Here is a 144,179-nt window from a genome sequence, read left to right on the forward strand (position 1 = left end):
TGATGACATCCTACTCATTGGGAATGATGTAGGGATGTTGCAGTCAACAAAGATATGGTTATCAAGTAGATTCTCGATGAAGGATTTGGGTGAGGCATCCTATATTCTAGGGATACAGATCTATAGAGATAGATCTAAGAGAATGATAGGACTCACTCAAGCAACCTAAATCGACACCATATTGAAAAGGTTTTCAATGGATGGGTCCAAGAGAGGACATCTACCTATGTGTCATCGAGTTTCTCTATCCAAGTCTATGTGTCCCAAGACTGATGAAGAGATTGAGAAAATGACACATGTACCATATGCGTCAGCCATTGGTAGTATCATGTATGGGATGATATCTACCAGACCGGATGTAGCATTTGCTCTGAGTGTCACGAGCAGATATCAAGCTAATCCCGATCAAATGCATTGGAAAGCCGTGAAGGACATTCTTAAGTACTTACGAAGGACTAAGAATATGTTCATGGTATATGGAGGAAGAGAACTGAAATTGGAATGCTATACCGACTCTAGCTTCCAAAGTGACGTGGATGACTCGAAGTCAACCTCTGGATTTGTGTTCTTGCTCAATGGCGGTGCTGTCTCTTGGAAGAGTTCCAAGCAGGACACCACAGCAGATTCCACCACTGAGGCAGAATACATTGCGGCATCAGCTGCTGCTAAAGAGGCCGTTTGGATGAGAAATTTCGTCCAAGAGTTGGGCGTTATTCCGGAAGTTGTTGGTCCAGTCCCGGTATACTGTGACAACACGGGTGCCGTAGCTCAGGCAAAGGAACCAAGGTCTCATCAAAGATCCAAACACGTACTGAGAAAATACCACATCATCCGGGAGATCGTGGAAAGAGGAGACATCACTGTCGAGAGAGTGGCCTCTGCAGACAATACCACTGATCCACTTACTAAGCCCTTGCCAGGACCATTATTTGACAAACATCGCGAAGCAATGGGTCTACGTAGTATGACTAGTTGGCTTTAGGGCAAGTGGGAGATTGAAAGAGTGGGTGCCCGGTGAGCCAACTTGTGGCTAAGGGCTTTGATGACTCTTTGTATAAATAATCTTTTGTTTAATATAATTTACACTTTTATTAATGGCAATGACTTTATCTTTCTTCATATTGTTATATTGTGATATACTGTTGTTGTTTTGATAAAGACCTTGAATATACTATAGTGTATGTAAGATGTGGTAGTACATGGGGATGACTATCATGAAACACATCTTATAGTCACTGTATATTTTAAATAGTTCCTAGTCGATTGAGTCGTCCGTTAATAAGGATAAGGATCGCTCGAGATTGAGACTAGCATTTGCGATGCCGAGTACCACGTTTCATTGGTATGGAACATAGAGATGTTCAAAGCATGCAAATGGATATTCATATGATGAATGATCGAACTACCCTATTCGGACTTTCCAAGTGGTTATCACTTATCGAGTGGATGAAGTCCGCGGTTTTGGTTGTACACCATTAGTCCTTACTACCTGAAACATTATTGAGACTCTATATGCTAGTACTGTGCTTTGACTCGTTTACCGACTCTATTGGGGTCATCAGGTGTCGGGATTGGGTACAGTTACGACACATATAGGAGTCGATGCTTTGTTGTCAAGGATTCACCACATACTTGCGAGTGTGGATATCCTATGCAATCTGAGGAGATATTAGTGTGACGAATCTCTGGCCAGAGTACATGATGTGTTTTAAGAAATGGTTTCTTAGTAGCACGTGCGATGTCACTATTTGATCTTCAAGATGTATTGCATAGTTATCGAATCTCGAACGACTCTCGATTTACCAATGGTTGTTGATTCAATCGGGATATATGGATGAAGGGACCGTACTGTACGCTAACCAAAATCTATTGGTTCTTGTAGGCACTATCAGTGATACCTAGGGAATCATGGGGCGATGTTGCTAGGCGCTCTTACCATGATTCGATGGGCAAGTCGGAAATTGTTGTTCCGAGTCACAAGGAGTTGTGAGCCCACGGCTAGCTGTATCCCTGAACCATTCAGGGTCACACAGAGTAATGGATTTTTAATCCCCGTTGAGATAGTTAAATTTAAAGAGTTAAATTTAATGAACAAAGAAGTGGGACTTCTTATTTAAGAGTAGAGGAGTAAGATTTCCTAAAATGACATAGGGATGGGCATTTTTTGGAAACCACTGAATTCGGATTCAGAAAATTTATCTTGACTCTAAAAGATGCAGAAATGGTTTCTGTGAACATTGGTGAAATTGGTTTATCAATCTGAGTCACGATGAATTTTATATTAATTTCTAAACATGCAGGCTTTGCTTGTCAGGCTTGAACTTATGACTAATGGGCCCTAAGCTGTTAGCAGCCCACATTATAAATAAGTTATTGCAGTACAGAAATTATACAACAGAGGCTCACAATTTTCGAAAAACCCTAGCAGTGTTTTTAATAAGTGGCCGCCCCCCTCTCCCTCTCTGCTCGGGAAAATCCAGCCTGTGAATTTTGAATTTACAGTCTGGTTTAACGGATCAAATTCGTTAATTCTCTTCGTAGAAACTTCTGATAGATTTTCTAGTGCAATCTATCAGAGGGATTAAATCTCTGTTCGTGGACCTGATTGAAGAATTGTTCGTCCATCAGTTCCTGGGATATACAATAAGAGCAGAGTAATCTGTTGGTGTCCATAATCTCGATTCGAGATTGGAGGTAAAAATTTAATTGTTATTTAATTTTTACACGCACAATTTAATCGTAAAGTTTTGATACCCATTTTGGAATCGTTCCATATAAAAATTTTAAACTTCCGCTGCACCGGGTATCAATCCTGATTGATCTGATCACCGTTCTCCAACAAAGTCAGGATCGGAGGCTCCGAACAGGAACGGAGGCTCCGAAGTCAGGAACGGAGGATCCGAACCAGTTCGGAGGATCCAAAGTCGAGTTCGGAGGCTCCGAACTTCGCCTATAAATAGGGTCCGAAATTTCATTTTCAACTCGCACCTCTCCTTTTTCTCTCTCAATTCCTTAGCCTTCTAACTCAGATCTAGGGAGATCAAGGCGTCCTATCGAGGATCCGGAAGTGGCATAGCGATCCAGGCATCGTAGCGGAGCTGTGGCCTAGTTTTGAGGCAATCGACAACATAGGGCTAACGACGGATGCAGGTATAGCTTTAGCTTCCTAAAAATATTTAGGAGTATGCAATAGCTTATTTAAGGCTTTTAGAGCTTAATTAATGATGCATGAGTAATTGTATTGTAGAGTTGATGATAGGCTTGGAACCTAAAGTGGGACTGCTAGGACTGCCTGTAGAAAGGTACGTAAGTACTGACTGAGATGAGCCATGTAGGGCCGCTTTGTGTGTAGTACTGACTGGGACTGCTAGTACTGCCAGCGGGTTTTGCATGTTTATATGTTGCATTTGTGTGTCATATTATTATGCAGCATGTGGATATCATATTGTGCTTGTCCATCTTTTGAGATGAGCCATGTAGGGCCGCTCAGCCTTATTCGGACGGTTGATGTCGAGCGCCCCGCGACCGATGGGTTAGCCGACACTGGCATCTGGAAGACACGGTCTACATCCATTAGGAATGAACAGTGTACGCAGGGTTTGCTCCCCGGGTTGTACCACTCATGTCCTAGGCGCCATTACTGAGTAGTTGTATACAGTTATCCCAGATATGGATACCCTGTCATGTGCATGAATCATATTTGTATGTTTTACCCGTGCTTTCGTTTTGAGCTTAGAGCACACGTCCAGTATTTTATGTGTATCTGGACATCCCATTCGACGGGGCAGGTGTAGGTGCAGGTGCAGGATTGAGCACCAGGAGCTTGGAGTAGCCAGCGACCAGTGAAGACAGCACGATTAGCTGTAGGTTTTTGCCCTTTAGGCTTATTTATTCGATTGGGTTGTTTAATCGAATTTGTTTAACCGGTTGTATTCTGCCGGTCTGCTTTTATTTAAGTTTTCCGCAGTGATTTATTTAATGCATGCTTAAGTATGCTCTTAACTCTGATTAGGTAGTGGATTCGGGTTGGATCGCTATATTTATTGGTATCAGAGCGGCTTGCAAGAGACTTGTGATATAATTTTAAGACTTTGGGTTATCCTTATAGGATTGATGAGACCTTGGAAGAGGTGATGATGCGGCAATTAGATTGCCCGAAGACTATCATCATCGGTAGGGTTTCTGAAGATTTGTCTTGTGGGATTCCAGCAAGTGCGGATAGGAGCGATGGATCTGTTGGAGAACGGCGATCAGATCAATCAGAATTGATACCCGGTGCAGCGGAAGTTTAAAAATTTTATATGGAACGATTCCATAATGGGTATCAAAACTTTACGATTAAATTGTGTATGTAAAAATTAAATAACAATTATAAATTTTTACCTCCAATCTCGAATCGAGATTATGGACACCAACAGATTGCTCTGCTCTTGTTGTATCTCCCTGGAACTGATGGACGAACTGTTCTTCAATCAGGTCCACGAACAGAGATTTAATCCCTCTGATAGATTGCACTAGAAAATCTATCAGAAGTTTCTACGAAGAGAATTAACGAATTTGATCCGTTAAACCAGACTGTAAATTCAAAATTCACAGGCTGGATTTTCCCGAGCAGAGGGGAGGGGGGCGGCCACTTAGAGAGAAAATCAGCTAAGTTTTCAAAAATTGTGACCCTGTTGTGTAATTTCTGTACTGCAATAACTTATTTATAATGTGGGCTGCTAACAGCTTAGGGCCCATTAGTCATAAGTTCAAGCCTGACAAGCAAAGCCCGCATGTTCAGAAATTAATATAAAATTCATCGTGACTCAGATTGATAAACCGATTTTACCAATGTTCACAGAAACCATTTCTGCATCTTTTAGAGTCAAGATAAATTTTCTGAATCCGAATTCAGTGGTTTCCAAAAATGCCCATCCCTATGTCATTTTAGGAAATCTTACTCCTCTACTCTTAAATAAGAAGTCCCACTTCTTTGTTCATTAAATTTAACTCTTTAAATTTAACTATCTCAACGGGGATTAAAAATCCATTACTCTGTGTGACCCTCAATGGTTCAGGGATACAGCTAGCCGTGGGCTCACAACTCCTTGTGACTCGGAACAACAATTTCCGACTTACCCATCGAATCATGGTAAGAGCGCCTAGCAACATCGCCCCATGATTCCCTAGGTATCACTGATAGTGCCTACAAGAACCAATAGATTTTGGTTAGCGTACAGTACGGTCCCTTCATCCATATATCCCGATTGAATCAACAACCATTGGTAAATCGAGAGTCGTTCGAGATTCGATAACTATGCAATACATCTTGAAGATCAAATAGTGACATCGCACGTGCTACTAAGAAACCATTTCTTAAAACACATCATGTACTCTGGCCAGAGATTCGTCACACTAATATCTCCTCAGATTGCATAGGATATCCACACTCGCAAGTATGTGGTGAATCCTTGACAACAAAGCATCGACTCCTATATGTGTTGTAACTGTACCCAATCCCGACACCTGATGACCCCAATGGAGTCGGTAAACGAGTCAAAGTACAGTACTAGCATATAGAATCTCAATGATGTTTCAAGTAGTAAGGACTAATGGTGTACAACCAAAACCGCGGACTTTATCCACTCGATAAGTGATAACCACTTGGAAAGTCCGGATAGGGTAGTTCGATCATTCATCATATGAATATCCATTTGCATGATTTGAACATCTCTATGTTCCATACCAATGAAACGTGGTACTCGGCATCGCAAATGCTAGTCTCAATCTCGAGCGATCCTTATCCTTATTCATGGACGGCTCAATCGACTAGGAACGATTTAGAATATACAGTGACTATAATATGTGTTTCATGATAGACATCCCCATGTACTACCACATCTTACATACACTATAGTATATTCAAGGTCTTTATCAAAACAACAATAGTATATCACAATATAACAATATGAAGAAAGATAAAGTCATTGCCATTAATAAAAGTGTAAATTATATTAAACAAAAGATTGTTTATACAAAGTGTCATCAAAGCCCTTAGCCACAAGTTGGCTCACCAGGCACCCACTCTTTCAATCTCCCACTTGCCCTAAAGCCAACTAGTCATACTACGTAGACCCATTGCTTCGCGATGTTTGTCAAATAATGGTCCTGGCAAGGGCTTAGTAAGTGGATCAGCGATATTGTCTGCAGAGGCCACTCTTTCGACAGTAATGTCTCCTCTTTCCACAATCTCCCGGATGATGTGGTATTTCCTCAGTACGTGTTTGGATCTTTGATGAGACCTTGGTTCCTTTGCCTGAGCAATGGCACCCGTGTTGTCACAGTACACCGGGACTGGACCAACAACTTCAGGAATGAAGCCCAACTCTTGGACGAAATTCCTCATCCAAACGGCCTCTTTAGCAGCAGCTGATGCTGCAATGTATTCTGCCTCAGTGGTGGAATCCGCTGTGGTGTCCTGCTTGGAACTCTTCCAAGAGACAGCACCGCCATTGAGCATGAACACAAATCCATAGGTTGACTTCGAGTCATCCACGTCACTTTGGAAGCTAGAGTCGGTATAGCCTTCCAATTTTAGTTCTCTTCCTCCATATACCATGAACATATTCTTAGTCCTTCGTAAGTACTTAAGAATGTCCTTCACGACTTTCCAATGCATTTGACCGGGATTAGCTTGATATCTGCTCGTGACACTCAGAGCAAATGCTACATCCGGTCTGGTAGATATCATCCCATACATGATACTACCAATGGCTGACGCATATGGTACATGTGTCATTTTCTCTATCTCTTCATCAGTCTTGGGACACATAGACTTGGATAGATAAACTCCATGACACATGGGTAGATGTCCTCTCTTGGACCCATCCATTGAAAACCGTTTCAATATGGTGTCGATGTAGGTTGCTTGAGTGAGTCCTATCATTCTCTTAGATCTATCTCTATAGATCTGTATCCCTAGAATATAGGATGCCTCACCCAAATCCTTCATCGAGAATCTACCTGATAACCATATCTATGTTGACTGCAACATCCCTACGTCATTCCCAATGAGTAGGATGTCATCAACATAAAGTACTAAGAATGTCACAGCATCCTTAACTACTTTCTTGTACACGCATGGTTCCTCCGGGTTCTTGATGAAACCAAAATCCTTTATTGTTTTATCAAATTTCTGGTTCCAACTTCTTGATGCTTGTTTTAGACCATAAATTGATCTCTGAAGCTTGCATACCTTATGCTCGCTTCCCATGGATGTGTATCCCTCAGGCTGCGTCATATAGATCTCTTCCTTAATGTTTCCATTAAGAAATGCAGTCTTCACATCCATTTGCCATATCTCATAGTCATACCAAGCAGCTATGGCAATAAGGATTCTTATGGACTTGAACATAGCAACTGGTGAAAAGGTTTCATCATAGTCAACTCCTTGTCTTTGAGTATAACCTTTCGCCACCAATCGCGCCTTGTAGGTCAATACCTTACTATCAGGCCCAAGCTTTCTCTTGTAGATCCATTTACACCCTATTGGAACAATTCCATCGGGAGGATCTACTAAAGACCAAACTTGGTTTGTATGCATCGAATCCATTTCCGACTGCATAGCTTCAAGCCATAAATTTGAATCCGCATCAGAAATTGCTTCCTTGAAGTTTCTTGGATCACATCCAACATCGGGTTCATCTTGATCCCCTTCAAGAAGAGGACCATATCGAATGGGAGGTCTAGAAGTCCTCTCGGATCTTTCTTCGAGTTCCATCATCTCGCCTTTCTTATCCAATAAGAACTCCTTCTCCAAGAAGGTGGCATTCCTTGAAACAAACACGTTTGTTTCAGTAGGATGATAGAAATAATATCCGATTGAATTCTTTGGATACCCTACAAAATAACATAAGGTGGATCGACTATCCAACTTATCTCCCACTGTCTGCTTCACTTAAGCAGGACATCCCCAAATCCTTAAGTACGAATACTTAGGAGCTTTGTCATTCCATAACTCGTATGGTGTTTTGTCCACTGCTTTGGTGTGGACGTTGTTCAACAACAATACTGCCGTTTCAAGCGCATAGCCCCAAAACGAAGGTGGAAGCTCAGTGAAGCTCATCATGGATCGAACCATGTCCAACAAAGTTCGATTACGACGCTCCGATACACCAAAAACTCGGTACTCAAGTATTCTCCACCTCGATCCGATCGAAGTGCTTTAATACTTTTACCTAGCTTGTTTTCTACTTCAGCCTTGAATTCTTTGAACTTTTCAAATGCTTCAGACTTATATTTCATTAAATATAAATACCCATACCTAGAATAATCATCAGTAAAGGTAATGAAGTAGGTGTGGCCATATTGAGTACCAATTCTAAATGGACCACAAACATCTGTATGGATCAAATCCAACATATTTTGACTACGCTCAGGTTTCCCCTTAAAAGGAGATTTAGTCATTTTTCCTTTCAGGCAGGACTCACAAGTAGGTAGAGAGTTAATATCAGACATATCAAACATGCCCTCTCCCCCTAGCTTGTTCATCCTTCTTGAGGAAATATGACCTAGCCTAGCATGCCATAGGTTTGCCTGGTTTTGACTATCGATTTTCCTTTTGTTTGTTGTTACCGATTTATCAACATAATTTATTGGAACGTCTTTTAATTTTAAGTTATATAGATCGTTTTCAAGTTGTCCATTTCCAATCAAACATTCATTCTTGTAAATATTGCAAATCTCATTCACAAAATTGCAAGAATAACCATCTCTATCAAGCATAGAAACAGAAATAATGTTTTTAATCAAATCTGGAACATATAAAACATCTCTCAAAAGTAACTTAAAACCGTTCTGCAAAATTAAATAAATATCTCCCACAGCTTTAGCTTCAACTCTGGAACCATTTCCGAGCCTCAGCTGGGTCTCACCCATTCTAAGCCTGCGACTTCTTGTCATCACCTGCAAATCATTGCAAATGTGAGATCCACATCCGGTATCCAATACCCAAGAAGTAGTATTAAGTGAAACATTTATTTCAATATAGAACATACCCTTCGCAGTTCGCAACTGCTCTAGATATTCCTTGCAGTTACGTTTCCAATGACCGGGCTTCTTGCAGTAATGGCAAACATCCTTGGACTTTTCCATGTTTGAAGCCTTTGTCTTGTACTTCTTCTCGGGTTCGGTTTTCTTGGGTGGGGCAGAACGTTTCTTACCCTTTGTACTTGGCCCCTTCTTAGCAGAAGAAGAGGAGCCCACCAAGAAAGCCGGTTTATCCTTCTTTAAAGTGGATTCATATGTTACAAGCATATTGACCATCTCTTCAAGGGAGGCCTCTATCTTGTTCATATTGAAATTCACCACAAATCCGTCAAACGAAGAAGGAAGAGATAGAAGTAGTAAGTCCACGTTGAGTTCATGCTCCAACACCAAATCAAGCGTTACCAACTTCTATATGAGTCAAATCACTCGTACCCCATGATCACGGACCGAAATCCCTTCACGCATGCGACACGTCATTAGCTCTTTTACAGTAGCGAACCTTTCAGCTCTCGATTGAGCCCCAAAAAGTTCCTTGAGTTGTACGTGAATGTCAGCAGCATTCACGGTATCCTCAAATCGCCTCTGGAGTTCATCAGACATCGAGGCTTGCATATAGCATTTGGCCTTGATATCATGGTCCCACCATGTATCAAGTTTGGCCAACTCTTCCGGACTTACATCAGCTGGTGCTTCCTTCGGAGGAGATTTTTCTAACACGTAGAGCATCTTCTCTGAAGTCAAGACAATCTTCAACTTACGGAACCATTCCGTATAGTTTGCGCCAGTCAGTTTATTTTGTTCGAGGATAGAGAATAATGGATTACGCGAATTCATCTTTATGAAATACTGAAAAGAAACAGACAATTATCAGTGATTGTTTAATCAATTTACTAAGACATAGAATAAGCGAAATTTATTTTATGAATCTCACTCCCACTATTTTAACGATTTCACTACCCTCTAGTGAAAACGGGAAACTGTTTTCCTTAGTGAGAACATGAAGTCCAATTGAAAAACTATGGTCCCGAATAATATCAGCCAACCATAATTTTTCAAAAGGTAGAGCCCAATTGCTTCCAAAGCAACCTCCACGTTTTTACCTCATGTCCAATAAGGGCCCAATAATATGACGACGTTTATTGTGACATGTCAAGATGACCCATCAATATTAAGTTGTGATGGACGGTCGCCATGTGGATCCCCCAATAATATGAGCCGATCCCATAGGAGTTCCACCCAACTTACAACATGTGTCGATCCAATGTACAGCTTTCCGACGAACGGGCCCCCCCAATAATATGAGCCGGACCGTATCCGCAGGTAGCATCTCATACATTGATCGTTGATGGAAGGTAGGAATATTTAAACAATTTTAAATTTCCTTTATTTATCTTGATATCAATTTTAAATCATATTTAAAATGAGGGATTTTAATTTTGAAAATTTGTCTCATCATTTTAAAAATTTTGTATGCTTGCCGGATTCACACAATTTTGTCTAAAACATGTATACAACAATAATATCATATATTATATAGGATGATCGATTCCATTTCTAATCGACCTGTGGTTGCCAATCACGAGTCTTAGTCCAATCCTAGGTAATATGCAGGTATGCAATGCAATCCTATTACATTGAGCTTCCAATTTACATTTCCTCAGTCTTTATTGTCTGCTGGGCCCACCTCCGTCTTCAAATCTTCATCTCCCACTAAATCTAATGTATTTACAATAAATAACAATGACAAGTAGGGGATACATTTTAAGGGGTGAGAACGGGCCATAAACCAGGCCCACTTTTATTACATATGACAATTCATATTAGGCCATAAACCAGGCCCATTAATAAATCCAACAACAATAAAAACAAATGTAAATTCCTAACATACACCTACAAAATTGGTCATTTCAATCGATCATCCTTATCCAATAATATTTAATTCAAAATTAATTTATTGGATAACATGCAATGGCAATTTAAATTAAAAGGATAAAATCATATTCCATATATAAAATCTTATTTTACATACAAAATCATATTTTATCTTTTTATCAAATAAAATCATATTTTACATATAAAATCCAATTTTATACATAAAATCATATTTTACTCAATATATCCATAAGATCATATCTTATCATCAATTGTACCAAAAATAATTAATTTCATAAAATCTGATTTAACGGATAAAATTTATAAATTTTCCAAAAATTCAAATTTATCCAAAAATCAATTTTAAAATTTTCGGACTCGAACAATTCGATCCGACGCCTCGTGGACCAATCAAAAACAATTTTCGATCGGACAAAAATAGAATTTTAACATATTAAAATTTTAATTTTAAAATTAAAAAAATTAATTTTTCCGCGGGCCGCCCGGGACGCTCCCGGGCTGCCCGCGCCCCAAAGGGGCTCGGGCCGGGCAGCGACGATCGCTGCCCGTGTTTTGCCCGAAAAAAAAAATATTTTAATTTTAAAAATTTATTTTGTTTCAAAAACCGAGGCTAAAAAATTTTTTGTACAATCGATTAATTTAATCGCTTGATCTGAGCAACCTGGCTTTGATACCACTGTTGGAGAATGGCGATCAGATCAATCAGAATTGATACCCGGTGCAGCGAAAGTTTAAAAATTTTATATGGAACGATTCCATAATGGGTATCAAAACTTTACGATTAAATTGTGTGTGTAAAAATTAAATAACAATTATAAATTTTTACCTTCAATCTCGAATCGAGATTATGGACACCAACAGATTGCTCTGCTCTTGTTGTATCTCCCTGGAACTGATGGACGAACTGTTCTTCAATCAGGTTCACGAACAGAGATTTAATCCCTCTGATAGATTGCACTAGAAAATCTATCAGAAGTTTCTACGAAGAGAATTAACGAATTTGATCCGTTAAACCAGACTGTAAATTCAAAATTCACAGGCTGGATTTTCCCGAGCAGAGGGGAGGGGGGCGGCCACTTAGAGAGAAAATCAGCTAGGTTTTCGAAAATTGTGACCCTGTTGTGTAATTTCTCTACTGCAATAACTTATTTATAATGTGGGCTGCTAACAGCTTAGGGCCCATTAGTCATAAGTTCAAGCCTGACAAACAATGCCCGCATGTTCAGAAATTAATATAAAATTCATCGTGACTCAGATTGATAAACCGATTTTACCAATGTTCACAGAAACCATTTCTGCATCTTTTAGTGTCAAGATAAATTTTCTGAATCCGAATTCAGTGGTTTCCAAAAATGCCCATCCCTATGTCATTTTAGGAAATCTTACTCCTCTACTCTTAAATAAGAAGTCCCACTTCTTTGTTCATTAAATTTAACTCTTTAAATTTAACTATCTCAACGGGAATTAAAAATCCATTACTCTGTGTGACCCTCAATGGTTCAGGGATACAGCTAGCCGTGGGCTCACAACTCCTTGTGACTCGGAACAACAATTTCCGACTTGCCCATCGAATCATGGTAAGAGCGCCTAGCAACATCGCCCCATGATTCCCTAGGTATCACTGATAGTGCCTACAAGAACCAATAGATTTTGGTTAGCGTACAGTACGGTCCCTTCATCCATATATCCCGATCGAATCAACAACCATTGGTAAATCGAGAGTCGTTCGAGATTCGATAACTATGCAATACATCTTGAAGATCAAATAGTGACATCGCACGTGCTACTAAGAAACCATTTCTTAAAACACATCATGTACTCTGGCCAGAGATTCGTCACACTAATATCTCCTCAGATTGCATAGGATATCCACACTCGCAAGTATGTGGTGAATCCTTGACAACAAAGCATCGACTCCTATATGTGTTGCAACTGTACCCAATCCCGACACCTGATGACCCCAATGGAGTCGGTAAACGAGTCAAAGTACAGTACTAGCATATAGAGTCTCAATGATGTTTCAAGTAGTAAGGACTAATGGTGTACAACCAAAACCGTGGACTTTATCCACTCGATAAGTGATAACCACTTGGAAAGTCCGGATAGGGTAGTTCGATCATTCATCATATGAATATCCATTTGCATGCTTTGAACATCTCTATGTTCCATACCAATGAAACATGGTACTCGGCATCGCAAATGCTAGTCTCAATCTCGAGCGATCCTTATCCTTATTCACGAACGGCTCAATCGACTAGGAACGATTTAGAATATACAGTGACTATAAGATGTGTTTCATGATAGACATCCCCATGTACTACCACATCTTACATACACTATAGTATATTCAAGGTCTTTATCAAAACAACAATAGTATATCACAATATAACAATATGAAGAAAGATAAAGTCATTGCCATTAATAAAAGTGTAAATTATATTAAACAAAAGATTGTTTATACAAAGAGTCATCAAAGCCCTTAGCCACAAGTTGGCTCACCGGGCACCCACTCTTTCAGGATCGTGTCCGGGCTTTCGAGATTTCTACTCATAAGGATCCAAGTTTTGTATCGAGTACTAGATGCCAGAGGCAGTGGCAGAGGATTGGTGGGGACTTACTTGATGTTTGCATCTGTACAGTATGTACCATGATGACACTACTCTGAAGATTCTCCAATCGTAGTTTGAGAGATTGTCAGATAGACCTTCACCAGGGAATGCCTCGAGTTCCTAAAACATGACAGGTCTCGAGCGTAAGGTCTTCAAAGTCATGCAGAACATGGTTTTGACGGTATGCTTGTATCGATGCTTTCGGTATGCACACAGGAAACTTTATGTTTAAAAGCATGATTTGGTTTCAAGAAGAAAGCTGACGGTAGATCGTGAGCAGAAGAGATCGACTGACATGCACTGACGCAGAGCATAGCTGGTTAGCTATCACATGCCATTTCTCCGGACTTCTTTGTAGGAGGACAGTTAGAGAGACTTGGATGGGAGTATGCTTGCATTGATGCTTGTATCGATGAGAAGCTTCATGCTCAAGAAACGAAGACTAGTGCGATGATTTAAATACTGTATTGTTGTAATTGTAAATAGTATTTCAGTTGTAATGAATCATCATACTTTGTTTGTATCATTTCAAGTTGATGGTTGTACATTTTCATTGTATTTTGGATACTGTATGTATTACATGGGATTGTAAACAAGAAATTGTACATAACTTGAAACAATGATACGTGTATTATTAATTCAGCAATTCATGAATGATTGCATGATTGTGCGGAAGGTTGACTTGGTTTTAGTTGATTAGTGTTCAACTATTGTAGCTCATGGGATTGAGTGGGCCGACTGTGACTGATTGACTTGTGGTTAGTCTAGGAGTTTTCCTATGATTGACCTAGTTAGTCAGAAGACTAAGTTAGTGCCAGCGATGAGTAGACTCATCTAGAGGCATTAGGGATATTGTTTGGTTTAGAACATTGGGCTTTGTTCTAAGTTGTTGAGACTTCGCGATGATGGGATTTCATCGGGATACCAGGTCCAGTATATACCGAGCGTTGTGGGCTATGACCAGGATTTGACGTGAGGAGGTGCGACCCTATGTCGATGTACCTGGGAGCCTTTGTGCTTCAGGGGATGATGATGGGAAGGCTACTCAGTCTAGAGTTTTTGTAATAGTCACGACGAGGTATGACCTTGGATTAGATATCAGGTTTGATATCGATGGTTTGATATCGTCTGGTGTGCCAGAGATATAGGTGGAGTATTCTGCTATGGGAACCAGTCTTGGATGGATTTTCTTGACGAGTGTGTAATCTGAGCAGATAGGTTTTAACCTTTGGGTTACTGCTAGACGTGTGGATCTAGTAGGTGGACGGATTTCTACCAGTGATGGCTAGGGGTTGTCATCAGAGTTGTGGTTAGAATTCCCTGTGATAGGAGTCATTCAAGATCTTGGATGGTATGCTATTTTAAGACTTCAACTCAAATACAAGGACTACTCCATGATGATTGACTTCATATGTGATGGATTATATCAGATGTTAAGGATTATACAAGATTATTTGATATATGAGGGAAGCGTGGCCTATACCCGTGAAGCCTTGGTGGTTGTCCAGGTGGGTTATCGTGGTAAGCTACCTTAGTCTCGAATTGTTGCACAATCTTAGCAAGGGATATAATCAGAAGCGTGTCCGGAGATTGTGAGAATCTTGGAGATTCGTTATTTATGATTTATGAACTTGACGAATCGTGATGTTCATCCTGAATGAACGAGACAAGGATAGTGAGTCCATTGTTTGCGCTAAGTACTGTATGATATTTTCAGAGGTTGAGCGTAGGATTTTCCATGGGATGGAAATGGTCTAGGTTGATAGATCGCGAGCAAATCTTGGGCTTAGTTCGTCTTGATGTTCGCCTTGGGTGAACAAGACAACGATTGGTAGTGCTAAGGTGGCATAGGAATTGTGCTAATGACTACTAGTGGAAATTGGCTAACTCTGTCAGAGTTAGGTTGATTAAGTTCAGTATACGAGGCAACTGTCAGTAGTAAGGCACGAGATTGTGTCGATAGGCTACTAATAGCTATTTTCTGGTTATCAAGTATGGGCGTGTTGAAACCAGAGCAATTTGGGTATTCCAAGTGTTTGGAAATAGTTCGTTGTGGCAATAGAATCATGTTTGATCTAGCCACGTAGGTTTAGATGATCAGTGGTTGTGTGATCGGATGAGTGCGAGCATCAGTAGTTCGACGAGATCGATAGGGTAAATCCAATCAGTGATGATTTGGATATAGCAATCGAGAAATACTTGGAATTGTATTTTGTCTCTTAGTGCTTAGGATATGAGTACTTGGTACAGTCTCGTAGCAGGTGATGATGCTTTGGAATCTCTAGGTTTGCCAGAGACGAATCTATCAAAAGATTACAATTGACTTGTATGGTCAAGTTAGGTGTTAATTTGACAGGAAAAACAAGCGAAGGAATTGGTAGCTCCCCGAATAGTGTTCTTGTATGATGTCTTAGTATACCGTTGGGTTTGAGATCCAACGAGAATTGTGTACTCGTATGGACATCAGTTGTCTGATCATGAGGTGTGACATTAGCTGGGATCTAGTTCTCGAGATCCAGTATAGCGTGTCACTAATTTTCAGCGTGTGGTGCGTGAGATCATTGAGGTGACTGAGATAGTCAAGGATCGACTTAGTAGTCAACAAGGTTGTCTTTGGAATCGAAGATTTCACAAGATCGTGACGGATCGAATTTGTTCTTTCCAATCAGTGAGTCACATCCGTACAGACTGTTTGTCAATGATATTTAGCAATGGACAATGGTCGGATGCGTGATAAGTAGCTAGTGATGATGATGTCAACAGAGACTCCGAGGTGAGTTATACCAGGTGCAATGACTGTCGAGTTTCGAGACGGAATAGGAAGAGTTTCCATATGTCTGTGCACTGTGGAATTCCCCATTCGAGCATATTGGTGGGAGCTTGCTTTAGTCTTGATATGTGTACAGTATCTGCAAGTGGGTATAACTATCTGGAGGATGTCCCAGAATGACCATGTCCCATAGAGGGATTTGACCAGCTCATTGATTCAGACTTGGGCGAATATTCAGTTGTAGAGACGATGAAGTTCATCGGAGGCGCGATGATCTCCATTTCGGATTTTGCGTGGTTTCGTAGATTCATGTTGGCAGCTGATGATAGATGTCATCAGGACACAATGATTAAGTTATACTAAGAAACATGAACTGTGATTAGTACAAGACTGGATGGTCTGAGTTCCCAGTAATTGCCTTTGGGAAGCTCGTTTGCTTCAGTGGAGCATGGGAAGGATGACCAGTCTGGAATCATGTTAAGCAGTTACGTTGGAGTATAGCTTTTTGTCAACTAGATTCTCTTGAGGAGAAATTCGGGATTTATTGTGTCAGCACAGTGTGGGGAATGGTGTTTTCTCACTAGAGGTGTTAGACATCGAGAGCTTTTTGGAACCATTGGGTGGTTAGATTCAATTAGTGATTTGACGGATGCAGTAAACCAGTCAGGTTATGACTTGGTCTTTGTCAGTCTAAGAATTTTTCCTTGGGACGATGATCTCGATTGAGCGGGTGTTTGTATCCTTTGTGATCAGGGAGATCGTGGTCCGAATGGAAGATGTATCAGTGTTGTGATACGCTAGTGCCAGAGGAGTTCGACAGTCGACCAGTAGCGCAGTAATCTTCTGTTGGAAGAATGTTAATGCGGCTGAGCATTAATGGAGCTTACAGGGAATTTGACAAGAGTCTGAGTTTGTCGAAACCTATTTGACCAGACACACAAGTAAGGGTCTCTAGTACGTTCTCGAGGTTTACCCTAGATTTCGAGGATGAAATCTTTTAAGAGGGGGAGAATGTAGTGACCCGTATCCAGAATTAACGATTAATGAATAATTAATCATGTGATCATGTTTAGATTTAGTAAAACATGATTAAGGAAACTTCAAATGGGTTAACGGAGTCCAAAAATGGATCCAGGACACTGAAAATGGCCGAGAAGGTTCCGAGGGTTCGGATGGTTCGGAGGCTCCAAACCGGGTTAAGAGGCTCCGAACTGGATTGAAGGATCCGAACCTAAGATCGGAGGATCCGAACTTGATCGGAGGATCCAAAACTAAGATCGGAGGATCCGAACTCGGATCGGAGGCTCCGAAGATATTAAGTCATTGGTGACATCACTGATGGGACTTCAGGGGATCTGAAGTCAGGATCGGAGGGTCCGAAGTCAGGAACGGAGGATCCGAACTAGTTCGAAGGATCCGAAGTCGAGTTCGGAGGCTCCGAACTTCGCCTATAAATAGGGGTCCAAAATTTCATTTTCAACTCTCACCTCTCCTTTTTATCTCTCAATTACTTAGCCTTCTAACTCAGATCTAGGGAGATTTAGGTGTCCTATCGAGGATCCGGAAGTGGCATAGCGATCCAGACGTCATAGCGGAGCTGTGGCCTAGTTTTGAGGCAAGCGACAGCAAAGGGCTAACGACGGACGCATGTATAGCTTTGGCTTCCTAAAAATATTTAGGAGTATGCAATAGCTTAGTTAAGGCTTTTAGAGCTTAATTAATGATGCATGGGTAATTGCATTGTAGAGTTGATGATACGCTTGAAACCTAGAGTGGGACTGCTAGGACTACCTGTAGAATGGTACGTAAGTACTGACTGAGATAGCCAGCGGGTTTTGCATGCTTATATGTTTCATTTGTATGTCATATTATTATCCAGCATGTGCATATCATATTGTGTCAGTCCATCTTTTGAGATGAGCCATGTAGGGCCGCTCAGCCCTGTTCGGACAGTTGATGTCGAGCGCCCCGCGACCGACGGGTTAGCCGGCACTGGCATCTGGAAGACACGGTCTACATCCATTAGGAATGAGCAGTGTACAAAGGGTTTGCTCCCAGGGTTGTACCACTCATGTCCTAGGTGCCATTACTGAGCAGTTGTATATAGTTATCCCAGATATGGATACCCTGTCATGTGCATGCATCATATTTGTATGTTTTACCCATGCTTTCATTTTGAGCTTAGAGCTCACGTCCAGTCTTTTCTGTGTATCTGGACACCCCATTCGACAGGGTAGGTGTAGGTGCAGGATCGAGCACCAGGAGCTTGGAGTAGCCAGCGACCAGTGAAGACAGTAGGATTAGCTATAGGTTTTTGCCTTTTAGGCTTATTTATTCAATTGGGTTGTATAATCGAATTTGTTTAACCGGTTGTATTCTGCCGGTCTGCTTTTATTTAAGTCTTCCGCAGCGATTTATTTAATGCATGCTTAATTATTCTCTCAACTCTGATTAGGTAGTGGAGATGATGCTACTCTACCTACTTTGGATGAGATGACCTCTGTCATCACAGGTGGTCAAGTCACAGTGTTTCCAGCTCATCCTAAAAAGCTGCCAGCTGTCAGCTGCCAAACTCACCTCTTTTTACTCTGTTCTAAACAAGACCGCTGTCATGACATGGACTCCATCTGGGAATTCCATTGTTATCACAAAGCACCAGGCTCCAGTCTTGTATGCCACTGGATCAGGAGCAAACTTCAATTATGGCCGACTGGTGTTTGATACAGTCATGGCCTTTGCTGATTGTGCACAACCAACTCTGAAACTGCCATATCCTTTTCTAATCTATTCAATGATTCTATCTCAAGAAATTGAGAAGGATGATGATGAGCTGCTCACTGAGCCTGGAGAAGTATTGAAGATTTCACCTGCATTGCTGCGAGGCAACAAAAAGATAGACCTACCTTGTTCTGAATCAGGTGTTGTGGCAGGTGTTGCAAATACCCCATCTTCCAGTGAAATTTTTGTACCCCCTTTGCTGCTCAGAACAATGATCCGACATTTGTTCACGCTCAATTAATGCATGCTGAGAAAAATATTGCACAGGCTAAGCCTGATCTTGCCTATTATGAAGGGTTGAAGGCTCACTACGAGTCTCTACTAAGTGGAGCTGGCCCTACTGAACAAAAAGGAGGAGAAGAAAGTGAAGATGGAGAAGAAGAAGAAGCTGATGCAGATGGCTCATCTGAAAGCAATCAATTCTATATTTGCTTTAGTTGTTTTAGTTTATCTTTTATTAGTGCTTTTTGTGCTTAGTTTTTGTTTTTGCTCTGCTCCTAATCAAATTTTTTTTTGTGGTGTTAGCTCTGATACGTTTTCTTGTTTATGTTTCTCCTTTCACTTATGTTTTCTGATCTCGAGTGTCTTCGCTAGATGTTATCAACATCTCATGATAACACCTCTTCTTACACTTAGAGAGAGAATTTGTTTTAGTATTCAGGGAGAGTTTTGATTAAGGTGGAGTTAAGTTAATGTGTTTATGGATTAAAAGTGTTTTGTCCATAAAGGCAAAAAGGGGGAGATTGAAAGGAAAATTTTATTCCTTAAATTTCTCAAGTTTTAAAAAGATTTTAATTGGTATCTTTTTCCTTTCTTGGACATGAAGTAACGAGTTATTTATTTCCTAGAATAAGTTGATTTGAAATATTGATAAGCTTATTATAATATTTATCATATCATATCTAATATATATCTTGCTTTAATTGTGTAGAATTGATATGATCAAATCACAAGAATCCTACGCCTACAAGAAAATATGTTGAAGAATGAGTCTTGTATATATATACGATGTTAGGCGTACAAAAGGAAGGGACACGGATCAAGATTGAGAGAGAGACCGAAAGCAATACTTTTAAGAAAGCTTCTGTGCGTACAACATATGTTATTCTGAAGATCTTGTAAAGCTTAGTTGAGGTCGTGTTCTAGGTTGATGCTTTGAAGAACACTTGAAGATCAAAGATCGAAGAGTATTTTCGTCTCTACAAGTCTTTGGCATCAAGATTTTCAACTCCTTACTCTATTTTATTTATTCTATCTTGCATAGAATTTTTTAGGAGTTATTTTTATGGTTTATTTTCTCACTTGTTTAGAGAAATTGATTTTTACAATGATCACTAGTTTTAGGGTTTGTAAAACTCTTTGAATTATTTTCTAGTGAAGTTTTTCCCTGAGGCGCTGCAAGAGTATTTTATACGCTTGCTTAAATCATTTGAGTCTATTTATTTGGTTGCTTGTTTATTTTATTCAACGTTTAAATTATATTTCGCTGGAAATTACTCAAGGTGTTATTGGAGGTGTTGTCACACTTGTGACAACACCTCAAACTGTTTATGTGCAACCCCCATTTCCCCTACACCAAGTAATATGTGTTTAATTCTCTGTCACATGAAAACTTTAATGGATTGTTTTAATTAGTCTCACATGTGCACAAGGGCAGAGGGTTTCCTCAATAATGCCAACCCCGAGTTTTGTTTTCCTTGCTATGTGTCCTTATAGAACCATTCCTATTTATTATGTTCATGCATGAATTTGGCCTTGGTTTACTGCTGTCATATTGACCTTTTTCTCTTTTTTTTTCTTGGGGGTTGTTCTTTTTGACATTGTTTTTGTGAGGTCCCCCTCATCACTCGTTTTGATCTTCCAATGAAGATGATTGTAAACAAAAAAAAATGATCCTATCACATTAAAGAACATGACCACTTGCATTTATAAATTTAAGGTGTAAACAAGCTGAGTTCGAATCGTTCGAACCTAAGTTGAACCAAATAATTTAAAGTTTTCCATACTCGAATCTGGCCAGGTGCTAGATCATAGCACATAGTAGGATTTTGAATTTTACAAGAATTCAACAATTCCTAAATATAAAAATAAAAAACAAGAAATAAATCCAAGTAGAGAGATTTCAGATAGACATACACCAAACACTACTAATTGCATAATATCATGATTCTACATTAATATGCATTCATAGATTCGGAACATTAATATCCAAAAGTACCATTGTATCAAACCAAAACCAAAATGATAAGTTCATACATATTTCCTTTTCGATTTAGGACTACATAGTATCGAACCAAAATGATAAGAACCATAAAATCCACAAAATAAAAACTAAACCAACTATTTCTTCTTCGAGATTGTAATGGACTGTGCGGTTTCATATGTCGCATGTGCAGGTGCAGCAGAATTTGTACCTGAGATTGCAGTTGCACCAGTAGCATTCCTAGACCTTGCAATAGAGCTTGCTCGTGTCGTGGCCCTTGGACCACCACTGCACCTTTCTAGTGTGTTAAAATCACCAACCACTGATCCATGTTCCTGTGCAACACTTTCTCTCGGTGTATCACCTGCTTATCCGGTTGTACTATTTCATGTTGGCCTTGACTCATTACTCTTTTTTCTCTGCAAGTGGAATATATGTTCAGGAAACAATTCTAATTAACTTTGGCATGTGTGTTCAAAATCAGTAGTACGTAAATAGGAAGTATGTTGATTCAAGAAAACATATATGTGGTACCTTTCTTGAAGAAAAGGCTGAACTGCTTGCCTGAGTGGATTGATGTCCCATTTCATCACCATTTCCAAACATATTCTGATCTTCCAATGAAGATGATTGTAAACAAAAAAATAAAAAATGATCCTATCACATTAAAGAACATGACCACTTGAATTTATAAAATTAAGGTGTAAACAAGTTGAGTTCGAATCGTTCGAACCTAAGTTGAACTAAATATTTTAAAGTTTTCCATATTCGAATCCTGCTAGGTGCTATATCATAGGCACATAGTAGGATTTTGAATTTTACAAGAATTCAACAATTCCTAAATAGAAAAATAAAAAAAAGAAATAAATCCAAGTAGAGAGATTTCAGAGAGACATACACCAAACACTACCAATTGCATAATATCATGCTTCTACATTAATATGCATTCATAGATTCGGAACATTAATAACCAAAAGTACCATTGTATCAAACCAAAACCAAAATGATAAGTTCATACATATTTCCTTTTCGATTTAGCACTACATAGTATCGAACCAAATTGATAAGAACAATAAAATCTACAAAATAAAAACTAAACCAACTATTTATTCTTCGAGATTGTAATGGACTGTGCGGTTTCACATGTCGCATGTGCAGGTGCAGCAGAATTTGTACCCAAGATTGCAGTTGCACCAGTAGCATTCCTAGACCTTGCAATAGAGCTTGCCCGTGTCGTGGCCCTTGGACCACCAGTGCACCTTTCTACTACATTAAAATCACCAACCACTGATCTATGTTCTTGTGCAACATTTTCACTCAGTGTATCACCTGCTTGTCCAGTTGTACTATTTCATGTTGGACTTGACTCATTACTCTTTTTTCTCCGCAAGTGGAATATAGGTTTAGGAAACAATTCTAATTAACATTCGAATGTGTTTACAAAATCAGTAGTACGTAAATAGGAAGTATGTTGATTCAAGAAAACATATATGTGGTACCTTTCTTGAAGCAAAGGCTGAAATGCTTGCCTGAGTGGATTGATGTCCCATTTCATCACCATTTCCAAACATATTCTGGCTTCTATACATTGACATGAAAAATTAATGACATCAAATTTTTGTTTCACATATATTTTAAATAAAGTAATGAATATATATTGAATTTTAACCACCTTATAGAGCTTTGATTTAGAGTGCACAGTCTCATTGCAAGTTGATTTATTGTGACCCACATCCAAGCACCAAGAACAAGTGTGTTTAAGGCCTTTCTAGTAGAAAAACTCCTCCCTTAATCCGGGTCCTTTCTTATATATGTTTTTCTTGGGCCTACCTCTCTTCCTTTTGATAATAGGTGGCCTAAAAGGTGCACAAATAGACTTGCAATAGTCCACCACACCTAGACCATGGATAACATGTGAATACCATTTTAGGTATTCATATTTGAAGAAGTAACTGGCCACATAATCTTGAATTTTGTGTCTACCTTGAGCAATTACACAAGATGCATGGTAGCAAGGGTATCCATGAAGATGGAAAAAACCACAAGTTCATGACTTATTTTAGTAACTCAACCCATTTTAAGAGCTTAAGTGATTAAACATGATTAAGAGATTTTAAAACGATTAATCGGACCAAGAAATCAGCTCCAGGATGTCCAAAAATGGTCCAAGAGTCAAAGTTGACTCGGGTAGTTCGGAAGGTCCAAACATGGACTAGTGTGAGTTCGGATGGTCTGAAGAGTTTGGACCAAGCGATACAGTTTGGAAGCTAAGGGTAAGATCAGAACCACCGAAGAAGAGATCGGAACTTCCAAAGCATTAGGCCATGCGCACTAGTGCATGTAGCCAACGTTTTGACACTTAATCTCATGCATGAGATCGAAACGTCCGAAGATGGAGATTGGAGCTTCTGAACAGGGCAGTTCGGCACGTGGCAGACATGCAAGTTCGGAGCTTCCGAACCAGGGATCGAAGCTTCCGAACCCTTGCCTTTAAATAGGCGACAAGATTCTCATATTTGGTATGTGTTTGGAGGTGTTTCAGTACAATTCAGTGTATATTCTTAGGCTTTTAGCATTATACTCAAGGGTCAAGCGATAGCGAGGTGCTACGAGGCTTGTAGCAGAGCTGTGCTTGCATCAGGGCCTTCGACATTAGTGAACCGACGATGGACGCATGTATAGTCCGAGATCCCTATTAGTATTAAGGAATATCTATTACCTTAGTCAAGACTTATAGAACAATATTAGTGATATGGTATTATCATAATTTGTAGGCTAGGACTGTAGATACTTGTAAATAAAAGCTATTTGAGATATATAAGTACTGACTGAGATATCCAGCGAATATGCATGCTTATATGTTGCATATTATGTGCCATGATACATGTTTTTTTGTTTTGATATATTATGCTACATATGCATATTCATGTTGATCTGAGTCTCCTTTGAGATAGCCTTTGTAGTAGGGTCACTCAGCCCTGTATTCCTTGTTATTATCTGACACAGTGAAACTTCGTGTTGACGGAGACTGACGCTACGATGGTTCTGATGATTGTGTGTACATGTATCCGCGAATTTGACCCCAAATGGTACTACATACTCATATTCGCCTAGACTGAGTAGATATTCTAAACACCAGTAGCCAATCATTTGCATGCATCATACTAGGTTTGTATACTCATGCTTTATGTTCTGAACGTAGTCTCTCACGTCCATATTGTTGTATTTGTTGGACACCTCATTCTATGCGACAAGTATTCAGGTGGACCAAGAGCGAGACCAGTGGTTAGTCAGTGACCAGAGCTTGGTATCAGGGGTCGCCGGTGGTTTTTAAATTAAGCTTCTTTGGTATATATATTTATTCCAGTTGTTTTTCGCTATGTCATTAGTAAAACTGATTAAGTTTTCTGATTATTGCTATTGCATGCTTAGACTCTGGTTAATAGCAAGTGATTCGGGTAGGGACACTAAACTTATCCTTTAATTTCACAAAGAACTTATCCAAAACACCAAATCCATTTACATATTGGATCTGATACTCTTCCTCACCAGAATATATTGAAAAACAACTCATAGAAGTGTCTTGGGATTATTGAATCCTTTTCACTATATTTGGACATATATTCCCAGTGTATTCTTCCATGCTCATTTTCCCCATTTGTATAATTTTCATCATTTTTTTTCTTATTCCCTCAAGCATAGTGATTATGGGCTGCTCTCTTTCTGCTAGAATCAAGTTAAAAGATTCACAAATATTATTCACAAAACACTCTGAATTAAACTGAGTTAGAAAGTGGCTTTTAGCCCACTGTTTAGGTGGTATATTTTCAAGCCACTCCGCAACTGTTTCATGATTGGGATTAATCTTAGAATCAAGATCTGCAATCTCTTTCATTACAACATCAAATACATTCTTGTTTTCTATACCATCTGCCTTCTAATACAATCGAACCAAGTCTGGAATTTTAAACTTTTTTTTGAAATATTGAAGCATGTGCCTCACACAAAATTTATGCTCATAGTCTGGTACTAAGTCCTGCAATGCCTCTAAAAGACCTTTTTCCTATCAAATACAAATGTACACCTATCTTCTCCCATTCCACCAATGTCCTCCAATAACTCTGTAAGTAACCATGTCCATGTTTCATAATTTTCTGTTTCTACCACAACAATTGCAATAGGGACCATTCCATCATTTCCATCCCTACCAATAGTTGTAAGCAATTTCCTTCCGAAAGTTGTCTTAAGGAAACAACCATCTAGTCCTATGATAGGTCTACAAGCACTCAAGAAATTAATTTTCAACCCAAATAGACTATAGTATAGCTTACCAAATGTAGGTGGATCATTTCCCTCTCGATTCCTAATTATCTCTTGCTTCTCGGGTTAAATTTTAAATAGTCTCACAATAATCTCTAAGTATAGTATATTGAACATTGTCAACCCTCCTAATTTTCTGCATGTCATGGTTCTTAGCCATATTCACAGTCTATTTATTGACATATACACCACACTCTCTACTGATATACAGTGAAATCTGATATGCCTTCATGCCTGGATTTTACCTTACAGCCCTTTCAATTTTATCAGCCAAAAATATTTGTAGTTTGCCCTCCAATTTGTATGAGCCCTTGGACATGTGTTCTTGCCTTTCAATGTCTTGATTTGAATAGTAGGACCACCCATCACTACGGAGGCATGAAATCTCCAAACACAATTCTCCTTACTTTGTTGTGATTCTACTCTTCTCATTTTTTACAAAGGTCAATTCAGACCCCTCTCGAATGCTTACATCAGTCAGAACATCCCAACATTTCTTGGAGTCTCTAAATCTCATTCCTACAACCAATTTACATTTAATCATGTCCTATCCCTCTCTAAAAATTGGATGTATTGGACTTCCTTATCCGAGAATTCATAAATCAGAGCATCATCATCGCACCAATCACTTGTTGCATCAAACTCATTATTATTGGTTCCTCGCATTTCCTTACTAGTTTCTTCACCCATCACATTATCATCATCCACTAAAAAATCACTTGGAATAATAGAACCTGCAGATTCTTCTTCATCTTCTGATTCTTTTGATTTTTTTTTTAATCTTGATCAGAGGAGTCATCAAAATCAATACGATCACTTAATCCACCTTGATCTATATCATCCCAAGAGAAATCATCTACATTAGTTTTTTATTGAACTTTTACAAAAATTGTACCAAGCTGTTGTTCATTAGTTTCTTCTTCTGGATCATAATGCTAAAGCTGGGGTGCATCATTCTCATATCTGACAACCATTGGTGGGATATTAAAATGAAAAAGTATTTGATTAGGCAAATAATTTTTAATCAAAGTTCATGTGACCCATATGCAACTCAACTCAAGAAGAATCAAAATTTTGGAAGAAAATAGAACATCACAGAGTAAGTTGAGTAAATAAAATTGTTTGCACACAAAAATGACTCGAGTGGGTGTGTTACGGGCGTTCTAAGCACGATCGTGCCAAAATTTATGAGAATAAAAATGGAATAAATGTAAATTTTAAACCAAACGAAATGTGAGCCCCGGTTTCATCGTCGGTCTCAATTCCACCGGTTATATGCCAAAGAACAGAAGAAATTATGAAGAAAAAATCCTAATAACAATCAAAATATTGACTTTGTTACTACAAACTTGAAAGTGATCAATGTTTGCCATCAAAACAGAAAAAAAAAATGCTACTGGACACTACGAGGATCCAACGACAGTTGCTGGAAATGTGCATTACAATTTCTGGAAATAAGTAGAAATATTTTGAAAATTTTGAAAATTTTACAGAAATATGCTGTAAAATCAGAGATTTTGGAGCTTGAAACTTTTGTGTGTTGATTGTGTGTCCCGATTGAATTGTGGCTGCCATCTATTTTTCTTGCATGCTTGGGTAACTTTCCACTACTCCAACCTCTCATCATGGGCCACATCTCTCTCTCACTATGCCATTATTCAATTTTGACTTAGTCTTTACTCCATGCTTTCAATCTCACTATGCCGCCAAAAAATGAGGCTTAAACTTCCACTTCCTTAATGGGCTAAACTGGTTGGGCTGTACAATTTCAGGAACTGGGTCGAAGGAACTTTTATATTGGGCTGAGAAAATACCTTTATATTTTATGGTCTAAAAAAAAATGTAATGAAAATCATTACCGTTCTCAAATTTAACCGAAAACAATGCCATAAAACCTCAACAATTCAATGACATGTAATCTGCGACGTGTATCCAAATTGTTCAGAATCGAGGTAGGAAACAAAGCAGAGAGAAATGGATTACTACCTTGTGCTGGAAATGGAGAACAAACAAAAATCATAATAAAATAGAGATTTATCTCTCACGTATCGATTTCTCCTTGTTTTTTGGGTGTAAGAGTTTTGGATTTTAAAGTTAGGGCAGAGAAGGAAGAGAACGAAGTACAAAGAGTGAAGACAATGAGGAGATACCTAGACTACTAAAACATTATTTAATCTGTATATAAATTAAAATAATAAATTAAATAATAAACAAGGGTAATTTGGTAAAATGCCAACTATTTTGAACATGAGTGTGTATGGGGCACATGTGCAAATATTTTGAATAATTAAAGGATTAGGTGCCTATTAAATTTTCACAAGAAAGCTACAACTGCGTATTTTCAATATTTCACAGGGAGTTTGGTGAAAATAACTCTTAAAAAATAATCAATAAATAATATAAATATTTAAGAGATACCAGTGGCCGTGCTAGAGATTTTATGCACGACATGCGTGTTTATGCCTAAAATTTGTTTTTAGCAAAAGGAGATAATTAATTTTCTTTAAAATCATATTATTATAAAAATAAAAGATCACAGAAAAAAAAAAAACTGTCTTAATATTCCATAGGTGGATGTATGAGATGTGGGGAATTTAATTTAATGAAATATAATACATTTTGTTTTTAAAATTTAAAATAAATGCTAAAATAAAATAAAATTTAAGGTTTTTTTTAAAGAAAAGTAAAGCCAAATTTAGATGGTGAAAGGTAATTTTGGGATTTAAAAAAGGCTTCACCAATTTACAATAATATTATCCTCTCCCTTTACATATACTAACGACCAAGCACACGAGTTGCGTGTGCAGTATAATATATTAATATAATATATTATATCTATGTTATATATTTTATTTTTTAAGATACTTGATTTTTCATAAATTCTATGAAACCATAAACAATTTAATTACTTGAAAACTTTAACTCCTCTGCAATCTTGCAATTTCAAATTACTTGATTTTTAGTCAAACAACCGATGAAGATCCATGGTTCCATGATGTCCATGCACATTACAACAAATATGTTAATTAACCACACTAAAAAAACAACAGTTTTATACACAAACTGTTGCTTTTGGTCTTTAACAACAGTTTTTACAAAAACCGTTGTTGTTGGTCATATTTTAATTAAAAACGACAACGGTTTATAAAAAACCATTGTCTTATATGTGTTAAAGACAACGGTGTTTTAAAATCGTTGTATATGAGCGGGTTTTTTATGGCCTACGACAACCGTTTTAATTAACCGTTGTCTATGTGCGTGTTTTTGGAGGTCTACGACAACGGTTTTTAAAACCGTTGTATATGTGCATTTTTTTGGATCTCTACGACAAGAGTTTTTTTTAACTGTCATCTTTTTCTATTGTTTTATGTAGTATAAGACAACACTTTTGTTAAACCGTTGTCTTTACATTTTTTTAAACATACATATACACACACGTATGCTTAAGTCTTAACGGAGGAATGAAAAAAAAAAGAAAGAAAAGGGAAACCCAAGCCCTAGCCTCTATGCGTCGCCCCTTCAACCCTGCACAGATCCGGCATCCTAGTCGTCGATCATCGCCGAAAACAGGTTGTCCGACCTCCTTTCAGCTAGCCCAAGAGTTAACAACTCCAATTGTGACTTGAATCATGAGTTTATAGCTTGAATCGAAGCTGCCATGTCGCTTTAAATTTGGGGTTTTTCTTTTGAATCTGGGTTTTTCTCCATGGCCTCCGCTTTTCCTCTGCCTGTCACTGCTCCACAGGTCGAGTTTTGAATCTTTCTCTAGGCCAATAAATCTTTTTATTTACTTACAATTGAATCAATTTTGTCTGCTCATATGTTGTGTATGCATTTATATATGCCGATTTACGTTTTCTTTCTTTTTTTGTGTGTAATTGTCAAGTAAAGTCTTTTGTTATTTTTTTAATGAGTAGGTTCGAAGAGATTTGAACCTTCTGAAATCTGTGAACTTGGAGGAGATATGGACATCTTTTTCTTGTTAATTAACGAGAATAAACCAAACCAAAAGTTGCAGCTTTTGGAAAGGTCTTATATTCATTTGTTGTTGTTTTCTTTTATTTATTCTTAGTTTTTCTTATATACATTGCTTACGATTTTCAGCCATGAAAAGCAACCTGTTTATTTGATATGCATTTTGGCAATTGCTGATGTTGGATCAAGTATGTCATCCTTTGGTCCACACTGAATTCTTTTTTACTTGGCATCTGCTTCATTGACTTTTTGATAGTTTATGTCACCGTACTAATTGTTGTCTACTGGATTTAGTAAATGGATTTGACCAACACAATTTTCTGCTTTCGACTTACTATCTTGCTAATGAATCCTTTGAAGTTGGCACCCTTACTGTTTTTTCATGATGTGCAGCTATCTCTTTCTGCCCTTGCGTGATCAGGATGTGCTTTCAAAGGTCTGTCTGATGTATCATACCGACAAAGGAAGTATACATTCTGAAACATTCCATTCTTTTTAGCTCGTTTCAGCCGTGTTTGGAAATATTCCGGTGAGTCGCTGCCGCCCCCGCTGCTCTAACTCCGACGGAAACAATAAGAAAGTGATGGGTAATTTACATCTCATTTTCCCAGCTTTCTGGGTGCCTGGTGCATTTCAAGGAGAGGTCCTCTGTTTTTTGCCATGTTCATTCCTTTGGGTACCATTGTATTTACCGTTCTTTCTTGTGTTGTCCTGCACGAAGAGTTGTACATCTGAAGGTACCGTAAGTTCATACTATGAAACTTTTAGAGATAAATTTTTATTAATTAATTATGATCTTCCAGTCTTTTAATGAAATGATGGTTGATAAGGAGCAAACTCTGATGCTCGCATCATGTAGATTGTTAGGATCTGTAAGAACTTGCATATTGTTGATATTACTTATTGTGGGATTGAAATGGAGGGAGTGGAGTTAGGACAGTTGGAAGTGAAGCAAAAAAAACTTTCCGATACCTCCAGAATATTAGAATATACTAAATCTATTGAGTTTGTGTCTTGATAGCTGCTATAGTAAATCTCTGGGAATTGAAATTAAGTACTATGTTTATTGCTATGTATCAAAGCGGTACACATCTGTCACCTAATTTATGTAGTTATACTTTCTTGCTTAATTGTGTATCATAAAATGGTAAGCAGATCTTTATCCTTTAAATAATAATGGTTGTTTCTTGATCATGTGTGTGCTTATCACGTACTCGGATGCTACCTGCTTTACTGTTTCTTGGAATTTTTCCTATCGTTGTCAATACTATATTTATCTGCTGATTTTGATATTTGTTTGGCTGATACCGGTTTTTGTTTCCTCCATAGATTAATGTGATATGCATCAACCGAAAAGTGGTTCAAGCTCCAGCTCTTACTTTACAGCAATCCAGTAGTTCGAATTCAAACGATTAAGTAAGTTCAGTCGCAACGCTAAAAGATTTTATTTTCAATAAATTATTTCTTGTGTTTAATCGAATTTTGCTTCAATGAGAAATGGTTTATATGAATGACGTTGTTTAAATTTTTTTAGAGTATTTAATTAGAAATCATGTTTTTGTATACAGAACTTGTGAAATTAATAAATGAGAAAGTGTATATTTGAGTTTCCTTTCTTATACCTAAGTTATTGTTTTATGAAATTCGCAAATTCTCACTATTTCTTGCATTTGCCGTGGAGAACTTGTAACTGTATATTCTTGGCTATGAATCTATGATCTCCTGAATAAACATAAATACAATTGTTCAATTTGCTTCCTTCCTCAAAGATTGATGCTTCTCTGTTTCTGACACTTTTGTCTTTACCATTTGCAAACATCATTTATCTTCCTGGAAATATATCTTTAGACAAGGGATAAAGAATAAATGACTTGGAAGTTTAGAAGCAGAGACATTTTTCATTGGGCTTTGGAACAAGGAGATTCTGTTAAAGAAAAAAAGTACAGAGGATTGCTCTTGAAGGAATAGGTTTTTTACTGCATTTTGCCACTAGGAGATGGATTCTAGAGACGATGACATTGGTTCAGAATTGAAATATGTCCAAATTGATTGTATCAATTTTGATTTTATATATATCACTGCCTTTGGAGATGAATGAATGAATGGAATGTCATTTTATTTTTTGTATGTTTACTGCAGCAAAATGGAGGTGTTATTACACTATATGAAGATTTCGTTCTCAAATGAATGGTATTTCCCTTATTTGTTGATTCAATTGAATTTTTAAATATTATTCGTTTCATTGCTATCGAATTTAAACTTATTTTTTATTTGATTAACACTGCCAATAATTGCAGATATGGCGGATCAAGCAGCAAAGATCTCTGTTAAAAAGCATATGCACGACACTACCATTTAAACTCTCCAAAATGATCAAGATATAGGTTTTCTACATCACTTGTTATATTTTTTATTTTAATGTTTTTCTCTCATTATTTCCTCTTTTTAGCTTTTGTTTTGGTTGTTCTTTGCCTCGATGGATGTGCTGAATATAATTCCAATAAATACACATAATTATAGGTTCATAGAAACATATTTTCCCTAGCTAGCAGTCCTCTACTTGTTTCCCTTTTTTGTAGCTCTTGTTTTGGTTTTTCTTGTAGTGTAATTACTATGGGACACAATGTTGATATAATAGCGTTTTCATATGCTTTTATGTAATATTTTTGTTCTTGTGCTTTCATGGCAGATTGGTGCAATACAGGCTGTGTCCCGGAAAGCTTATTTTATAGCTGTAGAAAGTGAGATCCAATCGGATCAGTTTGTTTTTAGCTTCATCCCTAACTTCTTGTAGCATTCTTGTGTCAAATTTCTGCTACTGTTTTGCAGAAAGAAATAGTTTTTGAACCGAGGTTAGTTTCTTTATTTATCCGAAAGAAAATTCGGTTTTTATCTATATTTGGTCTAATCTCATTTAACATATGCCACCAGAAGGCAAGTTTACTTTAAGCACAACATGCAAACTGTTCAAAGGTTGGAGTTAAAATATGGTTATTGTAGTGAAATCCCTTCATAAGGGTATGTTTCAATATTGTCCGTTTTTCGTTATCGTTGTTGTCGTCGTATGGTATAACAAAGCATAATGTCATTTTCACCAAACTTGGAAGCCCACTAATTCAGATTCAGATTCAGATTCATCACGTCCCCACGTGAACTTGTGTCTATCTCCATTTTATAACAATTAAGGTGGCATGTTGTTGGTTTTTCTTTACAAGTTGCGTCAAACAAAAAGGCTGGAGCATACTGTAATGGATACAAATGTTGCTCCACTGTAGTTTCTCCACTTCACCGTTCTCACGAGTGATTAATATTTAATAGCTAGATGCATTTAATTAAGCATAATAAACAAGGACATTGTATAATTTCCAAGTTACCAATTAATAATTTTAGCCAATACATGTTTTTGTAAACTATCTACGATTGTTGTTTATTTAGTTCGAAAGAAAGCATGACAGAAAACTATCCTTAATGTATAAAAAATTGGAGAAATTATGCATGAGCATACTGCTGCAAAAGTGAGTTTTTTGCATCTTTACATGTGGAAATTTTACAGAACTCAAAAAGCCACATTTAGCACAAGCTGATTTGATACTTGATATATATATATATATATATTTCACAAAATAGGGAATCGAAAACTACCAAGTGGATGCATATACCTGCAGATTGTGCATATTGATAATCCTCACCGAGCAAAAAAAGAAACAAAGATGCTACTTGTTCAATTTTACAACACTCATTTTCTTGTTTCCATACTTATCTTCTGCTTCCCTTTTCTTCTCATCGTGTTTCTTCCTCTCCTACTGTATTTGAGGTCCATTACTCATTATTTGAGGTCCTCTTGATTTGGAATTTATGCTTTTTATTCGAGAAGTGCTAATGGGTGTAATGAATTGAAATATTAAGTTTTGACTTTTGCTTCCTTTTACATCGGGATTTTCATGCGTTTTAAATTCTAAATAGCTTTAATACTTGAAAATAGATCGTATAGTTTGGCTTAAACTTCATGTAAATTTGGTTTCAATATCTTGTGTGCAACTGGTTTTTCCCCCATGTTTAGTTTATTTTCCCGCTTTGCATACTCAAAGATGGCAGATTGAGTTACAATTTGTTGGATCTGGTTCATCCACTGTTTCTTGTTAAAAATCTTGTATTGTTATGTATCACGTTTAATCTTATAAACTAAAAAGTTGGAGTTGGTAAATTATATTCTGACATGAATGATTTGAAAAGTTACATGTGAAATTTTTATGGATTGTGTTTAGATTTAATGTGGGACTTTGTGTCCGAATTTGGGTGCAGATGTTCCAGAACCTATTGCAAAGAAAAGCTCGAAAGGATTCCTTGATAGAGGTGTGTACATGGTCATGATTGATTTATTGAAGGAGCAAGTGAATTTTTGTAGATGAAAATGGGAATGACTCGTATTTGAAATATTTTGCAGATATTGCTCTTGCGAAATTCGAAGGTGACTAGAAGTTGTCGTACATCAAGGCTTGGGAGGAAAATTAAAAAAGCAAAGTGGAGAACAAGTAAGGCTCTGATTTCTCCGGATATCACTTCTAAATTACTTGTGAACAATTGTAAGAACTCGTGTTTTAGATATGAAATGTGGGGATGAATGGATTCCTATGGGGTGAATTATTGACTTTGAGAGATTTATGTAAATATTTTTTGTATGAATTTACTTGGAACTGTTTGAGATTGTGATAACAAGGTAGCAGAAATATAGCTTCATGGGAGAACACCAAGAAGGCATCTTTGACGCCCAATTAAGAAAAATTGAGGTAAAAACATTCAACTTCGATTTGCTTGTTTGCATCTTCAAATTCACGAGTGTTCTAATGTAAATATTTTGGCTATAAAGCTTTTCATGATCATCACTTTTGGTTTACATGAAATCCTGAACAATGTTTGAAAGTTATAAATATCAAATGTTGAGTCAGGCTTGTAATCTACAGGAAAAACTAGAGAAGAAGGAATATTATGCAGAAAGTGTGAAAAACAAGGTGGCACTAATACACAAGCAGGCAAAAGAGAAGACACGGTTGAAGCTACACATAAAGATGAGATATTCAAGGCAACGAAGGCAGCTAATACATGCATACCGTGAAACCAAGCAGATTCCTAAGAAATCTTTTCGATGTTTTTAAGGTGAAGTGTCTTGTGTTTAGCAAAGAATGACCTTCGAAGTTTCAGGATTCTCTTGTAAAGTTTGTTGCTTTGATACGATGTTTTGTAATACTGGAAAATTGTATATTAAATTTTATTTTAAAAATTTTAAATTTTGATTGATTTATAATATTAAAAATTTGTATATTAATTTTTTTTTTATTTTTGTTTAAGAAACGACAACGGATTTAACCTGTTGCAAAATTGTTGTCGTAAGTCTCAAAAGACAACAGATTTAAACTGTTGTCATACATCTACATATGAAATCGGTTTTAAAATGTGGTTGAATAACGTCAACATACGACAATGGATATAAACTGTTGCAAATCTATTGTCGTATGCCAACATAGACAACGGTTTATAACTGTAGTAAAAGGCAACTTAAGACAACAGTTATAAACCGTGGTCAAATAGTGTGTACGACAACATATATTTACTGTTGCATATCCGTTGTCATATGTTGGAATTCACAACGGATATAATCCGTTGTTTTATGTTATATTTTCGACAACACCGAAAAGTACAATGGTTTTTTGACCCCTACAACAACGGATTATATCCATATAATCCGTTGTCGTTTCCCTTTTTTCTTGTAGTGATGGTTCTAAACAAATAACAATACAGGTGGATAAACTTTATGATATGTGATGAAACTTAAAATTTGTAATTATTTATATATTAAAAGTTGTGTTTTAAAATTAAAGTTTTATTATAATTATGATATTATATTATTTTAGTGTTATGTGTTTATATTTAAAATGTTTTACTAAAAATGTTGTATTTCACAGTTTGCGCAGGTTTGGTAAAAATAAAATAACTCAAGCTACAGAGGTCATATTGGAGTAATCTCAAATCGTTATAATCACAAAAGAGGCATCTTCAACTTTGTAGAAGACAAGAAATTCCAAAAACCTCATTAAGATTATCAAAATTATCTAACATCAAAATAGAGACAAATTTACTTTTACTATGACTAGCTTAGAGTAAAATATCATAAAGAATTCACCTTTTTTCCAAAAAAGGTAAATCATATGTTCAGACACATTTGCACAAAATTTTCTATGTGTTCTATGTTGAGTGCAAAGGCTGAATTGGTGATTTAAGGCATCAAACATGCCAAATAATGTTGCGCCATGGTATTGACAATCAAGGACACAAGCAACCACCAACTTTACTATTTCACATTTAATGAGTCTTGGACTCTTGCTCTCATTTGGCCTATAAATAGATGTGTTGATAATCTTTGAAGTGTGCAAAAGTGTAGAGAAATTTCTCACTTGTAAAATAAATGTTGTGTGTAAGAATTAGAGTTTGAGTTTGCATATTTCTCCAAGTTTAAGTATGAAATTTCTTTTATCCTTACTCTTGAATCTTATGTTCATGGCAAGCTAAATATTTTTATGTCAAAGTGAAAAGGTTTTATTGTTGATCATGTAAGATTGTTTATATTTTGTATATTCTTCCCTTTTCTATTTTTATTTTGTTTTACTAATTGATCTTTATTTATATGTATAATTTGGATGATTTATTGTTATCTATTTACATCAAATACTTGGTACCTTAAATGTGGTTATCTTGATTTGGTGTCTAATATGATACAATAAATACTACAATAATTATATACTATAAATATATCTATCAATTTATAATAAAGTCATATATATTATTTAGACAATAGCATGGCTCTGTTGGTTGTTCTAAATAATATATTGTGATTTGAACAAACATTTACTTTTTCGCAACTAACATTTACTTTCTCGCATCTAACATAAAAAAGTCATATATTTTATTTAGACGATAGTGTGGCTCTGACGGTTGATCTAAATGAAATATTGTGATTTGATCTAACATTTTCTTTTATGTCAATTTATATTTATGCATTTATATATATATATATATATATATATATATATTATGGGTACCATGTATTAAATATCGGTTAATCTGATATTAGTATAGTGGGAACTATATTATATGATATATTTGTTTAAATATTTAATTGTTTTTTTATGTTTATTCTTATATTAGTTTCTTTTATTTATTTTTTTTATGCAATCTTAAATAAATCAACAATGAACCTTTGAAGCCTTGAAAATTTTATAATTTGTGTATTTGAAGTTTTATATTTCCATCTATAATATATCATTTCTAAAATTAAACTTAAAACATCCTCTCCGTGGATCGAACTCGTACTCACGAGTATATTACTTGCAGACAACCTACACTTGGGTGAATTACAATTTAAGTTGTAGAAAGTTTTTGGCGCCGTTGCCGGGGAGGTATAAATTAAGTTTAATTTTTGTTAGTTATGTCTTTTATGTAAATAGTATGTTGTTTTTAATTGTATGATTGTTTGAAGTCGTAAACAAAGTGGTAGACTTATTCGAGTATCTAAAAATATTTTAAACATGGAGGATAATTCTAATAATCAAGATGATAATAATAATAATCAAGAACATGAACAACCAAGAACACTTGGGCACCATATGAATCCAATAAGAACTAGTACACCATCTTCTTTAGTTTTTCCTCCTGATGCGTCTAATTTCAATTTTAAGCCACAAATCATTCAACTTTTATCAAATTTTCATGGATCAGATTCTGAAAATCCATATTTGCATTTAAGAGAATTTGAGGAGGTTTGCAACACTTATAATGATCAAAATTGTAGCATGGATATTGTTCGATTAAAGCTTTTCCCTTTATCTTTAAAAGATAAAGCTAAAACATGGTTGCAAAATTTGAGATCAAGTTCAATAAGATCATGGGAAGAAATGCAACAACAATTTCTTAAAAAGTTTTTTTCCTTCCCATAGAACAAAATCTTTTAAAAGACAAATTACAACTTTTTCTCAAAAACAAGGGGAAACATTTTATTAATGTTGGGATAGATATAAAGAGTTACTTAATACATGCCCACATCATGGTTTTGAAATATGAAGGATAGTTTCTCCTTTTTATGAAGGTTTAATACCTAAAGATAGGCAAATAATAGAATTCATGTGTAATGGAACTTTTGAAGATAAAAACCCAAATGAAGCTATGAAATATTTGGAGTCATTAGCAGAAAATTTTCAAAATTGGGATAATATAGGCTCAATTGAACCACCAAGTAAAACCAATAATTCAATAAATGGGGTTGGTATTTATCATCTTAAAGATGATGTAGATATTCAAGCTACACTTGCATCTTTAGCAAGAAAAATCGAGTCATTAGAAATGAAAAGGAGTGATCAATTAAAAAGTGTTCAAGAAATTTTTTGACATATATGTGACACACATGATCATCTTGCAAACAATTGTCCAACTTTGCCTTCATTTAAAGAATGTCTCCATGAACAAGCCAATTATGTTAACAATTTTAAAAAACCAACATTAGATCCTTTTTCACAAACATATAATCCTCGTTGGAGAAATCATCCTAATTTTAGTTGGAGGAACGATAATATAATGCACAACCTTCACAACAACCTTTTCAAAATAACCAAAATCATCAAGGTTATGCTCCTTATATTCCACCTCCAAGAAAACATTTTGAAGATAAAATTCATGCATACATTTAAAAGCAAGAGTCTATCAATATTCAAAACATTCAATCTATGAATGATTTAAAAGAAACTCTTGCAAAATTTGCATTGCACTTAATATTCATGAAAAAGGAAAATTTCCATCTCAACCACAACCTAATCCTAAAAATCAAAATCAAGATAAATTTGATCAAGTAAATCTGTTATTACTCTTAGAAGTGGAAAAATATTTAATTTTCCATATAGTGATGAAAACAAAGATCAATTAAACTCAAAGAGTAAGGATTCAAATCCTGATACTTTTGAGAAAGATGATGCTTTGAGTCCTAAAAATTAGAAAATTGATGATAAATTATCTGAAATAATGAGCGAGTCATATAAACATCTTCCTTTTCCACATGCATTAGTAAATAACAAAAAACAAAAAAAATTATTTTGATATTTATGAAGTTTTTAAACAAGTAAAAATAAATATTCCATTATTAGATGCTATTAAACAAGTACCTTCTTATGCAAAATTTTTAAAAGATTTATGTACTGTGAAAATACAATTGCATGTAAAGAAGAAAGCATTATTAACGGAGCAACTAAGTTCTATTATTAAAAATAATTCTACCTTGAAATATAAAGATCCTGGTTATCCAACAATTTTATGTATTATTGGAAAAAAAATAAAATTAAAAAAGCTTTGTTAGATTTGGGAGTAAGTGTGAATTTACTTCCTTATTTAGTTTATGAAAAACTTAAGTTGGGAGATTTAAAACCTACATCTGTTACTCTTTTACTAGCCGATATGTCAATCAAAATACCTAGAGGTATTGTAGAAGATGTGTTTGTTCAAGTCGATAAATTCATATATCATGTGGAATTTATTGTCTTGGATACACAACCAATAGAAGTGCATAATGAAATTCCAGTAATATTAGGACGTATATATCTAGCAACTTCAAATGCTTTAATTAATTGTCAAAATGGAATAATGAAATTTTCTTTTGGAAATATGATTTTAGAACTTAATGTGTTCAATTTATGTAAACAACCAAGTATTAATCAAGATGAAGATGATAATGCAATAGAAACAATCTTTGAAGAAAATATACACCAAGAAAACTTAAATCAAAAATCTGAAGTTTTTTTAGTGGAAAGTGTTTTTAAATCAAAGTTATTTGAAGAAATTAATGAACTTGAAGAAGTAAAAGAAGATGATCATTCAAAACTTGAATTAAAACCTTTACCAATAGAACTAAAATATGCTTTTCTTGGTGAAAATCAAACATATCCTATTGTAATATCTTCTAACCTCTTACCAAAACAAGAAGAAAATTTAATAATATTACTTAAAAAACAAAAAAATGCAATTGGATGGACTTTGCAAGATATAAAAGGTATAAATCCTTTAATCTGCACACATAGAATTCACTTGGAAGAAAATGCTAAAACATATCAACAACCACAAAGAAGATTAAATCCACACATGAAATAAGTTTTTAAAAATGAATTCTTAAAACTATTAGATACCGGAATTATTTATCCAATCTCGGATAAAAAATGGGTAAGTCCAACACAAGTAGTACCAAAAAATCAGGCGTCATTGTTATAAAAAATGAAAATGGGGAATTATTACAAGCTAGGTTTCCATCTAGTTGGCGTATGTGCATTGATTATAGAAAATTAAATGATGCAACTAGAAAAGATCACTTTTCGTTACCATTTTTAGATCAAATTTTAGATAAAGTGGCAGGTAATTCTTATTATTGTTTTCTTGATGGGTATTCGGGATATTATCAAATACCAATATCATTAGAAGATAAAAAAAAAAACTACTTTCACTTGTCCGTTCAGAACTTTTGCTTTTAAAAGAATGTCATTTGGTTTATGTAATGCTCCAGCTACATTTCAAAGATGCATGCTAAGTATTTTTAGTGACATGATTGAAGAATTTGTGAAAGTTTTTATGGATGATATAACTGTTTTTGGAAACTCATTTGAAAACTGTCTTAAAAATTTGGAAGAAGTTTTAAAAAGATGTGAAGAAAAAAATCTTGTTTTAAATTGGGAAAAATGTCACTACATGGTTAAATCCGGAATTGTGTTAGGGCATGTCATATCTGAAAAAGGAATTGAAGTTGATAAAGCTAAGGTTGATGTTATTGCTAATTTACCATCACCAAACACGATCAAAGAAATTTGATTATTTTTGGGTCATGCAGGATTTTATAGAAGATTTATAAATTTTTTTAGCATAATATAGAAACCAATTTCAAATATTTTAGCAAAATATGCACAATTTGAATGGACTCAAGAATGTGAAACTACTTTTAAAAAGATAATTAATCTTTTAACTATATCACCTATTTTACAACCTCCTGATTGGTCTTTACCATTTGAATTAATGTGTGATGCAAGTGATTATGCTATAGAAGCCGTGTTAGGACAAAAAAAAGAAGGTAAACCTTATGTGATCTACTATGCAAGTAGAACCTTAAATAGTGCCCAAATCAATTATTCAACAACTGAAAAAGAATTACTTTCAGTAGTGTTTGCATTTGATAAATTTCGATCCTATTTAATTGGTTCTACCACTATTGTTTTTACTGATCATTCTGTCATAAAATATTTATCAAATAAACAAGATGCTAAGTCAAGATTAATAAGATTGATTTTGTTGTACAAGAATTTGATCTTGTAATAAAATATAGAAAAGGAAAAGAAAATGTAGTAGCCGATCATTTATGAAGAATAATTTCTGAATCATCTCAAAACGAAATACCAATAAATGAAAATTTTCCGGATGATCAACTATTTTATGCTACTACTATGCCTTGGTTTGCTAATATTGTAAATTTTCTTGTGACAAATAAAATGCCTTCTCATTGGAGTTCACAAGATAAAAATAAGTTCTTGGAAGAGGTAAAAAAATTTTATTGGGATGATCCTTATTTGTTCAAGTATTGTCTTCATGATCAAATTTTTCGACGATGCATACCCGACAATGAGGTAAGTAATGTCATTAAATTTTGTCATTTTGAGGCATGTGGAGGTCATTTTTCGTCAAAGAAAACAGCTGCAAAAATCTTTTAATGTGGATTTTATTGACATTCTTTATTCAAAGATACGCATTCATTTTGCAAATCTTTTGAAAATTGTCAGAAAATTGGTTCAATTTCAAAACAAAACATGATGCCTTTAAATCCAATCATGATTATTGAAATATTTGACAGTTGGGGAATAGATTTTATGGGTCCATTTCCATTATCTTTTGGATTCACTTATACTTTAGTGGTTGTCGATTATGTTTCAAAATAGATTGAAGCAATTTCATGTAGAACTAATGATCATAAAGTTGTGATAAAATTTTTGAAAGAAAATATTTTTAGTCGATTTGGAATACCTAGAGCTATAATCAGTGATGGGGGAAGTCATTTTATTAATAAATCATTTTCTTCGTTGTTAAGAAAATATGGTATTACACATAAAGTTTCTACTCCATATCACCTTCAAACGAATGGTCAGGTTAAACTTGCAAATAAAGAAATAAAACAAATTTTGGAAAAAACAGTCAATCCAAATCAAAAAGATTGGTCTTTAAGATTAAGTGATGCATTATGGACATATAGAACTGCATTTAAAACATCATTGAGGATGTCACCATATAGATTAGTTTTTGGAAAGCATTTTCATCTACCTGTTGAAATTGAACATAAAGCTTATTGGGCAATTAAATCATTTAATACTAATTTAGATGATGCATCTAAATTAAAAAAATTGCAATTAAATGAACTAGAAGAATTAAGAAATGATGCATATGAAAATGCAAAGATTTATAAAGATAAAACAAAAGCCTTTCATGATAAAAATATTATGAGGAAATCTTTTGAAATCGGACAAAAAGTTTTACTTTATAATTCTCGCTTGCATTTGTTACCAGGAAAACTTAGATCACGATAGTCTGGACCATTTATTGTTAAATTTGTCTATCCTCATGGTGCTGTTGATGTTGAAAATCCTAAAAATAATAATGTGTTTAAAGTTAATGGACTAAGACTTATACCATTTTTAGAAAATGAAATTCTTAATGATGAGTTTATGCCTTTATATGATCTAAATTAATTGTTACTTATATTTTCATTTTATTTTTGCAAAATTGAGTTCACTTCCCGGTTAAGTGGCTGATAACGGTACTCCGTGACTTATTTTAGTCGATTTTATTTCAATTTCCCAAAATAATTGAAAAATATTTTTTCTTTATTTTCAAAATGGATGAAGCTATCAAAGAACATGGTAAATATTTTCCATCTATTTCTAAAAAATTTCTAAGAATGATTTATGAAGGCAGATGTGAAAGATTGAGAATGCTTATGCAAAAAGGAATTCTGGAGGACATTCGTCTTATAATTGAAGCCAAGGTTCGATTAGGTGGTGAAGTTCCAAAATTCTTACTTGTTCGAAATATTTCTGGACTAAGAAAAAGCACCTATGCAAAGATAAGGAGGGCCAAGAGGTTAGATGTTTGTCATAAATGTACCCGATGGACTTGTGATAGACGATGCAGATCTTTGTGATATGTTTCCACAAATAGAGAAGCTAAAATTGATTTCATTAAGAATGAGTTGAGTAAAGAGTCATTAGATGATATCTCATTGACTCTTGAGACGCATTCTAGTGGAGATGTGCAAAGTCAACTTCTCCATTTATGGAAACTATTCCAAGCGCATGGTAATGGTCTTGGGAATCTGACTAAAAAAGACCCTATTTTCCAATTTATAAGAAAATTGGATGGTAAGCCAACTCTCGACTCATAAATACTGAATCCGTTTGTGGACGTAAACCAGAGGAACACCGTGAGCCACAATCACATCACTATTTATACGCATGCATGTTATTATTATATATTATTATTTTTACTATTTTCATCATTCTGTTCACAGCTGTATTCCTATTTCTGTTATATTTCTTGTTTCACTTATAAAATCACTCAACTCTCTCTATATTTTTGAAAAAAAAAACATGGCAGGATCTTCTTCAAAAATTTGAAAATATTTGTGTCTTTTTTGGTTCTAATACTAGAAAGAATGAAATATTTGTTGATGCAACAATTAATCTTGGAGAAAATTTAGAAGAGAGAAAAATTCACTTGGTATACGGAGGAGGCAATATTGGGTTAATGAGATCTATTTCAACAGCAGCTCATCTTGGAGGTAGTCAAGTTTTGGATATTATTCCTATAGCTTTAGCTAAAGGAAATATTAAAGGTGTTACGGTTGGGAAAGAGTTGAAATTTTCATCAATGTACGAGAGGATAACTAAAATGATAGAAAATTCTGATGCTTTAATTGCCTTACCTGGTGGCTTTGGTACTTTAGAAGAAATTTTTCATGTTGTTTCTTGGACACAACCTAATATCCATAACAAACATGTTGGCTTGTTGAATATCAATAACTATTATGATGGTTTGTTGACTTTTCTTGATGTAGCTGTGGAACAAAATTTCATTTCAGAAAATTCACGAAGGATGCTCATCTTTGCTTCGAATGAAGACGAATTAATTGATGATATCCAAGCTTTTGTTTATCAATCTGATTTGGCTATAACAAAGATCAATTGGTCTCAACCAACCAGTAAGAAAAAGAAACTGGATCATTGATTCAACATGTCACGAAATTGTTTGTGTTTCTTCCTCATCTTCAATAAATTCCAGATGATATCTCTTTCATCATGTACTCTTTATTTTTTTTAAAAAAATTAAAAACAATGTCATATTCGGGTTTGGGGGAGGGTTTATCTTCAAAAAAAATTAAAATTTTAAAATAAAAAAATATTTCTATAATAATATTTATTTTTTCTTTTTCAATGGCAGAGTAAGGATTCAAAAACTCCTGACACGCATTAGTTTTTATATATCATATTATCACAATAGATTAGATTTTAATATTCCGTATATATTTAAATTGTAAACTACTAAGAAAATGAAGTTTTTTTGTATAGATGTTTATTTATTCTTCTTTTTATCAATTTAATAGAAAATATATAATTGATGGGATATAAGTTATAAATAATATATATTTGTGTGTTTTCAAATAACATATTTTCTAAAACTTTTATGAGTATATAGTTAAAATGATATTGATTGAATGAATAATAACATGTATAATTGAAGGAATTAATTTATAAAAGTGCAAAATATACTCACATAAATTTTGTGAGTGAGAGGTGAGAATTGAGAAAATAACTTATAAGATTTTATTGATTATTAAGAAATGGTTGATTACTAGATTAAACTCATTTAAAAAAAAATTTGCAAATAAAAATTGGCTGCAAAGTTGTTTGAAGTTTGATTGTAATAATGTAAAGTATTAATATCTATACTATAATTATCAATGTAATAGATTTATCTCATAAAAAATAAACAAATAAATAAACTTTAAAAAAAATGAAATGTAACATTTTCAAAGTTTATTGGAGGTATTTGGTTATATAAAAACAATTTTGCAACCAACCAAAAAAAAAAACAAAATTGGTTTATTCTTTGTAAATTATCCTATCTTATTTTCAATACTAGGTTATTTGATTGTCTGCTTTACTAGCCATTTTCAATGAGTGTATAATTTTTTTCCAACCCCATGAGTGAAAAACAGTTATATATGAAATATCATAATTGGAAAGAATATGGAGTTGAGACTTTTACATTAATATTCTTGATGATATACATGTTATGCAAATGATTTCTATTATCATTTTAATTATATTATTCTCAAAGTTTTAAGAAAATATTTATTTAAAAAAATTATATATATTTAATATTTTGATATTGTGTGAAATATATATGTATAACCCATCCAATTATATATTAATATATTAGTTGATAACAAGATTTATAAATAAACATATGATCACCTTATAAATGTGTTTTAAAATTTCAAAGTTTGCAAATTTGAATGTATATATTAAGGAATAAAAATCTAACTTGTGATTTTATGATATTTTATTACTAAGGGACTAGTAATTAGTCGGTTTTGGGGTGTGATGAAACTTAAAATTTGTAATTATTTATATGTTAAAAGTTGTGTTTTAAATTTAAAGTTTTATTAAAATTATGAAATTATATTATTTTAGTGTTATGTGTTTATATTTAAATATTTTACTAAAAATTTTGTATTTTATAGTTTGCACAGGTTTGGTAAAAATAAAATTACTCAAGCTACAGAGGTCATATTGGAGTAATCCCTAATTCTGTAGAATCACAAAAGAGGCATCTTCAACTTTGTAAAAGACAATAAATTCTAAAAACCTCATTAAGATGATCAAAATGATCAAACATCAAAATGGAGACAAATTTACTTTTACTATGACCAGCTTAGAGTAAAAATATCATAAATAATTCACCTTTTATCCAAAAAAAAAAGGTGAATCATATGTTCAAACATATCTACAAAATTTTCTACGTGTTCTATGTTACGTGCAAAGGCTGAATTGGTGATTTAAGGCATCAAACATGTCAATTAAAGTTGGGCTATGGTATTGACATTCAAAGAGACAAGCAACCACCAACTTTACTATTTCACATTTAATGAGTCTTGGACTCTTGTTCTCATTTGGCCTATAAATAGATGTGTTGTATAAGCTTTGAAGTGTGCGAAAGTGTAGAGAAATTCCTCACTTGTAAAATAAATATTGTGTGTAAGAATAAGAGTTTGAGTGTGTCTTGTTAAAAAAAAGAGTTTGAGTATGCATATTTCTCCAAGTTTAAGTATGAAATTTCTTTTATCCTTACTCTTGAATCTTATGTTAATGGCAAGCTAAATCCTTTTATGTCAATGTGAAAAAGTTTCATTGTTGATCAAGTAAGATTGTTTATATTTTGTATATTCTTCCCTTTTCTATTTTTTTTACTAATTGATATTTATTTGTAGGTATAATTTGAATGATTTATTGTTATCTATTTACATCAAATACTTGGTACCTTAAATGTAGTTACCTTTATTTGTTGTCTAATATGATACAATAAATACTACAATAATTATATACTATAAGTATATGTATCAATTTATAATAAAGTCATATATATTATTTAGACAATAGCGTGGTTTTACCGATTGTTCTAAATAATATATTGTGATTTGAACTACTATTTACTTTTTCGCAACTAACATTTACTTTCTCGCATCTAACATTTAATTTTTCGCAACTAACATTTACTTTCTTGCATCTAACATATATTGTAATTTGAACTAACATTTAGTTAGTGACACATACTTGACGATGACAACAACTGCAAGACTATGCTTAAATTCTTCAAAATGAATTGTGATCATTAATTGATTGGGAATACTTATATCAAGAATTTCCATACAATTACACGTGGGTATAAAATCTAGGGAAAAATTGATTCATCATACAAGTCATAATAAAGTAGTTGGAATGGTATATGTTGGACCGTATGAGATTCTGGAGAAGATATGCGATTTAGCTTATCGACTTGCATTGCCTCCAGCTTTATCTGGTATTCATGATGTTTTTCATGTATCGATGCTGAGGAAGTATCAGCCTGATTTATCTCATATTTTCCAAGTCGATGAAGCAGAACTCGATGAAACTCTTAGCTATTTCGAGAAGCCGATTCAGATTCTCGATCAAAAAGAAAAACAACTCCTAACCAAAACCATTCCATTGGTGAAGATTCAATGGAGTCGACATGGAGTTGAAGAAGCGACATGGGAGACTGAAGAAGATATGAGACAGAGGTTTCTAGATATTTTTCCTTGATGTGAGTTCTTATTCAGTATTATGTTATTTCTTATCTTATGCGTGTACAAATTGCTTATGAATTCGAGGACGAACTCATGTCTTAGAGGGAGAGAAACATAAGGCCCGGGATTATTTGATTTAATCCGAGAATATTTAATTTGAGAATTTTTAGAGTTTAGATTTAAATTATAATATTCTTAAATTATTTAGGATTGAAATTGAATTAAAAAGATTGGCCGAGGACCGAATTGCAAATAAATGAAGTTTTAGGCACTAGGATGCAATTTTGTGTATATAGTGGAGTACACATGGCTGTGAAATATATTCATACGTGTATCTTTATGACCAATACCGAAACTCTCATATTGCCTTATCAATTCTATAATTATTATTTACATCTATCTTTATTTAAATTATAAAACCATCCTTACACTAGAAATTAATTATAAACATATCTAAACAAATCCACGATAGTAAAACACGCAACGCGTGCTCTGCAGTGCTTAGTATGAGTAATATTGTCGATACAACGAAATTTATATAACAATTCTTACATCTTAAAAAATTCAGTAAAAAAAATTATTTATCAAATATCATTTTGCATTAAATATAAAATCTCACGATATAATATCAAAATTTAACGATATAATATATAACAAAATTTTCTTGATATAATTATTATAGATGACACTGTTCGATATATTGGTCTTACTTTTAGTATATATAATATAATGTATGAATGCTATAATTCGTTAGTCAAAGTTTAATTTAAGCAATTGTAGTTTGAATTACGAATGATAATGAATATACATAAATGTGAATTTATCAATATCATTAAATGCATATTGAGTGCCAGCTAATAATTTAGAGAGTAATTAATTGTGATGGAATAATCTATGATGAATCAGGAAAGGAGGAAAAAAAGGAATATAAAAATAAATATGCCATAAAATAAAAATAAAATTATTACATCTAACTACCTTCAAAAACAATTATTACATCTAACTAACTTAAGCTTATAAACATTTCTTATTTATTATAATATATACTTTGAATATTTATTTGTTTTATTTTTTCTGTTTAAGTAGAAGTTATGCTAGCGATCGAGCGAAAATCGAATTTAAATGACTTATTTTACGTACAACATTTTTCAAGGTTTTTTTTTTTTTAAAGAGGAGCAAAATGTCAGTAGATGATAATGATGAGGCCTAACGAATAAATTTTAATTTGCGTGTTATAATTGAATTTTTGTCTGAAACCATCATTATATATATATATATATATATATATATATATATATATATATATACCTTATAATGCATTTGTAACGTACGGAAGAGAGGGGGCAAATTAATGATTTATATCATATATAGTCCGTCTTTTACCGTCAGATTAGCTTTTCCAAAATCAATGGTCATAAATTATCGTAAACCAAAACCATATACCTTAAAAAAATAATATTACATCCAAATTAATCAATGGTCATAAATTATCGTAAACCAAATTATCATAATAAAACTCTCTAATGCTGCACGTACATTTCACTACACACAAGCAAGCTAGCTAGCAATAACGTGCAGAGTCACCTTCCAGCTAGAACTTGTTAATTTTATTTATTTTGCATTTGCATGGATTTGGATACAGTTTTTGAGGGATTTTCTAATTCTTCACATGACTTTTGTAACATTAATCTTCATGATCATGATTTACTGATGCTGCAGGAGGGATCCAACTTATTCCATTCTCCATTTTACGATCCGTTTGATCCTTCTTTTGCCAAGCTGTTCAATCCAGAAGTAGTTAATTTATATTCCCAGACATTTGAAAGCTGCACACCAAATGGACAAATGATATTGCACGGTTCCCAAACTAGAAGATTACTGGATCCTGGTCCGTTCCAACAAGAAGAAAAGAAGTCGTGTTTGATCCTCGACAATAATATTGCAAAACGAAAGAGAAATGGTTCAAATAAAAAGGAGCCAGATCAGCAGACCAGAAGTCGAAGAACAATAATAATCGAAAAGAAATCCGATATAATTAAAGGGCAATGGTCTGCCGATGAAGACAGGTACATATATAGTTTTGTTTCGTTTTATATATAATTTCCCGGCCGGATCGATCATCTATTTGACATACTGTACGTACGTACGTACTTGTTTAATTTGAATATATATGAACACACACACACATTACACATACATGCATGTTATATATATATGCATGCTTTTGTTTTGTTTTGTTTTGTTTTGTTTTATTTTGTTTGTAATTCGTTTTAGTTGTAGCTAGGTTGTTAGAGAAGTTGGTGGAGAAGCATGGAGTACGAAAATGGTCGTCCATTGCACAGATGCTTCCGGGGAGAATCGGAAAGCAATGCAGGGAAAGATGGCACAATCATTTAAAGCCCAACATTAAGGTTTTTAATTAATTCCTTACACTTAATGTAATTGCCATTTTAATTTCAATCCTTTCTATTTATATTTAATTATATATAATATAATATTTACTCGATCGGCAGCATGCATTTCATGTGCACTAATTATCTTTATGGGCAATATGATTAATTAATTAATATACAGAAAGATCGATGGTCCGATGAAGAAGACAGAATACTAATCGAGGCCCACAGGCAAGTAGGCAACAAATGGGCTGAGATTGCACGAAGCTTGCCAGGAAGAAGTGAAAACACAATTAAAAACCATTGGAATGCTACAAAAAGAAGGCAGCTGTCGTCGTATCGCAAGAACAACTCCAACATTAATATTTCTCCATTGCAAGACTACATCAACAAGGTTATGTTTTCTTCTTCCGGTTCTATCTCTCCATCCAACAAACCGATCAATATGAACGCTGAAAATAATAATCATGATCAGAGCTTATTAGATGGGATGCAATTTGACTTTGATCAGAAGGAGATTGATTTCATGGAGATGCTGTCCATTGGGTATATTTAATTCAATTAATTGATCATGACTAGCTTATTACCCCGGCCGGCCCTTATAAGATTCTAATATATATTATGGTACTTTTTTAATTCCATTTGGACGCTTTAATTTGTTTTTATTATCATTATTATTATTGATGCTTTTCATTCAAATAATTAAATTCATGAGCTATAGCATTTGTATTATATTGAGGTGAATTGGCGAAATTTAAAAAAAAAATTAATATATAATTTTATTTTTCAATATATAAAATTTATCCCCTAGCTCATACAAAATATGGGAGATACGCAGATCAAACTCGTGCATAACATTCCTCTTTTCCGTCATCCACCATTATATATTATTAGAACTAGTATAATCGCATACACGCACGCGTGTGTATATAATCATATAATATATTTAACATTTTATGTTATGTAATATTTTTTCGATAATATTTAAATTTATTTTTTTTCATTTATAAAATAATATAAAAATAAATTTAAAATTTATTTATCAATATATCTTATCTATAATTTTTAGTTGAGAAAAATATGGAAATTAGAAATATTGAAATTTAAAAAAAAACAAATAAAAATAAAAGTGTAGTATGTATAGCACATAAGGGCAATTTCGGCAAATGAAAAATGGTGTCTAAAGGGGAGATTCTTTATATATAGGGAGAGATTAGAGATTCAATGGACGCGTTGCGAGCTTTTTAACTGATTCTTTTTACCAATGTTTTTTTACAAATAAATTAAATTAAATGGAGTAATTGATTTTAATTAAAATTCTATGTTAATTGCAATTTTGAGTGATATGGTTATTTATTTTAAAATTTCACCCCAACAATCTCCCTCTCAATCCTAATTGGACTCTTTGTAATCAATGAAAATCGAATACATAACTTTGTAGGATGAAGCGCTTAACGTTTTATAAAAAATTATAGTTGGTGGTAAAGGTATAACTCAGAGCTTTAATTTAAACCGCACAACAATCCAAACAACATGGTTCGATCGATGTAATCAACAGAGACAATTATTACACCTTAATATTATGATTTGTTAAAAAAAAGGCTTGTTGATTTATTAAAAGACACCAAAAGTCAGTTACTATGACTCCCAAGACTTTAATATAGAGTATTAGTAATTAAACATAATTAATTTATATTATATTCAACGATAAATTATTTTTAAATTAAGAAAATAAATTTGGAAGATGATAATTTGAAGTGATAGATAATAAATATATTAAAGTATGAATATTTTTTGTCTATTGACTAAGTTAATTACGTAAATTAAAAGGTTGAGACATATTCTATAGTAAAATAGTAAGATATAATTCTTTCACGGAGAAATTGAATTAAAATTTGAGATTATTTTGTTTCACAAAATCAATTTGTTCTAGATATATATAAATAATTGATAATAAAAAATTGGTAGGTATATTCACGATCTTAATCCAATCCATATGTGTGAGAAAGGTCAACATTGTCTATATTTAGAATAAATTCTTATTATTATAATATTTTTTTAAATAAAAAAAAAAAACCCACGAATATGAAAGACACATGTTTCGCGAGTGTAAATATAATAAATAAATAAAAACTAAGGTGGCCTGAGTGAGCCACAGATTGAAAGATGGGAGTTTCTAGCACCCACCAGCAGCCATTGACAAAGACCCACGTGTGTGAGTGTTTGCGTCTCCCTTGAATTCGGTTCCCCATTTCTTTCGCAGCTGCCTGTTTGATCTCTAAGGCGTGTTGGATCGATCACTCGTAAGTCCACCATTTTGTGATGAGGAATTGGTTGTTAATATATAATAAAATTCATATGTTTTGCATAGCTAGCTTGTTCTGTTTATTTTGATTACTAATTAATTATATATATGAATCAGCATTTTGTGGAGGGAGGGAGCAGACAGAATGCAGTTGCTTGCCGACGGTACTGATCCTACTACCCTGAGTTATTGGTTGACATGGAGAGTATTGCTGTGTTTCATATGGATCCTGTGGTCTATGCTTGTCGGATCATATGTAATATGGAAATACGAACCATTTGACTGCTTAGAATCTGATGGACGACAGAGGACAAGCAATGAGATCAGCTACTATACTCGATCTTGGAACCCTTGTCTAAAACCAATTCACCCAATCCTTTTTATGTCCTTTCGGATCATCTCATTCTGTCTGCTTTTGGTCGCTCTCAGTTTCGATGTTGCTGTTCACGGATTTGAATTGTTTTACTACTACACTCAGTAAGTGATTCTCCAACTTTAAATTAAATTAAGTGGCGGTGAATATTCTATTGATTGCTATTCTCTTTTTTTTTTTCTCTCTCTCTCTCTCTTTATTATTATATCTTACTTTTCCCCCTTTTGTTTAATTTGCTTCTTCCCAGGTGGACTTTCTCTTTATGTGTCATCTATTTCGGGGTATGATATAGAATTTGCGTTGTAACCAACGTTGATGTTACTGCCAAAATTCTTTTACCGGCTCAAAACCTTCAACTCCATATATATATATGTACGTTTACTTTGTTGTGTCTTATATATATTCTCTTGCAGTTTGCATCATTTCTTTCTATTCATGGATGTTTCCAGTATCCAAAAATAAATAACCACAGTAAGTGCCATGTGCCCGACGATATGGAGAAAGGGTTGTATACACCTATATCAAATGAAGCGGTTGACAGTGAAGTCAAATTATCTGAAAGATTGAACCACCCAAGAAAATTCCATCATGTTCTGCAGACTTCTGAATTTTGGGGTTATCTTTTTCAAGTCTTGTTTCAGGCATGGCTTCTATTTGTTGCTATTGGAATATGATATGGCTGCAATCTGTTCATTGACTAGGCTCTGAAATCCTAACTTGTTTATGGCCTTTACGATTTTTTTTTTTTTTACTTTGCTTTTCTTTTGTTTCATTGCCTTATTTTCTCCCATGAAAACCTATTTTAATTTGTGGTAGGGAGATTTTAACAAATAGGTGTGGTTCAACCTTTTTTTTAGATGTCTCAAATCCGAAAAACTTATGAAGGCGCACCGTCTTAAAATTTTTATTTGCAAGTGACCTTCAACCATGTTGGGAAAAAGAAGATCAAGTAAAGGTTAAAAAGTTATATATATTTAGATTAGAGTCATTATTTAATTTAAAGCTCTCCTTAAAATTGTGGTAAATAGGCTTTATAGACAGTTTATTCAAACAGCTTCTACAAGTGAGCTTACCTTTTTGAATTTCTATTCTTCACTTTTGGTTTTGAATCTGATATAGTGTCATCACTTAATTTAGGCATGTTATCGTTATCATGTAATTGAATTTAACCATTCAATTTTCTTGGTTTTATTTTTGTGACTCGTTTAGTTGATCTGATCATACTTACCCACAAACAGATAACAGCAGGAGCAGTAACACTAACAGATGTTGTTTACTGGTGCGTGATTGTCCCATTTCTGTCCATCAGAGATTATGAGATGAGCCTTGTAAGTATTTCCGTAACAAACAAAATACATCCGCTCTTGACTGCTCTTTAGTGATTGTGATTTGTGAAGTCGTCAATGGCAGACGTGCCATCATAAAAAATGATCCTGTTGTGACATAACATAATAATAAAAAAATGGAAAATTATACCTCAATTAAGTAGACCTAGCTATTATACCTGATTGATTTCATTGAAATTTTTTCATCTTTGTGTACTTACTTACCCTTTGATAACAAGTATATACCCTCTATCCTACACTGTTTCTTTTAGATGAACATTTTCTTCTTAATGTACTAACCTTTTGATGATAATAACTATTCTCTATCCTACTTGTAAGTGTCAGAATCCTGGCTAATTTTGGGCTCAGGGTTCTATGATCGATGCTGATGTGATTATACATTTGCAGGATGCCAATCTTTCATCTGAAGCCTCCAAATTAAATTTATATACTCTTCACGCATCTCCTCTGCTTATTTTTTTACGTTGTTGATGATTCCTCTGTTATATATATGTGTATATAAGAAATGTTCCTTTGTTTTATTAGTTGACAGTTTTAGCACATTCGCTTGGTGCTGTCTTGCTTCTTGGTGATACAGCTTTAAATAGTCTGGTGAGCTGCTACATATCGTATTTCCTGTATTATTTTTTGTCGATTTCACTCAGCATTTAATCCTGAGATATTTCTTCCAGAGATTTCCATGGTTTCGAATTTCCTACTTCCTTTTGTGGACGTGTATCTATGTTATCTTCCAGTGGATGCTTCATGCCTTTGTGTCAATTTGGTAACTGCTGTTTCTCTTAGCTTTTTATTCAAGGAGAAAGATTTGTATTTCGTTGTCTCACCAGCAATAGTTATATGTTTTAGGTGGCCTTATCCATATCTTGACTTGTCAAAATCTCAAGCTCCATTGTGGTGAGTTCGTTTTTTCCCATCATTCAGCAAATATTAATATCTAATTCCAATTTTTGGCACCATTGTTAGAAATGAGTTTCTTAGAGCAAATATTGACGTGAATTAAATTCAAAGTTCAACGGTAAGTTTGAGCACGAAAAGTGTCACGCCCCGAGACCGAGACGTGCCACCGGCGTTGTTTTAAATTCACACAAATTATAAAACAACCAGCCTCGTAGTACAGTATAAACCAAACCAGTCTATTATCATAAATAAATTCCAAAACATTGTCTTTACAACTCGATAAATCCAACAATAACAAAACCAATGCGGAAGCGTCTAAAAACTTAATAACAAAATATTAATGTGAAAATCCCAATAATAAAAATAACAAAATTTAGTCTAATTGATCATCTATCACCATCCCCAAAACATATCTTATTCACGAACTTCTACATCATCATCTTCATCATTTGGGAGGAAAAAGTAAGGGATGAGTGATTTGGGAAACACTCAATAAGTGGGGGCCGATCGATCATATCAAATATATACATATATATATATATTTATTTATTTCAAAAACTCATAGCATAATTCAAAGCGTAAACATTTCATATCATGTCTTAACATAGCATATCATGAAGATCATCATAACATAATTGACATGACGTAACATAGCATAACATAACTTTGGCCAGACACTGAAATTCCTCTCATTATTCGTGGCTAACTGATCAGTCTCCTATATGTAATCCCTTTAAGGGGTGAGGTCATAGAACGGTTATTATACCCATCGTATCAGGGCCATAACATAACATGGTTCGAAAATTCCCTTTCCACTCCTAATTCGATTCATAACAGTGTCAAAACATATTTTCAGCAAAACATCATCATGAACAATATTAAATAACAAAATTACAACGATTAGCATGAGCGATCGAATTTTTAATCATACATAATAATTTTAAAACATAAGCCCACTTATCCAGTATGTTGGTACGAAAATCAATGACTTGAATAAACAAAGCTTTGACCGAAACTTCAAAGAGCAATTCCCAAAAATTGGCTTACTTACTTCAACAATTTTTGGTAGAATAGATTGGATTTCTCTTCACAACTCTCCACTCTCCTTTTTCAAGCAATTTCCTTTCAAATCCTAGATTATCCCCACGTGAGATTATGGAAAAAGAAAAGTCAATTCCCTTTGACCCAAATCTTTGCAGCTTTGAATTCGAAAGTGGTCTGACACAACTTGAGACAAAATTTCGAAAATAAAGAAAAGACGGTGGACCGAGTGATGACTTTAGGTGGCAGCCTTCACGCAGAACATGGGCAGAATAATTGTAATTTGCTGCTCTCGAAAATATGGAGAGGAAAATGAGAGAATGAGTAGGATTTTGGACTAAGGGTATTCTGAGAGCTGAAGGGTGGTTCTTGCAACTAAAAATCGTCCAAAAAGGAGGAAGAAAATCTCCTTGATTTCGTGCATTAAGGAAGGAAAAATCTGCATCCATATAACTTGGTTCGGTTGCTGCCAATACAAAGATTTGTTCCAAGATTTCCGCCATCACCGTGCACTAATTAGAATGAAATATTTGCCTTCCATGCTTGAGAGTTTTATTCCTTGTTGAAGGAACTTGGGGCCAAAGTTTCGGGTTTTTACAAAAAGATTATCGTCTCTTGATATCATCTCTAACATAAATTAATGGAAAGTAGAATATACACAGATATATTAAAGCTTGGATGGCAATAAACTATCATATTTCTTGGAACGTCCTTTTCCATTTTGTAAGGCAATTTAGTGTGCCGCAGGTATATACATATACAGTCACTGAGAAATGAGAATGAAACAAACGCAGAACTTTTAACAATGATATTCGATACCTTAATTTGTGTCGTGTGTAATGAACTAGCCTCCTTTATTTATTTGGGCAGGTACTTGGTGGTGGCACTAATGCACATACCATGCTATGGAATCTTTCTACTGATTGTGAAAATGAAACACTTCATGATGCCCAAATTGTTCCCTACTTGTTATCAATGCTCCCCATAATATCGTTTTACAACAGTGAATAAGGCATCTACATTTCGACAAATTTACACCCGGGAAGATGTCTGAAAATTGTTGATGAAGATTCTTGCAAGGTACTTCATTCACGGGCAAATGCTACTGCTTTGGTCGTCAAACTACTTCCAAGCTTTACTTGATAGGATATATGTATGTTCTCATTATTATTATTCCTAAAATATGTGACGCACGATGATCATTATGGAGAGAGAGTTTGAAAAATGACTTTGGTCAATCAAATTTTTTGATTTATGACCTTCTTTCAAAAAAACTTTGCAAAATAACCTTCAAATACAAAGAAAATGCAAAAATAAAAAAAAAGCAAAAAATTGAGGAGGTTATATTTCCAAATCATGGTCAAACGAAGGTTATTTAGTTAAATAAATCCTCATTATGGATCAACATAAAGGTTTAACGTTTCTTATAAATCAGTTTCATGCTTGTTATTTGTTAATGTTTTCTAATATCTTGCCCTTTTCAATTTTCTCCAAAAGAGTTGATTATATGTCGTTTTGTTCATTTCCTTTAAGCGTTGTAAAATAAATAATTTTGTAAAACTCTAGCAAAACCGATTTATCTTAGATATACTAAGTACCTCCGTCCCGATAACATATGTCAAGTTTTTTTTTTGTTTGTCTCAAATAAATATATATATATATATATATATATATATATATATATATATAGTAATAGTTTTTCACACTCCTTTACTATTTTACTCTTTTTTAATTTGAGGTTTTTGTTATTAACTAGCATTTGAAAATAGGTAAACTAGGAGAAATTGGACCCTACAGAGGGGTAATGTAAAGCCTTTATTGGCCCAAAATCATGTGATGTGAGACCTACATGATTTGCAAATGTAGCCAATTGATGGTCACACAGCTACAATGAGGATACTACCTCAATATAACATCGAAGTATACGTAGACTAGTTATTGAGAGTATTTCTAATATCTTGGAACATGTGAAGAAAAATAGAACTTCATCTTCTTCTGATAATTGATTCAAATCAATCGGCATATGTCATGGTGAATGAAAATAGTTATTGCCAGATGATCAGGTAACGTCTTCCGGCGAGGCATTCAAATTAATAATCAATGGAAGGATTGTGGTTCACTTTTCATTAATTTTTTTTTTGTTGAACTTGTGATTATCAAACTGTAGTATTTATGTTTATAACATCCATTAAAAATTCAAAAACAGTTTGGCGAGAAAAAAGGGCACACATAACTTCTAATTGAAAATTTAAAAAATTCGAATGATAATTCAAATTTGGCGTATTTAAAAATTTCATAATAGAAAAGATAATTCAATTTGTTATGGAACTAATGATGCATGAAATCAAATTTGAAGCATTTGAAAATTGTAAGTTTAAAAATCCGAAAGAGTGATTCAATTTGTTTTGGAACTAATTCAATTGGTTTTGGAACTAATAAGATGGAGTATTTCATGCTGTGGAAAACGGATAACTTCAATTTAAATTTATTGGTGTTAGAGAAATTTAATTATTTTTCATGCTCATTAAATAGGGGTAAACCTGGAAAGTTATTTGTATATTTGATATTTTTAAAGTTTTTTATTGTTATGTGCGAAAAAAGCAGGATTACCGATTATATAATCGAAACGGATAAAGTATCTATTATTAGTTTTGAAATGTTGCTCACCGACCGTGTTCCTCCTTGAGGTGTCACTAAGGCTGGGAAAAAATACCGAATGTCGAAAATACCGTCATATCGTACCGAAAAATTTACCGAATATACCGAAACCGAATATACCGAATATACCGATTTTTTTTTATAAAATTTTTCACGGTACCAAAATTTTTTTTTATTTCCGGTACGGTATCCGGTATAAAATATCTCCATACCGAAAATTCGGTATACCGAACATACCGGTACGGTACGATACGATATACGGTATCGTAGTTCGGTACGGTATACCGTACCGTACCCAGCCCTACGTGTCACTCACTATACATCACATCCACTTCATCACTTATTATTTTAACTAATTTTAATTTTCAATAATTTGAATTATATTTTATATTTAAAAGACATTTTATTTTTATTGTTTTCAAATCAATTTGAGTGTATACTTTAATATTGCATTCTACTTGAACATTTTTTTAAAAAAAAACTGCAAACCGATCGTCACCACCAAAAACTTTTCAAAATCGCAATACTAATTTAAATTTGAAACCACGATATTTTTTTCAAGAGACTAATCGACCGCCGATAACAATTCGATTTGACATTTTTTAAAAAACTACAAAACCGCACCGTGATCATCTATAAATTGAAACCCCTCATCTTCTTCTTTGTTAATCCACCATTAATTTAAATATATTATCTAAATTTCTTACTCATGTTTTCAATAGTTAATTACCTATGTACAACACATGTCCTTTTTTTATTACCCTACCATTAATTAATCATATTGCGTGCCAATTATATTTTATTGTCAATCAAATATCTCTTTTCATTTATGTATCAAATAGTAAAAAAAAATATTTAATTATAAATTTTTAACGTGCATCGCAAGTATTTTTTCTTAATATTAAAATAATTCAACGGCGTTATTATTATTATTTTTTTTAAAAAAAAATTGTTTCTTGGTTTTCATATAAAATCCTTTCGATCTTGCTTGCTACACAAGTACAAGATTAACGTGATAAAAGACAAGGGTTGAAATTTTTATTCTTAACTAGTTCAAATATACATTTGCAAATTCTCAACCCAAGCAATCAAATTCAGCGTAAGAAATAACTATACATTTGAAAGTATGCTTTGACTCTTTTTTCGCTATATAACATCAGGATTCGTCAGGCTTTGGTTCGAGGACTACAGGAACCTTTTCCAGGTGATCACCACGTAACACTTCAATAGTCACCTAAATAAGCAACCCAAATCAATATGAGACCTCAGTAAGATTTCTTTCTTTTTTCCTTGTCGGAAATGATAATGGTAATTTCCTATTTCTGAAAATTTAAACTTTGGGCGTAAATGGAAATTTTGGATGGCGTGAAAATGAGAAAAAAAAGGTTTTGTTTGTCTGTTTTTTTTTAAACGCCTAAAGTTATTTTTATTTACCTTGTCACCAACTTTGCATTGGTCCAGTATTCTATACAAATCACTACCATTGGAGACCTTCTTTCCATCAATAGACGTAATTATATCACCCAAAATAAGTCTGCCATATGTATCTCGTTTGGTAGATTGAAGACCCTGGTAGACAAAAATTACACCCACAACATAAATCTCACGTCTTCGAATTTCAACCTTCAACCCACGTTCTAAACCAAAGGAATGAAAGGATACAGCAATATACGTACCGCTTTCCCAGCCGGCCCATTGGGAGGAGCATCCAAGACAAGAACTCCGCTTACTCCTAATTGCTCCACTGATTGATCTGGTGCAAACTTAATACCCAAAATGGGTCTGGTGACTTTCCCAAACTTTACTAATTGATCAACAATGCCACCAACCTGTACGTAAAAGAAAACGCATTAAGAACACTCCAAAAATTGATCCATCAAGTCTCTCCCCACTGGCGTATAGCCCGACTTATATTTGAACAAAAATGCCGTGCCATCCAGCGGATTCTTGGTGGTCGGGTATTTCTTTACGAAAGAAAGGCACCAACTGACACAGATTCATTCACAACCTAGTTCACCACTTTAAAACCAAAGACTTTATGAAGCGTTTTAGCGAGAATTATTGGTCAGCTCAAACATTTGAACACAAGACACACGTATAAGCCTACTAACTTTTGTTATTCAATCAATTACGTACTCACAGTGTCAACTGGAATAGAAAATCCCACACCAGATGAAGCACCAGAAGGAGAGTATATAGCTGTGTTTATCCCAATAAGATTCCCTGAACTATCTAGAAGCGGCCCTCCACTATTTCCCGGATTAATGGCAGCATCAGTCTGGATGACATCCTGGATCGGACGACCAGTTGCAGCCGAACTGATTTCCCTCCGAAGACCACTATGAAAAAGAGAGAGAAGATATTGTGTTACCTAGTATTATGAAACATCATACAATATTTCACTAGATCTTAGTAGCGTTTCAGCTCTAATGATCAAATAATAGATGAAATCCAGATTTGGAGATTCATAGAATAATTCAATGATTCACTCTAGGAATTCTATGCACCTGAACCAAGTTCCCCAGCAATTTATGGACTGGGAGAACTAAAAAGAGGCTATAAGAGTACTGTTTAATTACCACATTTTTGGCTTTGCTGTTGCAATATAAACATAAAAAAAGTTGTGTAAACCTCAGTAATAAATAAAAGTGAGGAGTGTGATATTGTTTCCGTCAGTTTTTTCGCCTCAGATATAAAGAACAAGCCCAAAAAGAAAATCGATGATGGGGAATACAATCAATCAGCCACTGGGTAAGTGCAATATATCAACAAGTGGAATCACAAAACAGAGTACCTGATGACGCCAGTCGTAAGTGTATGGTCAAGTCCAAACTTCAAAGACATAAAGCATTGAACAAAAACATATACATATCATCAAAAAAAGGGGGTTAATGGTATAAAATTAAAAGCATTTGATGACATTAGCAGAAGCAAGGGCTTACAGGATTTCCAATTGCAAAAACTTTTTGACCAACAAGTAGGTCAGCAGACACACCAATTGGTATAGGTCTCAACTTGTGCTTTGGAGCATCAATACGCAGGACTGCAACATCTTTGTCCTGATCAAACCCGATAACTTTAGCATCGTAAGTGGTTTGGTCTGCAAGAGTGACCCTGAAGGCAACAAGGGTGGATTAAGTGAAAAGCAAAATGTATTAAATTAAAGATTAAAACAAATATATAGATTGAAGAAGGTACTTGAGATCTGAAGCACCCCGAATGACATGATAATTTGTGACAATGTGGCCCAGCGTATCCCATACAAATCCTGAACCCGATCCTTGAGGCACCTCCAACACGTCCAATGTAAACGCATCCTGCCTACCTAAAACATACCAAGTCAAACCCCAAAGAAAGAAAGAAAGAAAAAGCCAAATTAACGTACCTGACGGCGAGATTGGTAATGTAGACAACAGAGGGAGTGTTCTCTTGAAAAAGACGAACTGTAGCGAGCTCATCGGACTGCAATTTCCTTGAAAAAGCACAAGCACAATCAACGTCGGTCACCAACAGGGAAGCCGATAGAGCAACCGATGCGCAGAGCACCAATAACGAATCCACCACCTTCTTCAACATTTTCTTGTCCGTAACCATTATATTACCACGATTATTTGTTGAGATGGATAATTTGGGCATTGAAGAATGGGAGATCACCAACTTCAACTTTGGAGTGGAAGAGAGCAGTGCCACTGTGGACGCCATTGTAACTTACTCAATCTCACCTGTCATCTGCAAATTTGTTTTATTATTTCTTTCTTGTGGACAATAATTTCTCAGCTTGTATAACTTCGATCGGTTAGACCTCTATTACACCAAGATCCAACGCTTCTTATTGATTTTAAAACATAATTCTATGAAATTTAGGGAATAAATTATTAATGCACAAAGTATGTGACACAAGTAGAGCTGATAAAGTTTTTTCAAAAAAAAAAAAAAAGTAGAGCTGATAAAGTGGGTTGGATCTGTTGTTGGTCTCACCTCCAAATATACGGGTTGAGTTGATAAATGATTAAGAGTACACTCATGTGAGATCGTATCACGGATCGTAATAGTTAGATTTATAACCTTCATCCATATATTTTTTTGTTATATGACCTTGTACAACTTATTTTTTAAAAAATAACCTCCACTTCTAATAAAATTTTCTTCTGTTACGTTATTGCCCTTCAATATTGATCCTGTACTCTCCACCACATGATTATGATGGTGTTTTTCAGATGTAGCAATGGTCTCTTCATGTATATTTTCTTTTTTTTTTGAAGAAATTGTACAAAAAATAAATATCGTTTTTCTCCAATTCAATTCGATTGTCACAAAATTGGGAGTTGTAGAAAATGTCATGGATGGAGACGACAACATTTGGATTGAGAATGAACAGACCGGGAACAAGTCGAAATGGTTTTTTCACCAAAAAAGAAAAAGAAATTAAGGGTTTTTCCATATTTCTCATTCAACAGATCGATGGAGAACAAGTCGAAATGGTTTTTCCATCAAAAAAAAAAAAAGAAAGAAAGGGTTTTTCCAAGGCTGGAGTGAGGTTAAATGATTGATGTCCAGTACGCTAGGTTAAAAGAAGGATTAATTGCAATAAGGAGAAAATTGATGTAATTTGACCGTAATTGGTTTTGAATCGAAATGTCGGAGAATAAGATGAAAATTTATGTAAGGTGGAAATTGAACGTTGCGTGGTATAATTAATTAAAGATAAAAATATACATTTAATAGTTTTAAAACATAGAGGTTATTTATCAAAACATCTTATAAATGAAGGTTAATTTCTTAATTTTTCCATTGGATTTGGACCTTCTGCTGCCCAAACATAACAACACCCCGTGCTGTCTTGTTTTTTTGTTTTGAATTATGAGATGTTCATGCGAACATCTCAATTGAAAAAAAATAAAAGAATAAAAATTGCAGTGAAACGTAGGATCCAAATCCCTCAAAATTCTGCTCCTTGTCTCACGCATTTGAATTTTTCTTTGATTTTTATTTTTATTTTTCAATTTCACAATTAGATGATTTGTTTAGGACACAAGATCTCAGAAGTCGGGGTTTAGTTTAAGGGGAATTTGGAGATAAATCCCCATACACAAACTAAACTTTAGGTTCAGTACCTATGTCATAAAATCTTATGCTGCACTCCCTATTACATCAAAAATTTATTTTGAACTCCCTGTTTCACGTATTTATTTATTTTACCATTAATTTTATTTCTCCTAAATTATTCACGCTAATTTTATGCCTATCCTCTTCTTCTCTCAGACAAAACTCACGCCTCCTCTTCTTCTTCTCAGGCGAGAAAATTCACGGATCATTCTTTTTCCTTCTAAACCAACGCCTCCTTCTCACGCAAGAAAACCCATGGCCGAAGGAATTAATTTATCTACAGGGCGATGACGAGGGATATGAGTTTTGAATTGGGGCGAGCCAAAGTAACACAGACGATGACGAGGGACGAGCCAAAGCAACATAGGTTGAATTTATTGTTGATTTCTTGTTGATTTATGGTGGTATATTTGATTTGTGTTGGGTTTTTGTTGATTTTTTGAGTAAAAGAAGAATTTATGTTTGTTCGATTTCAGTAACATATTATTGTTGAGTTGATTATGAGATATCCTGATGAATTTGGTATACTTCTTCAAAGCTTTAGTGAATTCCCCTTGTAGACAATAGTTCAATTTCAGATTTCTAAGAGCTTTAGTGAAATCTTCTTGAACACAATAGTTTAATTTCAGATTTTTAGGTTATAATGCATCACATTGGTGAACAAGAATTGAGCTATAGTTGCTATTAAAATTGTCAAAAAAACTAAAAATTTTCTGCTATTGGTGCTTGATTGTATTGGATATATTTTACAGAAGTCATTTTTTTTGCAGTATATAATTTCTACAATTCTTAAGCTTGTGTAGTTAGATGATTAGGGAATATGGTGCAAATTGTAGTTTATATATTCGATTTGTGCTAGTTTTTTTTTTTTTTTTAATTTTCTCTAGTTTCTTTCGATTTATGCTGGTTTAATCGAATCATGTTGGTTCTATTTGAGCTCTTTTGGTGATTTGTCTAATTATTCTAGATTTTATTTGATTTGTGTTCTTTCTACTTATATGTAAAAATCTTACATTCTTATATTTTTACATTAAAATATTATGAATGATCTGAAAACAACTAATTTGTTTTCCATTTCACAGGAAAAAGAAGATGGGAGAACACATAATTTTCAAGAACACATCTACAAGAAAGTGTACTCGGTCGAGCGAAAGTTTTTTGGGATTGTTTCAGAGTTTTCTCCAATTTGATCAGCGTGTTCTCGATTTTTTCTATATTTCATGGTAATTTTACAAAAGCTTTGACCCACTTTTGTTTGATTTAATAAATACATTAATTTACTAAAATGTTTCGTGTCTTTTATTGTCATGCTTCTGATTTTGTTCTATTAGTTATGCAAAAAAATTTTCCCTTTTTCTTTTCTTTTTTGGTTATACTAATAAAATTTATGTGAAAGGGATGATGCATGCGAGCCGTAGGGATGAGCTCTGCATATTTAGGGAGAATACACTTGAAATTCGAAAAAAAATATTGAGTTTACTTGGATTATTATTTGTATTTTTCAATATTTAACTTTATAATTATGCTGCACATTTTGAGTTTGTGATTATTTGTTATGACATCGAGTGTAATAGTTTACATGTTGTGTTCACATTGAGCTTGTCATCGGACTTTCAAGAAAAACACAATTTAAAGTTGATTCCAATCTTCATTCTACAAATTGTTTTAGTTGTAGTTATATTTTTTAACAACGTGGGTTATTTAATAGTGTGGTGGTTATATTTAGTTGATGATCACATTTACTAGATTAATTTTGTGAGCTTCTAATTTTGAATGACATCATTGTAGTGCAAGGTGTTGTTTGAGATCCTGTGAATATATCGGAATCACATTTACTAGATTAATTTTGTGAGCTTCTAATTTTGAATGACATCATTGTAGTGCAAGGTGTTGTTTGAGATCCTGTGAATATATCGGAATGCATACGACTTATCTCCAAATATTGCAGCACCATTGGAATTACTCGATGGACTCAAGTAAATGGCGAATTTCTTGGGTAGATTAAATGAATTTGATATCAGAGAAGGGAGCAAAATGGGGCTTTTTCCGAAACCTGTCATGCCCACAACTCCATTGCAAAGACCTTCAAGAGTCGAGGACCCAACCCTCCAAGTTAGCTTAAATGAGCACTCAATCTTTTCATTCACTCTTTGGTTAAATATTTTACATTGGTTTCTCTTTGGTTTGTCCATGTTTTTTGCTTGCAGGTTTTTCTTCTATTTACTGCTAGTTTTTGTTCTATTTTTGAGGGGTTTTGTTTGGTTTTGATTAAATTTTTAGATGTAATTGGTTCCCTTTGCCGCTGCTTTTTGTTTGATTTTCGCATAATTTTACTCAATTTTAATTTTGATTCTTGTTTGTCAACTTTTTTATTGATAATGTTCTTGGTTTCTTTCCAGGAGTCGGAGAATGAAGTATGATACATTGGCAGGAGCCCCATTTTGGAAGCATGGGCGTGCATCTATTATTTGAAGAATAAAATTAGTTTTGTATATTTGATTATAAATTTATATTAATGACTCAAATATGTAGTACTAGTAGTAGTTTATTTTGTTTGTCAGTTTGCATTGATGTACTGATACAATTTTTTGGTATTTTAACCGTGTTGGTCTTGTTTGGTTCAGTCACATGTAGTACTAATATTATTCATGAAGTAGCATTATTTTGATAATGATATTAGTACCAGGTGCACGTAACTGTAGTACTAGTATTATTTATCATAACTTCATATTGTTTGGTTTAGCCACATATACTACCAATATTGTTATGAACGTAGTTGTTTTGATAATAATATGAGTATTTGGTGAATTCAAAATTAGTACTAATTAAGCTAAAAACATGAATAATCACAACAAAGCAGAGTAGTTAATACAACTAATATCATACAAAGCAGAGGATGTATGTTACATTGGCAGAAACCCCATTTCAGAAGCGTAGATGTACATCTAGTATTTGAATAATGAAATTAGTCTTGTATTTGATGATCAAATTATTTTGGTGACTCGAATATATAGTACTACTAATAGTAGTACACATATGTATATGTTATCATATTTTAAATATTAATATTGCTGGTAAAATTAATTGAACCACAAATTTTAACATTAGTACTACGTAACAATGCAGTTGCTACTGAATATATGTAAACGTATAAAGACATAACAATGAAACTGGTACTGAACATGCATGAAAGAACCAATACATAATATTACAGGTAGATTTAATTGTACCACAATTTTCCACATTAGTACTACGTAACAATTGAACTGGTACTGAACATACATGAAAGAACCAAGACCATGATGTTACAAATATATGTATATGATACCTTATTTTTACAATATTGGTACTGAGCATAGTTTAATTTTACCACATTTTGCCACATTAATACTACGTAGCAATGCAATGGTATTGAATATGTGAAAGAATCAAGACCATGATTATACACATATATGTATACGATACAATATTTTAACTATATTAGTACCACATGTAATCTAAAATGTACAAATATTTTGCCACATTAGTACTACATAACAATGCAATTTGTATTGAAAATACGTGAATGAACCAATATCATGATGTAACACATATATGTATATGATACAACATCTTAACTATATCAGTAATACAAGTAGTCTTAATTGTACCACATGTTTCCACAATAGTACTACGTAACAATGTAACTGGTACTGAATATATGTGAAAGAACCAAGATCACGATGTTACATATATATCTCGTAAGTATAAACATATCTTTGAGATACTTATATGTCATTAAATTAATTACCATAAAGGTTACATGTATATTGGATTCATAAAAATATGTTTGATTGAGCTATATGTGATTAATGACGATAGATGTTACATATATCTTGGATTTATAAACATGCGTGTCAGTGAATTATATGTCATTAATGACCATAAATGTTACGTATATCTTGGATGTATGAACATATGTTTGAGTGAATTATATGTCATTAATGGTCATATATGTTACATATATCTTGGTTGTATAAATATAGGTTTGAGTGACTTATATGTCATTAATGATCATATATGTTACATATATCTTGGATATATAAACATATGTTTTAGTGAATTATATGTTATTAATGACCATGAATATTACATATATTTTGGTTGTATAAATATATGTTTGAGTGACTTATATGTCATTAATCGCCATATATGTTACATATATCTTGATTGTCTAAACATAGGTTTGAGTGACTTATATGTCATTAATGATCATATATGTTACATATATCTTGGATATATAAACATATGCTTTAGTGACTTATATGTTATCAATGACCATATATATTACATATATTTTGGTTGCATAAACATATGTTTGAGTGAATTATATCTCATTAATGAGGTACCAAACGTCTTACAAAGTAGTACTTATGTCTTGATATGTGGTACACAATAGCTTAGTTGTGATATCAATAATACCCAATGTGAGGTACCATGCACATATGTATGATTTAGTGATCTTCGTACTTGTAATGTATTAGCAGTACAAAAGATCTTATTATGTAATACTTATGTCTTTATTTGTAGTACATTTTAGCTTAATTGTGGTATCAATATTACCTAATGTGTGGTACCATAAACACATGTATGAGTTAGTGTTCTTTTTTCTTGGATGATATTAGCAGTACGAATGGTTTTACTATATAGTACTTATATCTTTGTTTGTAGTACATTACAGTTTAGTTATGATATAAATAATCCCTAATGTGTGGTATCATTAAGACATATATGATTTAGTGGTCTTCGTTCTTGTAACGTGTCAACAGTACAAATGGTCTTGTTATGTAGTACTTATGTTTTCATTTGTGGTATACTCAAGCTAAATTATGGTATCAATAATAAGCAATATGTGGTACTATGAAAATATGTATGAGTTAGTGATCTTTGTTCTAGTGTGATACTAATAGTACAAAACGTCTTACAATGAAGTACTTATGTCTTGATATGTGGTACAGAATATCTTAGTTTGGGGTATCAATAATAATCATTGTTAGGTACCATGAACATATATATGCTTTAGTGGTCTTCATTCTTGTAAGGTATTAACAATACAAAAGATCTTATTAGATAGTACTTATGTCTTTAGTAGTGATACATTTTAGCTTAATTTGGGTATTAATAATACCAATGTGTGGTACCATAAGCACATGTATGGGTTAGTGATCTTTGTTCTTGGATGATATTAGCAGTACAAATGGTCTCACTATGTAGTACTTATGTCTTGATTTGTGGTATGAAATAGCTTAATTGTGGTATCAATAATATCCAAACACAGTACCATGGACACATATATGAGTTGTATTCATGCACTCGATAATAATACCAAGTATTAGTAATACTAGTACTACAGTTACGTACACCTGTTACTAATATCATGATCAAAATAATGCTACTTCTAGAATATATTAGTACTACATGAGATTGAACCAAAAAACACCAACAACGTCAAGATAAAACCAAATAACACCAACACCAAGAAATTAAATCAGTACTTATATCTTTAATAGTGGTACATTTTAGCTTAATTGTGATATCAATAATACCAATGTGTGGTACCATAAACACATGTATGGCTTAGTGATCTTTATTCTTGGATGATATTATCAGTACAAATGGTCTTACTATGTAGTACTTATGTCTTGATTTGTGGTATACAATAGCTTAATTGTGATATCAATAATATCCAAACACGGTAGAATGGACACATGTATGAGTTGTATTCGTGCACTCGATACTAATACCGGGTATCAATAATACTAGTACTACAGTTACGTTCACCTGGTACTAATATCATGATCAAAATAATGCTACTTCTATAATATATTAGTACTACATGGGGTTGAACCAAAAAACACCAACGTCAAGATAAAACCAAATAACACCAACACCAAAAAATTAAATCATTATATCAATGCAATTTGCAAAACAAAACAAACTACTAATCAAACCTCAAACTTCGAGAGAATCCATTCGGCAATGAAATCAATAAGAAATTGAGATCAACAAAAAGAATGAAGCAAAAAATAATATGAAATCAACTATGACAACTTAAAACCAACGAAAAATGTGAAAATTCAGTAACAAAATACCAGCGGAAAATTGAGTAGAATTATAATATATGCAATAACATAAATCACGTTTACACACATCATGGTATAAAACAATCTCACATATAAATAAACAAGAAAAAAATACAAACCAAAAACTCCCGGACACGCCCTAGTATACTTGTAGATATATATACTGGTACAGACAAAACTCAGACATCAACTCGAGCTATTACTACCTATAGAAGTACCATCTTTGGGCTCCTGATGACTTTAGCTACCTGCCATATCTACACACAAAAACAACAGTAACCCCATGGGGTGTGTGTTCAAACACACCGGATTGTCATTGCAACAAAGTCAAAATGTTTAGAATTAACTAAGAAGTATCATTATTGTAATCAAGACTTTCAGAACTAATTGAAGACAAGGATTACACGTTTCATCAAAACTCATCAATGTTCAATCACATGGATTTCTCGGGATCACATCCTCCTTTAGCCATTGATTTTCAAATAATAAGCACAGTTAAAATAAGAAATTTGCAGTCTATTTTTTTTTTTTACTAAATCAATTTAACTTTTTGAAAATAATCGCGTAAGAAGCTATTTTAAATATTCTTGAACCCAAAGAAGAAATTTAAGGGAGTACAATGACCAATATTTTTCGATGTCGTAGCTAAGAATTTCAATAACTCCTATCAACAAATCTAGCAGCAGATGAGGAATCGAAAAAAATTCACAGCTTAATTGAATGCAATAAACCTTACAGGCCTTCTACGATTTTTTTTTGTCTATCCTATTTTACCTTTATTTTCCTCTGTTTTACTATGTTTTCTTTTCTTACGTGTTTGAAGGCAATATACGTACACAAGCTAAAATATCCTCTACATTCAAGGCATCTACATATACATTTATTTTGTTTGACCATCTCTCATTTAATTACCAGTTACCACTACAAGGGAAAAGAAGCTAGATATCGTGTCTTCTATATATTTCTTATTATAAAAGTGTGTGTTTTCTTCCATTAAATGTGATTTTGAACACTATTATGATGGTCATATTCTAAATTTCTCATTTTGTACTTAATACTAATTACAACACATTTTTTTTGAATATACGTATAATGGTTTAAGGCATATGGATTGACTATTTTGAGAGTTCAATTTTGATTCTTTCGACCAACGTAGTTAATAATTTGTCAAAAAAATATAAAAATTGTTTTATGATTATTGAAAATTTAAACATGATTTCTAATAACACTTTTCGAGGAAAAATATTAATTGAAAGTATTATAGCAACCACAATACCTGCAAGCATATATGGAACATAAAATAAACTCTTTGTTTGTCTCCTTCTCCACCGATAAAAACGTTAAAATAAATAAATGCCACAAAACTTGTATATGTCATTTGCCAAAGAAAAAAAGAGCTTACTCTTTCGGACACATTGATTGTCCATCGCTTGATTTCCTCAATTTATAGATCTTACTCTGGGATTTTGTAGATGGGTGGTTTTTTCCGTCGAGCGAAAACGAGTGGTGAAGAAGAAGATAAAGGAGAAGAATAAGGGGCAGAGTTGAGGAGGTGACTCGCTGGTTTTCAATTTTTTTGATTGGGATTTTTGGTTAGTGCCGAGAGAAATGGTGAAAAAGAGAGAGGGGAAAAAGAAAAATAAAAGGAAAGGTTGAAGAGTCCTTTCACAGGAAATAAAGTTTTAAAAGAATAAAATAATATTTAAATAGAAAATGATATAAAATATGAAATAGGGAGTTTTGAGAAAAACTTTGAGGGAATCAGAGAGTACAGAATACAATTTTATGACAAAAGGACTGATCATGAAGTTATGTTTTGATTAGAGATTTATCTTTAGTTTGCCCTTAGTTTAATCACGATTTCAATTTCTTTTTCTTCATTTAGGGCACGCCATCAACGAGAAGGACACTCTCATTCTCCCACCTCTTTCATTCAAAGCTCAAGTTAATTGAACGACTCATCTATATTTTTGTCGATTTCTGGTTTTTTTCGCCCTAATTGTCGTACAAAATTAGGGTTCTTATACCCGGATTAGTACCCACCTTAAATAGAGTTGATACTATGTCCGATACGGCCATCGGGTCGTCCGTCAACAATGCCGCCCATGCCCTGACTTCGAGAACTTTGCGATCCCGAACCGTAAGGTTCCTGCTACTTAATCACTAGTAATGGCAATTTTACGAGTTTGTGTGTGTATTTAATGTAATTTAGGAGAGGGCGTGAAATTTGTAGTTTCTTGGTGTGATGATTTACTCTCTAGTTGTTGTTGAATGTTGATCTGGGATTGTTTTCTCTGTGTCATGCTTGTGATGGAATTACTTTTCCGGAATTTCAATGAATCCAGTCATCTGGGTTCAAACTTGCGTTAGTGATTTGGTAAATTTATATATTTAATTCAACAAGCCAAAAAAAGGGGGAAAAAAAAATCAATAGTAGAGTAGCTAACTGCTTACCTCCTTTACTTGTGATTTGTTCGTGGTGTTGTACAGATTTACCATTATATTATATATAATCACTTATAGGTTTTTGTAAAGCGGCAATCTCTTAATCAGACTTCAGATCGACATCATAGTCCTATTTTTGGTATCAATTTTGTTCATTTGATCACTGCAGCTCGAGCAGATTTTGTGCTTTTGTTTATATATATTTGGAGTTTTTGCATTTTTTTGGCCTGGACAACCGTATGTGAGCTTCAGGTTACTAAAGTAATTGTGGTGAAGCTTCAGGTATAAGTTTTAGTACAAGACTCACTTACTCTCCATAATTTTTGAGTTTATTTAATTTATTGCAATGACAATCTACAGGGATTTGGGTTGTATGAATCCATGATGTTGCCACGAGAAACCGACATTAAACTCAATATATTATGTATCCAAATTTTATTTAATGTTTTGAGTCTTGGGTGCCTGCATTATTCTGTATCCTAACTTCAAATCTTTCTGAACTGCCTCATTTATGTACCATCTAGTTATTTTTAATTTGTTGCAGATGGGATTTGGACAAAATAGAAAATCTACCGGATTACATGAATGATGGTATTCTTATGTTATAGTCCACATATATCCTGTCAGCACATGATTTAATTTATTAAATCATGGTATTCTTATGTTATAGTCCATGGTTTGTATCTAATGATTGTGTTACAAGTTTGGATTTATTGTGAAGCCAATTTAGAAAGATTTGAAGTTAGGTCAAGTAATTTGGGTGTTAATGAGCCAGTCGGACCATTTCTCTTTTATTTAGTGGACTTATCAAAAAATGCTGATCAATTTGGGGAAGATATACTAATTGCCCGTGAAAACCGCAACTTGGACGAAGCATTCGGTGACGTGCTGATCATTCCCATTGAATACTCGGGAATTAAGTTATGTATTTCATCCATATGGTGTTATGTCTGATCTTGTAGCGATGGAGCGAACGCGAGTGGTTGCTCTTGTGCTTTGCCACGAGCTCAACATGTTCATGACAAACTATCGTCGCGGTTCGGGAGTTGCGTGCAGCTTTTCAATCAATCTTCATAATCAAAGGAAGTGAAGTGATAACTATTTGATATATACCGTGGAATCACAAAAGTAGTTATTTTAGTTAATCTTTTAGCTAAGTTTGGTACATTAGTGTGTAGTGTACGCACTTGGAATCTTTGTTTAGTATTTGTGGGATTCAATATTTCTTGCAGGCGGACATTATCGTACCTCTAAAGCTAACAACTGCTCGCGGCGGTGGTGGACAGCAAAACACAAGGTATTTTCTGTGATGCCACCATAGTAAAATTGAAAAAGGTATTTTCTGTGATTATTTTATTTGAGTTTGAAGAGATAATGAACAGCGCAATTCTAATATTTTTAACTCTGACATTTCTCATTCATTGATCAGCTAAAGATGATGTTTGATTCTATTAGTTTTTTTTTTTATAATGACCTTAATTTCAGAAGACCCCAATGGGTCTCATTGAGCTTGATTTTACAGGAGGTTAATTTTTTGAACGTGAACAAAGGCTGTGGCATCAAGAAAATCAACCAAGATTACTTGCACCTTCCCAAAAGGCAACTCCCTCATCAAATAAATAAATTTTTCATAGAATTCCATTTTTGATTATTTTTGTTCATTATGCTGACCGATTATTTGGATCTTTCAGGAATTTCTCAGTGTCATCGGCTGCTCCACAAGCTTTGCATGTGTTGAGATTGGCCCGGATAATAGATTCAAACAAGATTACATTCGCCGGGGATGTATTGAAACTAGCACAAAGATAAACACTAGATTGGCGTTCAAGGGCAAAGTAGAAGTGGTAGAAGTAGCATAGTTGAATAATGCTCCGTTTGAAGAGATTTAAGTAGGGGAGGAAGAATTATCGAGAGTTAATTTATTATGGAGAGCTGTCAAGTTACATATTTTGTCTACACTGTGTAAGGAAACCTCTAACTTCACTACAGAAAATATATATATAACAATATAAATGAATTATCGACATAAATTTATCTCTATAAACAATATGCGAAAAACTAATAATTTTAATTTAATACTTTTTATGTCAAATTAAAATATGTTGAAAAATAATAGTTTTGACCGAAAAACTAATGTTTTTAATATAAAAATTAATATTTTTGACATAAGAATTAAAACTTTTAATATGAACTAGCATCGTTAGATATAATATTTTTGACATAAAAACTAATATTGTTAGCATAAAAACTAATATTTTTGATCAAAAAAATAATACTTTTAACCAAAAAATAGTAATTTTTATGTCAAATTAACATACATTAATATTTTTGACTAAAAAACTAATACTTTCAACATAAATATTAATACTTTTGATATAAGAAGGAATAACTTTTTATGTCAAACTATCATATGTTAGATGTAATACTTTTGACAAAAACACTAATATTTTTCAAAAAAAAAAACTATTAACCAAAGAAATAGTAATTTTTACGTCAAATTAACATAGATTACAAAGTAATATATATATATATATTACAGAAAAACTAATATTTTCAACAGAAAAACTAATATTTTTTTTTACATAAAAGTGTTTTATGTCAAACTAGTATACATTATATTTAATACTTTTGAAATAAAAACTAATACTTTGATCATAAAAACTGATATTTTTTACTTAAAATGTGATATTCTATACCGTTTACCAAAAAACTAATACTTTATATATCAAATTATCAACATATGTAATACTTTTGATAGAAAAATTAATATTTTTAGCATAAAAACTAATACTTTTAACAAAAAAAACTAATATTTTTAACGTAAAAAATATTACTTTTTATGTCAAATCAACATACGTTAGAAATGATACTTTTGTCATAAAAACTAATACTTTTAACAGAAAAACTAATATTTTTGACTAAGAAGTAATATTTTTTTACAGCTGGGCTTCATTTTGGATTGTGAGAATTTGAAATACCAATTTAGAGATGAAGAAGATGAAAATAGTTGGAGGCGTGGATCTTGGCGATGGCGCATGTGGGTTTTACAGCTGGGCTTCATTTTGGATTGTGAAAATTTGAAATTTGAAGGTTGCCATTTGTTATACCGATGATGAAATTTTGGGTATCCGACACTACCTTATTTTTTTCGGGTATCCAAAATTCGGGTAGTGATTTTTCTCGGGTCGGGTTCGGGTAGTAAAAATCACTAACCGAATTTTTCGGTACCCGACCCGAAAAACCCGACCTGATGCCCACCCCTAGATGTAGGTAGAAGAACTCCTTTTCCTTTGTCCTGAGGATCAATGATGGGTTTGCTAATAACATTATGAGCAGATGAATTAGCAATGTTGATTCCTTTTGACGGATAGGAGAGAGAAACCAAGGGTGAGCTGAGCAGCTGAGTAGTGGAGGTGGACATTACCTCGGAAGTTGTGGCTGGTTCCTCAACCAGTGAGGGTGAACTAGTCTCGATCGTCACTGTAGTGCTATCAGTCGTGGTGAAGATCATAGGCAAAGAAGATGCTACCTGAGTTGATACCGTTGGTATCTCGGTTGAGGATACGGGTATCTCAACTGAAGAGGAGATGGTCAGTGTTGGTGGTACTGAAACTTCGACGAAAAAGACTGTGGTCCTTGAGGTCGGAGTTTTGACCGTTGACAGTAACTTCAGCTTCTTGGGTGTCGGTTGAGGTACTTTAGGAACATCTTTTTTCTTTGGAGAAGGAGAGGGGCTACCAAACACTTGAACAAGGGGAGCGTTATCAATAACATCTTTTGCTTCATCTGGATCAAGATTAACAATGCGCCTGCTGGTTTTGGGTCGCTTTTTTTGAATACCAGCGATGACTATCTGCTGTTCAGCTCCAATTTCTTGCTTAATAACTCGAAGATTGTCAGCGGTGACTTTGTTCTTTTGTAGAAACATAGGGATAGTCACTACATTGAGCCATTTGGAGACATGTAATGGCTCAAGTTCTGAAGAGTCAACACCAAGCAATCCAAGTATGTGGCAAATTTGCAAAGCGTATCCTTCAGAATGCCCTTTACCCTAAATCATCTCACAGAGTGTGGTATGGATGACCAATTGAAGTTCAATCTGGAGGCAATAGATGCCATATACTGAAGTTTTTCAAGGGTGATTTTGTCATAAGAACCTGCTTTGGCGAGAAGTGTCTTGGCCACGATGTTAGCTAACAAGCGATAGGCTGGATTTAAGCTTTGATTGAGTCCATTTACCTTGATAGGGGCGCCATCCAAAGTGAACTACGTCGCCCAGTGAGTAGCATTATCATCAGGTAAATCTGAACATTTTGCCAAACCCTTGGTGGGTAACTCAAATGTTTGACCAAAGAATGACTGATTGAACTCAATGCGTCAGTCATTAATGATGCAAGTGATGCTGCCATAATTGATTTGAGCAGTGTCAAAGAATTGCTTGACAAGATTGTATTTGACGGTGGAACAGGTGCCAAGAAACTTTCTGAGTCCTGAATCTTCAAGCATTCAAAATATCTCTGATATTTCTGGATTGTTGACTGAGTAGATCTCATCAAAGTTAATGCCCAAGTACACCTTTTGGATCAACATTTTATTCTATCTGAAATGGAGAAAACTTGAAAGCACGATTAAGTGATGTTGTAGAGATAACGAAAGAGAATGCACAAGACAACTATCACAGACTGTAAACAGAAAGATATGGATATTCACACACACACACACACATACACACACACACACACACACATATATATATATATATATACACACACACAACAGGATACTAAGGGGATAAGGAACATAAAGAAATAATTATAAAGAACTTTAAAAAGTAAACAAATAATGAAAAACACAATGATCAACAAAGAAATATAAAATAATATGATGGTTCCTTTGAAAGGACACCACAAAGCTTAGTAATATATATTAAAACTTAAAATGGTTCCTAATGAAAGGAATCCAAGCATAATATATATATATCATAAAATAATGTGATGGTTCCTTTGAAAGGACACCACAAAGCTAGTAATATATATATTAAAGCTTAAAATGGTTCCTAATGAAAGGAATCCAATGATAATATATATATATATATAATATAGTGCGGAATTTAAATGCTGAAATTTAAATATAGTGGGTTTTATAACACCACTGATATATACATATATGTATATATTGCTGTAATTTAAATTGCAGAAATTAAAAGCTGGAATTTAAACGTCTCAGATAATATTGTGGTTCCTCCAGTTTCTGATACATATAATTAAAGATTATATGCAGAGCATACTTTTGCAAAGAACACCACGAATATTAACGGACTCGTTAGGCGGTAGAACCGACCATATAATATATTTATATAGTGCTTAGGCGGTAGAACCGTCCATGTAATATATTTATATAGGTATTTAAATAGATAATATAAATAACACAAGAATAATAATAATTAAAACTTCATTACAAACCTTGAAATTTGTACAACACTTGGAATCTTCAAATATTTACAACTTTTTTCAAGATCCTTGAAGAACTTGATGCATAATATAAACAAGTTTTTAAAGGTATTTAGAAGGTTGAAGGGATCAAAAAGGTTTTATGAAGAACAAGGATGAAGAAAGAAAGAAAAGAAAGGAAAAGGTTTTGAAGAAAGGTTGAGGGAATTTGGAAGAGAGGTTTGAGAGAAATTTAGAAGTGTTGGAGTGTTTTCAAGTGTCTCCAATTTTTTCAAGTGCTTTTCTAATGGGGTGATGAGTGCCCTTTTATAGGCAAAGAAAGAGGGTGTAGTATAATATTTTATATTATATTATATTATATTATTATATTATATTATATTATATTATATTATATTATATATATATATATATATTATAATTACATACAATTACAGGAAATCATAATATACAAATTTTTATACTCCACTGTTTCCAAAGATCTTTTCATCTTCAAGATCGTCTTCATCATCCAGATTGATTGAATGTTCTGGAGATTGTGGTTCTTTGGATGTTCCTGCTGAAAATTTTTTCATTACTGCTAAAACTTCTTCACGAATATTTGCTAATGCAAGTAGGGCTGCCATCTGAGATTTTTGTGAGGAGAAAGATGTTTGTTGTAATGGCTGTAGTAATGGTTTTTTATAGATGTTTTGGGTAGGAATTCTCATTTTGTTGTTATTTTGAATCCAAATTTGTATGTTAGGTATTGAAAGGCTTTGGGGAATTTTGAACTTGTCCCACCATTTGATTCTGAACCTTCTTCTGATTTGAGAAGCATTATCATCTGAGTATTCCACTGTCCAAAAAAGTACCCATGGAAGGTAGAATTTTGTACAAAATAAAGCTAGAGGTTGGAAACGTTTTTCTTCTTCTGAAGGTTTATACTGGGATTTAAAAACCTTGAAAGAATGCTGGACTGAGTGTTGGAGAATCTCATAGGCTGAACCAAAAAATTTCCACCAAAGGTTCCACCAATTTGGGAATTGTCTAAGATCACAGGTTTTGTTATCAAAATAGAATAACCTGTGCTTATGCTTTTGGTTTTGTATCAAAAAGGCGTTGTACCAGGCTTGTTGGTAGTCCCAATAATTAAAAGAAATATCAAAGAACGAGATTTCTTTATATTTTTCAGTGAAAAGAATGGCTTCTGATAGATGGTGACCCCAATCAATGGGTGCTATAACTTTTAAAATTTTGCATGTAGAGTAAGCTGGATCTTCTTGCTTTGCATCAATGAAGAAATGTTTGAATATTGCTGAATCCGTGGATTCTAATATTGCTTGGTAATAGAAAGGATTTTTCATTTCATCACAAGGTTTATAATATCTCCCTTTTCCAAAATAATTTTGAAGAGTATGAAAAAGATCTTGCTCACGAAATCCTTTTTCTGTTTGTATAATTGTTTGACACATTTGTTTTTCAAAAAATTCAGAAGGGGATTTCAAAGACCTTTGGGTAAGGGCAAGCTGGGAATTTGTAGTATTTTCGGAATTTGAAATAAAGGAATCCTTGATAAAAACCTCTTTTGAGGAGGTTATGCTAGAAGTTTCTTTTTTATGAGCTTGATCTATAGCAGTTTTTACTTCCGGATTTTTCAGAAGGCTTTCCAGGAATTTAAGTCTGTTTTCGATATCACTGTTTACCTGTGGTCTCGATTGAGCAGTGTCCTTTAGTTCTTCTTCTTCTTCCTGTTTAACAATTTCATACCAAGTCTTTTTCTTGACTTGATCTGTAGAGGATTGGACAGGTTTTTTTTATCTTTTTTGGATGTCATTGCTGTTTTGCAAAAATTCTCGAGTAAGAAAATCAGGTAAAGAATTTGTATCTCCTTTAATAAATTCAATATTAAAATCAAATATGCTTAATATTTCTTTCCATCTTGCAAAAATTTGTTTTGAAGCTAGATTTTGAACGTCCTTTTGTAAAACTTCTTTTGCACTTTTACAATCTATTCTTAATAAAAATTTTTGATTTAAAAGATCGCTCTGAAATTTTTGTATACATAAAACAATGCTTAGAATTTCCTTTTTAATAGTAGAATAATTTTTCTGAGTATTATTCCAATAAGCTGATGTATATTGAACTATTCTTTCTTTATCATTTTGTTTTTGTTTTAAAATTCCTCCGTATCCTAGATTTGAGGCATCAGTTTCAACTATCTTTGGTAAATTTGGATCAACAATGTTTAAACAAGGAATTTCTAACACTTGTTTTTTAATGATTTTTACAATCTCGGTATGTTCTTCAGTCCATGGTACTAGGTTTTTCTTTAACCTATCATGTAAAGGTTTTGCTATTTTATTAATATTTGGGCAAAAGTCTAGAACATAATTCAAACTTCCTAAGAATCTTTGTAATTGAGTTTTATCTAATATTTTATCAGGAAATTTGTTTGCAAAAATTAAAGATCTTTCAATAGGAGTTATAGTTCCTTGAGATATATAATGTCCTAAAAATCTTATTTTTGTTTGAAAAAGACTTATTTTTGTTTTTGATAAAACCAAACCATTTTTCTTGGAAACATAAAAAAATGTTTTTAGATGTTTAAAATGTTCATCTAGGTTATTAGAGAATATTAAGACATCATCTATGTAAACTATGCAGAATTTTGAATAATTATTAAAAATATCATTCATGATTCTTTGGAATTCAGAAGGAGCATTTTTTATTCCAAAGGGCATTACATTCCATTCGTATTGGCTGAAAGGAATTGTGAAAGCAGTTTTATATCTATCTTTTTGAGAGATTTGAATTTGCCAAAATCCAGATTTCATATCAAATTTAGAAAATATATTCGCTTTATATAGTTTTTGTAATAAATCTTTTTTGTTTGGGATGGGATATCTAATCCATTTTAATGCTTTATTTAAAGGTTTATAATTTATTACTAATCTTGGAGTTCCTCTTTCTATTTCAGAATTTTTATTGACATAAAAAGCAGCACAACTCCACGGAGATCTAGATTTGGAAATCAATCCTTTATTTTCTAAATCTTGTATTTCTTTTTTGCAATGTTCTTCTAATTCAAAATTCATTTGTATAGGTCTGGCTTTTGTGGATATTTGTTTATCATCAAAACCTATTTCATAGGGAAGATCTACGATATGCTGCTTTCTATTCCAGAAAGCATTAGGAATATCAGAACAAATTTCTGATTCTATTAAATTTTGAAATTTTGAAATTTTATTTTGAAATTCATGATTTTTTAATTGTTCTTGAATTCTTTTTAAAGAAATGTCTTTTTTAATATTGTCTAATTGAAAATTATTCTTTTGTATTTCAATATTAATATTATTTTCATAGATTGAACAAGCTTGAATTAAATTAAGATTTCTAGTTTTAGGTTGTTCTAGAAACTTAAATTCTAATTTTTTATTATTAAGTTTAAAATGTATAGAATCATTTTTTACTTTATAAGGTGTAATGAGGGTAATGAAAGGTGTTCCAAAAATTATAGAATGATGAATGTTATTAATAAGAATAAAAGTAGTTTTAAGAGTAACACCATTATTTTCAATTAACGCTTCTGTTTTAGAATTAACGTTTAGTTCAGAGTTGTTAGCAGCAAATAATTTTTTTTTAGTTTCTTGTTGAAATTTAGTAGGTACAATGTTGGATTTTATACAATTTAAATCTGCGCCCGTATCAAAAAGTACAACGGTATCAATTTTATAGTCTTCTGAAAATATAATTCTTATTTTAAAAAGGTATTTTCTAGAGGTTATTTCTTTTAAAACAAAAAGAAAATCTTTTGGAATATTTTCAATATTTTGAATATTTTGTTTTTCTTTTTACTAATATTTTTAAAGATTAATCTTATTGTTTTAGTATTTTGAATTTGATTTTCTTTTAAACCTTTTATTTCTAATTTTATTTGTTTTATATTCTTTTGTAAGTCTTGAATGGTTATATTTTTATTTTTTATTTTCTTATCTAATATATCAAAAGTATTATTAGATGTGTTTGGTAAAATTTTATTTTCTTCTTTTAAAGAGTTTAAGATTTTCTCTAAATAGTCTTTTTGTATATTAGCATCATTTATATTTTTTATTACATTTAAGAGAAGTAATTGATCTTTCGAAAGCATATTGATTTGTTTTTCCGATTCTTCATTGTTTGAGATTAGAGATTTATGAGGATTTTTAAAATCTGTTTTTTCATAAAAATCAGAAGAATCTATTAAAGGATTAGAATTTTTGTTTAAAAATTTTTTATTTAATTTTAAAACATTTAGTTTACAATTATTTGTAGTATGACTCGTTTTATGGTATTTAAAACATTCAATATTTTTAAAGTAATTTTTAAGACTTTGTTTGGAATTTTTGTGTTTTTTGAAAAGTTTTTTGTGACTTATTTCATAAGACTTTTCATAATAATCTTCTATTGGTTTATTAAAACTCTTTAGATTTTTCTCAAAATTTTTTCTGTTTGAAAAATTATAGGTTTCTAGGCAATTTTCTAGGTATTTTGAAGAAGGAGATTTATTAGTTTTGTAACACCCGGTATTTTAAATACGTAAATCCGCATGCATAATTAGGATATTTAATTATTTAAATTTTAGATTTATGGGTTAAATAATTATGTGAATTATTTGTGCATGATTTAATTTATTTTTAAGCATTTAACCCATAATTAGTGATTTTTATGATTTATAGTATTTAATTGTTTTTGATCGCGTAGACGGGACCGTGGACGGACGAGATGACAACTTTCTATTCAAATGATTTTATGAGTTTTTTAGAGCCCAAAAATATTATTTTGAGTTTTATTTCCTCAAAATTCTTAGTATTTAATTTTATATAATTTTAGGAGTCCATTTTTATTCAAATTTAGCCATTTTAATGACTTTTAATTATTTTTAAAATTTCATTAATTTGATATTTCGGGATTTTAATATATTTAAGTTATTTATCAGATTATTAAATTTTATATAGATTTTTAAGTGGTATAATTTTTATAATTAAAACCTTTTTAATTATATTTAACTATCCTATACTTTAATTTAATTAAACCCTAAACCTAATATACCCAACCTCACGTATTCAAGCCCCAGCCGACACCCCACTCTCCTCCATCACCCTCTTCATCGTTTCCAGCAGCCTCCAAGGCTCCATAGCCGAGTTTGTTCAAAACTTCGAGTTGTTCGTCGTTCCGTCGTCCCGGAAACGTCCTACGTCCGTCGATCTATCGATTTCTTCGGTGCAAGGCATGTGTAATTCTTTCTCAACACCATATAAGCTATTTAATGCACTGATGTCAGATATTTTTGATGTAACTCACGTTGGTTTTGTTTAGTTCTTGGTTAGAACATGGTAAACTCATGATTTTTGCCTTGTTTCATGCATAATCACACGTTTTATGTCATGGGATTGGATCGGTCTGCTGGTTCAAGAGCCAAGGAGTGTGTGGGGGTCCTAGGAGTCGAGCCATGACCATGGTCAAGGCTGGAGCAGGGCTGGAAACCGAACTGCATCAGTTCTGGGGCCATGGGCTCGCAGGTTAGGGTTTCGGGGAAGGGATCTTCGTTCTCCTTCCTCAGACCACGGCTTAGGGTAAGGTTGGTTGGGTTAGAACCCCCTTGATGTTTTCTAAGTTTTTGGAAGAGGTTTCATGGTCTTTAGTGGTCGGAGCATCGAGAACGAAGGGAAGTTCCGCAGCTGCTCGCGTCTGTGCGCTAGCTGCAGATGGGCTGGGTTGCAGAGCTTCGTTCTCACTCCATAGTCGATGGATTGGGCTGATTCTTGGCTTGATGGAAAGGTCTGGATGTGGGCTAGGTCCTAGGGGTGGCCCTCCAGCCGGTGGGTGGCCGGAGCGGGATGGCCGCCGGGCTTTCTTGCTGCTGCCCGCAGCAGAAGCGAGCAGGGCAAGGGGGGGTACGGGTTTGGGGCTGGGGTGGTCTGGGCCGGGTCTGAGGGGCTTGGGTCGGGTCAGTAGGTTAGGGGGTCGGGTTAAGTTGGTCCGGGTCTGGGTTTGGTGGGCCGGGCTCGAGTCTTTTTATTTTTAAAGTATTTTATGAATTAATTGGTTTTTGGGCCAATTAATTAGAAATAAAATTATTTGGACTCCCAAATAATTTTATTTGGGCTTTTAAAATTTTAATTAAGTTAGTCCATTAATTTTATGGGCTTTTGAGCCCATAAAATTTATTGGGCCAGTCTTTGGGCTTTTGGGCCCATTGGGCCAGTTTAAGTTGTTATTGGGCCTAAAATGTTTTATGGGCTTTAAATTATTTTAATTGGGCTTAAAACAATTTTATTGGGCTTAAGTATGTTATTGGGCCAGATTTAAGTAATTGGGCTTGAGTGTTAGGGCCAGCAGTCCAGTACAATCCATGAGAAATTTGCATGTGTCCTGATTATATATTTAATTATTTTTATGCATTGAAGTTATTTTAATATTTATATGTTAGTAAGAAATTAAATTAAATATATATGAAGGACACACATTTTATTTAAGTACATGCATTTATGAAATAATTTTATGCATAATTAAATGTTTAAGGTTGAGCAATAATAAAATATTTTATATTGAAAGTTGAAGTAGTGTGACAATTTAAGGGGGATTCGTCCCCATATGTGAACTATTGAAGGGCAGTTTACTGCCAATTTAAGAGGTGATTCGTCACCGCCACGTACGTTGGTTTCCACGCTGATCAGTATTTAATGTATGAGTTAAGGTTACACTACGGATACAACCATGCGATGTTAGAAATTTAACTGCTCAACAATATTTATGTATTATGTTATTTAAGTTAATTTAAGTTATGTTTATGTCATGATATTTTTAAGCATGCTCATTCATGTATATTTTATGTATTAGTATCAAAGTGATTTAAATTATTTTAAACCCTTGTTATGTTAGCATGTTGGGCCTCTAGGCTCACTACACTTATATGGTGCAGGTGAGTACGTAGAGGAGGATGTAGCTCCTACCGGCGGCGAGGACATATGAGCGGACATGCAGTGACCCCGTGACCGTGGTAGATGTCTGAGTCACATGGCATGCTTTTGATTATGTCAGCACGTTACACATTTTATATTATTTTTCAGTGGTTGTGGTTTTGAATATTTCATTTGAATATTTTCAGTGCATGCAAACCTTGATCAATTTACTTATGCAGTATTTTTAATTAAATGTTTGACTCAGATATTTATTTTATTTAAAGGATGCAATTTTTATTTATTTATTTATTTATTTATTTTAAATCTTTTTATTTTGTGCGTATATGTATGGGCATATATGTACATATTTTATTTAATAAGTATAAAAAAAAAAGTTTCCGCATATTTATTTATTAATTATAGAGTTAGGGCCGTTTCATGTTTTTATCTCAAATTATTTACAAAAAGTTCTTAATTTTTGTTTTGTTCTTTTTATTTCTCTTTTTAAGTGATTTTGTAATTTTAATTCTTGGCAGAATTTTATACCTCCTAATTGAATTAGATTTATTAATTGACCAAAAGAAAATTCAATGTAAGATATTATATGGTAATTATTATTTCTAATCACCTTTTCTCCAAAGAGAGTAGGTAGACTTGCAAGGAATTTTTCTTTTAATATTAGATTAAAGTCTTTTCTTAACATTATTAAAAAAGTATAATGAAAATTACTAAATTTTTTACATTTTATTTTTGATAATGAATCGGAATTTTTATCTTTTAAATATGTAAGATTAATAAAATATAGAAAATTTGTTAAGATTAAAGTTGCTAAAATATCTTGTTGTATGGGAAAATTCCAAGTTATTATATTAACTTTGGTAGGATTTTGGATTCTTCCTAAACCTATAGTATCTAAGGTAGAAAATTTTTTAGATTTATCACTAATATTTTTTCTTTCAAATGAAATTTTAACTTTTCCATCTAAATATTGAGTTATTTCTTTTAGTTCTAGATCTCCTATTGGTTCAGGTTTAGTAACTCCTTCTAAGTCCCATTCTTCTGGTAGATTTTTATCACTCCATTGGATTGGTTTAGGAACTACAGTATTAGATCTATTTAAATCTGTTTGTAATAAAAGAGTTTTGATTGGGGTATTAAGGGCTACAAGATCTATTGTTTTACTAGAGCTATTATTATTATTATTATCAGTCAATCTTCTTAACTGATTTTGAACAGTTTTTCTAAATTCAGACTTATTATCATGATCATTTTTAATACTAGGTTTTGATATTTGAAACGTTTTAAAAACTGGATTTTTTATATCTATTTGTATAGAATGTTTTTTAGAAAAAGGATATTCTAAGAAATTTTGAGTAGCATATATTTCAAACCAATCAAAAAATAGAATATGTTTTTTATTAGTATTAATGTAATCATAAAATTTGTTTTGTATTTGTTTTCTAGAATCTAAAAATCTTTTAAAAAACCATAACCTCTTCTTTAAATTATGTTTAGCATAAAAATCATCATGTAAATATTTTTTATTTACTTCAAAATTTTCTATAATAATTTCTTCAGTATTAATTATCCTTTTAGAATCATATGAGCTCGTAGTAGCAGAGTTTAAAGAAGTAGATCTACTGAAACTTGAATCCATATTTATAAAAAAATTTTGTTTTTGAAACCTATTTTCTCCCTACAATCCCAAGCACTTCGTAGGATTTACAGCCTTCACTCGAGGACTTACGACCCAACCCTCTTGGGCAAAAACACTCAGGAGAAACTAAATTTCTCGACTCAAAATTTTATAAATATATATATATATATATATATGTTTGTGTTAGGTGAAGGAGATATTCTGACGCGGTAGTATGGTTAATAAAATTTTGAATTTTGAATTTTGAATTTTGCGCGCTCTACTACTAAAATTAATTTGAGCGGTTGATATATAGTACTATATGGGTCAAAATTATAAAGCAGAGAATGACGGTTAATACGGGTTCCAATGACTGTCCTAGACTGGTGTCAGAAATAATGAGGTGTTGTTTGGGATAAGTCATCAGTCCCCACGATGATGATTCATAACTCTTGATCGGTAGATGGAGAGCGGTTGAGGTGTCACTCTGCTGACTCTTCATTTCCTATTTTTTCTATAAATACATAGTCAGGAAAAGTTATAGTATTCAAATTATAAGGCCCGAGATTATTTAATTTTATTCTGAGAATATTTAATTTGAGAATTTTGGAGTTTAGATTTAAATTCTAATATTCTTAAATTATTTAGAATTGAAATTGAATTAAAAAGATTTACCGAAGAATGATTTGCAAATAACAAAGAGTTCAGGGACTAAACTGAAAATTGGCTAATATTTAACTCATTTTAATCACTTATTCATCATATTCAACGTGTAAAGAGGGAGAAGAGAAACCAGAAACCACACCTCACGCCATTTTCATCCTTTTCAAGCTTTGATTTCTTGTCATCCGTCCGTCAGAATTCAGATTTGAATATATATCTGCGATCACCACTTCGAGAGCTACGTTTTAGCATAAGTTTCTTGAGTTCTATCATATTTGAATTTTGAAGGGATGATAGAATTTGATTATTATTGGATATGATGTTCTTGAGCTATCATAGAGTATGTTTTACAAGACGGATCGGAAAAAGATCGTCGTTCAAATTTGTTATGAATTTTAGAAGCAATTTTTGAACACTTCCATTTCTGAATGTCTGGTTTGGGAGTGTATATGCTGATAGGTGTTTGGTTTTAGTTGAAAAAGATTGATATGTTGTTATATTTCAGTTTTGGTTAACGATTTTGATACCGTTACGCCGTCGGTTCAAGAATTTATTCTGTTTCGAGTCTTGTTGATTGAGCTGAACATGATATGAGTTCATTTCTGATGTTTCTCGCTTGTGATCACTTCCTTTTAGATTGGTAGTGAAGCTTGACGACTCGACATTTCAGAGTCGAACCGATAGAAGATTGATCAAGGTTTGAAGTCACTTTTACCTTGACGATTGAGTTGTGAGTTGAGCAGATTTTTACATGCGTTTCTTGTTATAGATTTTCCAGACTTGGAGTTTGTAAGAATCAACAGAAAAGGTATAAGAAGATATTGATCAAGTTGGGATAGAACACTCAAGATAGATATGATTCTCGAGTTCACAATCTAAATCACATACATATATGTTTATGTGCTCTTACTTGTTATATATGTTTTTGTGGTTTGAATGTTATTCGTTGCTTGATTTGCATATTTTACATTCATTTATTATAGCATGATGCATCAACTTTTGTATGCATTCATCTTGAGCCACAAACCAAGAAAGCATAGAAGGCCGAACGGTCTAGATTGCAAAAGACGTTTGGAGGGCTATAGTTGGGTAACACGGAATGTAGATTTAGTTCCAGAGCTAGATGACTCACTATAGTTGCACCAAAGTCAGGGGATTGAGATACTTAACGCTACCTCGATTGGTAGAGTTGGTGGTATTCTTGAGATTTTATTCTCCGGGATCCCAAGAACCAAGATTTTATTGATATCAGATTTGATAGCAACTTTTAAAACATGCATTGCATTCATGATTATTATATGGCATGTTATGTTATTTATACTGAGAATTATATTCTCACCGGAGTTATCCAACTGTTTCTTTGTTTTGTATGTGTGCGTGTCAACAGGTGGGGCAGGAGCTGGTCAGAATCGACATGGGTAGCTCGAGTTAGAGTCTTAGCCGTGGGACTCGGGTTTATGTTAGCAAGATGGCATGTATTCAATGAAGTTGTCAAACATGTTAGAAAACAAGAAACTTCGTATATGTTTGTTTGTCAAGTACTCGTTTATGTTCAAGATTTCATGTATTCCAGATAACTAGATTGATGTTTGAATGCATGTATTTTAAGTACAAGCTTGTTGAAGAGTATATGTTTTTGTTCATGCCATTTTCCAGATTTTAAAGCTTTAGCAATTCTGATTTTTTTAGCAGGGCACGGACCCTGTACATGCCTCCGTGCATGGGTCCGTGTACCCTCGCATTTGTAATTGTTGGAAGAAAAGCAATGCACGGACCCCGTGCCAGGGTCCGTGTGACTTCGAGTCGAGGAAGAAACTTTGAAATTTTGAAATGTAATGCACGAACTTGAGCATGGAGGGAGCACGGAGTCCGTGTAGAAAACAAAAACTTGATGTTTTAGTGTTATTGATTCGCACGGACTCGGACACGGAGGTGGCATGGGGTTCATGTACTTTTCAGCCTTAAAAATTTGGCCACTGGTTAATGCACGGACCCATACACAGACCTGTGCACGGAGTCCGTGTATTTTAAAAAAAATTATGCTTTGAGTATTTTGTATCAAGTTTGATTCAATCATGTTATGTATTAATTGCTCTAAGATGAGATTAGCAAACCCGAGGCCCCATAACAATTGGTATCAGAGCTTAAGTTTCTCGAACTGAGATAGATGAGTGGGGTAGATTGAGTCTGTTGGATTAATATATATCGCATGTGTTTGCATATTTTATTTGATTATATGAATTTCATGCGAGCATGCTAGTTCGAGAATTATATGATTGCATGATTATGTGATTTAATTGTCAAAGCAAGCTTTGTTTGAGATGCTATTCCAGAACTTGTCCTCGATCATAATCGACATTCTCATGTGAACCGGTCAGAGAAGGATGAGAATAGAATTGTTGAATATGTTATAGTATTGTGCACTAATCCTTTTGAATATAAGATATGTCTCTCCGTCGAGCACCGATTACTAGACAGACAGTGGCTATTCCTCAGGCAGAACAGACAAATATTTCACAGCCAGTGGAAGATCCTCAAAATGCTCAGGGCAGTTCATCTAATGATCCGATGGATGTGACTGTGACACCGATGGAGACGTTGTTGAATAGGTTTCAATATTTTAAACCGCCAACATTGAAGGGAACCAAAAATTCAGTGGATTGTGAAAACTGGTTAGAATACATTGATCAATTGTTCGAATCTCTAGACTATTCTGATGAATGTCGAATCAGACTAGTAGTACATCAACTTCATGAAGTTGCAAAAAGTTGGTGGATCACTAAGAAAAAGGCTCTTGAGAATCGAGGTACGAATATCACTTGGTCTGTGTTTAAAACTGAATTATATCAACGGTTCTTTCCAGTCTCCTACAGAAAAGACAAAGGGGCGGAATTTGCTAGTTTGAAGCAGGGACAACTGAATATCGAGGACTATGTGGCTAAATTTTCTAGCTTGTTGAAGTTTGCTCCACATATAGCGGGAAGAGATGAGGCCATGACGGATCAGTTTATAAATGGTTTGAATCCATATGTCTTCACTTTAGTTAATGCCGGAAGACCTAATAACTTTGCCGATGCACTTAATCGAGAAAAAGGAGCAGAAGATTGGTTGTTAAGACAGAAAGTAGCAGCTTTTGTACCACAGCCACCCAGCCAGCCATCACCAGTGCCACAGAATCCGCCATCGATGCAGCAACCACCCTTCAGATTTGAAAGAGGAAGTAGTAGTAGTGGTAGAAAGGATTCTCGTTTCCGGTCAAGAGGTAAGCAATTTAAGAAGTCAGGCAGTAGTTCTTCCAGTTCCAGTGGGTCACGACAGTTTAGGCATAGACAGAGTTTTGGATCTTCAGGAGTTTATTGCAACAGATGTGGAGGACGTCATTCTACTGATCAATGCAGGGGGGTTTTCTGCACCTGTAACATTTGTCACCAAGTCGGTCACTATGCCAAGGTGTGCCCTCAACGTGCAACAAAAAGAACAACCGATGAAAGTGCATCTAGACCAGTTCCTCAGGCTAATAGGAAATCATCTGCAGTGCATTCATTCCATCCATAGCCACAGACTAGAACATGAGGAATTCAAACTATGAATCAACCTCCTAGGCAACAGACACGAGTTTTTGCATTGACTGAAGAACAGGCTCAGGCAGCACCTTGAGGCAAGAGTAGGATTCCTCGCAAGATTGATTAATCGAGGGTTGTATTATTTTCCTCTTTGGTGAATTTAAAATGTTACTTTATAGAGGCTAGTATATATTTTTGGTAATTAAGTCGGCATGAGTCAGATTATGCCAGTTGGGTTCACAGATATCATATTGTCACTCATTTAACTATTAAGGTTTTTCCTTTGACGAAGAAGTCATGATTTTTTTTGGAGATGACACTTGTACCATAAGGTTATAGTTTGATGGTTTGGGTTTTAAGTTTGTACTCTTAATTATATAAGGTATAAATTGATGATAAGTATGTTTTGTATCAGGTTCTTGAATCTTTGAGAATAAGAATAATTGTGGAGTTAGTTTGATAAAAATTGTATAATCTTTGATAAGACTTAAGGGTCTGCATAGTTGGTGTTACCAAGTAAATTATATTGGGTTTGACGTTCAAGTCACTACGTTTAAATAAATATATTTGAAAACTTGTCAGCCTGACTTATAGAGGTTGTGATGACTGAATGATGAAGGTGTAAATTCTTATAGACTTGTGTAATTTGTCAGGTGTGGCATAACACAATTGTTATAAAATTTCGGTTTTGATGTCAAGTGTAATATAAGCTTTAGATATGGCCTAAGAGTTGACGATATATATATATATATATATATATATATATTTTATGGAGTGAGTTCTTTTGTTAAGAGTTGAGTCATTTGAGAATTTGGGTTGTTGGTTATACGCTTGTATGGGTAGTTGAAGCACTTGGAATAATCACGAGTCAGCGTAATGACTTGATATTATAACTGTTATCTCGATACTTTCGTTTTACGTTGCGGTTAATTGTATATAAGTATTTGTATTGATGTTCTTTCAATACCCTTGGGTTGTATAAATTTGAATTACGGGGTCATGTTAAGGAGTGTCTCCAACAATATTTTTGTGATGCATGAGCAAAAAGATACTAGTTGTGTTTTGACTGTACATGGGACCAACATGTATTACTTGTGAGCGGATTATTCAGTTTATTAGGTAATTGACTTAGTATTTTGATTTTGAGAAATTCAGATTCCATGGACTATAAGTAGAGGAAACTAGGAAATGATATGGAATTAACTACTGAATGTTATATGATTACGCTATTTAGAGACGATGACATGTAAATACTGTTTGGGGAATTTCACTCCTCCAATAGGAGAATCTAAGTGCCTTAAGCCTAAACTAACCACAGAATTAGAATTTATATATTTTAAGGATATTCCTGACGTTAGGAGAATTTATGTTGTACATGATGTTTGACACTAAATTCACTTTTTGGGTTTCATGAATTTATAGAACTCGATATTTAAGACTTTCAAGTGTTCAATGGTTGGAAGTGTAGTGGTAAATGGATAAATTGAAGAAAAATTGCGATGAATGACAAATGTTCGACTCAAAGATGTTTAACTTATTATAGAAGGCTAGTGTGTGGATAAGCTTTACAAGTTGAATTTATTGGAGTATATATTGCAATCCTATGCTTTAATAAGTAAATTTGGTAACAAAAGTTCGGCTCACGAATGTTGAAGGATTGATAAGTAGGGTGTATAAGCATATGAAATCAGTCATGTTTTGGCATAGTGCGATTGTTGTGTTTAGAAAGATGAATAATAGAGTTAATATTTGAGTTTTACGTATAAGTTGAGGTAAGTAGGTGGTTGTACTTTCATTATAGTACTAAGATTTGTATAAAATGTCAGATTTTGTTTATAATGGAATGTAAGTAAATTGTAATGATTCTCTTTACGAGGTGTTTCAGCAGTGGAAGATTATAAATGTAGGTTTGATAGAGATGAAGAAGACACCTGGGAAGGATAAAAATATTTTGTTTATCAGAGTGCGCAGCAGAAGCATGACTTTTGGGATACTGAAACTTGGGAACTTGATACGTAATCGTGGATTTAGTAAATTGAATTTTGAGAGACTCCGTTATTAGAGTTTGATCAGTCGAATTTCGAGGACGAAATTCAATTTAAGGGGGGAAAATTGTAACACCCGAAAATTTTAATACGTAAATTCGCATTCATAATTAGGGAAAATAATTATTCAAAATTTATATTTGGGTTAAATGATATTTATGTGTTATTATGTGAATTATATGTATGATTTAATTTATTTTAGCATTTAACCCGTAATTTTAGAATTTCTAAATTCTTGAGAATTTTATTGATTTGATCGTGTAGACGGGATCGTGGACGGACGAGATACCAATTTTTTTTAGCCAAAAATATTTTTATGAGTTTTATGAGCCTTAAAATAATATTTTAAGGTATTTTGTCAAGAAAATTTTAGTATTTAATTATATATTTATTTAAGGGTATATTTTTAGCCAAAATTAGTCCCTTTATTGACTTTTATTAATTTTTTAAAATTAGCCTATTTATTTATTTCGGGATTTAAGGATTTTGTAACAGATTATCATTATTATTAAGAGTTTTAAATATTATGTTTATGGTATAATATCTATATTATTAGTAATATCTATTATTAACCCATTATCTACTCAAATTTAAACCAAAATCTCTCCCTACCCTACGCTCCAAGTGATCAGCCGCCTCCCCCATCTCATTCCTCATCTTCAACCCTTGTTCACGCCATTTTCCAGAAAACTCAGCCTCCATAGCCGATCGAGCATTTATTTCTTTGAAGATTTTGGTCCGTTCGTCGTCCCGGAGCCCCGTATACGCATCCATCTTCGTTCTAAAATTAAAAGGCATGTTTAATCCTCCCTTGACACGCCATATAAGCTATTATGATGTTGTTATCAGTTATAGCATGCATGTTCAATAAAACTTTGGATTTGAAGCATGAATCTCTTTCTTTTCTTTGTTATGGCTCACGGTTCCTTGTTGTCTTTGCATAATCACGATTTTCTCCTTCAAGGTTCGGTCCAGGGCTGATTTTAGTTGTCAAGGGGTGTCTTAGGGTCCATATGGTCGAGTGATGTGGTTGGTTTGGGGATGGATAGGTCCAAGTCAAAGCTGTTCAAGTCGGGTGCAGCAGATCGGACAGTTTAAGGTTCTGAGGAAGAAGACTTGTTCTCCTTCCTCAGGACACCATTTTGGGTGAGGTTTGTCGTGTTTGAAAGCTTTAGATGTTGGCTAAGAGTGAGAAGTGGTTTCATGGTCTTTGGTGGTCGGAGGAAGCCGCACGAACAAAAGTTTGGCGACTGCTCAGTCTGTGCGCGAGGAGGAAGAAGGCGTCTGGTGCAGAGCTTCGTTCTCACTCCTCGGGCCATGTCTTGGTCTGATTATTGTCATGTTAGAACCCCCTGGATGTGGGCTAGCCATGGGTGGTGGTGCTCCGGCCATTGGTGGTCGGAGTTGGCCGGTCGAACGCCGGGAAGGGACCCTGCTCCTGGCCGATACGGGCTGGGAAGGGCGGTTCGAAGTTTGGGTGTTTGGGTTAGGTCTGGGTCGGGTTTGGTCAGTTCGGGTCCGGGTTAGGTGGGCCGGGCTCGAGTATTTTAATTTTTAAGTGTTTATTTATTTAATTTGTTTTTGGGCTTTTAAATTGATTAGAAAATTATTTGGATTTTATTTGAGCCTTAAATAATTTATTTAAGTTAGCCCAATGATTTTTATAGGCTTGGGAGCCCATGACAATTTTTGGTCTAGTCAGTGGATTTTTGGGCCAGTTTAGAGTTTTATTGGGTTTAATTAAGTTAATGGGCTTAAATATTTTTATTTAGGCCCAATTAAGTTTAATTAAGTTATTTGGGCTAAAACATGATTTTTGGGCTTAGATTAAGTTAATGGGCTTAAATGTTTTATTTAGGCCCAATTATGATTAATGACACTTAATTAAGAATTTATTTCTATTGGGCTTTTATTTAAGTTTAATGGGCTTAGAGTGAGTGATCAGCAGTCTGGACCAACCCATGAAAATTTACTAAGTCCGGAATATATATTTAATTTATTTTATGCATGAAGTTTATTTTAAGTATAAGTATATATGTTATGAAAATAATTAAATATATATTACGGACAAATTTTTAAGTCCATTCATACATGAAATATTTTATGATGTGTTTATGATCAAGAATTGAGCATGAAAAATATTTTTATGAAAATTGAAGTAATGTGGCGGCATAGAAGTGGTTTTACCACTGGCATAGAGGTAGTTTACTACCAGCATAGAGGTGGATTTATCCACCGCCACGTACTGATCAGTCGGCACAGTTATTAGTCACACTCATGGATATGACCTATACAGTTTTTATGATTATGACATGCTCAATTATGCTATGTATGATTAGTTATGATGTATGTATGATAATCATAGTTATGGCTAGCAAGAATTCATGGTACATTATTTTACAAGCATGCATGCATATTCATGATGATTATATGTATTAGTATGATTATGTGATGCATTATTTTAACCATTGTTACAAAGGTTTAGACATGTTGAGCCCCTAGGCTCACTACGCTTATATGGTGCAGGTGAGTACGATGATTCATTTGTAGCTCCTACCGGTGGCGAGGATGTATGAGCAAGCATGGCAGTGGCCCCGTGACCGTCGCATGGAAGAGTTATTATTATATTGAGATACTTTATTAGGGCTTTTAAAACATATTTCAAAGTTTTATTTATGTTTATTTTCGCATGCATGAGTTTGAATTTTTGGGTTACGGATTTTTATTAATATTGCGTGTTTCAAGATTTTTATTTATTTAAGTTATCATTAAAAGAATTTATTTGTTAGTATTATTTTTAATGTTTATACATATATGTATGAGCATATATGTATAGTATATTTTTTATAAAAAAAAATAATAAAGTTTTTTCGCATTTATTAGTAGTAGATGTTTCAAGTCTGTCATCAAATCTTAACAAATCTGGCTCAATATGAATGAGATGATGCAATTCAATATATCAAATTATTTGCTCAATCTGAGCATCTCATCTCATTTATCAAATCAATAGCATGAATCATATATCGATAATCATCGAATAACAATCAAATTCATAGTTTCATGTTATTCAATCAATTCATATAAGTCAAATAATATTAGCAAATAAGTATGTGATTTTATTGAGCTCGAGAATCTCAAAATCTTCTCGAGGATTCAATCCCAAGCTCTTCATTGTCTATCCATACCTCAATTTCAAGTCCGGAAATGTTCAAGTCTTGAAAGCTACATCAAATGAAATTCATATCAACTTCTTGTTCGATCTAAAAATCGTATTTCAAATCAAAATCGATTCCAATATTGATCAACTCTAAATAACTCAAATCTTTCGAATCAAATTCGATAATCTTCTATCCAATTCTGAAATGGATATCCAAATTCTCAAATCCAATACTTTTAATTCTTGTTAACTCAAACATTTAACAATTTCTTCAAAATTCAACCCGAAGGCATAACGTCTAAAAATCGGGTATTTCCAAAATTCCAAACACCATTATCATCACAATTCCAACACAATACCATCATCAAATAATCTCTAATTTTTGAAAATCGTCATCCATAAATTCCAAAAATTATGAAAATTCTTCGAAAATCAAAAACATGTTCAAACGATGGTATTTTCTTAAACCGTTTGGATATACCATCTCTATTATCTCAAGAACATATTTATACCATCAAAACTCGAATCCAACAATATCTCAAAATTAGAAGTTTGTAGAATTTAATCATACTTACGTAGAAACGTAGCCCTTGTTGCGAGGATCACAAAATCGTACCCAGATCGAAATTCTACCGGTTGGATTTTCTTGGATCGAAGCTTGAAAATATTGAGAAGCCTTGGATCTGGATTTCTCTCTCTCTCGGTGAAGTTGTGAAGATGCGAATGATTTGAAGACAAAACTTAATTCTCATTAAGTGTATTGTCTAGCCAATTCGCATTTTAGTCATTGAAACTATCCCAAATTGAATTTAGTCCCTGCTAAATACCTCAACTTCAATTTCAGTCCTTTAATTTCTTAAACTTGGAATTAAATACAAAATTCCATAAATTCTTCAATTAAATATTTTTGGGACATTACATCCTTAATCATGTTTAGGAATTGGATTAGCTTGAGTAGTATTCGAGCTACTACATGGACATTGAAGATGAGGTAACTTCGAAAAAACTCCTTGATTTGACAAATAATCAGCAATGGTTGGCAGATGCATCCAATGTTGAGACCGAGCCTGATCAAGAGAAAACTAAAACTAAACTCAGTTCTCCGATCAATAAAAAGATGAACTGGAAGAACCAGAATAGAAAATTGAGGAATCTGTAGAACAGGACCAAGATGAGGGTGAATCAATTGAAAAATATAATGATGTTGGAGAATCTAGGGACCAAGAAACTGACAAAGTTGAACCTGGGGAAGAAACAGTTGAAAAGGCACAAGATTATGAAGATTATAAGGAACCAGAGATAGAAGCTGCAAATTTTGAACAAGAAGAGGCAACTGAGCCTCAAAAACAACAAAAAGAACCAGAATCTGAAGCTCAAAAAAGTTGAAACAGAGAAGGAGACTGAACCAGATACATCAACTGGTCATGAACAAAATCCTGAGCTTCAAAAGATTAGTGATCCAGAGACAGTGACTGAACCAGAGATAGTCAGGCAACTAGAGACTGAGATTGAAACCTTTTTGATTAAGTTGAATCCGGTGAACCAGAGTTAGTCAGGAAACTAGAGACTGAGATTGAAACCTTTTTGATTGAAGTTGAATCCGGTGAAATTATTCTATAGAAGGGTAAAGATTTCTCCAAGTCCAGATCAGGTAAGGCAGAGCCTTCCAGAACAACTGCTGAACTAACTAATGAATAATTTCATGAGAAAGAATCCTTTCATGATCTTGAATTAACGCTGGACGGCATTGAAGCCACTCTGTCAGTTCTCTCCTCCAACGATTCAGCACAAGAGTAGATAAATCACAAACTGATAGTCATGTCAATAAACTTTGCGACATCATGACGACAGAAGTGGTTAAGTTACAGAGACAGTTTACACTGTTTTTCCACTTTTTGGAAGTAATTAACTCAGCGACTAATTCCATTCCTCAACTGGTCCAATCTCACACGCAGTTTGATCATAAAGTGGATGTCTTGACTGATCACGTAAATTCATTGCAAGGCTCCATGGCATCTCAGTTTCAAGTCATGTCTACTCAGATTTCATCAGTTTCCACCTTAGTAAAACAAGTATTAATTGCTAAAACATCTCCTACACCTGGAGCTGATCAATCTAGAGGAGGCCATCAGGGTCAACCAAGCAGACGACGTTCTAGTTCAGGTCATCGGGGCCACAGTTCTCATCGCAGCAGTTACGAAATAACATAGAATATCCTATTTCTTATTTTATCTACACATGTATTTCGGGATAATTAAGTATTTCAATCTATATCGAATCAGTTCTGATTTTATTCAGTTCAGAGTTCTTATATTTTATCTACAGGCAACTGATGTGTTTGTCAAAAAGGAGGAAGAACAATATTAGTCAAGTAACTATACAAGACAATAGTTTTTGCCTAATCAACTAAAAACTTAATTTTTTTAAAACCAAAAAGGGGGATTGGAAATCAATTATCAAATTTTTGGTGTTGAAGAGAATAATCTAAGGCAAAAATAAAGTGATTAAGTTACGTAACTCAATTGGATGAAGTTAGACAACTGAACTGAGTTACTCAACTAGACAAGTCAATTGATGTCATTGAACTAGTCTTTGAAACCTCAATTGAATTTGTTCAACTAGACTAGACGACTGAAACCATAAAGAAATAAAAAACTGAGCACAACAGAGTATTTGACGACTGAAGACTATGATTTATCATAACACCTTGACTGAACCATGATTGGAAGAGTTGACTGGTTGCAACTGAAGATAAGGACGACTGATATATATCAGAGATATTCAAGAATGCCAGCCACAGTCCTTAAACATTCCCAACACTACCAGTATTCTTCAGAATTGGATTTTTGCTATTTTGGAAAAATACAATAGTACACTATAGACGTTGCAACAATGGTAGTGCGCAGAGTTTTACTATGCATCAGAAATTGTCTTCGAAGACTATCAGACAAAGCAATGGATAATTTGGTGAGGAACAAATAGTTTTGAACATATTTTTTACCGTTGAGATCATTTCCCATAAATAGCTTGAAGACCAGTTTAAGAAACTCTCTTAGATCTTTTGAACACTCACATTTTAGTAATCCGTCGCATTCTCAAAGTTCTCAACTTTTCTTAAGAGTAACTGATATACTCAAGCACACTCTTACAAGCTATATATCTGATCAATTAGGATCACACTGTAATAAGTTGTTAAAGTGTAAAATTTGTTTTTGTAAACCGGTCGAGGACTGTTCTATGTGTTAAGTTAAGTGTTAGAAGTTTCAGTCGAGGCATTGTTAAGTCTTGACTGAATTGGGGTCTTGTAAATCACTTGTAATACTCAAATATTCTAATGAAAACTTTCCAAAAAGAAGAATGGGTGACATATGAGTCTTTAGTCTCCGAACATCCAGAAACATATCTCGTGTTATCTTTATTTCAATCGAGCCATGATATTTGTGTTCTATCTATCAACTGACCTCTTCCACACATTTTACTTTGTTGGTTGGTTGAAATCGACAGTCAAGAAAGAGTTAGTGGTTTAGTTGACTTCTCAGCTGAACTAATCATTTGTAGAATAAAAAATTAAATGGTTTGTTACAAGTTTATTTTGGTCAACAACCGACACAGAAAGTTTATTTTGAACAACCCATGGTTTTATTAATCATACTTGTCAAATCTCGTGTTTAAATTATATAAAGCGTTATAAAAAGGCTGTCAGAGCATTGTATGATACCCTATCTAAGTTTTTTCTCGAGTATGATTTTACGATTGAATCTGTTGATAAGACTTCATTCACTTTTAGCAAAAATAATCATACTATGCTAGTTTAAATTTATTCAGTTATATCATTCTCGGGTAAACTAACCTAAAGCTGTGCGAGAGATTAGGTAAGCTAACGTAAGAGAAATTTAAATGAGTATGACGGAAGAATTGACATTCTTCCTAGGAATACAAGTAAAGCAGCTAGACTCTGGAATCTTCATAAATCAAGTGAAGTACACAAAAGAGCTGCTCAAAAAATTCGACATGTAAACATGCTCTGCTATATCAACACTAATTAGCTCTTCAGCTAAGCTATACAAAGACGAAGGGGAATTTCGGTAGAGAGTAACCATATATCAAGATTTAATAGGATTTTTTGTTATATTCTTTATCGCTGAAACGTAAAAAAACACTTCTTCATAAAATCTAAATTATTTTCACTTATCTCTAACAAACATTATGATATTTCAAATATTTTTTCTTTTCTCCCCGAAAGTTTTAACAAATTAATCACTTCATTATTCAAAATTTTAATCCATCCATCATCTAAACTAATATTTTCATCCATCCATCTTCGAAACTAATGTACTTCGTACGTTATTATGTATACTAGTATTTCGCTGCACGCGTTGCATGCTCGTACATTTTATTTTTTTAACGAAAAAATAAATAATCAGTTGTAAAATTAAAAAATAATAAAAATATAACGTTTTCCTAAAAAAATATTCACAAAAAATATATATATCTTATAAAGTGAGTGTCATTTTTGTAAATAAAATAATATCGAAGGACACAAAGTTAGCTTTTAATGGCTAGAAAAGAGGAAACCATATAAAATGACTATTTTGCCCAATAGTTTTGGTTTTATTGAAAATTAATTTAGGAGATAATGGTAATTTCGAATCAAACTTCACCAATTAATTGAAAGTTTATTAATTAGAGAGTCTCTACTTTAATAATATAGTAAGATATATAAATATTTTCTATTATTAATTAATTTTAGCGTTAATTTCAAAATGATGTATTAAATATTCAATTCAAAAGTTTTTTTTGACAGTCAATTTAAAAGTTTAAATACATTCATATGCATAAATTTGCTTATGTAATTTTCGAGTTAATTTCAGAATGATAAGATGAAATAAATATTTAAAATTTTAAATAAATATAAATAATATTTAAAAAATTTAAAAATAAAAAAGATAAAATATATCAATTACAAAAAAATTATTATTCGAAGCTCTTTAATCTTATTATCTTGTATGTGTAGATGTATATATAATTATAATTTTCTTTAAGTGAGTGTTATTTATACTCCATATTTTGTTAATTACACTCCATTTTTTTTTATTCTAAAAATTTACAATAATACCCTCTAATTGATTTTTTATTTTTGGTAAATTCATTAATAGTTTCCATTATTAAAATAATTATCCAAAAATTTTTTAAAAAATATATATATATATTTGGAGTTTTTATTAACATTAAGTATAAAAAGATGCACAAAAATAATAATAACTAATTATTACTATAATTTTCATCTTGATTTATGATTTATTTAATTTTTTTAAAAAAAATTATGTTTTTGCAATAACAATAAAAAAAATTATGTTTTTGCAATAATAATTATGTTTTAAATATATATTTTTTAATTTCACATCTTCTTCATGTTTTATAACTTAAAAAACTGGATTTATTTAATTAACAATATATTTTAAAAGAGATATACTTACTAAAAAAATTGCTATCTTAAAATAAAATATTATATTTACTGAAAAAATAAAATATTATCGAATAAATTCATAATTAATATACTGACATATAACAATCTTAAAAATAAATACTATAGACATAAATTAATCTTAACATATTTTTTATCTACATCATTTTAAATAAAAAAAAATATGTCGTTAAATTCTATACGATATCATATAATAAGTAATATAATAATTTATCCCAAACTTTAATACTATTTCGATATATAATTTTTTTACATCCCAATATTTTATATATTTTTGTTAAAAAAAAATTACCAATATTTTTCATATCTATACCAAAAACTGACATTAACTATATATATACATTAAATTTTAAGATAATATAATTTTTTGTTATTTTATATAATTAAAAAAATCGTTGTTTTGGCATAAAAAAATAAAAGAATTTTATTAGAATTTTTTAAGGTAATCAATATTTTATTATAGAAGGAAAGATATTGTAGGGATAATCTTGTCTAATACTGATTTAATTAAGAAAAGTGGGTTGTTATTAACATTTTTTGGAGTGTAAATAACACACTTTTTTTCTTTAGACTTCACTAATAAAATATTGTAATTTAATATATGGTTTAGATCAATGTTATAAAAAGTGCTAGGCGGTAGGCGGACGGCGACCCACCGCCTAGCGCCTAGCAGCCTAGGCGCCCGGGCCTAGGAGGTTTTTTTTAAAACTTAAATAATAAATAACTTGAAATATTCATGAGTTTTACTATAAAATATAATTTTTATGTTTTATGTTTTTCAATTTTTGTACGCCTAGGTGGTTTTTTAAAAAAAACCTAAATAATAAATAATTTGAAATATTAATGAGTTTTACTATAAAATATAATTTTTTCGATTTTTGTATGAAACTCTTATAAAATTTTAATAACAATAACAATAATAATAATAATAACAATAATAATAATAATAATAACAACAACAACAATAACATAAATATTAATAGATATCAAGTCTTTATATGTAATATGATATTTAATTTTTTTTTCTTGACTTTTTTTTCTACGCTTCTTCTTTCTTTTTGTGTTTGTTTCTCGCTTCGCGTCTCTCTTTTATTTTTTTCATTTTTAAATTTTTTAATAAAAAATAGTAACCGCCTAGGCGGCACCCAAGGAGATTAGGCGGGCAACGCCTAGAGGCATAGTCTAACAAGAAAGCGAGATAATGAGCAACCGTCTAGCGCCTAGGCAACGCCTATGCGGGTCTGGTTTAGATAGATAGATAGATGGTGATGATGATGATTATTATTTTTAAATGAATTAAAAAATAAAAATAAAAACTAGTGCATCAATCAAGCAATTAAGATCCTCCCGCCACGACCTGAAACTAACCGTATCAACGCTAAAACGAATCCAACTCGTAATTTGAAGAAAAAGAAAAAGGAAAAGAAAAAGAATGTATCCAGCTGCACTCGTCTGATCGGTGACACAGTGGATCTCCCCCGGTTATGTTAGGGCAAATTAGGAGGATATCCAGAAAACCAAAAAGTTCTTCCATCTTAGAACTTGAAACGATGCCAATATAACAAAATAAAAATTACCCAAGATTTACAAAATTTTATTCAAGGGTCTCAATTCCTTGGGTATGCCATCAAAATTTCCAGAATTTACATCAGATTGGAGCATCGGTCTTTCACCAATTTTCCAGTGGACGCCCTCTGCTAAATGCTCTTTGTTTGGGGTCAACATCACAAAATTAGGATCTGCCCTTTGATAACTAGTATGGTAAAAAATATAGAAGCAAATCAAATGAATGCACAAGAAAGTGAAGTAAGGAAGCAATTCTTTTAAAGAGACTAAGATGGAACCTTGCTTCTCTAATGTTGTCAACACGTATACCGAATCCAAACGATGTCTCCCCCTTTGTGCGATCTCTAACAGCTGTCGACCAAAACTTGCTATTATTCAAAAGAATGGCATAACGCCGTCTCTTTTTTATTCTACCCACTGATTGCATATGTTTAATATGTTACGAACAAGGGAGGATGTTTTTCCTATGATCTTGTGTGTGTGTGTGGGGGGGGGGGGGGGTGGGTGGGGGGGTGGGTGGGTGGTTGGGAGTCATCATCTTTATTTGGAAAGCAAACAAGGTTTAGTTGTATTTTTACATTTTCCGCCATGAGATTCTTAGGTAGTGTTTGAGATCGCATCCAAAAAAATGCTTTTGAGTAAACGCTAGTAATATATTGGAGAAAACAACACAGTGCTGTGTTGGTAAAATCAACGTGCCAGTTTAGTCATTAACAAGACATGTAGAGATTGCATAGTAGGCCAGACACATTGATAGAAAGTAAATAAACAATCATAATTCATAAATGAAATTCCAAAAATATGTTAATTAAAACTCCAATTAACTTGACAGGAAAACAAAAATGATACCTGACAAGCTAAAAGTGAAGGAAGGTTTCCACCATGATTTGAAAGCTAAAGCAATGGACGAGCTAAGAGGCCCTGCCTTTGCCTAAAGAAGCCCGCATGCAACTATTACATTTTTACTAGAAAATTTTACGAATATTAAAGAACAAAGGTTGATAATTCAAATAAGTGTATTACCTTCAGTAAGAAGTTTTTATTGGCTTGCCAAGATGCGGCAACTTGAAAAGTTGAATCTTGAATGTTGTTAGGAGACTTCACATCATCGACTCTTCATAAAAAAGAATTAAAAATGCAATCAAAATCATCCTCAAGCAATAATTTCTCCAACAACTAGATGGAAGTACCTCGTTTGTAACTCAAAACCGAAGTCAATGTAATTTGTGATTCCAACGATCTCATTTTCTTCAAGTGGATTTTTTATCTGTATCAAAGGAGAAGTAGATTATTGTCAATTATATTTTTAGCACGAAACATCCCATAGCAGCAATTGGTTGGCTAATATGAATTCATAAATTTTCAAATATTAGGATTGTGTTCGAAAAACTTCATGTAAAATCAAAACCATAATTACGAATTATCAAATGATGGTCTGAATATTATTGTTTTGCTGTTTAATCAAAGCTACCACTCGATCAGATTCACCAAATGATTACATTATGCAGTACGCATTATTTATATATTTTTATTCAGATGCCTAAGCAACGGTGCATTCAAATCTAATGTCAGCAAAAAATAACTAACCATATCATTTGACCAATTTGTAGCATATTGTTCAGGATGATGTGAATAACTACAAGCACATGACTTTCATCATCAAACTTATTCTGTCATGCGCATCTACATCAAAAAGGCTTACACCCGAACATATTCAAAAGAGCAAGAAAAGCCACATAAAACGAACCCCACACACAGAGAATGCAAGAGAGAGAAAAGATACCCGTCTCTGAACCACCACATGCTGATAGAAAGAAGCAATGAACTGCAGTACATAAGTAATAAGAAGTTAATTCAATTCAATACAGAGGAATGAATTATAACGCACATGAATCACATCAGCAGGGAAACTGTATCCTGATTGACAAGGGTCAATTTTTATTTATTTCTCATAGGTCCATGCGTTTTGTACGTTCAATAATCTTCATTCATAGGAAAACCTTTCATCCTCTTTTACTGATAATCCAGATTTTTATGACTGGTGGCTATCAGGTAATACCATAATAAGTATAAACCTTGAGAGGCATGCAATGGCTAAAATCAAAACCCCTACTGCAGGCCATATAGGCACTAGCATGTTCATTACTGAATACGGCCGGATACGTAACGATGCATTAATGCAAGATCTGAAACCTATATATATACTATTACTATCTTAGCTTTATTCTATCCACTTTTTAATAAGATATGTGGTTTGAGTCCTTGCTTTAGAATTCTTCTTCATGGAACATATGAGCATAATTTATAATACAAGATGTCAAGGAAAAGGAAGTAAGGTGTTTCTTTAAATTGACTGACTTAAGTTCCCAAAGCTTTCAAGATTATTTAAAAAGCATGCTCTGCCAGTATGACAATAACATAGGAAGTTGACAATGTGAGAGAGAAATGCTAGTCAATGAACGACTAACAGAATAAATAGTCCGAAAACTCAAGAACCTGCGAATTTTTTGCAAGTTCAAGTCCAAAATTGAATGATGGGCTCAATGGACTGCCTGATCCCAATCCATAACCAATTGCACAGCTCCAGTTTTCTATGTTTTTGAATCTTGCTCCATCTTTGCTTCCAACTAAAGACAAGATTGTATAAATGAATGAGATCATATTTTTCCATCATTATTCGAATGAAACGCAAAAGAACATGAATAATGTGTTTTAACTCCACAAAGTTACATAACTGTCCTTTGTTTATTTAAAGGAATATAATATGAGAAAGTAAAATTGGAAAATATGGGTGTAATGGACAAAAATCCACACGGATACAGCACATCTAATAAAGCAATGAAAATCAAATAACGATTAAAAAGAAAAATGAAAAGGCTTAATCAGGTGCAGGAAACTTATCAAAATACTGACCATCAAAGTAATGCTATATAATTCTGGACCATTACATGAGTAGCAACTCACAAAGATGAGCTGATAATACTCATAATTTTCTTCGCATGTCTCCATTAAAAACCATGAAATTCCAAAGATTGATTTAGCATCCTCTGACAGTTGTTAAACTATTTTTGACAGCTCACATATCAAGGAAAACTAAGAAACAACAAACAAAATATTTTAGGATTTACAAAGCGAAGAAAGTGTGACAAAACCAGTAGCAGCTTCAAAATGATTGAAATGAGGTCCTTCAAAGAGATAATATAGAAAAGTAGGTTCGTACATTACTATTTATTCTAAATAAATGCAGGTGAAAAAAGACAACAACGTCCGCATGCAAAACACTTACATTTAGGTTCATATTGAATGCCGGCAGTTAGTCTTCCCATCTTGCTAACCAACCATGCATTTTTTGGAAGTTCATCTCCTGCTGTAGAGAAAATAAATAAAACCATGATTCCTGTTCATGCAAACTATGATTTGTGCATGTATGTCTATAAGTATTTATTTTCCATCACAATCAGCTTATCATGATAATCTTACAACCTAAGTTTTGTTTGAATCGACATGTTCCATTGCGATGCTATGAAAAATTGCAGCTTTACAAGTTACCATTAATCATGAAATCCTGTTATGTTCAAGCACAAAAAAGTTGATAGGGTGTGTAATGCAGATGACATACAAGTGAAAGGAATAACTGTAGCTCCAACTGAAAGATTCGAAGAGCCATATCTCAAGCCCATAACGCCATAATCTTCAGAAGACACTCTGCAAGATAAAAAAAAATGTAACAGAACAAACTGCATATGGCCAGGTAAACCAACTTAGTTGATGGCATTCAAGACTATAGTCACATAAGTGGAAGTGACCTTTGTTTCAAAAGTAATGGGAAAATGCCAAATGCTCCAAACCCAAACTTGGGGTAGTATGCACAGGATCTCATCAGTAAAATCCTACATGAAGAGCATATATAAAAACATGAAGATATATTGCACCAATGATTACACAGAATAAAGGTGCAAAATTTTGGAGTTCTTACGGTTCAGTGTTTGATACAAAAAGGTCAATAAATGTATGTGGATCATCAACATCACTGCAAATAATCAGTGATATTTGTTTAAATATGTTTGAGACATAACTGTAACTGCAATAAACTGAATTGTGTAATCAAATGGCTATTGAGACCTTTGCCAGCGAAATTGGGCATTCCCGACAATTTTCTCCTCAGGTTTGTGATCAACAGGACCAGCAACCTAGATAGGCTAAGGATCAGTGGCATCTCATTATGTCAATGCCATTTGATATATATATATATATATTTATATCATGAGCGCATCCTCGCACAGTGCATAACCCTCCAACAGAAATGAAAGATGATGCAAAATGAAAAATGATTGGAGCATCAACTACTTCAATTGTCTCAGACAAGGAATTGCAACACTCGGTGTCTGATAGAAGGTAGCTGGTGACGCGTCTGAGACCAGAGTTACAGGTCATTGCTTTGCTGGGAGGGTCATGAAAAAATTGATACTCAGATTTGGTTACTTCAAGTTTTTAAAGATCAAGGTCTGTAATCTTTAGCTAATGTTTGCAGAGCCATCATTAAATTGTCTACTAATACAAAAGTTAGAGAATGTCTCCCAAAAATTTGGTTCTACACTAGATTAGACATCAACATGAATGTGAGTATATGCTATGATGTATATCAATTGAAGGATACGATGGCAATCAAGTCAACATGGGGATCATCAATCGGTTTGAGCATGATACTGGCGCTGAAATGCTTTGCTTCTTCAAAGTAATCCTCGAAAAGGCATCTCAAAGCCAGTTTCCCAAACAACAAGTCGTACGATGATTCCAGCATTCTGCATTACAGTTACGTATAACTTGCAACCAAATAAAAAATTCAACCGATCGAACAGGGAAAAAAAAACAAAATTTGGACCTGGTACGGGCAGCGAGAGGAGGGAAATCGAAGAGTGGAGGAACCAGCACCATTGGGGGAGGAGGAGGAGGCTCTACGGCGGCGGACCACCAGTTCCCCATATCCTTTCTGGTAATGAGATTGAAGACGAAAACTATGAGGTTTGGAGGGTGAAGAGAAAGAGGGTGGGGTGGGGTTTGTATTTGTTACTTTGGTACCGATATTTTCTCCAAGACCGTTTCTCACTCCATAAAACGACGACGTGGCAGGCGGGAGCTTCCAGATATCTCCTTTTACTTCACTTTGTTGGTTCAAGGATCCTAAAGTCCTTCGACTCCATTTCCAAAATATGGAATCAAATTTTCTCGCCTTCATAATAATGGATTTATAATATTTTATTTAGATACACAAAATTAATGGATTTAGATTTTTTTATTTATTAAAAAAAACTTTTATTAAACGATTTTATGTATTTATTTTCAGGTGGATGGCTATCGGCTGCCCACCAGGCCATCACTAATAGACAATAAACTTCAATATCGGTGATTAGTTGTTTCATGAACCAGAAAATCCACTGTTGTCATTTGTGGGTGCACAATTTGACATATTCTTATTAAGTTAGTATGCAACATTTTACAAATCGTGTTATTAGGAAATAGACAAATCTATTTCCAAAACAAAAAAAAAAAAAAAGAAAAAAAGGAGGAAATAGGCAAATCTCATGTGACATAAGCTCCCCCCAAAAGTATTAGTAAAAAAAGTTAATGAAATCCTATTATATGAATAATATTCAAATCATTCATCAAATGGTTGAACTCTTGTTTATTAGTCAAACATCCATATATTTCATTAATTAAAACACCCCTTAATCTTGCGATGAGATACTTTACTAATATTAGTAATTAATCGGGCCAAGAAACAATAATCATCACGAATTCACGTATTATGCATTTTACTTTTTTTTATAATCGTACCGATAATCGAATCGGTCTATCTTTAAAAAACGGTCCAACCAATCAGATCGAAAAACTGTTTATATAATATAATATAATGAATGATATATTTTAAATCCTAAAAATCTAACAGATGTATATAAATAGACAAAATAATATTTACACAAGTTTGAAAACTAAATAAGTATATAAAAATATTTCGAATATCCATTATAGTTATACAATTTTTAAAAAATAAAAAATTAATCAAATAAACTCTATCATCACTAAAATAATAATTTTTTAACTATGTAGAAATTCTAGATGATTAATCATGTATATATAATTATATATATAATTAAATATTAAATATAAATTTTTAAAAAAAATTGAAAAAAAAAATTGAAAACCATTTGAAGTGGTTCAACTGCTAAAATGGTTTTTAAATAGGTTTCGGATCGGACCTGTGATCGATTCTAGAGTGAAGGTTCGATTTTGAAAACACTGATATATCTCATTTTATGTATACGAGTATAACTCTCGTAACGAAATGTCCATGAAATGGGTCGATCCGATTAATATAGATCGAGTTAAATAGAATATTTATCTCATAAAATTAACTTATGAGAAATTCTCGCAAAAATATTTATAATTAAAATATACTATTGTTGAAATAGATCTCTTGAAGTTTATTTATACGGAAAAGTTCGTATAAAAGTTACAAATAGCATCTCCTTATCCAATTAATTACTTTAATAGAGACAGAAAAGTTAGTAGGTTTGTAATATGCTTCCCGAATCACTTACTAAATAATTTTAATGACAGTTGACTAACTTAAGATGAAAGAAAACGGTAATACAGCACAAAAATAAATTATTACAACCCCATCGAAAATAACTATAAATACTCAAATGTTATACAACCAAGAATATGAGATTTTTATATTTTCATGTTAGTTTTAATGTTTTCCAGGTATAAATTAATTCCAGAAACCAAAGTAGTCGAGATTAATCTATGAACGAATTGTAACAAAATTTTAAGTAAATTTGTTAATGGTTGTGCAGGCGACCGATGATTTCGGTTATGACTAGAAAGTGCATTAGGTCAAGTAATAGTAAGTGGACGAAGAGTCCAAGTATCGATCCTAAAGAGACTGTAGTCAACTCTCAAGATTTAATTATTTATCTAGACAAAATAAATAAGGATGGAGATAATAAATATAAATATAAATAATATTAACTAGGACAATTGTCAATTAAGCTAACAACATTTGATTATTCGAATTCAAATAAAGGATTAAGACACAAAACGATACCAAACTCTAATATGTAGACAAGATTAAAATCCAATTAATTATTAAATTCCTGCACAATCACGGAGAAATTTTCTAAATTAATTATCATTCTATTTCTAGAATTAATAATCCTATATAAATCTAACAGCCCAACTATTTCTACTTGAATTTAATTAGATTTTCATGCATTAAATTGCGATGGAATTTCGGTTTTTACCTAATACCGCATACTAAAATTGAATAATATTTCTAGTCGGTTTAATCATATGTTGATTGACGTCTTTGAAGCTATCTTTAATCAATCATCATTCTATTCGTGATTAATCAAAAAAATATGTGATTAGGTGATCAATCTATTCACAAAAAATATTAATCCAACATCAATCAATAATTGAAATCAAGGAAAACAATCTCTTGAAAATAAACACAATATCAAATAAATATTTTTTGCCCCTATCGTGGTCTTAATCTAAAGGAAATTACTCCACAGAAACAAAACAAAGAAATAAATCAATGTTTGAAATCATAAGAATAAAGATCTTGGAAGGAATAAGAAAATCTCAGCGTGTTTGACGCGATTCCATGTGTTCTTTTCTTCTCTCTCAAGCCTTATCCATCAACTTTGGTTGTCAAAAGTCCCCAAATATGTTGGAAAATATCTTATTTATATGCTAGAATCCAGCCATATTTTTTTTCTTTGTTGATAGAGTCCGAAAATATGAAATTTTTATGTCGCGATTGCGCTCGAGCGGCATAGAGATCCCGCTCGAGCGCACAAACTTTTGTTCAGATCCTTTTAAAATCGGCGATCGCGCTCGAGCAGTTTAAATATCCAGCTCGAGCGCATAAAGTTATGTCCAGCTCTCAAATTTTTCTCCTTTCGCGCTCGAGCGGTTTAAATAAATCGCTCGAGCGCAATACTCTATGTCCAACGCGCAAACATTCTTGGAAAATTCATATCCGAAGTTTTAGCCGTCGGATCGAGCCAAAATTTGGACAACAACTTCACAACATCTTGAATTCACTTTGAACGGTGGAGATCGAATTTGGATTTATCTAGCATCAAAAATAATTTTTTGACCATTGTTGCTCCGTAATTCCTTCTTGCGGCTCTTCTCTTGCTCCAAAATCATGATTTCTTCATTGTTCCCTCATTCAAACCAAGGAAAGTGAAATGTAGACCACATGCATGAAATAATAAATAAATTAAACAAAAACAACTCTAAAGACATAATAAATGCATGCAAACTCGACTCGAAACTAGTACAAAATAATGCATAACAACACACTTATCAACTCCCCCATACTTAGCGAGCAAGAATTAATGAAAAATGCAAACACAATGACACAAAATCAAATTAGGATAATTCCATGGGAAACTAGTAATCGCCTTAATGAATTCTAAATACATTCCAATTTCAAAATTACCCTCAATTCTTCATAATACACCTTCGATTTAGCGTGAATGTGTGTGTGTGATGTTATTCCAGTTACATGCAAGTTAGAAAGAATCCATTTACACGACTGCTCAGCGACCTAATAACACATCAGTGCAAGTATCACTCTCATGCATCCATTCCTTTCAGATACCTCTAACAAACACACACACCTCCCTCGAGATTTAATTATTACGCACTGCCGGATTTTGCACCCAGCTTTCTTAAGTCCCATAAATTACCCGCAAACATAGCTATAAATGTGATAAGATTCAGATTTCAATCCCCTCGTCTATAGGCCAGATGGAGTATCAACTCCATTGCATCCGCGGACTTAGTTTTGGACTAGGTGATTAGGATTTCAATCCCTTTTTTGAAATTCGGATGGAGTTGTTATTATTTTTAAACAGTCAATTTATTTATATTTATTGGAAAAAAAAATCCCATTTAACCCGCATACTTAGCCTTGAACTTGGTAATTAGTATTTCAATTCCTCGTCCATGACGCGGATGGAGTTAAGTTTTTCAAAAAAAAATTTCATTTTTTTTAAAAATAGTGGTGCGCCCAAGATCATAAATGCAATTTTAGAGGATCATCAAAATTCACAAGACACAATTGAGATCACTAAACACCCATTGTCGTGCAATGGTCAAGCAGACAAAAACTTCATCAATTTTTTTTGCTATAATTCACTGGTTTAACATGAGTGCGTAAAAAAATGCACAGTTCAATCTAAGGCTTCTCATGTCAAGTCAAAGGCAAGCATTTTCAACAAAATTCAATTTTCTTACTTCACAATGATCATCGGCTCCCATTCATCATCCTAAATCAACACACAAACATGTAAAATGACAACTCAAAAATGCAACTTATTCACTATCATCTAAACATACAACACTAAATGTAAAATGCAATAAACTATAAACTAACTCTCCCCCATACTTATTCAAAACATTTCCCTCAATGCTTCAAACACAGAAGAATACAAAATGCAAGAAGTAGAAATGAAAAATAAAACTCCCCTGGTTTATCTCTGTCATTTTCCTCCTGCTTTAGAACACCACATCAAATTCTCTTAGTGGGGCAACCTATTGAACATGAAAAGCGACGGGTAAGGCGTTGGATTAGCAAAAGATAATTAAAAAATAAAAATAAAAATAAAAATAAAAAAAATAAAAGAAAGAAAACACTGGGTTGCCTCCCAGTAAGCACTAAATTTATAGTCTATCGCCCGACTATACAGAAAAAACCATCAAAGAGCGGTTGTCGCCCATAGTAAGAATCATATGACTCTACGTATAGGTCTTGATTTTGTACGCCCTCAAGCTTGGCGTGATATTGACATTGTAAGCTCATCACTCCAACAACACTCGGCATGAACTGATTATTTTGGGAAGAGACTGCGAATCTAGGCTGAAGCTCATAGAGGATGTAATATTGCGGAGTTGGCGTCAAGGAAAAGAATGAATCTTCTAATGGTGTACATGTAAATACCATTGACGAGTTCACATCTGTCGCCTTGTATGTTTCTTCCTCCAATGTCATTTAAAGCTCATCTCTGCATAAAAATTTCTCAAACAATATTTCTTCTTGGTCAAGATCAATTATTTATGCAGGATCACATTCCTATGAAAATTGATCAACATTGTAATGCCCCAAAAATATTTAATTTGAGAATTTACAGAATTTTTGAATTAAATTCCGAGTTTCAGAAATTAAGGGACTGAATTGAAGTTTTTAAGATTGTTCAGGGACTAAATTGCAATTGAGACTTTTTGACTCAATTTGGACCAATCATGTGAGATATATTATATGCAAGTGTATGTAATCAAAGAGTTTGGTTTTATTAAAAATCCTGAGGAACCTGCGTGTATAAGAAAGTCAGTGGGAGTGCTGTGACATTCCTGGTACTTTATGTTGATGACATTATACTCATTGGGAATGATGTAGGAATGTTGCAAACAACTAAAGTATGGTTAGCAAGTAAGTTCTCGATGCAAAACTTGGGTGAAGCATCTTTTGTATTGGGAATACAGATCTATTGGGATAGATCGAAAAGATTGCTTGGTCTTACCCAGTCTAGATACATTGATATCATCGTGAAGAGGTTCTCGATGGAAGAGTTCAAGAGAGGACATCTACCAATGTGTCATGACGTGTCTCTATCCAAGTCCATGTCTCCCAAGAATGATGCGGAGATAGAGGCGATGACACGCATTCCATATGCATCTGCTATTGGTAGTATCATGTATGCGATGATATCTACACGTCCTGACGTGGCATTTGCACTGAGTGTAACAATTAGATATCAATCGAATCCCGGTTTTCCACACTGAAAAGCTGTGAAAGATATCCTCAAGTACTTGAGAAGGACTAAGAATATGTTCTTGGTCTATGAGGGTGGAGAAACAAAATTGGAAGGCTATACCGACTCTAGCTTCCAAAGCGATACTGATGATTCGAAGTCAAATTCCAATTTTGTATTCATGCTCAATGGTGCTGCTGTCTCTTGGAAGAGTTCCAAGCAAAACAACACTGCGAATTCCACCACTGAGGGAGAATACATTGCTGCATCAGATGCAGCAAAGGAAGCTGTTTGGATAAGAAATTTCGTCCAAGAGTTGGGAATTATTCCTAATGGAGTTGATCCAGTCCCGGTGTACTGCGACAACACGGGCGTCGTTGCTCAGGCGAAGGAACCGAAGTCTCATAAAAAATCCAAACATGTACTGAGAAAATACCACATCATCCGGAAGATTGTGAAAAGAGGAGAGATGTTGTTAGACAGAGTCGCCTTCGTAGATAATGGTGTTGATCCACTAACTAAGCCTTTACCATGACCATTGTTCAAAAATCATCGTGAATCAATGGGTTTGAAGCATATGGGTAGTTGGATCTAGTGCAAGTGGAATATTGTTAGAGTAGGTACCCATCGAGCCAAGTGTTAGCCGATGGTCCTTGAGATAACTCTTGTATGACAATATTTGTTTTAATAATATTTGAATTATTTAATTTGGCACATCTTTATATGCATACTCATGCTAGTTGCATAGATAAAGCCCTTGAATATATAAATAATAGAAAGAATATGATATGGTCATGTGATGACTATCATGAAAATCATATTTGAAATACTGTATATTCTAAACCGTTCCTAGTCGATTCAGCCGCCAGAAAGAAGGATAAAAGTCGCTCGAGCTTGAGACTAGTATTTACGATGTGAGTATCATGTTTCATTGGTAGGGGACATGGTGATGTTCAAGCATGCAAATAGGTGCTCCTTGTAGAGTGCACTGAACATCCCTCCTTAAAAGAATTTCCAAGTGGTTCTCACTTATCGAGTGGAAAGCTCCTATTTTATGATTGTACACCATTAGTCCTTATGACCTAGGACAACATGGAGACTATATATGTCACGCCCCGGGCCTAGGCCTGCGCTTGCGCGATTGCACATAACAGACCCCTATAGAAAATACTTTGTATTCGTTCTCTCTTTACGAAAATGATTAACCAAGTTGCTATAGGATTCCATTGTAGCCCATTTTAAACTCATTTTAAAACTTTCATAATTCCCATGTGGGACAGGAGTCTCACAATCACCCCTCCTTCAGAATGCGACATCTTCGTCGCGACCTAAAATTTCGATCCACCAGCACCGAAAATCTAGAGGTGGCTCTTACGGGTTCAAGAGGTGGCTCCCGTCATGTAGCACTTTGCCCAGCAGGTTCAAGAGGTGGATCCCATGCACGTAGAACTTTTCCCCGCATAGAACTTACTTCTCGGGGTCTGCGGAATGGTGACCATCTCTGATACCATCTTGTCATGCCCCGGGCCCAGGTCCGCGCCTGCGCAACTGCACATAATGGACCCCTATAGCAAGAAATTCGTATTCGTCCTCGTTTTACAAAAATTATTAACCCAAATTGCTATATAAGTCCATTGTAGCTCATTTTAAACTCATTTTAAAGCTTTCATAATTCCCATGTGGGACAGGAATCTCACACTATATGCTAGAGCTTCACTTTGACTTGTTTACCGACTCAATTTGGGTCATCAGGTGGCAAGGTTGGGTGTTGTGCCAAAACATATAGGAGTCGATGCATTGTAATCGGGGATTCACCGCTTACCTTCGGGTATGGATATCCTATGTGATCTCATGCATATGTAGCTTGAAATTTCTTATCAGAGTAGGTGGTAATTAAGAAAGGGGTTTCTTGAATTACACCTTCGATGCAATTACGACATGATACATAGTTATCGATTCAATGACAACTCTCGATAAACCAATGGTTGTCGAATCGGTCGGGATATATGAGTTGAAGGGACTGTACTGTACGCTAACCATAATGACACTATCATTTGATACCTAAGGAGTCATGTAAGCGATGCTGCTAGACATTTAACATGATTGGTTGGGTACTATCGGACTTGAGTTTTCTGACGTTCTTATTATCAAAGATTTGATAAATAAAAATGGAGTTATATAGGGTATGCTGATATAAAGGACTTGTTGATCCCGAATCACATGGAGATGTGAACCTACTGCTAATTGTATTATTGAACCATTGAGGGTCACACAAGTACTAGCTTTCTAGATTCCGTTGAGAATAAAATTAGTTGAATGTGTTGAACGACTTATAAAGGAGTTTATAAGTGAGATAAATTAGAAGTATGACTTCTAACGGAGAATAAATGGGAAAGTAACTTTTAATTTGTGAATGTGTTTCGATATTCAAAGTTGACTTGAATAAATAATTAGTTTTTGAAAATGGTGATTATCAAAACTATTATTATTAACTTAATTTAATTAATTAAACACTAATGGACCTTGTAGAGTCCAAATAATTAAATTAATTCAATTGTTGAATTAATTAAACATTATTGGGTCTTGTAGAGCCCAAATGAAAATAGTATTGAATAATTATTCGACTAGTGGGATTGAATGAGTTCGAGTTGGATTTAATTAATTGATTGAACTTAAATGGGTTTAAGTTTAATAATTAATTAAATATTAAGTTCATGGGCTATGTATATATATGTTTGACATATAAATACATACAATACATGAGAGAGTGAATATGAAGGGTTAAAAGACAAAATGCACACTTTTCTATGCATGCTTTAATTTTTTCCATGTATGCTTTGTCTTTTGTCATAACACACTTTTTAAATACAAAGGCAAGCAATATTCCTCGCACTTTAACTCATGGTGGCAGAAATCTTCATCCAATTTTTCTCCAATTTTTATCTTTCAACTTGGGAGAAAAGACAAAAAAAAATCTCAATGAAAAATGCTCTAAATATTCTAGTGCATATTTAGGGTGGATCTAGTTTGACTATTCGTGGACCTAATTTGAATAAAGGAGTTTATTTTCAAGCAAGGTGTGCTCTTGGAAGCTTGTAGATAATGTCTACCATTTCAAGAGCTAAGTTGTTAAAAACTTGGTTAGAGCCATAATCAATCTTTTAAAGATTGATAGGTAAAAATTTCTTAAACACCCTATGAATGTTTGATTGTTTTGAATGCTATACAAGTGCTCGGTTTTTTATATAAAATTTTAATTTCCACTACGTTTTTCGGGCACGAGGTAACCGATCTCAACAGGGTCTATGTGACTGTGTATTGACTATCGACAGTTGAATCGCGTGACTATCAAGAATAAGTATCTCTTTCCTCGTATAGATGATTTATTTGATCAGTTGCTGGGTACTTCAGTTTATTCCAAGATTGACTTGAGATCTGGATATCACCAGATGTGAGTCAGAGATCAAGATATAGCCAATACAACATTCAGGACCAGGTATGGGCATTATGAGTTCTTGGTAATGCCATTTGGGTTGACTAATGCACCGACTGTATTCATGGATCTGATGAATCGGGTATTCCGAGAATTTTTGGACAAGTTTTTCGTTGTATTCACTGATGACATCTTAGTATATTCACGTGAAGTGAATGAGCATGCTTATCATCTAAGGATTGTGTTGCAGACACATCGAGAGAAGCAATTATACGCAAAGTTGAGTAGTGTGAATTCTGGCTGGATCGGGTGGTATTTCTTGGCCACGTTATATCGAGGGATGGAGTTTCTGTAGATTTGATCAAGATTGATGATGTATTGAATTGGTCGCGTTCGAAGATGATAACTGATATCCGTAGTTTTTTGGGTCTAGCAGGGTATTATCGTCGCTTCATCGCAAATTTCTCACAACTAGCTCGACCTCTGACGCAACTTACTTGCAAGGGCATAACTTTTGAATGGTCCTAAGAATGTGAAGAGAATTTATGTGAACTTAGTCTACGGTTGACTACTACGCATGTATTGGCTTTACCGTCTGGATCTGGAGGTTATGTGGTATATACGGATGCGTCCCTTCAAGGGTTGGGTTGTGTCCTGACTCAGAATGGGCACGTGATCGCATACGCTTCTAGACAGTTAAAGTTTTACGAGGATAATTACCCAATGCATGATCTTGAGTTAGCACTATTGTTTTTGCGTTGAAAATATGGCGTCATTATTTATATGGCGAGCGATTTGAGATTTTCACAGGTCACAAGAGTCTCAAATATTTGTTCACTCAGACAGAGTTGAACATGAGACAGAGACGTTGGATGGATTTTCTGAATTATTATTGTGAAATTAAATACCATCCAGGTGCTGCTAATCTCATCGCTGATGCCTTGAGTCGCAAGGTGGGAGTATCCGCACTACAAACTTGTCTGGTATCCAATACGATTGAGGATTATTGTTCTTCAAGGTATACCTTCAAGCATAAGAAAGGTATGCAGAGTATTCATATGTTTGCAATTTTATCTGAGTCAGCCTTATATTCTTGGATTTGAGATGCTCAGATGTCTGATCCAAAGACCCAGCGTTTAGCTCATCTGGCCAACGAAGGTAGTACTTCTGGATTTCACTATCAGTCAGATGGTTTTCTTTGTTTGTCTGGTCGTATTGTAGTTCCAGAGGATGATACTCTGAGGGAAAAGATTTTATCCCAGGCTCATTGAACTAAGTTGTGTATTCATCCAGGTAGCAATAAGATGTACAAGGACTTGCGTACTTGGTTCTGGTGGAAAAGGATGAAGTGCAGTGTGTATCAGTATGTTTCCAGATGTTTGGTATGTCAGCAGGTCAAGGCAGAACACCGAAGATCTGGAGGATTGCTTCACAGTTTGCCTATTCCTGAGTGAAAATGGGAGCTTATCACGATGGATTTTGTGACCCATTTGTCGGTGTCTTCTAGGAACTGTGATGCTATCTGGGTTGTGGTGGACCGACTCACCAAGTCAGCACATTTCATTCCTTATAACCGAGACTACAGTTTTGACAGGATGGCTCGCTTGTACATCCAGAAGATTGTCCGGCTTCATGGAGTACCTGTGACCATTGTTAGTGATCGAGATACTAGGTTTACTTCCAGATTCTGGGGGAGTTTTCAATGCGCTATGTGTACTACTCTTAGCTTGAGTACTACATATCACCCAGAGACTGACGGTCAATCGAAGCGCACTATCTGTACTCTTGAGGATATGTTGCGAGCTTGTGCTATGGATTTTGGTCCAGTTTGACAAGATCAGTTTCCATTGATTGAGTTCGCGTACAACAATAGTTATCATAACAGTATTGGTATGGCACCGTTTGAAACATTATACGAGCAACGATGTTGTAATCCACTGTTCTGGGAAGAAGTAGGGGAGCGGAAGGTAGAGGAACCAAAACTAGTCCAACAGGCTATTGATATTGTTGGACATATCAAGAAGCGGATTAAGACTGCACAGGATCGACAGGCTAGCTATGCGAATGTTAAGCACATACCTTTGCAATTTTAGGTTGGGGAGAAAGCATTCTTGAGAGTTTCATCATTCTGCAGGATTTTGAGATTTGATCTCAAGGGTAAGCTATCTCCTAGATTCATTGGTCCGTTTGAGATCTTGGAGAGTGTGGGAGAATTGGCTTACAGACTGGCTTTACCATCATATCTGTCAAGTATCCACAATGTGTTCCATGTATCATTGTTGCGACTGTATGTGGCCAATGAGTCCCACATCTTACAGCCGTCCGAAGTTCAGTTGGATACAGATCTGACATATGTGGAGAGACCATTGCGTATCATGGGTCATAAGGAAAAGGTATTGCGTAACAACATTATTCCTCTTGTTCTAGTCCAGTGGCAGCGCCGAGGCACAGAGAAAACCAGTTGGGAACTAGAGAGTCATATGCATCTAGAGCATCCTGAATTATTTTGATTGTATTCTTGATGAATATTGTAAAATGCTCTATGTTAATAAAAGATGTTTTGATCAGTGTTCAGTTTGCATATTTAAGATGTATTTTGAGGACAAAAATATCTTAAGTGGGGGAGAATGTAATAGCCCAGTTTCATTTTACAAGATTAAATAATTAAAAATGGTTAAGCATAGATTGGAGATTTAATTTGGATTTAATTGGACAAATTATGGATTTTGACCAAGGACAGTTCGGAAGGTACGAACCTGAGTTCGGAAGGTACGAACCTGAGTTCGGAGGGTCCAAACCCTTTGGAGGCTCAGTTCCTAGATCGGAAGCGACAAAGAGATCGGAGCGTCTGAACCACGATCGGAGCGTCCAAACTCAAATAGGCCATGAAGCCAGTGAGGTGTCAATGGTAATCGGACACGCAGCATGAAACGACTAGTTCCTACTATTACTAATTTTTTTTAACAAATAAATAACTAAATATTTAATATAAAATATATTTAAAAATCATGCATCTATATTTGAATAAATAAAACAATACTTAATATATATATATATATATATATAATTAAAACGCATACATATATATATAGTAAATAATTACTTTCTAGAATATTTATAAACATAAATAATTTTCCATAAAATGTTCCAACTAAAATCCATAAACCCATAATTAAACATAAAACATGTGCGGAAAATATAAAAATATTCAATTCACTGAAAACATGACTAGAGCGATGGTCACGGGATAGCCGGCTGTCGGGAGGCTCATACGTCTTCACCGCCAGTCGGGGCTACATTATCTAAATCATATTCTTGCTCACCTGCACCATTTAAGTCTAGTGAGCCTAGAGGCTCAACACGTTCTATCTCATAATAACAACATGAATAAAAATGATGCAATATATAATACATGCAAGATACATAATAAATAATATATATATAACCATGCATGTCTTTATACTTCATATATCATGATCATCACATAACATAGCATACATACTCATATATAAATCATCATGCATCATAATAAGGGCATATCATCATTTAAAAATCTGAAGGTTATATCCATGTTGTGTGACGTATCATGTCGATTGATCAATCTGAAACCAATGCACGTGGCGGTGGGATCTTCACCTCTTGGCCCTTTCACCAGGCAAACATAATCATAATCGTATGGAAAGGCAATCGGGTCCCAGTATCCCGACCCACAGTCCCGTGTCATATGAAAAGGTCTCCGGGCCTAGGCATCCCATCTCCAATCTCGTAGGTTGTCACACACCCACTTCAACTCCCTTAAAATATTTTTCATTGCTCAGCATCACACATATACATATAGCATCATGCACATACATAAAAACTTTCATGATCTTATTTTCATAAAATATTGCCCGTAAATATATATTTAATTAATTAATAATATAAAAATAAAAATAATACTTTTTCATACTTAAAATATTCATGCAATAATTAAATATATATTAACGGACCATGCATAATTTTCATGGATTGGTTCAGGCTGCTGACTCCTTAGACTTAAGCCCATTAACTTTTAAACTGACCCAATAACTCAACTTAAGTCCATTAACTTAAATTTTGCCCAAATAATTTATTTAAGCCCATTAAAACATGTCTGGCCTAATAACGAAGTCCAAGCCCATTAATAACCTAGACTGGCCCAATGGACCCCAATATGTCCAATAATTTCCATGGGCCCTAGGCCCATAAAAATTATTGGGCTCACTTAAATAATTGTTTAAGCCCAAAATATAATAATTAAATAGCCCAAATAATTTTTCAATCTAACTTATGCCCATTAATTATAACTTAAACTATTAATTAAATTAAATTAAAAATACCCGAGCCCAACTAACATAATCCAAACCCAACTAACGTGACCCAAAATATTTTCAGACCCGACCCGAGCCCAGCCCGAAAAGATCCCAAAAACAGTACCCTACCCCTACTGCACCTTTCCCTCACGACCAGCTGCAATTCAGAGGCGTCGGCCACCTTGATCCGGCCACTAACGTCCGTAGCACCACCACCTACACCTAGCCCATATCTAGACGCTTCCAACAAGCCAAAAACCAGACCAAACCATCGAATATGGAGTGAGAACGAAGCTCTGCAAACCCGACCATCTGCAGCTCGCGCGCAGATGCGAGCAGTTGCAGCGTTTTCCCTCGTGCCGCTTACTCAGACAACCATTGACCGTGAAATTACTTATGAGACTTAGGTAAAATCCTAGAGGTTCAAACCCAACAAACCACGCACTAAATCGTGGCCTGAGGAAGGAGAACGAACCTCCCTTCCTCGGAACCCTAAACCTGCGCGACTTGGGGCAGAGCCAAACCAGCTTCGTTTCTAGCCCATCCCAGACTCTAGCAACCTCATGGCTCGACCCTAGGGACCTTATTACATTCCTTAACCATGAGCCAGCAGACCCTGATCGAACCATGCCAGAAAACGTGAAGAAAATGCATGAAGGAAGCATGAAAAACGTGAATAGCTTATGCATACATGCAAATTCATCACAAAAAAAATCGAACACACATGCTAGATCAATGGTTTTCATGCAAGATCATAATATAAAACTTAAATGGTGGCCAAGAAGAGAATTCAAACGTGCCTTGGTTGATTTTTGAAGCCAAAAACGTGATCGGGACGCGTACGACGAACACCGGGACGAACGACTACAAATCCTTGGATATAATCTTCAAAAATCGTGTCTGATAGTGTATGAAATCTGATGAGTGTGAGGGGAGGGGGATAGATGGCGGCTAGGGTATTCAACGTGAAGAAGGAATGAAAATATAGGCTAAAATATTATTTGGTGATTATCATAATTATTTAGAATTTTGGGAAGATAATATATCATATTTAATAAATAAAAATATATAACTCTTAAAATTAAAATAAATTATGATAGATTTTCGTAATATATATTTATATAATTTTAAAAGTCCCTCAAAAGCCTTTAAAATTACTTATTTTAGTGAAAATTGATTCCATGTATATCTATATATATATATAAACTATTATTTTTTTGAAAATGATACTTTAAAAAAAATATTTTAAGGCTCATAAAATTATCATAAAAATATTTGGAATAAAATTCATATATCTCATTCATCCACGGTCCCGCCTACGCGATCGAAAAACACAAATTCTAAAAATCTCATAAATAGCATAAATGCAGGTTAAATGATAAAAATAATATTTAAATCATTCAAATAAATTCACATATTTCACATAAAGTCATTTAACCCATTTTCTAAATTTTAAAATAATTAATTGTCCTAATTATGCATGCGGGTTTACGTAAACGAATTTCCGGACGTTACAATTCTCCCCCCCTTAAGATGAATTTCTTCCTCGAAATTCGACTGATCAAAATCTAATAATGGAGTCTCTCAAAAATCCAATTTACTAAATCCACGATTACCTATCTAGTTCCCGAGTTTCAGTATCCCAAAAGTCATGCTTCCGCTGCGCACTCTGATAAACAAAATATTTTATCCTTCCTAGGTCTCCTCTTCATCTCCATCAAACCTATTTATAAACTTCCGCTGCTGAAACACTTCGTAAAGAGAATCATTACAATTTACTTAAATTTCACTGTAAAAAAAATTTGACATTTTATACAAATCTTAGTACTATAATGAAAGTACAACCACATACTTACCTCAACTTATACGTAAAACTCAAATATTAACTCTACTATTCATCTCTCTAAACACAACAATCACACTATGCCAAAACTTGACTGATTACATATGCTTATACACTCAATTTATCAATCCACCAACATTCGTGAGCCGAACTTTTGTTCCCAAATTTACTTATTAAAGCATAGGCTTACAATATCAACTCCAATAAATTCAACTTGTAAAGCTTATCCACATACTAGCCTTCTATAATAAGTTTAACATCCTTGAGTCGAACATCTGTCATTCATCGCAATTTTCATCAACTTATCCATTTACAACTACACTTCCAACTATTGAACACTTGAAAGTCTTAAATATCGAGTGCTATAAATCCATAAAATCCAAAAAGTGAATTTAGTGTCAAACTTCACATACAACATAAATTCTCCTAACGTCAGAAATATGCTTAAAATATATGAATTCTAATTCTGTTATTAGTTTAGGCTTAAGACACTTAGATTCTCCCATTGGAAGAGTGAAATTCCCCGAACAGTATTTACATGTCATCGTCTCTAAATAGCGTAATCATATAGCACCAAGTAGTTAATTCCATATCATTTCCTAGTTGCCTCTACTTATAGTCCATGGAATCTAAACTCCTCAAAATCAAAATACAAAATCAATTACCTAATAAACTGAATAATTCGTTCACAAGTAACACATGTTGGTCCCATATACAGTCAAAACACAACTAGTACCTTTTTGCTCATGCATCACAAAAATCTTGGTGGAGACACTCCTATATCATGACCCCGTAATTCAAATTTATACAACCCAAGGATAATTAAAGAACATCAATACAAATACTTATATACAATTAACCCCAACGTAAAACGAAAGTATCGTGATAACAGTTATAATATCAAGCCATTACGCTGACTCGTGATTATTCTCAAGTGCCTCAAATACCAATACGTGCGTAGAACCAACAACCCAAATTCTCAAACGATTCAACTCTTAACAAAAAAAAACTCACTCCAAATATATATATATATATATATATCGTCAACTCTTAAGTCATATCTAAAGCTTATATTATATTGACATCGAAACCAAAATTTATAACAACTGTGTTATGCCACACCTGACCAATTACATAAGCCTATAAAAATTTACACCTTCATCATTCAGCCATCGCAACATCTATGAGTCAGGCTGACAAGTTCCCAAATCTATTTATTTAAACGTAGTGACTTGAACGTCACACCCTATACAACCTTCTTGGTAACACCAACCACGCGAACCCTTAAATATTATCAAAGATTATCCAAGTTTTTATCAAACTAATTCCACAATTATTCTTATTCCCAAAGATTCAAAAACCTAACGCAAGACATACATATCATCAATTTATGCCTCATATAATTAAAAGTACACACTTAAAACCACAAATCATCATACTATAACCTTATGGTACAGGTGTCATCTCCAAGAAAATATGACTTCTTCGTCAAAGAAAAAACCTTAATAGTTAAATGAATGACAATAAGATATCTTTGAACCCAACTAATAATTTGACACAATGTGGACTTAATTCCCAAAAATATATACTAGCCTCTATAAAGGAACGTTTTAAATTCATCAAAGCAGAAAAATGATACAACCCTCGATTAATCTTTCTTGCGAGGAATCCTACTCTCGCCTCAAGCAACAATTCTAATGCTATACGTGCAAACCATAGTTCCAAGATAATTTCTCATAAATCCCAAATTCACGAGTTAAATAATTACATTATAATATATTATAAGTGCTAATCTCACAATCTATTTAACCAATGATTCACTAATTAAATCATTCTAACTTAAAATCAATAAGTTACTACAAAAGTCCATATGTCAAACTTACATCTCATAATTTATCAAACTTAGTTTCCGAAAATATAATGTTCAGGTCATCCTCGCTTGTAACACGACTCGAGGCATACTGTAATTTTTATAAATTCCTAACATAACCGTTATGCATAGCTAAGTATTTAAATTTAAAATTTTCCATAACATAAATCATTAAAGCATAAATCATAAGCCCCATAAACATAATTATTTAAAAAAAACATTAAAACTTACTGACTGGTAGTGCGACTTCTGAGCTCCACGTAGCAGGCTAGTACCCTCCAAGGACCGCGCTCTGATACCAAATGAAACGACTAGTTCCTACTATTACTAATTTTTTTAACAAATAAATAACTAAATATTTAATATAAAATATATTTAAAAATCATGCATCTATATTTGAATAAATAAAACAATACTTAATATATATATATATATATATATATATATATAATTAAAACGCATACATATATATATAGTAAATAATTACTTTCTAGAATATTAATAAACATAAATAATTTTTCATAAAAATGTTCCAACTAAAATCCATAAACCCATAATTAAATCATAAAACATGTGCGAAAAACATAAAAATATTCAATTCACTGAAAACATGACTAGAGCGATGACCACGGGATAGCCGGCTGTCGGGAGGCTCATACGTATTCACCGCCAGTCGGGGCTACATTCTCTAAATCATATTCTTGCTCATCTGCACCATTTAAGTCTAGTGAGCCTAGAGGCTCAACACGTTCTATCTCATAATAACAACAAGAATAAAAATGATGCAACATATAATACATGCAAGATACATAATAAATAATATATATATAACCATGCATGTCTTTATACTTCATATATCATGATCATCACATAACATACCATACATACTCATACATAAATCATCATGCATCATAATAAGGGCATATCATCATTTAAAAATCTGAAGGCTATATCCATGCTGTGTGACGTGTCATGTCGATTGATCAATCTAAAATCAACGTACGTGGCAATGAGATCTCCACCTCTTGGCCCTTTCACCAGGCAAACATAATCATAATTTTATGGAAAGGCAATCGGGTCCCAGTATCCCGACCCACAGTTCCGTGCCATATGGAAAGGTCTCCGAGCCTAGGCATCCCATCTCCAATCCCGTAGGTTGTCACACACCCACTTCAACTCCCTTAAAATATTTTTCATTGCCCAGCATCACACATATACATATAGCATCATGCACATACATAAAAACTTTCATGATCTTATTTTCATAAAATATTGCCCGTAAATATATATTTAATTAATTAATAATATAAAAATAAAAATAATACTTTTTCATACTTAAAATATTCATGCAATAATTAAATATATATTAACGGACCATGCATAATTTTCATGGATTGGTTCAGGCTGCTGACTCCTTAGACTTAAGCCCATTAACTTTTAGACTGGGCCAATAACTCAACTTAAGTCCATTAACTTAAATTTTGCCCAAATAATTTATTTAAGCCCATTAAAACATGTCTGGCCTAATAACGAAGTCCAAGCCCATTAATAACCTAGACTGGCCCAATGGGCCCCAATATGTCCAATAATTTCCATGGGCCCTAGGCCCATAAAAATTATTGGGCTCACTTAAATAATTGTTTAAGCCCAAAATATAATAATTAAATGGCCCAAATAATTTTTCAATCTAACTTATGCCCATTAATTATAACTTAAAGTATTAATTAAATTAAATTAAAAATACCCGAGCCCAACTAACATAATCCAAACCCAACTAACGTGACCCGAAATATTTTCAGACCCGACCCGAGCCCGTAGACCCGAGCCCAGCCCAAAAGAGCCCAAAAACAGTACCCTACCCCTCCTGCACCTTTCCCTCACGACCAGCTGCCATTCAGAGGCATCGGCCGCCTTGATCCGGCCACTACCGTTTGTAGCACCACCACCTACACCTATCCCACATCTAGACGCTTCCAACAAGCCAAAAATCAGACCAAACCATCGACTATGGAGTGAGAACGAAGCTCTGAAAACCCGACCATCTGCAGCTCGCGCGCAGACGCGAGCAGTTGCAGCGTTTTCCCTCGTGCCGCTTACTCAGACAACCATTGGCCATGAAATTACTTCTGAGACTTAGCAAACATCCTAGAGGTTCAAACCCAACAAACCACGCACTAAATCGTGGCCTGAGAAAGGAGAACGAACCTCCCTTCCTCGGAACCCTAAACCTGCGCGACTTGGGGCAGAGCCAAACTAGCTTCATTTCTAGCCCATCCCAGACTCTAGCGACCTCATGGCTCGACCCTAGGGACCTTATTACACTCCTTAACCATGATCCAGCAGACCCTGATCGAACCATGTCAGAAAACGTGAAGAAAACTCATGAAGGAAGCATGAAAAACATGAATAGCTTATGCATACATGCAAATTCATCACAAAAAAAATCGAACACACATGCTAGATCAATGGTTTTCATGCAAGATCAGAATATAAAACTTAAATGGTGGCCACTAAGAGAATTCAAACGTGCCTTGGTTGATTTTCGAAGCTAAAAACGTGATCGCGACGCGTACGACGAACACCGGGACGAACGGCTACAAATCCTTGGAAATAATCTTCAAAAATCGTGTGTGATAGTGTATGAAATCTGATGAGTGTGAGGGGAGGGGGATAGATGGCGGCTAGAGTATTCAATGTGAAGAAAGAATGAAAATATAGGCTAATATTTGGTGATTATCACAATTATTTAGAATTTTGGGATGATAATATATCATATTTAATAAATAAAAATATATAACTCTTAAAAGTTAAATAAATTATGATAGATTTTCTTAATATATATTTATATAATTTTAAAAGTCCCTCAAAAGCCTTTAAAATAACTTATTTTAGTGAAAATTGATTCCATATATATCTAAATATATAAAAACTATTATTCTTTGAAAATGATACTTTAAAAAAATATTTTAAGGCTCATAAAATTATCATTAAAATATTTGGAATAAAATTCATATATCTCGTTTATCCATGGTCCCGCCTATGCGATCGAAAAACACAAATTCTAAAAATCTCATAAATAGCATAAATGCAGGTTAAATGATAAAAATAATATTTAAATCATGCAAATAAATTCACATATTTCACATAAAGTCATTTAACCCATTTTCTAAATTTTAAAATAATTAATTGTCCTAATTATGCATGCGGGTTTACGTAAACAAATTTCCGGGCGTTACACAGCAGTTTGGAGACTCCGAAGTAGAGATCGGAGCGTCCGAACTGTGCATGCAGTGACATGGTCTGCATGCAGATATCGGAGCGTCCGATATCCGCCTATAAATAGGTCACCCGAGATCATTCTTCCTTGCCAATTCACAATCAATTCCCTTCTCTTCTTGGTTCCTTGGGTCATGGCCTAGCCTTTTGGGTAGAGTCCAGGAGTTGGCGAGGTGCTCCGAAGTTGCAGCAGAGTGGTGCCCAAGTTCTGGGACAGTCGTCATCAGTGGGCTGACTATGGACGAAGGTATAGCTCTGGCTCCTTATAGAAAATAGGGAGTATGATATAGCTTAGTTAAGACTTTTAGAATAAGATTATGATGCATGAGTATTTTGCATTATAGTGCAGACTATAGGCTTGGACATAGAGCTGGTTTAGCTTGCCTATTATTTGAGGTACGAAAGTATTGTTCGAGATATCCAGACTGAGTATGCATGTATTATGTGTTTGCATGGTTTATTTGATTATATGGATTGATTTTATCTGCATATACCTGTCATGATATTATGCTGCATCCATGATCATATTGATTCTGTATTCTTGAGATACCCTGTAGTAGGGCGCTCATCCTACGAGTAGTGGATAGTTGGATACGTAAGTCTTGTGTTAGGTCACCGTTATGGTTGGACACTAGAACTAGTATCAGGTCATCATTATCCACTGGGTATAGGAGCCACCTCTTGATGTGACGGCGCAACGTGTTATATACCCTGGGCCCGGTTTATGAGCTTGTTTCTTGACCTAAGTGTCTTGGTATCTGGTACAATTGCATACATGCACATATAATATTGTATACTCATACTCTTGTACTGAGCGTTTAATGCTCACGTCCTCGTACTGTTGTTTCTGGACACCCTATTCCATGGGGCAGGTTTGCGGTTGGATGAGGCGGGTGGTTCCGAAAGAGCTTAGGCTGTAGAGTGGCAGCAGTTGGAGATGTTTGTGTTCTGACTAGACTTTCAGTATTTGTTTCATTTGAGTTTATATCTTTCGATATGGTTGTATAACTAAGTATTTACAGATTCCTTTCCTTGGAATTGTAACTGGTTTTTATGGTTTATGCTGATAATTTCTGATTATTGTCTAATTAAGTTAAATGCATGTGTAAGCTCTTGATTAGTAGGTGATCACGGTGCGGGCCACTACATCATCCCAGGGTGTCAGTTCCACATTTTCTTGAGAATGTATTTTGGAAAGGTTATCCTCGGAGCTCATACCAGGGGAGTCAATCCTCTCATTCTCGGGATTTCTGTCTCGTATTGCCACCACAAATTCACATACACATCAAATTATTTTCATGCATCAATACTTCATAATTTCGTCATACTTTTCCATCATAAACATCATCGTCATAAGCATTTTTTTTATATAAATTTTCTCATAACTTCATCATACTCATCATAAAACATTTGCTTCATAACAATTCTTATCGTTCATGAAACATACTAAAAAAATATTTTAAAATCATGTTGTCATCTTGAACCTTGAAAATAACTTGAAACTTATCATGTCATGCTCTTAAAATTCTTTCATGCTTGAAGATCATGCGTGCTAATTAAATAAAATGAGTACATCATCTTTACATTCATAAAATTTCAAGCTTTCATAATGAACATAACTTTCTTGAAAACATACTAGCATGTACTGCATTACATAACTAAACCTATCCATGTGAGTCGTTCTTTTGCATCTAGAATACTCACACTAAACTTCTCAGATCTTACACTTCTAAATCTCCAAACCTCAATAAATTTTTCCATCAAATCTCAAAAATCTTTAAACGAAACATTACTCGTTGGGACCTTGATTTCTCACATGAAAAATCTTCAAAACTTGAAAAGATTCGATCATAAAAACATCACAAATTCAAAAGCTATTAAACTAAAAATACATACATAAAAATACTCATATTGAAAGTCTTTCTCAGAAATCTTCAACATCTTTCTCAAAAATCTTTAACCAAAACATCAAGAAGTATTCACATTTCACAGTTATACATCTTGCTCATCAAAAACTCATATAATCAATACAATATACATAATTTAAAAATCAACATACATCTTTTTCATATCAAAATACATATCTTCTTGATTGGTGGTTTCAAAATCTTTTAAAACTTGTCTTTCTTCTTTGGTATGAAGAAATCCGGACCTCAGGAACACGACCTAGCCTTGCCACGATGAGTTGAACGATAATCTTCTTTCAAATAGTGCAAATTTTCGAAAAGAAGGAGAAGAGGAAGAGATGGCGGCGGCCAGAGAAAGGGTAGGGGAAGAGGCGGTGTGAAACAAAAAGATTTTGGGGAAAAAAACTTGACGCACAAATCTACAGTAAGTTGTTGTGCCGAAAGTTGGCCTGAAAACTTAAAAATTCATCTTTTGAAATATCACTCTCTAAACTCTTAAAATTAAATGTCATGCCCATCTTTAAAATAAAAGGCTGCATAAATACATATTCGAACTTAAAAATAAAAATCCGTGTAAAACACGCTTAACAGAAATTTTCTTTAATTTTGTTCATAGGCTAGTCTTGATTCCCTTCGTCACTAGAATTAAAATCATACCTGAAAAATATCAAAAGCTAAATTGCAACCAATAAACATCAGATAATTTATATAATATTAAATCATTTAACACAACCTTTAATCATATATTTTGATACCCCAAAAACTCAACTTTGAAATATAAAATCTTTTAAAAATAACTTTTTAAATCATTAATACATCACATTAAAACCATTTAATTAAACATTATCTTTAAATCACGATTAAGTGAAATAAATTCATTTTAAAATCTATTTAAAGTCTCTATGATACGCGTGAATAGATTTATGGATTTTTCGGGTGTTACATCAGAAGTTCCGATCCTCCACTTCGGACCTTTCGATCTCCGACATGCAATGACGTGTCTAAAACCTTTTGACACCTAAGTGGACGGCTGAGTTCGGACCTTCCGATCCCTAGTTCGGATCTTCTGAACTCCCATGCGTCCGTGTAAGATTTTCACCTCACACTCTTTATAGCCTAACACTAATCAAACTTTCCGATCATGGTTCTAATCTTATGAACACTTCCTCTGCATCCGAACTCCACATCCACTAGTTTGGTACTTTCGAACTTGACTTCGGATCTTCCGAACTTTTCAGTGATTCTAAAGAACATTTTTTAGGTTTTGAACTTAATTATGCAATTGATTTGTTTAATTAATGACCTTTTTCAAGTTTAACATTTAACCAGTTTAAAATAATAGTCGGGTTACTACAAGGTTTGTATGACCAAAATAAAAAATTATAGTATGATCTTTAATTTTCTTTTAAAACTATGATATTAAACTTATTTTAACATAAATTAAATTAATTAAAATATACAAACGCACGTCGCGTACATTGAAAAATTAATATAATATTTGAATTTAATGTATTCAACCAGCAAAAGATGGAGTTGACCTAGGATTCTCCATTTCTGACATTAAAATAACTGGGGTGTATTCAAAGTGGGAGAAATCATGATTTTTAAAGAGTCTTGTGGAATTTAAAAGATATTAGGTATTCAATCTAAATTTTTATAAATTCTATGAAAATCTAGTCATATCCAAAATAAAAGTCTATGGAGTTTTAAAAAGTCACGTGGTATTCAACCATGACTTTTATTAACTCTATAAAAGTCCATAGGTATTCAAATTTGCAAGAGACTTTTAATGACTCCATGAAAGTCATTAAAGTACAAACTTTAAAGTTCAAGGTACAATAATAAAATTTCTAGAATAATCTTTGCTTGAACCCAAAAATTTGAATGGATTTCTAATTTCATTTCCCTCTTTTTTTCCTTCTTCCCCCTTAAATTTTTTTATAAAACTTTTTACAATATGAAATGAAAACGTAAAATATTTGAAAATCCATATTTTTTTAAATTTTGGTCGTTGAAATTTTGGAGATGATTTTTTTTATTTTAAATACATAATTTATACAATTATTTGTGATAAACTATACTAAGTTATTTAATTTTTAAATAGTAAAACTTTTAAGCCACAAAAATGAAGAAAAATAATAATAATAATAAAAATATTGCTAAAGATTTTTTTTATAAAATAAAAATTAATATTTTATTATACAATTGAAATATATTTTTTAAAAATATACTAAATATAATTATCTTTATTTTATAACTTCTAATCTAAAAATTCTATTACCTCAAATTATAATTATAAAATTCCTTAATAAAAGAATTTGATCCAATCTTCAAAGTAATTTTTGAAGTCTTCAGGAAGGATTTTTTATGAAGGCCCAAAGAATTGCCACCAGTTTATTAACCAGTTAGGAATATTATCATGTGAATTATTTTCACATATTTTCAAGAACCAGGAATATTTTTTTTTTGAATTTTCATAGAATAGAGTTGTATAAAAACTCTGTATATAATCCCAATAATTATATTTAAAAGCAATTTGCTTTTGAGTAGAATAGAATTCTTTTTCTGCTATGAAGAAATTCCCTATTCTTCAATAGAAATAATTTTCTTAATAATAAATTTGGAAAAGTTATGACTTTCCGTTTGCTGAGTATTACTCTGAAAATGAGTAATTTCCACCGTTTTGGTAGAGATTAAGAGGTTTTCATAATATCCTCTTGGCTTGTAAGCACCATGAACATATGATGTATGTGATAGATATCTATCCATGATAATCCAAGGAGTATTTTTCCATTGCTCATCCTTTTCTTCTATGAGAAGAATGATTTCTCTATTTTTATTCTCAGTATATAATACTGAATCATTTTCATTTTCTTTTGCAATGTTTGCATAAGATTCTTCAGAATCAGGAATTACCTTATTCTTGCCTTTTTGTTTCAAGAATTCTTGAAACTCATCATATAAAGGATCATTTTTTTGGATAGTATTACTATCAGAAGAACTAGAAATATGTTGGCCTATGAGGCGTTGATTTCCAAATTGGGCTATCAGCCTTGGAGCATTGCCAATATAATTTGAGGGTTTTCCCCTTCCTCCTCTTCCTCTATAAGAGGAAAATTCACCTCGACCCCTATTCATTTTTGCCATTATTAGATAAATATTCACGGGTTAAGAAATCAGGAAGATAATTTTCTTCTCCTTTTTTATAAATAATTTCAAAATCAAAAGGAGCTAAATTAGCTTGCCATCTGGCAAACATTTGTTTAGAAACATCATGTTTAAAATCTTTATTAAACATATATTTTGCAGATTTTCAATCTGTTTTAATAATAAATTTCTGATTGTAAAGATCATCCTGAAATTTCAGAATACATTTAACAATAGAAAGAATTTCTTTTGCAACTGTAGAATAATTTTTCTGAGCAGAATTCCACTTTTCTGAATGAAATCTAACAAGATATTCTTCTTTACTTTGGGGTTTTAATTGTTTTAAAATACCTCCAAAGCCTATATCCGAAGCATCTGTTTCAACAATTTTTTCCCAACTAGGATTAGAAATCATTAAGCAAGGAATATGTTTGATTTTTTCTTTAATTTTCTTGACAGAATTAATATGTTGATTAGTCCAAGGGGAAGGATTTTTCTTAAGTCTATCATATAAAATAGCAGTATCATTAGCTAAATTCTTAATATAAGCAGATATATAATTTAAACCACCTAAAAATCTTTGTAATTGAGTCTTATCAGTAATAATATCTGAAAATTTATTACCAAATTCTATACTTCTTTGAATAGGGATAATATGACCTTTGTCAATATTATGACCTAAAAATTTAATATTGGTTTGAAATAAAACCATTTTGGGTTTAGAAATAACTAATCCATTTTGAATAATAAGAATTTTAAATATATTTAAATGTTTGAAATGAGTCTCAATATTTTTTGAGAATATAAGAATATCATCTATGTAAACAATAATAAAGTCACTATAAGGGGTAAAAATATCATTCATAATCTGCTGAAATTCTGAAGGAGCATTCTTCAGACCAAAAATCATAACATTCTATTCATAATGTCCTATTGAAACATTAAAAACAGTTTTATATCTATCATCCTTATCAATTTAGATCTGCCAAAATCCTGACTTTAAATCAAAGTTAGAGAATATTAAATATAGCAAAAATGCTTATTTCCGGATTTACAGGTCAACTTAAAGGTTGGTGGAATAATTATTTATCTAAACAACAAAAGAATGATATTTATAATTCTATTAAAATAGAGAATAATAACCAGACTGAAAATGTTGTTTATAGTCTTATAATGACTATTATTGAACATTTTACTGGTCGTTTTACTGATAATAGTGAAAATATTAGAACTCTTTTGAGTAAAATGAAATGTAAGACTCTTACTGATTTCAGATGGTATAAAGATACTTTTCTTTCTAGAATTTATGAATTACCGGATTGTAATAACAATCAATGGAAAGCCAAATTTATTGATGGTCTTCCTCATCTCTTTGCTGAAAGAGTTAGAAAAATTCTTCGTAAAGATAATATCTCTATTCAGTATGATAATTATACTTACGGTAATTTAATAAGTACTTGTATTCATGAAGGTTTATCTTTATGTAATGATTTAAAATTAAATAATCAGTTAAAAAGATTAATATATCCTTTTCATTTAACAAATGAATAACCATCTCTTCATTATTAAGAGGAATTGAAGACTCAGTAGTCTTAACAATTTTTTTAAGACCAATTTTTTCAAAGGTTCCTAATTGATAGATCATTTTAGGTTCTATCTTAGGAATAGTCCATTTATTTAATAAATCAAGACTATAAGGAATATCATATTCTTGAGTAATACTGTTTTGAACAGTATTCTTCAAACGAAAAATATTCATCTGAATAAAACATGCTAAATCATAAATATTTCAAAAGATCAGTATAACTAGTAGAAGATTTATTATCAATATGATCAATGATAGAGGTACGAAAATTAGGATCTTTAATTAATTTAATCTAATTTATTCACTTATTGAACATTAAATATATATATATATATATATATATATATATATGTTGTGCATTAATTTAATTATAATTCCATTGTATTTAAAAATTTAAAAAAATACACACTGACACACACAAACATACACACACATATAAGGATAATTATATCGAATAAACATATAAAAATAATATTAAATAATATTAATTAAATATATTTTAATATACTTATTTTTTATTTTTAGGTATAACTATTTTATTTTTCATAATAAATTTTATTGAAATTTGTGAAAAAGTTTATAAAATCTGTAAAAATCTCTCAAAGTAAATCTACTAGAGTCTATAAAAATCTTTTTGAACTCTCTAAAATTCCATAAAAGTTAACAAAAATCTATCAACTACAAAAATTATGTCATTTTAAAAAATTCAATAACAAATGGTAGATTTCAACCTAGCATATGGATAATACTCAATGATAGATCTAATGTTTCATTATTTATCATGTCAATAATATATAATTAATTACGCCTATATATAAAAATACGAACCATTAAATACATGATTTAGGTATTATCCATATATCAACAACTATTAGATACATGATTTAGGTATTATCCATATATCAACAACAGTAACAAATACACCCTTGTTTTACAAATTACTTGAATTATTTCGTGACCACGTGTCATGCTATCTCTCGCATGAGTTCCGCCTGTACTATAAGACACAGGTCATCATTTAAGTCAAATTGCATTATTTCTCTGTCAAAATTTCTCAATTATCCTCAGTCAGTCAGTCAGATCACTTTGTGCGCGATGACGATGAAACGTGCTGCAACTTCTGCAATTCGTGCTTTTACTTCTTCTTGGAAACCAGCTTTTCCTTCTCTTCTCACCAGAGGTCTTCATGTAAGTGCCTTTTTTTTTTTTTTTTTTCAAAAGAAAACCCCCAATTTAATAATCGCTCCACAATTGTAAAATTTCGGTTAAATTATTTGCATGATCTTCGCTCAATTTCTTTTCTCCCGACTTTTTATTGCTTTGATTTTCGAGAACTTGGGCGGCGTTTGTTCAATGATGTAGAGTTCTTTTTTTCTTTTTTAAAATATATATAAGCACGATATTTGAATTTTTAAAATAAAGCTTAAAAATTACGTGACGATGATTTGATTTGTTTCAAACGAAAATTTGGGATTTGTAACTGGTCAGGCTAGGTGTGTGATTGTTGGACCGTATTAGCGTACAATAGCACGTGGCGAGCTTAATCTGCCACCTATATAGCACAAGGCAAATTGAGAAATAGTCAATCTTCAATATTTTGTGTCGCGGTGGCTGGTTAATTTAAAATAACTCAGTAAAGTCTGTCAGATTAGTTGTGTATGCCGTAATTAATTTTATTTTGTGTTGCTTTTTGCATCTACAAAAAATTATCAAACTTATTGCATTACAAATCATTTATTTTAGAAGCCACGTTGTCACTTTATATGTGTCTTTAACTGGCAGAAGTCACAACTCTAGTTTATGTTCTTAGGCTTCACCTGGAAGCAAGAAGATAGTGGGGGTATTTTACAATGCAAATGAGTACGCTTCCAAGAATCCCAATTTCTTGGGATGTGTGGAGAATGCATTGGGCATACGTGAATGGCTAGAATCCAAAGGGCACCAGTACATTGTTACTGCCGACAAAGATGGACCGCATAGTGGTAAGTAAACATGTACTATCAGTGTCATCGTATCATAGTTTTAGGACAGAGCTCATCTTTCTCAAAAAAAAAAGAAAAAGAAAAAGGACAGAGCTCATGGTTTTAGAAGGATCACACACACAATTTTAAGTTATGGTAATCGACCAATATGATATGGTTATTAACATGTTATCCATCGACATAAATCAAACATTTAGAGTTCACTCATGTAAGCAGAGAAACGTATTTTTATGGTAATTTTTTCACATCAAATTATGAATTTAGATTCATATCTTTTGGTTCGATGCTCTTTCGCAGAGCTTGAGAAACACATACCCGATCTCCATGTGCTGATAAGTACCCCCTTCCATCCTGCTTATGTGACTGCTGAAAGGATCAAGAAAGCAAAAAATCTGCAACTTTTGCTCACAGCTGGAATTGGCTCGGATCATATTGATCTAAAAGCTGCAGCTGATGCTGGTTTGACTGTGGCTGAGGTCACTGGAAGCAACGTCGTTTCAGTTGCAGAGGATGAACTCATGAGGATTCTCATTCTTGCCCGGAATTTTTTGCCTGGCCACCATCAAGTTATCAGTGGTGACTGGAATGTTGCAGCTATTGCTTACCGGGCATATGATCTTGAAGGTAAGACTGTTGGAACAGTTGGAGCTGGACGTATTGGAAAGCTTTTGCTCCAGAGACTGAAACCTTTCAACTGTAATCTACTCTACCATGATCGTCTTAAGATGGATCCGGACATGGAAAATCAAATTGGAGCCAAGTACGAGGAAGATCTTGATGCTATGCTTCCAAAATGTGACATAATTGTTATAAACATGCCTCTCACCGAAAAAACCAAGTAAGATACTGATTTTATGTCATATTTCAAATTTAAGCATGAAGTCCTTGATCGTTCTTATTTTACTCGATTACCTGTGCTACTAAGATATGGTCTCCCCAACTCTATCCCGTTTGATCATACCAAATATGGAAGATGGCTCATCTTTATGTTTGCCCATAATTTTTAGAGGATTGTTTGACAAAGAAAGGATAGCCAAGCTGAAAAAGGGGGTGCTGATAGTGAACAATGCAAGAGGTGCAATCATGGATACACAAGCAGTTGCTGATGCTTGCTCCAGCGGTCATATTGCTGGTAAAACTATCGATCAAAAAGAATCCATTAAGACATCATGAATAGCATTACTGGAGCTGTTAGCATTTTCGATCAGCCTTAATTGTCATCCATCCTTTTTAGTTGTTTAAGTTTCACTACATCCATTAGTTAAAATAAGGGAATGACCAATGAGAAAATTATTAGTACGAGGAATTAATAGTTTATTAATGATAATGCATTGTAAAGGAAAAATATGGGTCCTAAACAAAATTGAAACCAGGAAGATCTAAAAGATGAACCCCGATCCTTACTTGTTTTCTCAAACCACTATTTCCATGGTGAATTTAGGCTACAGTGGAGACGTTTGGTACCCACAACCAGCTCCAAGGGATCACCCCTGGCGTTACATGCCAAACCAAGCTATGACACCTCATATATCTGGAACTACAATTGATGCACAGGTACTTTACCTACTTGCACTTTCTTGTAAGACTTGCCATCTTCAGATGAAAAAATGTGCTTTACTCCTTTTTATATAATGAAACTTGAATAAACATGATCTTTGCAGTTGCGTTATGCTGCTGGAACCAAGGACATGCTTGAGGCCTATTTCAAGGGAGAGGATTTTTTCCCACAAAATTATATTGTCAAGGATGGAGAGCTGGCGCCTCAGTATCGGTAGATGGCTTGGTGTTGTTGGGTTTGGTTATGTTGGTCTGTGATTGCTGTATGGGCGATCTAATAAATTGACCTCTTTTGTTGTAATCCCTAATGTTCTGTGCCATGAAGTTGTTTGGTGAGATTTCTAAATACTTGTAACAAATAATGGATGATTTCTTTTCCACCTGGGAATTTATGTGTAAAGGTGTGGTCAATGCTTTGGCTTCAATTACGTGTTCCAACTTCGTTTGATCGACCTAGAAATATAGGCAGGGACGTTAAGATGGATGTTGGAAGGGCAAATTTTATTTTTCAAATTATAATGCAAAAAATCTACAGAATTTTTTCAACTTTGTTTGTGCCTGTGTTACTTTCCATTTGTAAGCGAGCGAAGTCACAAAGCATCAATATACGTGTGGGTCCTGACTCGCAATAAAATATGCACATTAAACTTATAGTAGCGGAAACATATGCAACTTTTAACTTTACACAAATGTAACCAAAATATTAATACGATCACAAGAACTCGTGTCGTCATGATCATGTTAAACCAACATTTTACTTTTTATAATTTTTGTTTTTACTCGAGGTCCAGTTCCTGTATCTAGAATTTACAATAAATAGAAGAAAAAATATATATTTAAGTCTTTAAGTACTTAGTGATGATATCAGTGCAGTATTTCAATAACGTATCAGTACGAATTATCCTATTAAGTGAAATGCAGTGACTGTTCAGGATTATAAAGTGTATATCGTAGGTTAAAGAGGTTGCTCTCACCAACATTCGATGTAGCACTTTTTCCCACACACTCAAGTAGGATCTATACAATCGATCATTTACGAGCCGAGATGAACTCATTTAACACTGTCTCGACTGAAGCTTCTAGCACTCAACTAAATACATTAAATAGTTTTCGACTGATTAAATGTTTACAAAGATTACACTTTAAAAATTTAGCACAAAATGATCCTAAATTGATTAGATAAGAACTTTAAAGATTGTGCTATATCAGTTGTTGTAAAACTTGTGATCTTGTAAGTATGTCTGAAAACTTGAATTCAAAGATAGCTTAGAATAGGTAGAAATTTAGAGAGGTTCTTCAAATAAAATTCAAGAATATTTACGGTCATAAATACATTCAAAACATATCTGTTTGTCACAATAAATGTCCGTTGTCTTGTCTTGTAAATCTTATAGACAATTTATGATAAAAATTACAAGCACACTACCACTCTTGCGACTTCTACATTATACAGATGTTTATATCCCAAAATAGCTAACATTCAAATCTGAAGTCTTCTGAATGTGTTGGGAATGTTTAAGGATTGAGACTAACATTTTGAATATCCCTGAAATGTCTTTGTTACCTTCATTTGCCGTTAGCCTAGTTGAGCATTCTTGACTATTCGAGAATAAATTTCAGTTATGATTCAGTCAAGATGCATGGTTCAATCGTAGTCTTTAGTCGTCAAATACTCGGCTGAATCCAGTTAGGGTTTCTTTTAGTATTTCAGTTTAGTCTAGTGACGTAATATTCCAGTTTAACTTTTTTGAACTAGTTATGTGAATTTGGTTTACTTGATTACTGACCAGTCATGGTCCACTTGATTCAATTGACTAAAATCGTTCAATTGAGTTTATTGATGTAGTAGTTTATTTTTGCCTTAGAATATTTAGTTTAACATCAAAACTTAATAATTGATTTTTCAACATTGAGGTAGAAAAGGGTGCATTCCAGCTTGCATTTTCGCGTGCACTCCAGACCAAACAAGACCTGAGGAGTGTATTTTGATCATTAAGAGCTTGTCGGAAAATGGTTAACCCCAGCACGTGTGGGTGAAAAAATTAAAAGCGAAGGAAGAATTCTCCACGCTCTAGCTTGCATTTCCGAACGCCCTAGCACTACCGTGATAAGGAAATGAAAGGAAAGAAGAAAAGGGAGGATTCTAGGAGGAATAAAGAAGGAAAAAGAACGCAATAGAAAGAGACTTTGGACGCAAGGAAAAAGAAAAGGGCTACAGATGAAAAGCAGAGGAAAGAGAAAAAGAAGATTAGAGATCGCACAACGTTTTCTCAATTCTTCCTTTTCTTAATATTTTATCTTTCTTGATTTTGAAACGAATTGGATTTTGTTTATTTTTACGATGAATATCATTTGCTAAACTCATTTTTGTTGGGATTTATGGGATCCTACCCCCGAGCACACATGTGTGATTGAGTTTTGGACTATTTAATTATTTTATTCTATGAACACTTGATTTTGTTATTGTGCTTATTTCATATGTTGTAGCGTATAGCTAAATTCTTCATAAATTTATGTTTTGTTAATGACACCGAGAGGTGAATTCACGATTAGATCAAGTGACATAATCTGTGGATTTACAATTATAGTGACCCATCCTAGAATCACTAAGAAATCAAAGCTTAAGCATGCAAAATAACTAAATTTTCAATAATCATATAAACAGGGGAAACTTAATCAATTCAACTAAAAACTACCGGCATGAATACAACTGGTCCAAAAAAAATACTGATAATTGTTATATACAACCCAATTGAAGATAATGCTAAACTCTACAAAGAAAAACCTGGTACAGTACAATTCACCTTGCTGCTGCTCAACGATCGCTACCTCTCGGTCCGTCCAACCTAAGTCCTGCCTCGTAGAATGGGGTTTCCAGAACCAAAATCGAGGATGTGAGCTAACAATGCTCAATACGAAAGTATGAGTATACACATGCTATGAATGCTAAATGCAAATGAACGGGTACTGAAAACCTATCACGGTAGAAACTCGTGCTCAACAAATGACATCATGATATGTAGCACACTGGGCCATCGCATTAGGGGGTACTCCCATACCATAAGAAATAAGTGGATATCCAGACTTAAATCTATGGCATCGATCCACAAAAACCTTGGGGTTGAGCAACCCCTCTAACAAGTAATATCTAAGTATAGGCTCAATGTAGCGACCCTACCCGAATCCACTACCTAATCAAAGTTAATTAGCGCATGCAATAAATACTTAAAGCGTAAAGAGCGGATAATTTAAAATACAACAAATCTAATCGGCAGAATACAACCGACGATAACAAAAGTGTATAAATACTCTTATACAACCAAATCGAAAGTCTTAGGGTCACAAGCCCTACCGCTAAACTCCCACTGCAACAGGTAACAACTCAACCCTACTGCGAGTCACCTGGACCGTCCAGCCTCAAACCTGCCCCGCCACAAGGAATCCCAAAAAGACACCAACACAGGAGCATGAGCGACAACTTTCAATAAGAAAGCAATGATATATAAACTAATATACAGCAGACAAATGACTTTAAAATACTGGGTAAAACAGTCTACTCAGGGTTCCAATGAATACACAGTACCGTGTTAAAAGAGCGACTCCGCGGGGTACTCGTGTATTCCCCTATCCACTATAGCATCTACTCCACCATCGTGGTCGCTCCTAGTGATAGCAAAAACAGGGGCAGAGCCTCCCCAGACACGAATCCATAAGGAGTAACTCATCATCGATGAAAACTGTCATGACTCACATGCAGTCCATTGTAAAAACATGCATGTGCTAAAGCAGTAAAAACATGGTAAAACATATAGCACATACTCATGCAACATATAAGCATATATATCATGCCGGCTATCTTGATCAGTAATTACGTACCTCTACCACTGCGGGCAAATCCTAGCACCACTGGTCTAGATCCCATGCCTACAAGTCCACACTACTGCGTTTACAATGCAAAAACCCATGCATCACTATTTAAGCTCTAAAAGTCTTAATTAAGCTATTCTATACTCCTAAATATTTTTAAGAAACCAAAGCTCTACCTGCGTCCGTCGTCAGCCCTTTGCTGTCGCTTGACTCAAAACTAGGCCACAGCTTCGCTACGACGCCTGGATTGCTATTCCACTTCCGGATTCCCAATAAGATGCATAGAATCTCCTAGATCTAAGTTAGAAGGCTAAGGAATGAGACAAGAGAAGAGTTCGGTGCGCCTAGAAATGAATCTCGTCTTTTCTATTTATAGACGGAGTTCGGACCGTCCGTTGCTCGATCGAAGCCTCCAAACACGTTTGGACCGTCCGAACCTGACTTCGGAGCATCCGAAGTCTCATAAACACGTAAGCAATGACATCACCTTGCTGACGTAAATGATGAAGTAAGCCCTAGCCCTGATCGGACAGTACGATCCTGCCGACGGATCGTCCGATCACGATCGGAGCCTCCAAACTCCACTTCGGAGCGTCCGATCTGCGCTGGCCCAATCTTTTTACTTTTCATTAATTAATCCCTTAATTACCTCATTGGGTTACGGGTTACTACATTCTCCCCCACTTAAAAAATTTTGTCCTCGAATTTTCAGTCTAGAGGAAAGCACTGAAAGTCAAACAAATGTTCTTTATTACAACTGAACATTACAAAGTACAAATCTTTCTTACAAAGAAAAGCACAAACATCAAAACAACTCTGGATGCTCAGCTCGCATCCGGCTTTCTAGCTCCCAAGTTGCTTCTTAAGTCCCCCTACGCTGCCACTGCACCATTATTAGAGGTATGCGTTTGTTGCGAAGCACCTTGTCCTTCCTGTCAAGAATCTTGTCTCTGATACCATTAAATGTAGCGAACCTACCCGGATCCACTACCTAATCAAAGTTAATTAGTGCATGCAATAAATAATTAAAGCGTAAAGAGCGGATAATTTAAAATACAACAAATCCAATCGGCAAAATACAACCGACGATAACAAAAGTTTATAAATACTCTTATATAACCAAATCGAAAGTCTTAGGGTCACAAGCCCTACCGCTAAACTCCCACTGCAATAGGTAACAACTCAATCCTACTGCGAGTCACCTGGACTGTCCAGCCTCAAACCTGCCCCGCCACAAGAAATCCCAAAAAGACACCAACACAGGGGAGTGAGCGACAACGTTCAATACGAAAGCAATGATATATAAACTAATATGCATTAGACAAATGACTTTAAAATATTGGGTAAAACAGTCTACTCAAGGTGCCAATGAATACACAGTACCATGCTAAGAGAGCGACTCCACGGGGTACTCGTGTATTCCCCTATCCACTATAACGTCTACTCCACTATCGTGGTCGCTCCTAGTGGTAGAAAAACCAGGGGCCGAGCCTCCCCAGACACGAATCCATAAGGAATAACTCATCACCGATGGAAACTGTCATGACTCACATCATACCCGATGCAGTCCAGTGTAAAAACATGCATGTGATAAAGCAGTAAAAACATGGTAAAACATATAGCACATTGTTGAATCCTGACTTTTGGTGATAACAAAACAATACATCGTTGTTTCAGAACGGCCGCCATTTACTTGTATGCACAGGTAATCTACCGACGTCAAGACATCAGCTGACCGAGAGATATCAACTGGAATAAGCAGCATCAGCTGATCAAAGCATGTCAACCATTACTTGTCAACCGAGCGAGTCATATATACCGGCTAAGATATCTACTGAACGTCGAAGGTGGTCAACTACATGCTACATTCAGAAGTCACAGATTCCCAGTTCTCGGAAAGTTGACAAGACAACTTAAATGCAAAGGACGAAGCATTTAAGGAGCCGTCAGATAAAGTGAGAAAGCCATAAATAGCATTTAATATGAGCGACACATTGAATAGGCAATTAAAAGCGCTTCTAGTACAAGATATTCAAAAATATTATTAATATCTAACATCAGACGCTTTCCTACTATTGAACAGAAGAGAAAGACGTTGGAGAAAAGTGATATAAATATCAGAGTCTTTCTACAAATAAGACGACCACGATTACAAAGAATTTGCATACTTGAGCTCTTGAATCTACTTTGAATACTCAACTGCTCATTCAACCCTTAGCTAAAAAGCATATCCGATCTACAAGGAGATATTTTCAAGGGTCACTCAAATCCAGCTGTTGTTTGAAGAACACCATCTGCTAAAAGGATTTGAGAGTCTAAGTCTTTCAAGAAACATAGACATTCATCATCATCAACTG

General features: G+C 33.8%; 4 protein-coding genes, 2 long non-coding RNA genes and 1 other non-coding gene across 10 annotated transcripts; 4 read left to right on the plus strand and 3 right to left on the minus strand.

Moving 5' to 3' along the window:
- Window positions 1–29,997: 29,997 nt before the first annotated feature.
- On the plus strand, window positions 29,998–34,721 carry LOC140893375 (uncharacterized). 2 transcript variants are annotated; one of them, XR_012153124.1, is made up of 9 exons: window positions 29,998–30,315; window positions 30,908–30,994; window positions 31,718–31,768; window positions 31,876–31,962; window positions 32,268–32,430; window positions 33,881–33,931; window positions 34,023–34,110; window positions 34,296–34,365; window positions 34,540–34,721. It is a non-coding gene; the product is annotated as an uncharacterized lncRNA (long non-coding RNA). The 2 variants fall into 2 exon arrangements; XR_012153123.1 differs by having other exon boundaries at window positions 34,023–34,365.
- A 2,850-nt stretch (window positions 34,722–37,571) lies between these two features.
- On the minus strand, window positions 37,572–37,680 carry LOC140894094 (small nucleolar RNA R71). Its single transcript, XR_012153645.1, has one exon. It is a non-coding gene; the product is annotated as a small nucleolar RNA R71 (small nucleolar RNA).
- A 13,890-nt stretch (window positions 37,681–51,570) lies between these two features.
- Window positions 51,571–56,656, plus strand: LOC140892250 (uncharacterized). 2 transcript variants are annotated; one of them, XM_073301085.1, is made up of 9 exons: window positions 51,571–51,720; window positions 51,840–52,199; window positions 52,343–52,376; window positions 52,509–52,736; window positions 53,334–53,423; window positions 53,967–54,032; window positions 54,113–54,204; window positions 54,288–54,335; window positions 56,250–56,656. In XM_073301085.1, the coding sequence occupies exons 2-9, from the start codon at window positions 51,868–51,870 to the stop codon at window positions 56,365–56,367; spliced, it is 1,008 nt and encodes a 335-aa protein (XP_073157186.1). In that variant the 5' UTR covers window positions 51,571–51,720; window positions 51,840–51,867; the 3' UTR covers window positions 56,368–56,656. The 2 variants fall into 2 exon arrangements, with proteins under 2 accessions (XP_073157186.1, XP_073157187.1); XM_073301086.1 differs by having other exon boundaries at window positions 52,545–52,736.
- A 2,397-nt stretch (window positions 56,657–59,053) lies between these two features.
- Window positions 59,054–61,823, minus strand: LOC140890532 (protease Do-like 1, chloroplastic). Of its 2 annotated transcripts, none has more exons than XM_073298384.1 (8): window positions 61,423–61,823; window positions 61,236–61,358; window positions 60,980–61,151; window positions 60,832–60,869; window positions 60,178–60,376; window positions 59,714–59,866; window positions 59,472–59,606; window positions 59,054–59,271 (listed from the first exon to the last, which is right to left on the minus strand). In XM_073298384.1, the coding sequence occupies exons 1-8, from the start codon at window positions 61,737–61,739 to the stop codon at window positions 59,194–59,196; spliced, it is 1,215 nt and encodes a 404-aa protein (XP_073154485.1). In that variant the 5' UTR covers window positions 61,740–61,823; the 3' UTR covers window positions 59,054–59,193. The 2 variants fall into 2 exon arrangements, with proteins under 2 accessions (XP_073154485.1, XP_073154486.1); XM_073298385.1 differs by having other exon boundaries at window positions 61,236–61,362; window positions 61,423–61,645.
- Window positions 61,824–71,061: 9,238 nt separating this feature from the next.
- Window positions 71,062–73,727, plus strand: LOC140892136 (uncharacterized). The gene is made up of 3 exons (XR_012152745.1): window positions 71,062–73,007; window positions 73,233–73,309; window positions 73,402–73,727. It is a non-coding gene; the product is annotated as an uncharacterized lncRNA (long non-coding RNA).
- Window positions 73,728–102,135: 28,408 nt separating this feature from the next.
- LOC140891078 (uncharacterized) lies at window positions 102,136–107,389 on the minus strand. Its single transcript, XM_073299341.1, has 15 exons — window positions 107,275–107,389; window positions 107,078–107,185; window positions 106,853–106,997; window positions 106,318–106,385; window positions 106,172–106,225; window positions 106,002–106,085; window positions 105,815–105,900; window positions 105,482–105,562; window positions 104,692–104,822; window positions 103,979–104,020; window positions 103,386–103,462; window positions 103,219–103,309; window positions 103,045–103,126; window positions 102,474–102,546; window positions 102,136–102,382 (listed from the first exon to the last, which is right to left on the minus strand). Exons 2-15 carry the CDS (start codon window positions 107,176–107,178, stop codon window positions 102,214–102,216), a joined length of 1,284 nt encoding a protein of 427 aa, XP_073155442.1. The 5' UTR covers window positions 107,179–107,185; window positions 107,275–107,389; the 3' UTR covers window positions 102,136–102,213.
- Window positions 107,390–135,444: 28,055 nt separating this feature from the next.
- Window positions 135,445–138,380, plus strand: LOC140891253 (formate dehydrogenase, mitochondrial). The gene is made up of 6 exons (XM_073299652.1): window positions 135,445–135,604; window positions 136,227–136,398; window positions 136,696–137,236; window positions 137,406–137,530; window positions 137,840–137,952; window positions 138,060–138,380. The coding sequence occupies exons 1-6, from the start codon at window positions 135,512–135,514 to the stop codon at window positions 138,171–138,173; spliced, it is 1,158 nt and encodes a 385-aa protein (XP_073155753.1). The 5' UTR covers window positions 135,445–135,511; the 3' UTR covers window positions 138,174–138,380.
- The last annotated feature ends 5,799 nt before the right edge of the window (window positions 138,381–144,179 follow it).

This window comes from Henckelia pumila, chromosome 3, assembly GCF_033568475.1.
Source record: "Henckelia pumila isolate YLH828 chromosome 3, ASM3356847v2, whole genome shotgun sequence".
NCBI lineage: Eukaryota > Viridiplantae > Streptophyta > Magnoliopsida > Lamiales > Gesneriaceae > Henckelia > Henckelia pumila.

Excerpts from the sequence above, each read along its gene's own strand:
- LOC140892250 (XM_073301085.1), top strand. The coding sequence starts at position 51,868 with ATGCAGTTGCTTGCCGACGGTACTGATCCTACTACCCTGAGTTATTGG. Across the intron at positions 52,377-52,508 it reads TATGTGTCATCTATTTCGGG|TTTGCATCATTTCTTTCTAT; the intron begins GTATGATATAGA and ends ATTCTCTTGCAG. Across the intron at positions 53,424-53,966 it reads GAGATTATGAGATGAGCCTT|TTGACAGTTTTAGCACATTC; the intron begins GTAAGTATTTCC and ends TTGTTTTATTAG.
- LOC140890532 (XM_073298384.1), bottom strand. The coding sequence starts at position 61,739 with ATGGCGTCCACAGTGGCACTGCTCTCTTCCACTCCAAAGTTGAAGTTG. Across the intron at positions 60,870-60,979 it reads TTTTTGCAATTGGAAATCCT|TTTGGACTTGACCATACACT; the intron begins GTAAGCCCTTGC and ends ATGTCTTTGAAG. Across the intron at positions 59,867-60,177 it reads TTTCTATTCCAGTTGACACT|GTTGGTGGCATTGTTGATCA; the intron begins GTGAGTACGTAA and ends TTTTACGTACAG.
- LOC140891078 (XM_073299341.1), bottom strand. The coding sequence starts at position 107,178 with ATGGGGAACTGGTGGTCCGCCGCCGTAGAGCCTCCTCCTCCTCCCCCA. Across the intron at positions 106,086-106,171 it reads TTTGTATCAAACACTGAACC|GATTTTACTGATGAGATCCT; the intron begins GTAAGAACTCCA and ends CTCTTCATGTAG. Across the intron at positions 104,823-105,481 it reads CATTCAATATGAACCTAAAT|TTGGAAGCAAAGATGGAGCA; the intron begins GTAAGTGTTTTG and ends TCTTGTCTTTAG.
- LOC140891253 (XM_073299652.1), top strand. The coding sequence starts at position 135,512 with ATGACGATGAAACGTGCTGCAACTTCTGCAATTCGTGCTTTTACTTCT. Across the intron at positions 135,605-136,226 it reads TTCTCACCAGAGGTCTTCAT|GCTTCACCTGGAAGCAAGAA; the intron begins GTAAGTGCCTTT and ends TTATGTTCTTAG. Across the intron at positions 136,399-136,695 it reads CAAAGATGGACCGCATAGTG|AGCTTGAGAAACACATACCC; the intron begins GTAAGTAAACAT and ends GCTCTTTCGCAG.